Source organism: Euleptes europaea, chromosome 3, assembly GCF_029931775.1.
Source record: "Euleptes europaea isolate rEulEur1 chromosome 3, rEulEur1.hap1, whole genome shotgun sequence".
NCBI classification, from domain to species: domain Eukaryota; kingdom Metazoa; phylum Chordata; class Lepidosauria; order Squamata; family Sphaerodactylidae; genus Euleptes; species Euleptes europaea.
Genome location: NC_079314.1, coordinates 96312728 through 96455550, shown reverse-complemented (window position 1 = coordinate 96455550; position 142823 = coordinate 96312728). Strand labels below are relative to the sequence as shown.

Sequence of the window (142823 nt, the reverse complement as noted above, 5' to 3'; positions counted from 1 at the left end):
ATAGAAGCACAGAACAAATCACCCTCTGCCATTTATGCCGTACACCCAACTCCCTTTTTTTCCTAATGGGAGCCTGAAAATCCATCTCAGAAAAAGTTAACGTGCGAAGCTACAATCCCCTGATAAAACAGATCTGGGGCTGCAGTTAAAAGATGGAATTTTCGGCTTGATATACACAAAAGTCACCAAGCTTCACCTAAAAATGCTGCCCGCTCTCACTAACTTAAAACTTACTAATGTAATTTCTTTTTTTAATTCTTAGGGGAAAAGCAACAGAAAGGACGACTTATATTTACTATCCATTCAACAAGGCTCTTTTTTAAAAGAGGGTTTCCATTTTTCCCCCGCGTGGCATTACAGATTGTGCTGCAATGTGGAAAGGCTGCATCCTCTTTCCCACTGTGAGCTCGGCAATTTAATGTGCAAGAGCTGGCCACAAATTTCTACTGTACTGTGATGTACTCAGTCTCTTAGTTAGTGCTGGAGATGAGTCTAAGTGAGCTGAGTTCAAGCCTTCCTACACTAGGTATCTCCCCTCAGCCTCAGTTCCCCATCTGAAAAATTGGAGTGCAAGTAGCTCCTCTGAAAGCAATCCTGCGAGGGTGAACAAGAAATGATTGTAAAGCACTAACATTACCGTAATCCACTTTAAAACTGATCGTGCAGATCAAGTAATTCCCATCTTAATTTATTAGGCATTGATGGAAAAACCAAGTGCAAAATATTCACTTTATTGCACATGTTTCATTTTATTTAGAAGCAAAAAGGTATAATCCACAAGAACCTCTACAAATCCCATTCCATTGAACATAAGATTGTAGCTGTTCACAAACCATGTTCCTGCTGGACCGGGCTTTAGGCTATCTTTGCCTATTGTACTGGTATCATTCAACCATTTCACTTTACGATTTGGTAAACTACTTACATACAAAAGGCATCCAAAAGCCTTTATTTAGTACACTTGTGGGGTTAGGAACAGATCACCATTCCTTCTAAGGGCCGCTTCTCACACTATGTTTTCACTGCATAGGTATGAGGAAACCATCCATTATCTGTATACACCATACAGGCTGGGTGTCCATTTTGCCATACGTATACAATTTTCTTCTACCTCTGCAGGAAAAAAAAGTAAAGCGGCTGGCACATTAGTGATAAAAACGATTAGGTTAAAAAAAGTATTCACTACCACTGTTAAGAGCAGAAAACAGCAAGAGTCCAGCAACACCTTAAAGCAGGGGTCTCAAAACTGCGGCTCCAGAGCCGCATGCGGCTCTTTGGCCTGTTGAGTGCGGCTCTCCGAACTTGGTTTGGAGCCCCTGCTCTTGCGCACGCTCGTGCCGGCACGCCTGAGAGAGAGAGCGGGCGAGCGGGCACACTGTCTCCCCCCCCCTGCCGTGGAGAATGGCCGGGTCCCCCTTTCCCTTGCCCTCAATGGTTGGGAGGCTAAAGCCTCCCCTCCCCTCTAGTTGTGCGATTGCTGGGCGGGCGGCTCGGCGGTTCCTGGCCCCCCCGCCTATCAGCTGTTGGGCGGGGTGGGCTTCCTTTGGTAGACCTGGCCTTCGGCTGAGTCCCATTGGGAGGCCATGTCCACCCACTGGCTTTCTTGGCAGTAGACCTGGACTCCGAGGAGGGGAAAGTCTACCAATTGGTTTCTATGGGCCTCCGGAGGCCAGGTCTACTGCCAAGAAAGCCAATGGGTAGACCTGGCCTCCCAATGGGACTCAGCTGGAGGCCAGGTCCACCAATAGGCTTTTATGGTGGTAGACCAGGCCTCCAGACGAGGACTCCGGACAAGGAGGGGGAAATGGCAGGGACTTAGAATTTAATTTTTATCAATAAATAAGATCACTATTAAGTATGATATCAAGTTTTATTCAGTGTACCTATAGTTTAATTAAGACTTAAAACTTTAATTAAAGTTTATTAAGTAAATAAACAGTGTACCTACCTATATAGTTTAAGTTTAAGAAATTTGGCTCTCAAAAGAAATCTCAATCGTTGTACTGTTGATATTTGGCTCTTTTGACTAATGAATTTGCCGACCCCTGCCTTAAAGACAAACAAAACTTCTGGAAGGGTATGAGCTTTCGTAAGCCGCAGGCTCACTTCTTCAGCTCATATCCGGCCAGAGATTTTGTTAGCCTTTAAGGTGCTGCTGGACTCTTGCTCTTTTCTACTGTTATTGACAGACTAACACAGCTACCCATCGTGAACTATTAGGAGGTGAAACTAATACCCAAACAACCGAGAAAGCAAACGATGCATACAGACATACCTCCCTGTATGAATGACTACAGGTTTTTCTGTTGTAGGGAAAACTCTTGCTTCCTACCCGCCCCCAATCAGCTCTGCTCCTTGCCAAAAATGCTTGCCAAAAATGCTTGGCTCCGGCTTAGCCCTTCATCCCTTCCCCTTCCCTCCAATGCTTTAGGCAATTTTCCTTTAAAACCTTTCCCCCCAGGTACCCAGCGTTTTGTAGTCAGTTAAAATGCTTATTGAGCTTTTTGTAATAATTTTAAAAGCTAGTCATTTTTATTTTTTTTACTTGAGACACTGGGGATGCAGTATGTAGGGGAGGCAGATTCATGATTGTCACAAGAGCCAGCCAATGAGCACTATGTGCAGCTGGCTAATGCTGGAAGCACAAAGAACTAGTTACTTCTGGGCTCAATTCAGTTTTGGAAATCGGTGCATCTGTCACAAACAGGACGAGAGCAGAGCAGAGCCACCGTGGGCTCACTGATCAAGACATGTATGCCTGTATGCAGCTTAATGGGAAAAGGAAAACATATGCCATAAAAGCATGTTGTATGTGCAAAATTGCTTTAACTTTACTACAAATTTTTTTCTGGAAGCAACACAAAATGTTACAAAGTTAAATTCTTAATTAGTGCAAAACAGCATGAATATGCCAACAAACGCATACAGTTTTCTTTTTTTTCTTTAAATGAAGCACTCTTTATGGAGGACTTTCAACATGTAAAGATTCTTGTAAACATTCAAAATATCTACAGAATTAACATTTCTATGCCCATGAGAAGCCAATAGTAGTGCATTTACACCAAGTTTGCTTTTCATAACCGAAGTGACTAGTTTAGCAATTTGCATATCGTCAGGGGATACTCTCAAGGATTAGGACACGTGTTTACAAATGGTAGAAAAAATCTTTACAAAAATGAATATATTAAAATATTCTATACACTTTCAAGTTATTGTAAACTAAAATATTTGCCTTGCACCAAAATATCGTGAAGAATAGGGGATTATAAGAAAAAGAGAACAAAACTGTATATAGAGCGAGACAGAAGTTGATTCCCACATCTCGCCAACAGCATTTGGTGTGGCGCGCAAATCTTCGGGGTTCTGCCCAGTCGCGTGACACCGCTGTGCCTAACTAGCTGGTCAGAGTCTGCCGGAAGCCCTGCTCCTTTGGCATCGCATCACTGAAATGGGTCACAGGCAGAGCCTACCAGAAGCCCCGTCCTCCTGGTAAAGTGTGACGTTACCAAGCCATGCACAACAGACACAGACTAGAAAGGTCTTAAAGGGGATATAAAAAGGTTTATACCGACTCTCCACAGAGAAAGCTGCTCACTCCTTAATGACACCTTTAACTAAACTTCCATCTTCTGTACCCTGTCTGGATACAAGAGTTCCGCCGCATCAAGGCAGGGACCACCGCTTCAAGCCCTTCGGAGACTTTCCCCGCATGATGGCTTCCGCTTCCGTGTGGGTTCCCAACAAATCACCCCTGCCAGTAAAGGTTAAAGGGCACAGGAAGAATGAAACACCTGTGCAGGCCAACCAAGCATCCTCCAAGAACGTGGAAGACTCAGCACGTCCTGTCAAACTTAATAAATCCTTCCCATGGTTTCTGGTAGAAGTGGATGGAGCCACAGGGCCATGAAGGAAACCTGTTCGCTCTGTCACTAAAACAAACCAGCAAAGTGGGAGACAAAACTAACTTATAAAAAATGGTTACAATTGTAAAGTCATCATTCAATCATCAACATTACGTACAAAAGGCAATTATTCTGAAAAGGTGTTTGAAAACCAAAGAATTTGCTTCCAGCATCTCTGAATGCCATATCATTACTGCTGTCTTCAAACAACTTGTTCAAGCAATAGGTTCACGGGGCTAGATCTGCAGGGCTGTACGTGCAACCAGCATTTCTGGAAAGTCTCTGAGCAGGTCTCCAAACTGCTTTTTAGACTGCCCTGAATTAGCCTCAAGATTTGCATAATGGGAAAGCGGCAACATTTGAGATGTAGGCCCCCACGGATTTCCCTTTAAATGACTGCCATAACCACATTACAAATCTTTTTAAAAACACTGGGAAAGTTTAAAATAGGGTTGGGTACCCTAAGCCCATGGGCTGGGAACTACTGAAAGGAAGACTCTCCCAAAACCTCTAGAGGCATATGTAGTCCACTGGATAATAAGCCCTCCCACCGGGAACGTGCTGGATAAAGTGGTATGAAAAATTGAGCCAGCACAACTCCGAATTTTGCAAGACTGTACAACGTTGATGTTGGGAAGTTCAAGACAATGTAAAAATAAAATATTTGGAGGATATACAAAATATCATGCATGCTAACTGCTGCTTCCCAACTTTCATGCTGCTCCTATTTTGAACCTGATGTTTTCGTTTCTGCAACGAAAGAGAACATGTTGTTTAGCTGCCAGCATCCAGGCCAAAACCTACTCAAGAAGATTTAGATAAACCAGTTAGAGTTCTGGGCCTCAACTTTTGATTTGCAGTGCCAATAAGAAGCAAGTAAAACCAAATTTGTACTTGTAATACAATGGGCTGGATCCATCATAGTGTTTCTGCAGGAGCTAGGACTTCCACCTGCACAGCATGAATTCCTTTCTCTCCTCTTGCAGCAGCCCAAAATACACTCTGAAATCCTACTCTTGGGGGAGAGGGGATCCCCAGGAACAGGATTTTAGGCAGCCTGTTGGGCTGCCATGGAAGAGGGGAGCCAAAGACGTTTTGCCCCGGAAGTCCCTGCACCCATGGAAACACTGTGCTCGATCCAACCAAATGAAACCCCAAAGAACAGGCGATGATCTCTCAATCTTCTGGTCCTTTTGCAACTTCCCTACAAAATCCCAGGATCACATCCCCGGCCTCCCCAGCTTTCATCTCTATGCAATGTTAGTACACAGTCTTCTTGTGCACCTTAAAACCGCTTGACCATATTGTGTGAATTATTTGAATAATGGCTCTCAGGGAGTCCTAAAACAGCAGCATGCCAGTTTCTTCTCGAAAGGCAGAAAAGTGTCTTCATGAAAAAAATGAAATTTCCACAAATTTTATCTGCCCTCTACTTCTTACAGATAAAGATATGTATCTGAATATAAAACAATTATTTTCCCGGAACATCTAAGTGCAATGGGCCACCCCCTTTACCTTGGAGCCATCGAACTTGTGTGGCTGGTCCGTATCCCCGCTCATTCTTGGCCGAGATCCTGAACACTATGGCGGGTTTGGATGTGTGATCAACGTGAGCATTTGCAAGCTGGGCAGCAGTCACAGTACAAGAGGTCCTGAGACCACAATAGATTTTCATAAACATCAGCTGGCTGGGATTTTCGTGGAGTTGGTTGGTTTTGATAGCTAAGTAGGCAGAATACTCCAAGATGTTTCCTGAAGGTGAAACAGGAGGCTCCCACGAAAGGTGAATGCAATCTGCGCTCTAAGGAGGAGGAGAGGAAACGGAAGATAAATCATGTACCGCGTAGACAGTGTTTCATTACTGAAACAGAGAAGTGGCCAAAGGAGTATCCAGCTGGCCTCGACCAGGGCCAGGACATTTTCTGCCCTCGCCCTAGCCTGGGGTTATAAGAATGATATAATAAACAAACAAACAAACCAGTGTGTAAAAAGTACTCCTGGAAACCCAGGTTTTTGTCTAGAGATTTTGCCTCTCAGTTTCAGATATCTGAGGACTGGTTATGATCCCTCAGCATTGAGAGTCAGACAGTCGCTGGCATGTATCCTACCACAAAGTTTGAAGACCTCCTCCAACATAAATGGGAAAAACCACGTATATCAGAGGAAGGCTCCTGAGATTGAAGGAAGACTGGAAGAAGACTCTAGGTAGGAAACATGCCACTGTTAATACTTTTCATCCTTGGAGAGCTGTGCTTGGACTCTGGGGGGGAAAACATGCCACCACTATCGCCACATAAAACAACACGTTCCAAGTGCTTCATATAATCACAGTAATCCAAAGAGCCTCCTCGTAAAGGACACAAGTATCATTATTCCCATAATACAAGGCTGGAATGTAGAGACAGTGGCATGCCTCAATCCACCCAGTAAATTACCAGTTGGGCTTGAGATTTAAACTGAAAACTTCCAACTAATAGTTCATGCTGCTTTTTACTATGTTAAATCTGATACAGTCTGGGCTTCAAACACAAGCTGCCTTATGCCAGGTCACGCCATTGGTCCACCGAATTCAATACTGTCTACCCTGAATTGCAATGGCTCTCTGTGGGCTAGGTAGAGAAGGGTCTTTCCCGCTACCTGCTACTTGAGATCCTTTAAGTGGAGAACAGATGTCATGGACTGAATATGGGATCTTCTGCAAGTAAAGCATGAGCTCTACCACTGAGCCACAGCCTCTCTCTCAAAAAAACACATTAAATACATGAATGTATGAAGCTGCCTTATTACCATCAGACCACTGGCCCATCTAAGTATCACCTTCTCTAACTAGCAGCATCTCTCCAAGGTCTGAGGCAGGGAAAGAGCTTTCCCAGTGCCTGATGAATGAGGTTCGTTTGTATTTTTGCCTTCCCCAGCTATTACAGAATATCGTGTTTATCCTCAGAGAGATTAAAGAGTCATTTTCTTATGTCAATTTTTCTCCCTTTGGTTTATTCAGATTCAAAACAGCTGATTTTGCTAGCTGTGCCCAATATGCTGGCTCAAACTAAGCACAAAGAACTCCAGTGTTGCCCATTGAGGTTTGCACAGAACAACAAAAAATCCACATTCCCAACAGAGTCTTACCTTACTAATTTTGACAATAGAAGGTGCTCCAGGAAACCCAGGGATGCAGGTCTTAAATTCACTTATTTTACTGAAGGGACCTATCCCACAACCATTAATTGCTGCAACCCTGAACCTGTATAAAGTGCCAGGAGCAAGATCCTGTTTCTTAAGTAAACTGTAGTTCGGAGCATCTTCATTCTCTACCTAAAAATTTAAAATATACAAAGAAGAACACGTTGGCTATTAATTTGTTCCACATTTTAATATAAGAAAAAGAAATTAACTCTGGCATATTATTTGTTGGCAGATGATGCCCCCTTAACCCCATAAGGCTGTTTCTTTCAGCAACCCTATGAATCAATGTCCTCCAAATCATCCTATCTTTAACAGCCTTGCTCTGGTCTTGCAAATTGAGGGCCATGGCTTCCTTTATAGAGTCAATCCATCTCTAGTTGGGTCTTCCTCCTTTCCTGCTGCCCTCAACCTTTCCTAGCATGACTGTATTTTCCAGGGACTCTTGTCTTCTCATAATGTGACCAAAATACGATAGTCTCAGTTTAGCCATGTTAGCTTCTAGGGTCAGTGCAGGCTAGATTTGATCTGTAACCCCCTGATTATTTTTTTTGGCAGTCTACAGTATCCGTTTCAAAGGAATCTACTTTCTTCTTATCAGCTTTCTTCACTGTCCAGCTTTCACACCCATACATAGTAATAGGGAATAGGAAGGCATGAGTTAACTTGATCTTGCTTTCCAGTGTCACACCCTTACACTTAAGAATTGTTTCTAGCTCCTTCATGGCTGCCCTGCAGTGACACCAATTTATTTATTTATTTACAGCCCACCTTTTCCACTGAAACTCAAGAAGAAAAAAGTGCAGTCAAACAGTCAATTGGACAGTGCAAGTAGGACGACAGAGTTAGAAGGCAGTGTGAACAACAAACTGCCTCTTAGTCCAAATGGCAGATGTAACTTGGATGTTATTTATTTTATTTTTATAAGTGATTTAAGACTCGGACTGTAAACCTTTGTCGGTAAGACCATTTTAGTCCATGTATCTTGTTTTATCTGGCCAAGGGCCACAAATAAACTAACTAACTAACTATCTATCTATCTACAAACTGCCTAGACAAGATATAGTGGAATTACAAAGGTAGAAGACAATGCAGTAAAGGCAAGACTATACCACTCCCTTTATAAAGAAGCCTTCCTGGACTGTTCCTTTCTACTGCAGTTCCAGTCCCCTTAGAACTCCTGTACATTTCCATCATTCTGCAGAATGACAGAAGCGTGGGAACCTTCCTGTCCTCTTTGGGCAGACCATTCCACAATGCCTCCACAGAGAATGTGTATGAATGGGAAGTTGCTTATCTTACCCATTGGCAGGGTGGCATCTTCAGAAAGCTTTGCTTGGGTGGGCGAAGCTGATCACGCTGGATCCCACAGATCTGTCCTACCAACGAGGCTTCAGCAAGGAGCAGAAGAGCCTCTTGCACCAGCAGAAGGCTCCTTGTGCCAGAGGAAACTGCCACCATTAGCTGAACAGATCTGCAAGATCCAGCCCACAGAGCACAACCCAGATGAGCACAAGACCTGCTAATGGCAGTGTTGAACACATGCTGTGATATCTCTCCCGCTAATCACAGTGGGATTTAAATACCCTTAACTTCGACCCATAGAGCCCTGTGGCGCAGAGTGGTAAGCTGCAGTACTGCAGTCAAAAGCTCTGCTCACGACCTGAGTTCGATCCCGACGGAAGTCGGTTTCAGGTAGCCGGCTCAAGGTTGACTCAGCCTTCCATCCTTCCGAGGTCGGTAAAATGAGTACCCAGCTTGCTGGGGGTAAAGGGAAGATGACTGGGGAAGGCACTGGCAAACCACCCCGTAAAACAAAGTCTGCCTAGTAAATGTCATGATATGGCATCACCCCATGGGTCAGGAATGACCTGGTGCTTGCACAGGGGACCTTCACCACCTTTTTAACTTCAACCCATAAGTGAATACATGAAGTAGCCTTACACCAAATCCAACCACTGGTCCATCAAGGCCAGTACTGTCTACCCACACCGGCTGTGGCTCTCCAGGGTTTCCAATAAGAGGTCTTTTACATCATCTGCTCCCTGATCTCTTTCACTGGAGGTGAAGGGGATTGAACCTGGGATCTTCTGCATGCCAAGCAGACGCTCTCCCACTGAGCCACAGCCTCTCCCTACTTCACTGAGATCATGCCCATGGATGGTGTCGGAAGACTAGGATCTTAAAGTAATTTGGTGGGAGGGGGAGAGCGAGGAAGAGCATGAAGGCAGGTTAACAGCTGTGAGGGCGAGTTGGAGACAATAGGGACAGCACAGGGGAAACAGATGAAAGAAATAAACGAACTCCAAACTGGGCTGGTTGAAGATAGGCAAGATTTCAGAATATTTACATATAAGAATTCACAAGTACCTTGCTAGTAAGGACTGCCTTTTCTTCTGGCAGCAAATAGAACTGGTTCACCAAAGCACTGCTGCTTTGAAAAATGCCAACATCATACCATCTTCGTTCGCGTGCTCTCACTCTTGCATTTTGCCTCGGTGGAGAAGTCTTCTGTCGTTTGGGCAAAAAGTTGCGTTAAAGTATGGGCTGTCTTCTATTCAACCAGCATTACCCCCAAAAAAACACTTGAGATACTCAGGTTTGAAGAAAAAGGAAGGGAAAGTTGACAAATTTTTTTTCAAAAATCCAATTTGGCAATGCCTACCCTTCCAATGTTGCAGTGATAGCAGCATCATATCAGACATGTTTGGTAGCAAGACATCACCATGAAAACATTTTAGATTGTTAAGAGTTTCCAGTGTTCAAAGCCCTTTAAATATTTTCTTAGCAATTCTTAGAACTGTCCAGTAATACAGGCCACTATTACTGCTGTGGACTCCTAGCAAGTCCATAGCAAGGTCTGAACTAATGAATACATTAAATGGTCTTATCCCATGCAAGACCAGTGGGCCCCTTGAACTCAACACTGTGACTATGTACTATGACAGCAGTACTCCAGAGCCACAAAAGAAAGGTGTTTCCCAGGATCCTTTAAGTGGAGATGTCAGGGACTGAACCTGTGCCTTTCAGCATGCAAAGCATGCACCCTTACTAACAAGCCATAGAGCTTCCCCTAGAGATCTGCATCATATTTCAAAAACCAGGACATCCAAGATGGAACATACATGAATACCATATGCCATACTGACTATATAAACCAGAAAGTAGTGCATACTTACAGGCAACTGTACAGACAAATCATCTGAGCCGACAGAGGCAACTCTAGCTGAAGGCGCTGCAGTCTCATTGACTAGAGCCAAAAATGACATTTAAAAACAACTATTGGTTCAGGGGCAAAAAAAACAAAACAAAAATCTCCAAAGCTTTTAATGACTAGTGTTCAAATGTACTATAAATATCAAGCAGGGTATGAGCTTTCGTGAGCCACAGCTCACTTCTTCAGAAGCGAGCTGTAGCTCACGACAGCTCATACCCTGCTAGAAATTTTGTTAATCTTTAAGGTGCTACTGGACTCTTACTCTTTTCTACTGCTAGTGACAGACTAACACGGCTACTCATCGTGATCGAAACATATCAACATTTTCATATCCCACAAATGTAGCTAAGCTTAAAACATGCCGATATCAGGTACAATTATGCAAACTCATTATGCTGCTTCAGGGGAAGGGCTCCTTGCACAGTGCCACAGGGAAACGAACTGGACTGGCAGGATCTAAACCACTGGCTGAAGTCAATAAATATGGCTGAAATGAAGTTTGTAAGGAGTGCATGGAGAGACCTCCATGGCAAACGCAAGCATAATATACATTGAGCAAGTGGATGTTGTCAGTTTGGGTGGTGTAAAAAAATAAAATGGTCCAGGTAAATATTTTGTTCAAGAGCTCTAAAGTAGTACTCCTGAGGGCACAGCATTTCCAGAAAGCCACTAGAACTTGTTTGAACATATGAACACATGAAGCTGCCTTATACTGAGCAGACCCCTGGTCCATCAAAGTCAGTATTGTCTACTGAGACAGGCAGCAGCTCTCCAGGATCTCAGGCAGAGGTCTTTCACATCACCTACTTGCCTAGTCCCTTTAACTGGAGATGCTGGGGATTGAACCTGGGACCTTCTGCATGCCAAGAAGATGCTCTACCACTGAGCCACGTCGCTTTAACTGAAATTTAAACCCAACACGAAGGGAGAAAATTAAGTTTGCATGGCATTTGTACATGAAATATTGAATGACAGATCAAGACAACATGGAAAAGGTTTCTAAGAAAGGGAAGTCATCCTTGTAAATAACAGATTTCACCAAAACAAAGTGTCCTTCCTTAGATGCTGTCCACCCGGAGCTCATAACAAACTGCTCATTTCAGACATATCTATCAGAGATCACCAAGAAAGTCAACAGCAATCCACAAAAAGGCACTTAAGCAAAGGGCTAATGCTTCCAATTAAAAAAAAAAACTGAAAAGGGCAATTTCTAAAATATTTTTTTCCAAAAAAAAAGAGCTCAAAAAGTGGGCCCTAAGAAGCAACAGTTCCACTGAGAATAAAATACTTTCTAGCATATCTCAAAACAATTCCAAAGGACAATTGTCTTGCTATAAGATGGGCAGGCAGAGACGTGGTGATTCCAACTGCCAAATGTCTCATCCACACCTGCATCTACTAGGGTGAATGTCCAACCCGGGCTCTACACAAGAAAGAGAAAACTGCCAATCACAATGGAAGAAGCAAATCTGATGATCTTAGATATATATGGCTCAAAATACAGTACGTGAAACAACTCAAACCTTCAGGTTTTGAACTGACTGTTGTTAGTGAAGTGTCATCTTTTACAACTGCCCCATTTGTACTGGAGGACTCAGTTTTAACGGCCTGCTGGGTTACCATATTTTGTGCAGTGGAGGCAATGCTGGATACAGAAGGGTCAGATTTTGCAGCTCTTGTATCAAAGTCAAGCAATTCGTTTACATTTGCTGAGATCTCTGGACCTGAAAAAGGAAAAGGGATAGGGGGACAATGGTGTTACTGACAGCGAGCTTTCACTGCTTCTCTAAAGCAGATGTGAATTAGACTCAAACATTGCACAGTTATATGTTTTTAAACTGTGTGTGTGTGTATTAAGTGCTATCAAGTTGCTTCCGACTTATGGCGACCTTATGAATTAATGACCTCTAAAATGTCCTGTTGTTAACAGCCTTGCTCAAGTCTTGCAAACTGAAGGCCGTGGCTTTCTTTATAAAGTCAATCTATCTCATGTTGGGTCTTCCTCTTTTCCTGCTGCCTTCAACTTTTCCTAGCATTATTGTCTTTCCCGGTGATGTCTTATAATGTGACCAAAGTACAATAGCCTCAGTTTAGTCATTTTAGCTTCTAGGGAGAGTTCAGGCTTGATTTGATCGAGAACCCACTTATTTGTCTTTGGCAGACCATGGTATCTGTAATACTCTCCTCCAAAACCACCTTCCAAAGGAATAACTTTCTTCCTGTCAGCTCTCCTCATTGTCCAATTTTCACAATCACACAGAGTAACAGAGAATATTATGGCATGAATTAACTTGCATTTACTGTTTGACCAGTATTAATTCTCTGCCACCTGAACATCCTCAAACACAGCCTTCAGAAGTTCAACTGTAACTCAATACACCTCGGGTAGAAGGAAACACAATGGATGCTAGCCAAGAAAAGACAAGAACAAGCACTGGCTGACCCACCAACTGAAGCTGGCAAGGAATCCCAAGCAGAAGACTAACATCATGGCCCCACCCCTTCCCTTCTTCTCCTATGCAAAATCTCTAATAACTTCGCAGCTCCATTCCCTCAAATTGCAAGCATGCAGACTTAGTTCAAAATACTGTAGCTTGCTACGCCTCAGCCCACTCACCTCTTCAGCTAAGCTCAACAGCTGCCACACACGGACCCCACACCTTTCTTTCATTCTGCATAGCAAGACTACTCCCCATATCCCATAACCTCCACCCTTCCTGAAGAGTTCCATCCACTGTTCGTTCAGCTTATTTTTCATTGTATAACCTGTTTTCTGTGCTTTCTGTAAACTTGAAGACATAACCCAATAACCTGTTCGTGGTTTTATTTTTTTAAGAAAGAAAAATAGGGTTGGACTCCAATAGGGTTGGACTGTTGCACTCCATCAGTGCTAGTGCGTAATTCCTGTACAAAGACCCTTCTGCTAACACAAGCTGCTCTCAAGTTGTTGGAAGAACATCTCACATCTTGCACTGCCAGAACATACAAACATTCCAAAATGGGAAAGTCCAATCCATCATCTCTACTGCTCAACACATCAGTATTACTGATCCCAGCCAGATTTGCATGAAACAGAACAGTTTACATCAAGATGTCTAATGTTCTCTCCTACCGTTCAACAGAAATCTTGTTTTGAACCAGCAGCACTGGGCTGGAAATCTCTCTTACTCCCTCGTCTGACAGGCCGCTTTCCTTCTCGTAGGTATCGAAAACACACCTACCTTCCCACAAACCCATTTGTCAGTACCATTTTCAACAGATCTCTTTGAACCACAGAGCTGGTTAGCATTTCGCGTAATAAATGGCAAACGTCAACATACATTCTGCAGCAGACCTCACAGCTGCGCTTCCATGCGTGTTTGCCATGCAGGCTTCTTACCTAAAGTGCTAGCAGGCAGGCATAAAGGGGCAATGGACTCTTTGGAAATTAAATTATTCTTTTTTGCATTTTCAGGTTCCATAACCTTCGCTTTAGTTTCTGAAATGGAAATCTGCACCTAGTTGGGGGGAAGGACAAAAAATATCAGCAATTACTTAACAACAGTTTTCTACTTGGCTGTCAGCACAAGCCCAAACCTAATAACATTCCTCATTATACACCCTCAGATACTCAGTAACATAGCCAAAGGAGGCTGTAAGAGAGGCCTTGGTTGCGTTCTTCACTTACGCCCCCTCAGCTGCTAATTTCCATCTCTTTGTGTATCAAAAGGGAATCACAAGTGATCCCATGGTTATTTTTTCCATTTATTTATCTCCGGGTATATTTATTTATCTCCCCCAAAAACATTACATTTATCTGATACTAATCTGTTGGTGGTCCCTGGCCCTAATAGTGTTCGGCTGTCTTCAACAAGAGCCAGGGTTTTTTTGGCCCTGGCTCCAGCCTGGTGGAATGCTCTGCCTCGCAACATCAGGGCCCTGCGGGACTTGAAAGAGTTCCACAGGGTCTGTAAGACGGCGCTTTTCCACCAGGCCTACAATTGAGGACAGCCGTGGATGTCAACAGTGTTGGCCTCCCAACCCCCAACCCCCTCTTCTGTTGTTTGTATGAATTAGAGGGGGCTTGTCTGTCTCTGCCCTCTCGGCGATTATTGCATTTTAGCACCATCTGATATTTTAGATGATGTTTTAAATGGAGAATTAAAGCTTAAAACTGTTAGAATTGTTATAATGTTGTATGTTGATTTTAATGGTGTTATTCGCCCTGAGCCTGGCGTTGGCCAGGGAGGGCAAGTCAGAAATTGAAATAATAAATAAATAAATCACGAAAAACAATTGCAGGTACCTTAAGGGACCCATATATTTTTTAAAAAACTAGTGTGTGTGTGAATGAACAAACAGCTGGCATAGGAAGGGTTAAACGGGACTTCCTCTCCCCTGCAGGTCCCCTGCAGGTCACCTGCAGGTGCTTTCACAATAAAGATAGACTTTGGGGAAAACAATCATGGCATTACATTATCCTTATATAATGTGGAGAAATCAGCACTGAAGGACAAAAGGAAAACGCTCAACGGTAGATTTAACATTCACACAGTCCCATCAGCCCATGTGCAATTCAAATTATGGCCCCTTTTAAAAATTAGATGCTATCAGAAGAATTGGCTGATATGATTTGTTTGCTAGTATTCACAAAGACTAATCAATGTGTAATTTCTTAGCAATGAATAGAAAACTACCATTTATGTATTTACTTCCTCACATCATTTATACCCCGCCTTTCTCCCCAAAGTAGGGGACCCAAGGCAGTTTACATCATTCTTCTCTACTCCATTTCATCCCTGCGAGGTAGTTAGGCTGGGTGTGTATGATTGATCCAAGGTCACCCAGCAATCCAAACCTGGGTCTCCCAGATCCTAGCCTATATATGCTACACCATATAGGCTCTTCCCAAGTCTATACTTACATTGTTGGGGAGTTTATTGATAGTTTGGCTGCGAAGATCCATCTTGATTCCTAGAAGAAGGACAGTATTCATTAATTGTAGGTTCTGCTGCAGGGAATAGCCATCTCTCATGTAAAAGTAAAACACAATAATCAGGAGAAGTGCACATAAAGCACTAAGATACTTGGATGTCTACTAACACAGGGGTCACTTTCTTTCCCTGTTGCTAGAGGCTGGGTGCTGGATCCCACCAATATGCTGTGCCAATAGCTGCACCTTCTTCCTTCCATGAGCTGACGAGCCTCTTGCATCAGGGGAAGGCACCACCATTAGCAGAAAGGATCAGTAGGATCCAACCCTATTCTATTGTTCAAACACACACTCCATTTCTTGTAACAAGATATTCAAAAATGAAAACAGGTAAAAAGCAGTGGAATTATTCCCCCCCCCATTTGATTACTTCAAATTCAGAACTTACTGAGCAAAAAAAGGGGGGAAACCCCAATCCAAACCTGTAATTCTAGGAAGAATCTCATGTGTATTTGAAATAAGCAAGGATATGTTCAAGGTTACCAGGAAACGGAAGGAAATCCAACCACAGTGCTGGCCTGAGACCTAAAAGGACCTGCGAAGTGACCCTGAAAGGGTCTCTTGATGTCTCTTGATGTCTAGCCCAGCCTCTACATGGGAGGAAGACTTCTCAGAAGGAGAGAAAGGCTTCTGCTCCTGCCCTAGAGCATACGCTTTGCATGCGGAAGATCCCACATTCAGTGGCACCTCCAACTAAAAAGTATGCCAGGGTTCTTTGGGAACTTTACCTTCAATGAGAGAATGAGAGAATGAGAGAGAGAATGAGAGAAAGAAAGAGAGAGAGAGAACAAGCATGTGATATTACCTTGTGCACTTGGTGTCTCGGGTACCATAGTAACAGGTATTTCAGAAGCCGCAGGTGTTGGCGTATCAGAGCTTAACTGAAGAAGATACCCTTCAACGGTGGAAACTTCATCCCATTTAACTTGAAAGGAGTTGGTAGTGGCTCTGATCAACTGTACCTGTGATGGTGCAGGTGGCTTGTCTTAAAAGGAGAACAGTAAACTCCAATTACATTGGGATGTTGTGGCTTTCAGACTCCCCAGTACAATGTTTGTTTATAGAATCACAGAGCTGGCCTTCACACTACTGAGCTCTTCCCATCACGTGACTTCCCACCATGGGATTGCAACTCATGCTGCTACTTGGGGTTAAAGGTGGGTCTGGAAAGGCTGACAACCACCAATAGCAAGGTTCTTGTTTTTTTAATGAAAATGATGATAATAATCTACATGTTTATGTAGGGCTCTAAAAGTGGAGACCCAGAATAAGGATTTTGAAAATTTCAGATGTTTAATGGCACCATTCTTAAAAGGGTCTGCAAATTAAATGCATACCAATAACGGCCAATGTTGTCAAAGTTATGCCCATCACTCACCAGTGTCTAGATACCAAAGATCTTTGCAGCAAACTTGATTGTTCCAGGCCTTACGGTAACCATCTCTGCCACTCCATATATACAGGCGAGTGCCAATGATGACGGCACAGTGGCCAGCTCTTGGGCCTGGCAGCGAGTTATGTTTGTCTTCCTGACCATCGGAAATTAGGCATACCCATTCTGTGGTATCTAGCGAATAAGACAGGACCAAAATCAGAATGTTAGCATATTGATCATTTTCAAAAGTGAGAACTCTTAACATTTCACTTACCATCGCTGCCTATAAAATAAGAATAACTAAATATATGCGCACATACATGTTCCCACATTGTAATTTTTTTGCCTGATTTGTGGACTTGAAGCAAATTCTTTAAGTTTTGAATTATAACTAGCTAACCTTAAAGTCTACTTCATTCGATCTTAAGGGTCCATCAGGTTACTTTGCATTTTATATAATGTGTGAATGTTGTTGCTTTTTGCCTGCTACTGGTTTCATGCTAATTGTGTTTTTCATTGTTGTCGTAACCATGCAGCACCATTTTTTTATTTTAAGCACAAGTACAATCCTTGGAACAAAGCAGGTTATAACTTCCTATAATTTTTAAGGATCGAGGATTGGATTCAACGGTTTACTGCTGCAAAGCATAGAATCTTCGGTCGGAGGAGAGGATCTTTCTTTCTCCAGTGGAAGATTCCTCTCCTGGCAGAAGGGAATAGTTGGATCCAACCCTGTTTGTGCCACTCCAAAACGAAACCTGAAAATTCATATTAACAAAAATGTAGGTACACCAACCTAGATTTAGGTAAGAAAATGAGCCAGTGCATTTCCATTCACCGTCTTGAGAAGAGATATTATCTTCTGTGCTCTGTGGGACCCACCCACCAAAAATGTACATTCTGTAAATATGAGGGTGCCGGAAAGCAGGGGGAAGGGAGAGGAGAGGGCAGAAGAGATAACCATGTTTATTTTCCAAAATTTATTACATTAATCTCTCAGACTATTCAACCCTAGTTTGCCCTTGCCTTTACTAACTAAAATGGGAGCCTCATTCCCTCCCTCATACCATACTGAAAAGCTGTTGCTGAAGGAGCTCTGGAAAATGTAAAAAACAGCCCATAAAACTGGGGAGAGAGCTATTTGCTTGCCAGATCACTGCCATAATCTCTTGAAAGTTATTAAAAGCACATTACACTGTCACAGTAGCCTTATATGTTACACTATTTTTTAAAAAAGTACAATACTATTAATACAATATCTCCATGGCTTAATCTTGACTTTTCCTCCTAAGACGTTTCTGGAGCACGCCATAAAAATCAGAAATGACTCGTGCTATGAATTGTCCTTCAAAAACAAACTGAAACTGCTGCAACATTAGCAGAAATGGTACAAATAAATAAAACAAGATTTAAATACGGCTGGTACGTATTCAACCCCCCGGGCTGAAGGGGGCGCTGAGCTGCTTGCCCCAGCATCTTTCCTACTGGCTCACCCCAAATTCTCTTTCCACACTTCCTTCAGTTCCTGAAAAGCACAGATGGGCACAGCCAAGGCTCCAGGCCACGCACAGACTGCCTTCCAAGTGCGTCAAGAGCAAGAAGGTGCTCTAAACTCCTCCGGGCATCCAAAGCTCAGAAGCAACTCCTTGAAGAGGGAGCTGAATCTGCAGCTGCCCTTCCCTTCGCCTCTTTCCATCTTCTCTAGAAAAAGTGCCTACTGGAAGCAGCCAAGAACACCAGATTTCACTGATCGGAGGGGAATTCAGTATCCCTGAATCGAAGGCAAGTCATAATTTAAGTACGACCCCACTGACAACAGGCCCCTCCCGAATTAAAAATCGGAGCTTTCAATTAACAAAACTATTAGTGTTCGCACACAACACAGCTTCAAAATTCTCTCGGCGGTTTCTCCATCACATGGCTGCTCGTTGAGGTGAGCATTCAAGTGGTAAGGTTGCCTTTGGCAGCAATCAACCACATGATAAGACAGCTGAATAACACCTCTGCCAACAACTGTTAAAAGGGAGGTGAGGAGACATGCTAGAGTTTCCCTTCCGAGGTGCATGGATGCTCCAGATTACCACTTTCCCATGTGGTTACCTGCAAGCCTCAGTAAGCAACCACAGGGTTAAAAAAAGACCATCTATAGCAAACTTAATTTAGGTACTGTAATGCGTTACCTTAATATATTATTAACCTTTAACAAAGCAGTTGGGTATTAACTATCAATAGGTGATGGTTATAACCAAAGGGCCATATGAATGATCTGAAGGTATGAGGTGCTGCAGCATTACTGAAGTTAAGACCTGATCAGTTCCTTGAACAGAAGATCCCAGGGAGTTCAGCGTAAGAACAAGATAAAACATGCATGAAAAGAAGGTGACGTGCAATGCACAATTCTGCCATTGATCTTACCAACGTAAACATTTCAGTCACCTTGGGGAGTACCGATGCTAGGTTTCCATTATGCTAATGGGGTTTATAAAGCATCCGTTCATACTTGGCATCTTAAATAAGATCTCTAGACAGATGTCTGAGCCAGCACTCAGCGGGGCTCAGACCCACTCAGATCAAGATCCTGCCCAGACAGCTCCTAGACCTCTGTGACACCCATACGTTGGACACTACGCTTGTATAACCGGTATACTGATCATGTGGGCTAGGCCCACACACAGTGGGCTCTAGATTTATCTATTCTTATCATCCCTTCCAGCAGAATGCTCATGGTGATGTATGTTTTCTCCCTACCTCCATTTGTTTCCTCACAGCTGTCTACCTTAGGCTGGCCCAAAGTTGCCAAATAACTACACAGTAGTGGGGATTTGAGCATGGCTCTCCATGGTCCTACCCAGTTCCCCAATACCACACCATAATGGCATAGGTCTCCATGCAAGTGTGACATATAATGAATAGTTTTAGGAGGGTAGCCGTGATGGTCTACAGTAGAAGCATTAGATTTGAGTCTAGTAGAGACCAAGATTTTTGTGCTATAAGCTTTCAAGAGTCAACACTCCTTTCATCAGATGGATCCTGGAAATCTTGTTGGTTTCTAAGATGCTAATGGATTTGAATTGCTGGTGCATTCCTGAACATCTGCATACAACTACGGTTGATGCTCCGTAAGTTACCAGTAGCAATCAAATGTACTTCTCAAAGTTCTTACCTACCATAACAGACCCTTATTTCAGCAAATAAACTGTAGCTTCTAGAATATTTAATACCTGATGCTTTTTTCTAAATATTGTGTAGTACGGCAACCATAAGCTGGAGAAGACACCTTTTCTAATACCACCATATACATTATTGTTAATTCAAGTACAACAACACAGCTCTGGAAATTATTAGAAGGATTTACTCTTTTAAAAACAAGACTCTTCAGGCTTCCCATTCAGATTACATGATGACAGAAGAGAATGAAATGTTCCCCCCAACCCCCCCAAAACTAGAAGTTTTGAACTTTTCGCCCAAATACAAAGAGTGCAACTGAGCTTCCTAAAGTTTCACGGCTATGAACTTGTCTGTAGGAGAGATTTTCATAAGGCTTAAGTTGCATTTCACAGAGATGGACACAGGCAGGATCCGTAGATACAGACACTAGAGTAACAGTCTCCTACTAGGTGTACCTTTCTATAGGTGAGCTTTTAACAACAGACATACTTGTTTCCTATTACATTGGCTGTATGGAGACTACGGGGAAGTGGCTCTGTCCCTTTAGTTTCTGGTTTCGACCAAGTCAATGTTTCTGTTGAGGAAAAAACAGAAAAGAGAAAGCATGTTGAAGGATGACTGCCACAAACATTTCTGAACTACACCTTAACAAGCTGCGTTTGAAAGGCATTATTCAGGTGTCAGGAAACTGCACATGCACAGGTCCAAAGGGTGAATAAGGAAGACCACAAGAGCCTTCTGAAGATCACAAAAGCCTACATTTACAGGCACTAAGCATTTTTTATAAAAGGTGTGAATAACACAGAAGAATGGCACCGGGTCATCATACATACACACACACAATTATTTATAGCTACTGAGTAAAACAATTTGAAAAACTGAAATGCCTCCTCAGCATCCGTTGCAGTGGAACATCCACACATTTTTTCAGCACTGACACCCATGGAGTATAACAAGACTTGCATCCAGGCAATGTTTATAGAACTGTACATCAGAGTGCAAAGTTAATCTTCAGGCACCAGCTCCGTGTAAATGTTTGTGTGTAGATTCTTGCAAGATTTAAGGAAGGCACATGGACTTTAACTAGTGATAATACATCTACCTAAATTCTAGATTAGTATAACTTGTGAAATGTTGAAAAAGTAGATTTGAAGCTGAGAGGAGGCTATTAGAACAAATTTTAAGACCAAGCCACTGCAACTTCCTTTGAAACTGGAATCAAGACTAACTGAACATACATTTTAATGCACTGTAAGGGTATTTCAATTTTAGAGTATCGCTGAGCATTTCATCACATTCTTGGGAAATCAGTCCAGCTTCCCACAGGTGGACGTTGTGATGGGCATCAATATATTTTATATTAAAATATGATATATTGAATTAATAGATTTTAATTCCACTGAATAAGGACTTCTTCAAACATTAAGTGTGAATACCTCAAACAGATAGCTGAAAATGTGGCACCCACACTGGGACACATGCCAGAGCACCTAGGCCAGCTGTAGCTCTCACTCAAAAATACAAACAGTGGCAAATCTGGGTACGCCACTATGTAAGCGTGAAACAGTCCTAAGATGAAGTTGAGGCTGGCTGCATAATGAGTTTCTGGGATTCCTGTAAAAACTGCAATTAAACTGCAAACGCGCAAAAAATAGCCACTCCTCACTGTACCAGCAACCACAACACTTCACCAGCAATTTAATGGTACTCACCTATATCAAGCTCCCAAAGATCATTAAGTCGACAGCCAGACATGCCTCCAAAAATAAACATCTTTGGATTTCCAGAGTCTTTCCTACTATATATAATGGCTGTGTGAGATTCTCGGGGAGACGGTACCACCCCTTTAGTCACGGGAATGCTCCAGCCCATGACTCCTGAGCCATGCTGAAGTTCCAGTTCATAGAAGTCATTCAGGTACCTGACGCAGGATTGAAACAATAGGGAAGAGAGAATCACTGAACTGTCTCTGGAATTACTGGAGGGAAACCTTGGTTTAGTAAAAGTGGTGATTTTTTTTTTTACAGTACTGGTGGCAAACATATATGTGCAGTTGCATGGCTGACAAGATTCATGAGAGAATCAAGGAGGTGATACCACATTGCTTTATCATTCTTTTCCCCTGGAGAGTCCAAATCTGTGACTGCATTCAAACGTCTGTTGTGACAGGCACAAAGCACTGTTTTCTGCTGCATTTTACACACTCCCCTTTCTTCCCCTCTTGCATGCAGCACAATTTAAGGCTTTTATTTAAAATATTTATATATCCACCTTTCTCCCAGGCATCACAGGACCCAAGGCAGGTTTGGGAAGCCTTGAATCAAGCTCCACATTTGCTATGGTACCCAAAAGCAGACACCTTGATAAAGAAAGTTCGCTTTCCTTCCTCAAAATGAGATTCTAAGCCTCAGTGTGATCTTAGTTTTGAATTGCGGAGGGGGTGAAGGAACAAACTCAATTTCTCCTGTATTTGGACATGATGCATGATCTGGACACACTCCATGCATGAAAGGGAGCACAGGAAACCAACTGAATTTGTGCAAACCACATACGAACATCTTTGCCTCATGATGTCGGAATGTAGCCAGAGTGTCTGCCAGAAGAATAGCAAGACATTCCATTTGAGCTGGCCTTGGGTGTCATGGACAGTGCTAAAGCAGGTAGAATTATCAGCATATTATTACCCATCCTGACTTCTAAGGTTAGGTTGGGCTATATGAAATTAATGTAGCTTGCTAAAGTCATATATAGTTAAAAGTTATACAATTAATCTACGGAAAGCTACGATACTGTAGAATCCCTCATGGGGGGGAGGGGGAGGGATTCTACAATATCGTAGCTTTCCATAGATTAATGTGACTTTCTGAAGCCACATCATATCTGGATAGTGTATTTTAAAATGATCATTGTTTCAGAAACATAACATTCTTAATGGTGATGGACAAAAGAACAATTCTTTTTGGTTTTAAACAGCAGTTTTACCAACACTTCAAATTAATGGGGCTCAGGGTGATCAAATTTAAGAAGCTCATCAGCTTTAAGGGGATTAACCCAGACTATACCTTCAACATGCAGATATTCTGAACAGAAAACCCATCGCCCGAGCAATGCTTTCCTTCTTTTAACCAGTTTAAAAAAAAAAAAAAATCTTAACAAGAAACCCCCGCCATTCTGCTTCACTTCTACCTGGGAATGTTATTGTTCGAATCTTCACTCTCGTTTGCCAGTCCACCAAACAAGTAACACTTGTTGCCGTACAGAGAAAAGCTGTGGCCGAGGCGAGGGCAAGGCGGCAAGCCAGCTGATGGATTCTGGGGTTTCACTTTCTTCCACAGCCATCGACTCGCCTTGAAGACAGAACAGGGGCATCCTCAGAAACCGAAGCCAGTTTACAAGTTACACTTAGCAACAGCAAAGAACACGGACAAGTCCCTCTTTCCACTTTTGTGACAAACGAGATTGCTGGAACATTAGAATCGCGAGCTATGATTTATGCTTTTCTTCCTCCATACCAAAAAACTGGAAACTGCGGTCTGTGGCTTGAAGGACAAAGGCAAACCACAGGTTACCAGTTCTGGTGTGTGTGTGTGAAGGGGGAAGGCCACAGAGAGAAAGCAAATGAATCAAGGGTCACCTCTACATTTATATAGGGCCATTGTAAGCTGGATTCCCCTGCATATTAGGATTCCCTTCCCCAGTTGCTTCAGTAGTCTCCCAACAATCAAACTACTTTTTAAGATTCCTTCTCCCTACATACTGCAAAAGCAATCTGGCAGTTCTATACTGCCGAAGTTAGGGGGGAAAGGCATGGGTACATGCACACAGAACCCCTACACACCTGGTACTTGGCTCTGGGGACTGGTTCTTATGGGAAACCAAGCCAAACTGATTTCACTTAAATGTGCTATTGCAATCTTAATTAAGATTACCTACAGGAAGGAACCTTTATATTGGTATTCATCAGATATAAACAGACTTGGGGGCAGAATAACCCCATCATTATACAGTTTGTCAATTTCACCTTTTTTTAACAGAAAGAAAGAAAGCGGAAGCATAGTACAAAAGAAAGCAGAGCACCTTTTACCAAACGGGGCTCTTTTATCACCAGCAAAATAGTTTTGTCTGGCAATAGCTACTTCTCAACTCTCCGAGTGAGCCTTCTGCTACGTGGTAATGAGAGCTATTTGTGGTGTGTACCTGTACCGTACGGGCATTTTTAAGCACTGTGTGTGTGTTTTTAGCAGATACAATACAGGTCCATGCTCCAAACAAAACATGAAGTATTCTCTCTTAGGTTAAACAGAATCTGCATTCCCCACCACCACCAGCTGAGTAAGTGATCCCATACCTGCAATTCATACAATTCATTGCTATATCTTCCATATTCAACCATGCCACCGAACACTAGTATCCTGGTACCATCACAGACAAATCCATGGGCTGCACAGCCTGGAGGAATATCTCCTCTGACAGCAGGAAGAAACCACTGGTTGGTAGCTAGATGAGAACACACAAAAAAGCATTTTTTAAAGTGCACGGCTCTATACCAGGTTCTTCACTGAAAGACTTTAAACTGAAATGCAGGATAAAATAAATACCTTAAGGAATGTAGTCTGGTGCTATCGTTACTGAGCAAGAAATCAAAAGATGGAACTACTGTGATGAGGACTCCTCGCTTTAACAATCACAACCCTCATAACCCTCATCAGTTATGTGCTTGAGAACCTTTGTTCTCAAATGAACATTTCTCCCTGGTTCATTTCTGTGGGACATCGCAGCTAAATATTCAATCCCTTGATTTACCAGCAAAGATCATTTAGAAAGTAGAGGATTGGAGGCTAAAATTAAATTAGCAATCATCCCAATGGCATTTTTTCTGCCCAGCCAAACAAAACAAGCACATTAGTGAATGCACAGATATGGCATAGACTAGGGAGGGTTATGGGAACCCTAATATCACCTCATTTTCATTAAGTCTCTCCCCACCTCCCCTCTGCCTTGAAAGCATCTCTGAATGGCAGGAACAGTGGGATACAAGAATTGTAGGGAAAAAAACACGCCACACCGCAACCTCATCTTACTCCATCTCCATGAAGAACAGCAATCAAAAAAACTCCCCTTAGTATAGAAAACTCCTACATGATTCTAGACGCATAGCTTTTAATGCACCCTCTCCTTCAGATAAAACCCCAGTACTTACCCTTTGTTAGCAAAGTCCCTATACTACGTCCTCAGCACTACAAGCATCCACTTCATATAAGGCCAAGATAAACACACCACATTTTCTTCACCACCATATTTTCTTTGTGCTCTGGTCCTCTTCAGAAACCCCCACCCAATACATATCCTTTTCTCCATACTAATATGTTCCACTCTCCCAAGCGAAATACTAGAAAACAGTACACTGAAGTGTTATTCAGATTGCATGAAATACAAATCTTTTTCCTACTAGGTTCCCTTCCCTGACCTAAAAACTGCTGCTTACCCACCTACCTATTACTTTGCCCCCAACTCTTACTGTCCTGGACGGATACTAGGCAGAAGCAATTAGGCCCTTTCTTCAATCGCATTTGCATCATCATAACCCCGTGTTGGCAAACCTATGGCATGCCTGCCGCAAGCGGTATGCTGAGCCCTCTCTGTGGGCACGCACGGAGCCCTCGCGTCTGCCTAGGGCTGTGCCGTGTTGCTGTGGTGCGGTGCTCCTTCTCCCCAAGTCCATGCTCCCCAAGCCTGCGCTGGCGCCCTCCCTCTCCTTGCACCAGGGCAAGCCCCTTCCTCTCTCTCAGCTGAGCTGCAGCTGCAGCTCAGCTGTTTGTCGGGGCCCCGCCGGTCTTCAGTTTGGACCGGGAGCTCAGCTGCTTGTTGGGGCCCCCGCCTGTCTTCAGTTTGGGGCCCCCGCCCATCTTCAGTTTCTTCCATTCTGCTTTCCAAGGTAGGTATTACCACATTGATTGCTCTGCCTTTTTTCTTTTTATCCCTGCTTACTCTGTCAGCTTCTCATCATCCCTTACTATCCAACTGACTCTCTTCACCCCATTCCAACTGCCTTTTCAAACATCAACACTGTTTTTTCCCCCCTTAAATAATGTTAAGAGCCGTGCTGACTTACCTATATATCTAATTCTGAACTTGGTCCCAGGGTGCAGCTGTTTTAAAAAGGCCCTTTACAGAGACAACAAGGTACTAACTTTTCAGCTGAACCCTCCCCTCCACACCAGGTACAATTATCTCCTAGCAAGGAAAAAAGACAGAAAAAGATTTGTCTACCAGGAACAATAGCCACCCAGTTGGGGAGGACATTTTTAATGGGAAAAATGATGAAAGTTAATATCCTCCCAGCCCAGTGTGGTCTGTCCCTATGGCTGCATTTTAGGGTGAAAAAACCATGTGGAGATCTAGTAATGGATCTTCAACCTAATGTGTGGTTTGGCCTTTAGTCCTCTTGGTTTCAGTCTGAGAACTAAATAGAAGAAAATACTTTTCTCCCCTTGAAATCTATGGAATTCAGAAGTACTTGAGGAGCTGGGGGTGGGGGACATGGTTCAACGGTAGAACACCTGCTTTGCAGTGAGTAGACAGTACTGACCTTGATAGACAAAGGTCCATGAAGCTTCAGGTGTCCCATGTGGCTGGAACTACAGTGGCTTTGTTCTCAGACGTGGGCCATATCTTTGACCCTCCTGTCATGCTAGGATGTATCTCTGTCTGTCTACCTAGCTTCCCCCAAGCCTCATTTCTAGAAGAAATTTCCAACTCTGATTCTATGATCATAGAGGAGTCTTCCTTGCCCTTAGTCAGCCCAGCTTTAAGCCTCTTATTTATGCAAATTCCCCAAGAAGGGAATATCAATCAAAATATGTGAATGTATGAGTTGTTTTTTCTAAACTAAAACCTCAGTATTCAGGTTAAATTGCTGTATTGGCACTTGGCGATAAATAAGTGGGTTTTGGGTTGCAGTTTGGGCACTCAGTCTCTAAAAGGTTCACCATCACTGTCATAACCCGTACTTTAGAGAACCGTATGCTCTGGCTGCTTAGAGGGCTACAACAGATGGGGCACGCAAAATTGTTTGTACCCCACGCCTTCCTTGCTGACCGGTTTGAGAATTATCAAAATGGCAAATACTGCACACTGGCTATGTAACAAAAACTAATCTTATTTACACAAAATGGGTTCAATAACACCAAGTAAATAACAACAAAAATACAGCTGATCTAGCTCCAAAGTACACAAATTGTACAACTAGCAAAGCAACAACTAAGTTCAGGAATCCAGGTCTTCCTTAACACACAATTTTCTTTTTTAAACAATCCAATTCAGTTGCAGGTCAGCGTTCCAGTAGCAGCTAAATAGCAGGTAACAGTCAAAATTGGATTACCAATAAGAATCAAAACCAATCAATCACAATCACACGGAGATTCCGGATATAATTTCATCCGTTTACGCAGAAAGTTTCATCGGTCTACAGTAATAAATCAGTATAATGTATACATATCAAAATAATAAAACACATATATAGTTTTGCTCTACTGTGATCAAATAAAATATTTCTTACCAATGATTATCCAATTTGCTTATTAGTAAAGCTTTAAAGTATCACTATGGGTGTAAATGATCATCTGTTGGCAAAAGGCTGAAGAGGGCTGTTCTTTATAGGAAGAGTCAGGTGTAATCAATCACTCTAAATGTTGACTGTACCTTAACATTAAGAGTTGTCAATAATTGAGTAGCAAAGTGGTATCTGGCTATTGTAGTAATATGCATACAGAAATTAAGCATTGGTGCCCAACTAGTTGCTACTAACAATGAATAAACAAATGAAATAGTATGACAAAATTATTACAAAAATATTACAAAAAGCATTGAAATCCATCTCAGTATTCAAACCAGATGGATGTAAAGTATGAAATAAGTGTATGAAACTAGCCTCTTTCTGGAGCAATGGCTTCTTAATGTCATTTCTCTGATATGGAGGTTATCTTAATTGTCTTCCCATGCATGCTACACTACCACCTCACATACCGCATGCTCATCTCCTCACAGCCTCACATACATTTACATACCTTTTCCGGGCACCTCCAAACTTCTGCTTCCATAACCTGCCAAAAGCATGACACTTTATAGCCCGATAATGAGTTTGTATACCGGTAATATTTCTCGCCCTCCCCCGATGCTCTATTTTCATCAATATTCCAAATAAGCACTGTAAGGTGTCAAAACGGTAAGGTAATAGGAAACAGAGAGTAGGAATCAATGGTCAGTTCTCCCAATGGCGGGATGTGAGCAGTGGGGTGCCTCAGGGATCTGTGTTGGGACCGGTGCTTTTCAACCTCTTCATCAATGACCTGGAGTTGGGGTTAAACAGCGAAGTAGCCAAGTTTGCAGATGACACCAAATTATTTAGGGTGGTTAAAATAAAATCTGACTGTGAAGAGCTCCAGAAGGATCTCTGCATACTGGAAGAATGGGCATTAAAATGGCAAATGGGATTCAATGTGAATAAGTGTAAAGTGATGCATATTGGGGCAAAAAATCCCAACTTCACATATACACTGATGGGATCTGTGCTGGCAGCGACAGACCAAGAAAGGGATCTTGGGGTGGTAGTGGATAGCTCAATGAAGATGTCAACCCAGTGTGCGGCTGCTGTAAAAAAGGCAAATTCCATGCTGGCCATAATTAGGCGAGGAACTGAGAATAAAACTGCTGATATCATACTGCCCTTGTACAAATCTATGGTGAGACCACACTTGGAATACTGTGTACAGTTCTGGTCACCACACCTAAAAAAGGATATTACAGAGCTTGAGAAGGTGCAGAAAAGAGCAACCAAAATGATTAGGGGACTAGAGCAACTGTCCTATGGGGAGCGGTTAAGACGCTTAGAGCTGTTTAGCTTGGAAAGAAGGTGGCTAAGGGGAGACATGATAGAGGTCTATAAAATTATGCATGGTTTGGAGTGGACAGGGAGAGGTTTTTCTCCCTCTCCCATAATACTAGAATGCGGGGTCATCTGCTGAAGCTGGAGGGTGAGAGATTCAAAACAGATAAAAGGAAGTATTTTTTAACACAATGCATAGTTAAGCTGTGGAACTCCCTACCCCAGGATGTGGTGATGGCTGCCAGCTTGGAGGGCTTTAAGAGGGGAGTGGACATATTCTTGGAGGAAATGGGTATTCGTGGCTATTAGTTAGAATGGATACTAGCCATGCTGCATACCTATTCTCTCTAGTATCAGAGGAGCATGCCTATTATATTGGGTGAGGTGGAACACAGGCAGGATGGTGCTGCTGCAGTCATCTTGTTTGTGACTTCCTAGAAGCACCTGGTTGGCCACTGTGTGAACAGACTGCTGGACTTGATGGGCCTTGGTCTGATCCAGCAGGGCCTTTCTTATGTTCTTATGTTCTTATATAATACAAAGAGAATCAGCAGGAAAAAAAATCAAAGCCTAGGGAACTCTTTAAAAAAAACTCCCAATGGCAATTGTCTGCCACCTACCAGATCAAAAAGAAATCAACACAGACATACCAAAGTCACGTGCTAAACAGCTCCAAGATGGTAGGTCTATCATACCAAAAGTGTCTCCAGTCCACAAGACCCCTTTTGGGTATTTCAGTTTGACATCATCACTTCCTCTAATAAAGAGGTCTCCAACTGACAAATTTCCTGGCGCCAACCAAGTGTTCTTATTTATTTAAACATTTTGATGCAACCTTTCCACCCAGTCAGGGTCCACAAAGTGGCAAACATAGAAACATTAACATGGCAAACTTAGAAACACAGTTAAAAATACAAAATTCAATTAAAAACACATAAATAACACTAAAAGAAAAGCCAGGTACCATTATTGGGGGTAAGCCAGATGAAACAAAAAAGTCTTCACCTGCTAGAGAAAGACTTCAATAGAGGGTGGCAGATGACTCTCCCTGGTGAAGGAGTTCCAAAGTTTTGGTGCCACAACGGAGAAGTCCACCCATCTAGCCTAAGGTGGCAGGGGTAACTGAAGCAGAACTTCTGAGGATGACCAGAGTAAGCATGTAGGTTCGTATGGGCGAAGGCAGTCCTTAAGTGTCAGATAGGGCTTCTGACAGCTCCGTCCTCAAACAAGATGGTTCCCCCGCAAACAAAATGGAGTTCTCCGTACACTCCTCCCCCCCCCCCGTTTTGCACACGAGCTCCGGCCAGAGATTTACAATTGTATTGGGACCCGCCCGTGTAAATCTTCAATCTGATATCGGGTCCCGCGCACAAAGCCGAGAGCTCGGCCATCTCCTCCACTGATTGTTTCTGTTTCAGTTTTACTTAAGTCGTTACCGGCAGGAAACGACTACATTGTCTCTTTGTTCCTGTAACCCTATTGTATCAGCCCTATAAATGTATCTCCACTCCCCCTGTCATGTATTCCAACCTTACTGAAATCATTGACTTCTGAAATAAATCTTTGAATCGCTGCTCTGCCTGGATTGAAGGTCTATTGCCTGAAACCCTGTGAATTTGCTGAAGCCTGACATTAAGCTATGTTGGTGCCAGGTTGCACCAGCCTTTAAAGGTTAATACCAGCACCTTGAATTGAGCACGGAAGCAAACTGGAAGCCAAAGTAGGTGGAACAGGAACGAAGTGATATGATCCTTAGGACCCACTCTATTCAATTCTCTGGTGCCAGCATTCTGTACCAACTGCAGCTTCTGGACAGTCTTCAAGGGCAGCCCCATGTAGAGTGCACTGCAGTAATCTAATCTAGATGTTACCAGGGCATGCAACACAGTGGCAAGATCTTTTCTGTCCAGGAAGAGCCACAGCTGGTTCACCAGCCGAAGCTGCTGAAAGGCACCCCTGGCCACCACTGCCACATGTTTATCCAACAGGAGATAAGTGGGTGGGGCCAGATCAGTCTTTCCCCCAGCAGTGCTTCTGATTGGCTGTGTAGATTAAAAGGCATCTGCTTAAACAGAGCTTCTGCCTGAAATGTTGAAGAGTTACACATAACTTTGTTCCCTGACATTTTGTGGTTGGCTCCACCTCCTGCAGAAGCTGTTGCTCTCACCACCTTGTCAGAATTCCAGAGGTGCCCACAGGCTCAAAAATGTTGGGGACCCCTGGTCTAACAGCAAAGTAGCTGAACTTGTTGCTGTTTACTTAGGCACCAATGCAGAAAAACATGATTTCAAATTCACACACATACATACACACCAAAAGACTGAAACCGAATTGTGCCTCTGCTGTTATGAAATCCTAGAAGAGCAGGGGTGCAAATCAGTATACAGGAAAACATTTCCTCCCTTCACATTATAGCCACTGGGGAAATCTAAGGGCAGGGGAGAGACACTTGTGTGCCCACTTCCACCTCCGATCCCAGCCCTCCCAACTAAGATTGGGGAGGGCCTGTAGCTCAGTAGTAGAGCATCTGCTTAGCAGGCGGAAAGTCCCAGGTTCAATCCCCAGCATCTCCAGTTAAAGGAACTAGGTGATGTGAAAGACCTCTGCCTGGGACCCTGGAGAGCTGCTGCCGGTTTGAGTAGAAAATACTGACTTCGATGGACCAAGGGTCTGATTCAGTATAAGGCAGCTTCATGAGTTCATGTGATCCCTTAAGGTGCAAGGGGACTACACCCTTCATGGTTTAAACAGCCGGATTCATTAGGATCAATGCCTTCTGCCATTCTAACCCCAAAGGCTTAACACCTGGCAAGGATCCCCAGGAAAGGAAAAGCCTACCGCATTCTCCTTTTGACAAGCCCCCATCCTTACCGCCTTACGCCTTCTCTCCTCTGCCTGCCCTGACGCATCTCTGGCTGCAGGAAGGGTGCTAAGCAGAACAAGAAGCAGAACAACAACACCAGACGCTGTCAGCAGCTCGCCCGGGTAAAGGGGGGGAACAAACAAGCAGAGCCGACATCCAATAAAAAGAATGCCGACATAAATAAAAATAATCTAATAAATCAATAAAAAGAATCTAACTGATGCAATTAGATTGCCTCATTGCTTTGGGTGACTAATCCTAACAAGGAAACATACCTTTTAGTGAGGTATAAATCCTAACATAGGCTATCCTACTTTGGTCACATCATGAGACGACAAGAGTCACTGGAAAAGACAGTCATGCTAGGAAAAGTGGAGGGCAGCAGGAAAAGAGAAGACCCAACAAGAGATGGACTGACTCAATAAAGGAAGCCAAAGCCTTCAGTTTGCAAGATCTGAGCAAGGCTGTCAAAGACAGGACATTTTGGAGGGCTTTCATTCATAGGGTCGCCATGAGTCGGAAGCGACTTGGCGGCACTTAACACACACACACAAATCCGATAGATTTAGTCACTGATAACAGTCATTGAGCGTTTTCGCAGCCTCGACACAACCAGCCTAACCAGGCTGCCTTCAGGGACGGAGCCGGTTTAAAACACACACACACACACAAGTCTCTAGTAGAAATGGCCAAGAGTCCAGTAGCACCTTAAAGACTAACAAAAATATTTTCTGGCAGGGTGTGAGCTTTCATGAGCCACAGCTCCCTTCTTCAGATGCAGCTAGAATGTGAATCCATCCGTCTTTAAGTAGAGGAGAGTGAATTCAGACAAGCATTCGTATGTCAATGTGAACAGTATGTCAATGTGAATAGCAGGCGTGATGGGCTTAGGTGGGGTATGCAGAAGCGTCTGGGATGTCCAGGGGAGAGATGGGTGTGGAGAAATCAGCATTGGTCATGAGCCATGAATGCAAGGTCTTCATTCAGCCCAGGTAAATGCATTGACTTTAGTTTGAATATCAACGGTAATTCAGCAGTTTCTCTGAAACTATAGATGTAGTCACTGATAACAGTCATTGAGCGTCTTCGCAGCCTCGACACAACCAGCCTAACCAGGCTGCCTTCAGGGACGGAGCCGGTTTAAAACACACACACAAGTCTCTGCCACCCTTGCCAACTTGTGCCAAGCCCTGGCTTCCCCGGAAGCCCTCTACAGAGAGGGGAAGGGCAGAAGACCTCCGCCCCTTTCCACATACCCAGCCGCCCTCTCTATGGGGAACGATGGGCTCGTCCTCCGTGTGAGGAGACCAAGGTGGCGGCGGCCGAAGCGGCTCCGGGGAAGCGCGAAGCGGGCGGCGCAGCGCCCCGGGGCCCCCCCAGCCATCCTCCCCCCCGCCCTCCGTACCGGTGTTGTACACGTGCAGCTCGTCGGCGATGCCCTCGTTGCCGCCCCCGAAGATGATGATCAGCTCGCGGATGGCCACGGCGCGGTGGCCGTGCCGGGATCGGGGCACCGGCCCCGTGAAGGAGGAGACGCGCCGCCAGTGGAGGGCAGCGGCGGCCGCCGCCATCTTCTTCCCCCTCCCCCCCCCACGACCACAATGCACCGCGGCGGGAGCCCAGGCGGCCGTTGGGGACGTTGGGGAGGCGAGGAAGCGGCCCCGGCCCGCAGGGCCTGCTGGGAACAACGGCGCCCTGGGCGGGGGAGCCGCTTTGTGTCTCTCGCCGCCGCTTTTTTCACAGTTCCAGGAGAAGCCCGCCGGTTTCACCACGTCTCACATTTTGGCGGTGGTCGTCTTTAATCCCCCCCCCCGCTCCTACAATGCTCGACTCCTAGAGTTCAGTAGTAGAAAAGGGCAAGAGTCCAGGAGCACCTTAAAGACTAACAAGAATATTTTCTGGCAGGGTGTGAGCTTTCGTGAGCCACAGCTCACTTCTTTAGATAGTAGAAAAGAGCAAGAGCCCAGTAGCACCTTAAAGACTAACAAGAATATTTTCTGGCAGGGTGTGAGCTTTCGTGAGCCACAGCTCGCTTCTTCAGATAGTAGAAAAGAGCAAGAGCCCAGTAGCACCTTAAAGACTAACAAAAATATTTTCTGGCAGGGTGTGAGCTTTCATGAGCCACAGCTCGCTTCTTCAGATAGTAGAAAAGAGCAAGAGCCCAGTAGCACCTTAAAGACTAACAAGAATATTTTCTGGCAGGGGATGAGCTTTCGTGAGCCACAGCTCACTTCTTTAGATAGTAGAAAAGAGCAAGAGCCCAGTAGCACCTTAAAGACTAACAAGAATATTTTCTGGCAGGGTATGAGCTTTCGTGAGCCACAGCTCACTTCTTCAGATAGTAGAAAAGAGCAAGAGCCCAGTAGCACCTTAAAGACTAACAAAAATATTTTCTGGCAGGGTGTGAGCTTTCGTGAGCCACAGCTCACTTCTTCAGATGCAGCCAGAATGTGAATCCATCTGTCTTTAAGTAGAGGAGAGTGAATTCAGACAAGCATTCGTATGTAAATGTGAATAGCAGGCGTGATGGGATTCGGTGTGGTATTCAGAAGAGTCTGGGATGTCCAGGGGAGAGATGGGTGTGGAGAAATCAGCATTGGTCATGAGCCATGAATTCAAGGTCTTCATTCAGCCCAGGCCAATGCATTGTCTTTAGTTTGAATATCAACGGTAATTCAGCAGTTTTTCCAATCTCCCTTTGAAATTACTTTGTAAGAGAACTGCTACTCTTAAATCTGCAACAGAATGTCCTGGAAGGTTGAAATGTTCTCCCACTGGTTTTTGAATATTGCGGTTTCTGTTGTCAGACTTATGTCCATTTAATCTTTGTCTAAGAGACTGACCTGTTTGTGAATTATCCTAGAGTTCAGTTCTTCTGGGTGTGTGTGTGCTGTCAAGTCGCTTAGGACTCATGGCGACCCTCTGAATCTCAGTGTCCTCCAAAACGTCCTGTTTGCTCAGGTCTTGCAAACTGAGGGCTGTGGCTTCCTTTGTAGAGTCAGTCCATCTCTTGTTCGCTGGCAAAGACAGTCATGCTAGGAAAAGTGGAGGGCAGCAGGAAAAGAGGAAGACCCAACAAGAGATGGATAGACTCAATAAAGGAAGCCACAGCCTTCAATTTGCAAGATCTGAACAAGGCTGTCAAAGATAGGACCATTTTGAGGACTTTCATTCATAGGGTCGCCATGAGTCGGAAGCAACTTGACGGCACTTAACACACACACATCTCTTGTTGGGTCTTCCTCTTTTCCTGCTGCCCTCAACGTTTCCTAGCATGATTGTCTTTTCCAGTGACTTTTGCCTTCTCATAATGTGACCAAAATACGATAGCCTCAGTTTAGTCATTTTAGCTTCTAGGGTCAGATCAGGCTTGATTTGATCTACAACCCACTGATTTGTTTGTTTGTTTTTTGGCCATCCATGGTACCCGTAACACTCTCCTCCAACACCACATTTCAAAGGAATCTACTTTCTTCCTATAAGCTTTCTTCAATGTCCAGCTTTCACACCCATACGTAGTAACGGAATACGATGGCATGAATTAACCTAATCTTGGTGGCCAGTGACACATCCTTACACTTAAGAATCTTATCTAGCTCCTTCATGGCTACCCTTCCCAGTCCTTCTGGTGGCCTTGGAATGCCCAAAAGGGGCATTCCAAACCCCAAGCCTCCCCCTGTTGCCTCCCAGTAACTGGTATATCAACATGGTACGGTTGCCAGCCTCCAGGTGATGGCTGGAGATCTGCAATTACGTCTGATCTCCAGGCAACAGAGATCAGTTCATCGGGGGGGAAACGGCCGTTCTGGAAGGTGAACTCTATGGCATCATACTCCGTTGAAGTCCCTTCCCTCCCCAAACCCTTCCCTCCTCAGGCTCCACCTCCTCCCAAATCTCCAGGAATTTCCCAACCTGGAGCTGGCAACCCTAGAACATGGTCGGTCCATTCAGCCATCGGGGCTGATGCCATTGAAGGACCCAACCTCTGTGAATGCATCAAATCTCTTTCTAAAGCCATTTTATGCTAGTGACCATTTCTGCGCTTCTTAGCATAGATTCCTTTATTGTATATAGTGTGAAGAAGTACTTTCTTTGGAGTACAATATTATGGGAAAGAGAAAAACTATTCACTTCACCCACTTAATCATATCCCCCCCAAAAGGCAAAGCCTAAACTCTTTCTCCTCTTGAAGAAGGTACTCTAATCCCGTCATAATTTTGGTTGCCTATATCTTCCCCTTTTGCACTTTTATCCTTTTTGAGATGGAGTGATCAGAACTGTATAGAGAAGTGACAGAGAATAACCACTGGGAGGCATTTGGTTCCAGATGCCCATAGAAATACTTATTCATTCTCATTCCTTTAACATAAGAGTGCCTCCACAGTAGGGTTGCCATGTCCTTCATCGCCATCAGCGGGAGGTTTCTTGGGCGGAGCCTGAGGAGGGTGGGGTTTGGGGAGGGACTTAATGCCATAGAGTCCAATTGCCAAAGCGGCCATTTTCTCCAGGTGAACTGTTCTCTATTGGCTGGAGATCAGTTGTAATAGCAGATCTCCAGCTACTATCTTGAGGTTGGCAACCCTACTCCACAGAACAGCAATGTGATGCTGTCTATTTTTATTTATATTGTCAACATTTTCATCTGCCACAACCCTAAAATTTCTTTCCTGGGCAGTCACTGCCAGTTCAGATTCCATATGGCCTGCTGGGTGACCTTGGGTTAGTCGCAGTTCTCTCCAGCCCCACCTACCTCACAAGGTGTCTGTTGTGGGGAGGGGAAGGGAAGGCAATTGTAAGCCACTTTGAGACTCCTAAAAGGTAGAGAAAAAGCAGGGTATAAAAACCACCTCTTCTTCTTCTTGGCAGTACCATGAGTTTCTTCTGAGCAGCCAGGATATCTCCTTTTTGTGACCTAGTGTAGGTTACTTTGTTTCTGTTGGTATGTGTGAAACACACCGCTGCTCATCTCAGTTAAATGTTGATAAGAAAAAGCCATGCTGGATCAGATCAAGGCCCAGCAAGTTCAGCAGTCTGTTCACACAGTGGCCAACCAGGTGCCTCTAGGAAGCCCCCACAAAAAACAAGTTCAGCAGCAGCATCCTGCCTGTGTTCCACAGCACCTAATATATTCAGCATGATCCTGGAGATAATAGATATGCATCATGACTAGTATCCATTTCAACTAGTAGCCATGAATATCCTTCTCCTCCATAAACATGTCCACTCCCCTCTTAACGCCTTACAGGTTGGTAGCCATCACCACATCTTGGGGCAGGGGGTTCCACAATTTAACTATGCGTTGCGTGAAGAAATATTTCCTTTTATCTGTTTGGAATCTCTCACCCTCCAGCTTCAGCAGATGACCCCGCATTCTAGTATTATGAGAGAGGGAAAAAAGTTTCTCCCTGTCCACTCTCTCCAAACTATGCATAATTTTATACTTGATGTGAGAGTTATTCTGTTAAGTAGGAATCCTGTGTCTGTATTGGATAGTGATATGGGAAAATGCAAGAAGGTTGAGGTAGATGCACCAAGGCTGTCCCTTCATCCGCCTGAGTTGTTATGTCCCTGGTGAAAATAGCTTAATGTATCTAGTGTATTATTTATTCCTTATATGCAGTTATTTATACGCATTTATACTGTAATGTGGGATATGTTTTCCAAAAGGGTATTTACATATTTATTTGTTTCCCAGGCAGATAATTACTAGGGTTATTATTTAATTAACCATAAATAAATAGCTTGTAGTATTCATTGCCCTGTCCATTAAGAACATAAGAAAGGCCCTGCTGGATCAGACCAAGGCCCATCAAGTCCAGCAATCCGTTCACACAGTGGCCAACCAGGTGCCTCTAGGAAGCCACTAACAAGACGAGTGCAGCAGCACCATCCTTCCTTTGTTCCACCACACCCAAAATAATAGGCATGCTCCTCTGATACTAGAGAGAATAGGTATGCAGCATGACTAGTATCCATTCTAACTAACAGCCATGAATACCCCTCTCCTCCATGAATATGTCCACTCCCCTCTTAAAGCCCTCCAAGCTGGCAGCCATCACCACATCCTAGGGAAGAGAGTTCCACAATTTAACTATGCGTTGTGTGAAAAAATACTTCCTTTTATCTGTTTTGAATCTCTCGCCCTCCAGCTTTAGCAGATGACCCCGTCTTCTAGTGTTATGGGAGAGGGAGAAAAACTTCTCCCTGTCCACTCTCTCCAAACCATGCATAATTTTATAGACCTCTATCATGTCTCCCCTCAGCCACCTTCTTTCCAAGCTAAACAGCCCTAAGCGTCTTAACTGCTCTCCATAGGACAGTTGCTCTAGTCCCCTAATCATTTTGGTTGCTCTTTTCTGCACCTTCTCAAGCTCTGTAATATTCTTTTTTAGGTGTGGTGACCAGAACTGTACACAGTATTCCAAGTGTGGTCTCACCATAGATTTGTACAAGGGCAGTATGATATCAGCAGTTTTATTCTCTATTCCTCATCTAATTATGGCCAGCATGGAATTTGCCTTTTTTACAGCAGCCGCACACTGGGTTGACATCTTCATTGAGCTATCCACTACCACCCCAAGATCCCTTTCTTGGTCTGTCGCTGCCAGCACAGATCCCATCAGTGTATATGTGAAGTTGGGATTTTTTGCCCCAATATGCATCACTTTACACTTACTCACATTGAATCCCATTTGCCATTTTAATGCCCATTCTTCCAGTATGCAGATCCTTCTGGAGCTCTTCACAGTCCGATTTTATTTTAACCACCCTAAATAATTTGGTGTCATCTGCAAACTTGGCTACTTCACTGTTTAACCCCAACTCCAGGTCACTGATGAACAGGTTGAAAAGCACCAGTCCCAACACAGATCCCTGAGGCACCCCACTGCTCACATCCCACCATTGTGAGAACTGACCATTGATTCCTACTCTCTGCTTCCTATTTTTCAGCCAGCTCTCAATCCATAAGAGGACTTTTCCTCTTATCCCATGACTATGAAGTTTGCTTAGCAGTATTTGGTGGGGGACTTTGTCAAAAGCTTTTTGGAAATCCATTTACACAATATCCACAGGCTCATTCCTGTCCACATGCTTATTGACGCTTTCAAAAAACTCTAATAGGTTAGTGAGACAGGACCTACCCTTACAGAAGCCATGTTGGGTTTTGCCCAGCAGACCTTGCCCTTCTATATGCTTGACAATTCTATCTTTAATAATGCTTTCCACTAATTTACCCGGAACAGACGTTAAGCTAACTAGCCTGTAATTTCCTGGGTCCCCCCTGGAACCTTTTTTATAAATGGGTGTTACATTGGCCATTCTCCAGTCCTCTGGTACAGAGGCTGATCGAAGGGACATATTACATATCTTTGTTAGAAGTTCAGCAATTTCCCACTTGAGTTCTTGAAGAACTCTAGGATGAATACCGTCTGGTCCCTGTGACTTGTTAGTTTGCAGTTTGTCTAGATGTTCTAGGACTTCCTGCCTTGTTACCACTATTTGCCTCAGTTCCTCATTTTCCAATCTCCAAAATCTCTGTTCAGGAGAAGGAATCTGTCCTGTATCTTCAACAGTGAAGACAGATGAGAAGAATTCATTTAGTTTTTCAGCAATTGCTTTATCCTCCCTTAGAGTTCCTTTACTTCATGTTCTAAAAAAGTACTTGTAAACTGATAGGCGCTGCCATGTTCAGGGCAACTAAAAACGAACATTGAAGCAAAAATGTAATCTGAGCTCAGAACTGTTTCTGAGGTTTCTTCTGGAAGTGCTTTTTCCCCCTCTGGAATTTTCTGTCAGATGAGGATCAACTGGAGGGGGAGGAAAGTCAGCCAGATCTGGGGCTGTGTTGTTCGTTCGGCACATCTGGAAGCAGTTTATGTGGCTCACTCCACCAGGCAATGTCTGCATTCTGTGCAGCTCCAGAGTAGCTGAAAGGAAGGAAACCTGCTTTAAGTAAACCACAAGAGAATTTTAAAAGACATTTTCCTATCAAAGTATGTCTGTAGGGACCACGGAGGACTTTCAAGTCTCTCGCCTGCAGGATTTCAATAGTGATCTCACGAGAGATCCAGTTTTGGCATGAGTATTTTTTTTTGTACTGGACCATCCAGCAACCAAGAGCAGCTGCCTTGCAGTTATTTTTCTGGAGAAAGAAATCCTAATTGTTGTTCTGCATTTGAGAGGTAAGACATTTAATTCTGCAGGAACCCACTCAGTTTCCTTTCTCACTCCCGCTGCTGCACCCTCTCATTTTGTTATAGGATCTTCCAGTTGTGTCTGGGTAGAGTCAGTATCCAGTAACAAACTTCGAAGAGGTTTAGTAAATGCCTCTACAGAATACTGAGCAGATATGATCTCATTTTTTGAAAAATGAGACTCTAACTTTGATCTTATGGAATTTTCATTTATTAAACCAAAAGCAGCACCTTTGTGCTGGTTTGGATTCTAGAGTTTACAATCTGGTGTGGTGTGAGTTACCTGGGCGTGACTGTTATGAGGGAAAGCATATGGTACATTTCACATGGCAAATATGAGACTAAATGTGGTTTGGGGCCTTGGTGAATAGTGATAGAAAGATTTTATTTGCTTATAGAAAGATTGCTTTGGATTTTCTGTGCTTTAAAATGGAAAATACATAGGGACCTTTCAATCATGCGAAGATTCTTTGTGTGAGGAATGTCGAAGAACAATATCCTTAAAGGCCATATCTTTACAAACTCATTTAATAAATTATGCTGCAGTCCTATGGACATTTACCTAGGAGTAAGCCCCATCAAATGGTTGGACTACTACTGTGGTGTTCACAGTAGTACTGTGAGACCCAGGATCAAATCTCCACTTTGCCGTAGAAGCTTGCTTTGTGACCTTGGGCCAGTTACACACTCTTGGCCTAACCTACCTCACAGGATTGTTGTAAGGATAACATGGAGGAGAGGAGAAAGATGTAAGCCAATGAGTCCCCATCGGGGAGAAAGGCAGCATATAAATTAAGTAAATAAATAAATTCTGAGTAAACATGCATCAGATCACACTATACATTTATGAACTGGGCCGTTGTAATACTAATGAATCTGTTTGATAAGGACATAAGAACTACTGTGAAGGATCAGACAAATCGTCCATTTAGTCCAACATCCTGTTTCACAAAGTAGTGAACCAGATGCCCCAAACAGGCCCATGGCAGCATTGCAGAGGCCAAAACCTCTCACTGTTGGTTCCATCCAGTACAGGTATGCAGTGGGTTACTAACAGAACTTCCATGTTCAAAGGTAATAACCTTACATGAAGGCTCTGTTAATCATAATGGCTGATAAACATTAATATACCTATCCTCCGTGAATCTGTCTAACTCGCTTTTGATACCAATTATACAGATAGAACGTTTAACTGTATCTAATACAGGAATAAATTAAAAGTGTGATTGTAAAGGCTTTCAAGTTAGAATGATAAAACCCCTTATCGATAAACCACACTCATCTTGCTGCAGTTTAGACGTGCTCTGATTGCAGCTATAATAAATAATGCTACCTTTGTTTTGTTATTTTTTCTCTCATTGAGTGATTTTTTTGGGTGGGGCGTGGAGCCAAACAGTATCAAGCTGTTCCAAGCTGCCCTAAGTAAATGCTTTCTGACACAGAGAGGGAGATAATGCAGGGATCTTTCAAAGGCTCCTATCTTGCTGATAAGATGCAAAGCTAAGATTCATGGTAGTCCTCGGCAACCATAAATGTCATTGTCCAGTTGTGTGAGGCTTCAAAGGCCCTTTGTAAACTGCTTGAACAAAACTTGGGCAAATAATCGTTGCAGCAACACTGGGGTCTACCAGTGTGCATTGGGGGGGGGATCTTGGGCTAACAGCATGATGTATTTCTGTTTATCAGTCAGTGTTTAATGTGATAGATAACAATTCTTAACAGTTGTGTAGGTCTTTCAGTGTTTAAAGCATTACACATGTATTATCATAGACATATTTACAACAACCCTGTAAGGTAGGCCAGTATTATTATCTCCAGGTGGCAAATGGGGGGACTGAGGCTGAGAGAAAGTAGTTTGGCTAAAGCCACTTTGGGAGCAATCCTAAGTAAATATACTCAAAAGTAAATCTCATCTTATTCAATAGAGCTTACTCCCAGGAAGCGTCCTTAGAATTGCAGACTTTGTGGCTGAAATTAGATTTGAATAGGTCACCTTCTGGATCACAGCTCAGTCTTGCCACACTAGCTAGGGTTGCCAACAACCTGGAGAGAGAAAATGTCCTACCCCTTTAAACAGAGGCTTCAAGTTATGTGATTTACCTCCATGCCATGGACAGTTTCAACTGCCCATTTCCCCACCTTAAACCTCTGTTAAAAGGATAAAACATTTTTCTTCAGGTTGTTGGCAACTCTAACACCAGTTCATATCCTGGCGGAAAACAGCAGCTGTCTAGAGACATAGGTCCCATAGATGTGTACAATCCCCCATAGCCCATGCACCAGCTTTGTCACATGTTTCAACCTTTGGTGGTGTTTTAACGTTCCCCTCCCTTTCTCTCATTCTTTCAGCAACAGGTCGCAACCATACGAAAAGGACACATGGCTGTACTGCGAAAAAGTAAGAAACCTTCAGGGCTAAAATGCTAATTTAAAAATAATTAAGTCTCCCGTTTGTGACTGACACCCGCAGAAGATTCACTACCCAAAAGCAGGGAATGGGCAGGTAAGGCAGCAGAGTACCTGCAGTCCTAGCAGATGGGTGTTAGAGTTTGACAGGCAGGCCAACAGGCAATGCTGAGGTGTGCACAGTGCTAGTCCACTGTGGGAAGCGACAGTTGGAGGAACAACTGCGGAACAACAGGTAACCTGAAGTATTGCTTCGGCATTGGTTTGAAGCCTACTCAGGGCCCCACCTCCTTGGAGATCAGCCCTCGATTAAAGGGGCAGCCCTGTTTCTGAGGCATGTTCCCTGGCAAGGTTGCTCTGTGTCCTGCGTAGGATCATAGCCCTTTACTTCATCAAAGGAAATCTGTATGTATGGTTGCCTCCATGGCTGCTCCTCAGAATAGCCCAGGGCAAGAGTGTTCCCCTGCTCAAGGGTCTTGGTATCTTTGGACTCTTCCGTGAGGGTCTTTGACCATAACATTAGTTAAACAATATTTGTGTGAACAAGGGAGTGTTATTGTGTACTGTCACCAACAGGTGTCAGCATACCCTGAGGGAGGCAGCTGCCAGGGCTCAGGACTTCCACTGCCATTACCCCCACCCACGCACCTCTCCAGTCTTTACCCATGCTCCCAACTGTCATTGAGGAAGGGGGTGTAGGTGGTGCACAGCGATGGCGCTCCTAGTGGCAATGGCAGGTGGTGCAGCCAACTGACCATGGATGGTGGGAGGGCTTGCAAGCAGGAGAAGAATGCATGGGCAGGTGAGGGCATGCAGGTGTGGGGGTGGAAGAGAGGGCATGAGGGGGACCCTGGGCACTGTATGCCAAGCCCCCCCCCAAACCTGGTCCTGGTCACCATGTTTTATACAGTGGGTGGATACTATCTAGCAAAAGATGAGCAGCATGAACAGCAGTGACCGGGGGGTAGGGGCTGTGGCTAAGTGGCTGAGCATCTGCTTGGCATGTAGAAGGTTCCAGGTTCAATCCCCGGGGTCCCCAGTTAAAGGGACTAGGCAAGAAGGTGATATGAAAGACCTCAGTCTGAGTCCCTGGAGAGCCAGTTTCTGGTCTGAGTAGACAATACTGACTTTGATGGACCAGGGGTCTGATTCAGTATAAGGCAGTTTCATGTGTTCATGTGTCTTTCTGCTCCTGCTATGGAGTAGCCATCTTGTAAGCCACCTTGAGTTCCACAAGGGTGAAAGGTGGCAAACAATTATTTTAAACAAACGAACAAACAAAGGGATGGTGGACCTTCAAGAACTGATGGCAAAGGTGGGGATCTGCAGTGGGAGGAAGAAAACCCTGCTGCTTTTCTGCAGGCAAGATGTGTCTTCTGCCAGCCAAATCCTTGCTTAGGATCTACCCCAATGCTGATGATTAACAAGCTGTCTTTTCTATTTCAGTTAATCAGATTCTACTCTTCCTACTTGTTTTGACTGTTTGTGTCATCCTTTATAATAAAGTTCACAAGATGCCATCTACCTTGCTAAAGAATGAACCAGGTATGCACCTGTTGTTAGAATCTGTTTTTATTTTGCCATTGCCAAGGCTGAACCCTTCCAGTCATAACACAAGATAAGTAGGAATGTAAAGTCCAGAGCTGCTGGCATTCTGAGATTCTCCAAATGGCTTGCTGAGTTTCTCCGGCTTTTGCCCATCGCTGTTGGCTCTGTACCCTTCTCTACTACTATATAGCCAACAGTAGGCCTGTCCTAGTTGCCCTATTCCTTTGTGACTGCTTACAGTGCCTCTGCATGTAAACAAGCATGTGAGCACAGGCCCAGTATCATAGGGAAGTATGGCAGCCAACACCAGCGTGGCAGTAGTCGGCAGGTATGTGGAACAAAAGCTCATATTTAAATAAATGTTGTTAGTCTTTAAGGTGCCACTGGATTTTTTTAAAATGTGGAACAAGTGACAGACTTAGGTGGTAGATTAGGCGAGAAGTCTGATATCAATTCACAATGCCATTGACTTTCACCAAGACTTTCCTCCCAACTTCTTTTACAGACTTCTGTAAAGGCCCCTTCTAATCTAGTATAAAATAGAACTATATCATTGTGTGGAGCAAAATCAAACAGAAGTCCAGTAGTGCTTAGAGGTAAACAACATTTATTCCAGCATAAGCTTTCATGATACATGAAATACATCAGATACATGAAGTGTACATCTGTAAGGCAAATGAATTAAAGGCTACAAACAACATAAAGAGTAATCAGTCTGTTTACAGTGTGTGAGGACCATTCCCAACTGCTGATAGATCAGCCAAGTAGGATTAACATAAAGTCATATCTAGAAAAGTGCAGAATGAAACATGAAAAGCAGATCCAGTTAGAAAATTATAGAACAAAAGAAAAGTGAGGGAGGGAGAAATGAGATTTCCCCCTGCAAGTCCCCTGTGGGTTGCAGCTTGTAGCTGAACTAATTAACACATGTAAGGGGTGAAATATATTATTAGCACCTATAGAGAGTGAGAAATCCAAAGTCCTTGTTAAGACCTGGAGTGGCTTTCAGATTTCTCCCTCATAGGTGCTAACATCTTGTATGTATCACCCATTACATATGTCCATTATTTCAGCTGTATTTCTGTAACATTCTGATTTGACCTCCTTGTCATGTTTCACCCTGCGCTTTTGTAGATCAGACGTTACTCCTACTTTACCAAGCTACCAACCGTCGGGAGTGGCCTTTGTCCACTCTGAATAGATTAAATACTCTTTTACAGTTGTTTTTAACTGCCTTCTCTTTTTAACATCACACACACACAGTCTTTCCATTGTGTGCACTTTTTAATGTATATTCATAGGCCTTATAGATCTGATGCCTCTGAACAAATGAACACCGATTCATGAAAGCTTCTGCTGCAATAAACCTGGTTCGCCTCTAAAGTGCCACTGGATTCCTCCTGTATTATTTTTCTGCTACTAACTAATACGGCTACCCTTCTGGAACTGTGTGTAGTAACATATGGTTTAATTTTTTTTGAAAAAACAATAGATGACTTGGAGAGCCCCGAGGAAATGGAAGAAGACATTCCTGTGGTGATATGTGCTGCAGCAGGACGAATGGGCGCAGCCGTCGCAGCCATCAACAGCATTTACAGCAACTCTGATTCTAACATCTTGTTCTATATCGTTGGCTTAAAGAACAGCATCCCACATATCAGGTAGGAAGGTCTTCAGAAGTGATTTCAGTCCATACACGTCTGCCTATTTAGAGGAAAGGTTTAGAGCAGAACTACACGCTGTACCAACCAACACAACTTTCCTAACCGTGTGTCAGCCAGTTACCATTAATGGGGGGGGGGGACTGTAAAAAAACAACACCCGTTTCCCTGCCCATTTTCTCTTCTTGCAATGCCACATCCTTCCACAATCATCACAGACTAACTTAAACATCCATTCATGGGCCTCCACCACACATCACTGGAGATTGTTATGCTATGGCAACAATTTGCAACTGGATTATCCCATGCAGACAAGCCAGTCCAGTTATGAATGGTTGCTGGAATGCAACAATAGTGCAGTAATCATACAGTGACATGTGGGTGCTGCCACGGCAGCAGAACAATACACATTTATTAGCCTGCACAAAATTCCATTGCTTTAATAACCCCAGTGAAGTTTTACAATGTCCTATCAGGGGGTGGGGTCTTTTGTTTGTTTTTGTTTTGCTGAAGAAGCACAGTCCAAGTTGGAAGGGAGCACAGCTGTATTCTTTCCTCTCCCTGACACAGAAGCCAAAGTTGCTGTATTGCATCTTCTTCCATCTTATTCACCGAAATATCTCTGACTCATGTAAACAGCTAGCGGAGTATATTCAGTAGCAACAGCCAAAGAGGTACTTAGCTCGTTTGTGACACTGTTGAAAAGAGGACAGGTGTAGTTCTCAGAACTAGAAGAAAACAAAGCTTTTCCCCAAGATTCCCTGTGCATATAGAGATGGGGAAAGTGAATCCTTCCTCAAGCTGTCTACATAGTCAAAAGAAAAGGCAATTGTTGGTCATCCACATGTTAGTGTGTGATAACGCAATATAAAATGATGTCCAGGCTTCACCATTCTGAGGGGCAATCAAACAAATGCTTCAGCCATGGGGCCAGTTTAAATTCTACCTGGAATATCATAGTAGTAAAGTGAAGATTCATCTGAAAAATGCAATTGCAAATGGAAACTCTGGGAAGGTTTAAGATGATTCATAAAATAATAGAATTATAGAGTTGAAAGTGGTTATACAGACCATCTAGTCCAGTGATGGCGAACCTTTTAGAGACCGAGTGCCCAAACTGCAACCCAAAACCCACTTATTTATCTCCGAGTGCCAGTGCGCACCACAGCAACACGGCACAGCCCTAGGCCAGTGGTCAGCAAACTCATTAGTCAACAGAACCAAATATCAACAGTACAATGATTGAGATTTCTTTTGAGAGCCAAATTTCTTAAACTTAAACTATATAGGTAGGTACACTGAATAAAACTTGATATCATACTTAATAATCTTATTTATTGATAAAAATTAAATTGTAAGCCCCTGCCATTTCCCCCTCCCCGTCCTGAGTCCCATTAGGAGGCCAGGTCTACCCATTGGCTTTCTTGGCAGTAGACCTGGCCTCCGGAGGCCCGTAGAAGCCAATTGGTAGACCTGGCCTCTGAAGGGGGACTTTTTCCCCCTCCTCGGAGTCCAGGTCTACCGCCAAGAAAGCCAGTGGGTAGACATGGCCTCTGAGGAGGGAAAAAAGTAAGTAAGGCATCTATAAAATTAAATCATGACAATGACTGACAAACACTGTACATTTTCCCCATCTGCATTCTCAAAACTCTGCAGGGGGGCTTATTGTTGAGTTGTGCCTCTGAGTGGCAAATCCAAGGCAAAACCTCCCATTCATAAATGGCCAATAACCCCTGTCCCGAGCCCAGGCCTCCCCGGGCCACCTCGGGACTTCCCAGACACCGGAGGGGGCTAGCCACCACACGCGGAGGGAGAAAAGGAGTCAGGACGGCAGGATAAAAGCCCCTTCCACCCGTCCTTCCCTCCGCCCGTCCTTCCCTCCGCCTGCTGACAAACCTCCGCGGTTGGGCGCCTGGACGGGGGGGAGGGGGGGCGAAGCACTGACTACACCACCCCCAGGCAGGAGCTCACCCCCACAACCTACCTTTCCCCCGCAGGTTCCCCAAAGGCAAGAAGGGCAGACGCCCCTGAACCGGCCTAACTGAAGAGGGATGGGGGGGCTTCTGGCGGGCTGGGAGTCCAGCCCCCCCAAATACACGTGTGTGCACGCTCGCCCCACTCCTCCGCGTGGGCCCCTCCAGAGGGCCGCGGGGGCCGGCTGGCCCCCGCCGGCCCCTGGGAGTGAGAAGGGCGGCGGGGCGGAACACCCTCCGGAGGGGCGGGGGGCGCCAGTCGCCGAAGGAGGCAGGACAGGGTCAGCGAGCGGAAGCGGCGATGGACTCCCCTCTTCCGGGCGGCAAGAGGCGAGGAGGCCCGGCTCAACGGCCGGGGAAGGAGCAGTGGGAGGCCCCGATGCCCGCACCTCCCCGCAGGGATTTCTCCCCCCACGGCCAGGCCCAGGAGTGGCGCGGGAGGCCGCGGGGAATGGGGGTTCTCCACCCCCCCTCGGCTCCGGGCAGGGGGGGATCGGGACTGAGGCCGGGGCGGAAAAATCCGGCAGGGAGTCCAGGAAAGGGGGGGCTTTGAAACGAGCGGTTCAAAGCCCCCGCAGCCCAGCTGGGTGGCTGCCTGCCTATAGCCTCCCCCATCCGGGGCGGGGCAGAGCCGGAAAGGCCAGCAGCTGGGAGGAACTGTGCGTGCCGGCAGAGAGGGCAACGCGTGCCGGAAGTGGCACGCGTGCCATAGGTTCGCCAACACGGATCTAGTCCAACCCTCTGATCAATGCAGGCTCAACCTAGGACATCCCTGACAAATGTTTGTCCAGCTGTTGCTTGAAGACTGCCAGTGAGGGTGAGCTCACCACCTCCCTAGGCAGCCGGTTTTACTGACGAACAACTCTTACTGTAAAAAAAAAAAAAACATTTTTCTAATATCCAGCAAGGGATTTGTACATCCAGTGCAGCCAGGAGCCTCTCAACAACCTTTCTGTCCATGTCAACCAGCAGCCCGGACACTGTGGGCTCGTATATGATGATTTTGATTTATAGTGTGAGTTGTTGTCGGGTTGTCTTGAAGAACTTGTTTATGAAAGACAAGTATATATGAGTGTGTGTGTGTGTTAAACAACATGCTCATTGCTTGACAAGTTCTCTGATATGCTTCTGTTTCTTTTTCATCTCAGAAAATGGATCAAAAATTCCAAACTGAAAGATATAAAGTTTAAAATTGTGGAATTTAACCCCATGGTGCTAAAAGGGAAAATGCGACCAGATGCAGCTCGTCCTGAGTTACTTCAACCAGTGAGTATCTAGTCAACAGAAAAAAGAGAAAAGCAGCTACCTTTGAAAAAAGAGAAAAGCAGCTACATGTCCTTTTACATAGCAAGCATCTCTCAACCCTTGTGTTTCACCTAGAAGAAACATGACAACCCACACTTATTCCTACAATAAACCTTCCAAAAGCTAGATGAGATGGTGGACCTTTATTTTTGTCAAAGAGCAGAAGAAAAGAAGGAGAAACAGTGACTAAGGAATTAATTTGAGTCAGGAGAAATCAGCCACTGAACCTGCTTCCAGTATCCAGGCTGAGCTCCAGATTGTGTGTAGAATAATACTGATGTTTCCATACTTGCTTATTTAATTAGATTTACAAACCACTTTTCAAGATTTTAAAGTGGAGTACAGCCCAATGAAAACAAAACATAATCATTAAAATATTATATTGTAGATTTAATACAATGTAAATCAAAACTAAGTTTAGCAGCATAGAAAAATGGGTGGGCGTAAGACGTTAGGTGGGTTCTATGGGGCTAAGTAGGAATCAAAGTTGCAAGACAACCTAAGTTAAGAAATTTATTTTAAATCAAAACCTTGCAACAGTCAGAACAATACAACTTAATTTTGTTCAGCACATAAGTAACAGAACTTGCAGCCGATCATGTTTTAAGTTCAGCTGAGTAACTGGTTGTCTTTTGAAACCCCGTCAGATCAATCGCATAGCCTGAGGAAAGTATTAAGTGCATACTTAATTTTGCCTCTGGCTTGCCAAAATGTGTTTTGCAAATGATAGGTCACAGCTTTCACTTCCCCCCCACCTAACAGATGCCTAGAGATTTAAGTGATCATGAGCATGTGCAAAATATTTTTCTTCTATGACTGAGTGGCCTTAGATCTGGGAATAGGGGGAACTTGGTTTCCGGGATTGTTTGAATCCAAGCACCTGGTTTTCGTAACTGAAACTCAGACACAAAAGGCATCCAGGGTTTGTGTATCATTAGAAATATTTTTCCAGATAGCTATTTTATTGCTTATTATTCAACTGGCTGTTCCCACGATGCACCATGTAATGTTTCTGGATTCTTCTACTTATAGATTGAGACCCATTCCTCCCTCCTTTTTTTATCCAACAGCTGAACTTCGTTCGATTTTACCTTCCTCTCCTTATCCATGAACATGAGAAAGTGATCTATCTTGATGATGATGTAATTGTCCAAGGTAAGGGTCTCTCCCCCCACATTGTCTGAAGACCATAAAGTCTACACACTGCAAAGTTTTTAAAAATTAGATAATTTGTTACATATTCTCTAGCAAAAGAAACCAATTCTGATAATATTAGTTGTTTGAGTACATTCTCATTGTTTGTAGTATAATTTAAAAAATTGTAAACATATTCATGAGGTTCCAGTACTGTGCCAGCACCTGTACCATTAAACAAAAAAGTATAAAACAAGAATAAAATCAGGAATAAAGATGTCATTAGAAACATGGTACCAGAGGTTGCCGTTATTGAACACAGGCTGTTGGAAAGTATGAAATTGTTTTTTAAGGAATGGGTGGATATTCTCTGAGAAACATGGTATATTAGCTTTTCCTCACACAGGATACATATCATGACTATAGCTAGAGTTAAAGGTAAAGGTCCCCTGTGCAAGCACCGGGTCATTCCTGACCCATGGGGTGACATCACATCCCGACGTTTCCAAGGCAGACTTTGTTTGCGGGGTGGTTTGCCAGTGCCTTTTCCAGTCATCTTCCCTTTCCCCCCAGCAAGCTGGGTACTCATTTTACCGACCTCGGAAGGATGGAAGGCTGAGTCACCCTTGAGCCGGCTACCTGAAACCGACTTCCGTCGGTATCAAACTCAGGTCGTGAGCAGAGCTTTTGACTGCAGTACTGCAGCTTAACACTCTGTGCCACGGGGCTCCTATAACTAGAGTTAGGAAGCTATTTTTCCTATTGTTAAGATTATCTGGATTCTGACCACCTTCCAGGAGACATGTAACTTAATTTACATGTCTGCACCAAGTAGGTTATTTTAGTAAGTTTATTTCAAATCCCAGGAACTTCTTGCACAAGGCTTTTTTCTTGATATCTACATGTGGCACACTGCAGGATGGGGATCAAATGCAATTTAGAAAAAGCACACTTCTTGTTTTTAAATAAGCCCACAGCAGGCCAGCTTTCTTCTTCAAAGAGGTATTCCTTCCTGTGAGAGAGAGAAAGGTAAGTGCCTCTGTTGCAATGGTGCTAGCCTCCCATTTGTTTTGTAAGTATGTGCTTTTAAAAAAAATCTAGGGTAAAATCTTTGGGTGTTAACACTGTGAAAAGCGCAGACCTTTGAGGCTTTTGAACAACGCTGGCTTCCATTTTTTAAAGGTGACATTCAAGAACTGTATGACACAAATCTTGCCCCTGGCCATGCTGCAGCTTTTTCAGATGACTGCGATCTGCCTTCTACTCATGAAATGGTCAGAAGTGTAGGAATGCAGGTAAGAAATCTTTGCGATGTAAAAATGTATTCCTGGAGTATTTCCCCACTTAATTCTTCTGGAGTTTGAGTGGTTTTTTTAAACACAATAGCATAAGACAATATTGGAATTTGCATAGGTCTTCTGATGCTCATTATGTGACCCAAACTGAAAGAAAATAAAGGGATCTGAGTATATGCCTTGTAATGCATTCAGGATCAAAAAGGGAGGGACTTAGGGAAACAACCAGGCCAGGAAAGGTCCCTTGGTTGTAGAATTAATTGCTGTTATTAATTTACCCACACGGATTTATAAGATAGCAGAGGCCCCAGGTGACTGATCATGGAATTTCAAGTTGTGGTGTAGTGGCTAAGAGCGGTGGTTTGGAGCGGTGGACTCTAATCTGGAGAACCGGGTTTGATTCCCCACTCCTCCACATGAGCGGAGGATGCTAATCTGGTGAAACGGGTCAGTTTCCCCACTCCTCCACATGAGCGGAGGATGCTAATCTGGTGAAACGGGTCAGTTTCCCCACTCCTACATGTGAAACCAACTGGGTGACCTTGGGCTAGTCACAGCTCTCTTAGAGCTCTCTCAGCCCCAACTACCTCATAGGGTGTCTGTTGCGGGGAGAAGGGAAAGCGATTGTAAGCCGGTTTGATCCTTAAGTAGTAGAGAAAGCCGGCATATAAAAACCAACTCTTCTTCTTGAATAGCCTCTCATTCTTCACTGCTTAGAATGTTAAAAACAGCGTTGTGTCGTAGCTGAAGGGTCAGATGACAACCAGGGAGACCTGGGCACAAATCCTCACTGTGATGAGGCTTACTAGCTGACATTGGGCCCCTCACTCTCGCAGCCCAACGTACCTCAGAGTTGTTGTAAAGATAAAATGGGAGGAGAGGATTATGTATGCCATAGAGAGCTCCTTGGAGGATAGGACGACAATTTAACAAATAGAGTGATTGATTCTAGAAGCCAACCTCCTTGCTCCCCCCGCAAGACTCTCCCGCCTTGTGGAATGGCCCAACTGAGGACAGGGAAGCTCCCAGTCTCCTGGCTTTCCACGAACTATGCAAAACTGAACTATTCAAGAAGGCTTCTCAGCACAAGTAATAGGGTTGCACTGTACAAAATGGATTTACAAACTTGCTTGGATAAATGATTAGGGACTGTGGTCTATACTGCTGCGTATGGCTTATTGTACATAGGGTCCTATTTATTAAGTTTCTGTACCGCTTAATGTGTCATGTGAATACTTATGCTACGCTTCAGTTCTTTCTGGTGGTTCCAGACTTCTAAAATCCTAAAATTTAGAATTCTAAAATGCATTGGTTATTGAATGTCCCATTTTGTTGATTGTACTGACTCACTACGTGTAATTGGCCTTGGGTCCCTGTGAGAAAGGCTATAAATAACGTCAATAAAAAAAAAATAGCGGACCTTGAATGCATTTCTATGCAACCACATCTGTTTTTTCTCAGTCTAACACAGGATGGATGGATGTTACGAAGTCAAGCTGGTAAGCACACTGTGTAACTGTTGTATGTTCGTATAGTAATTTAACACTTCATTTTTTCCTTTTCTAGAACACCTATATGGGATTCCTAGACTACCGGAAGCAAACAATTCGTGATCTTGGCATTAGCCCCAGCACCTGCTCCTTCAATCCTGGTGTCTTTGTTGCTAACATGACGGCATGGAAGCACCAACGAGTTACAAAGCAGTTAGAGAAATGGATGCAAAAAAATGTTGTGTATGTACAAACTGCTCTTTTCCTTTTTCATTGAGAGGCAGATTTCTAAGGAATTTATCATGGAAGAACACCATGGTGGGTAGGCACAGACCCTTAATAATTTCTCCTGTCATTTTGTTTTAATGAAATGTGAATTAAAAGGGCTGAGGGGCTATTTAACTTCCCCCACATGCCATTTCCCCAAATTACTTATACCTCATTGGGGGGGCAGTTTGATAAAAGGAGCTTAGGGCAGCAATTTCCAGCCCAAAAAAGCACAAAGGGAAAAGAGTTAAATCTCTGCCACAGTCTTTTCCTTTGAATCACAGTTCCTGCAGTCATGTTGTTAAAAAATGTTGGGAAAATAATCACAGACCTACACTGATGTGAAATTGTGCACTCAGTGTTTTTGGCATTCTTTTCACTTTATATTGCTTTGCTGTACTTGCAGAGTCTCTATTACTTAATACCAGCCTAGCATACACAGCACAAATGCACTTTTGGGAGTCTTTCTTTTGTGTTAGCTCAATCAGCACACCCTACCGGGCATCTGAACAAAACATTGAGAGGGATCAGCGTGGTATCTCTCTTGCTTAAATACAGTGGGAGGGTGTCATCTTGTGGAGGTTTAAAATAGATGGTTATTGATAGTATTCCAACTGCATCCTGATTTCAGCCCAGGTAGTGTTACAGCATCCTAACCTGGATGGCCCAGCCTAGCCTAATCACATCAGATCTCAAAAGCTAAGCAGAGTCGGCCTTGTTTAGCACTTGGATGGGAGACTACCAAAGAAGTCCAGGGTTGCTATAGAGGCAGGCAATGGCAAACTACCTCTGTTCATCTTGCCTTGAAAATCCGATGGGGTTGCCATAAGTCGACTGCAATTTGATGGCGCTTTCCACCACCACCTGTGTTGTAGCTATTCATTTGGGGGGGGGGGCGCTGCTCAGATCCTTTCCGCCCACCCCCCTCATTTACATGAGTGGAAATGTGCTATGCTTTATTGGTTACCATACAGGAAAGTATTAGACTATCTTGCTCTCTAAAAACGAACAAACAAAAGAGATTTTTATTTCTAAAATCTTTTCAGAGAAAACCTTTACAGCAGCAGTCTTGCAGGAGGTGTGGCCACTCCCCCGATGCTCATTGTATTCCATGGAAAATATTCACCGCTTACTCCTCTATGGCATATTCGCCATCTAGGTAAGTTTTAGACCAAAAAAAGCAAAAGATCCTCAAGCAGCCTCAGAATGATCGTGTTACTAGATGAGTGTACTGAAGGTATAAGAAATACATACAAGAAATGTATGAATCAAAACTTTGCATACAAAAAATGCTAAATCAAAATTTTGCAACTTTGATGAATTAAACAAATTTTGATAGTTTTGATAGTGATGTTTTTGCTTGTACATTTGAGAAGTGAGAAAGCACATCTACAATTTTTTTTACCTAGTATTCTAGGATTTAGTTGTTTATATCGGAACATGGACCTCTACAAAATTTGTATCTGGATTTAGCAGCTAAAACCTGAGCCCCTTTGATAATGTAAAGGTTTCCCCCCCTCAGGTCACAATAACCCTACCAAACATGCGAGACCCAGCCAGACGAAGTAATGCTTAAATCCCATTGAAATCAAGGGAGTAAGTCACATTAGTTTCCATGAGATTTAAGTCTGACTAGCTTTCCTGGGATTGGAGCCTTGGAATTTCAAGTTTCTTTTAGATTTTCATTGAGTTTTCCAAAAATCTAAATCTATTTTGTGTAAAACACCTAATGTTTACATTTTATAAAGTTATAAAAAGGTTACAGAAATCAATTGCAAGTTCATTAGCATTATTTGAATAAAATATGGGGTATAGTTATTATTTGAATAAAATATGGGGTATAATCCAGCCATAGGGATTTAAAGATGTACACCTGAAGGAAGGGCTGGTTTACATGTGCAGGCGTGTCAGATGGGAATGAGGTGGTAGAATGGACAACAACACTTCAGTCTGCATGTGGAAGACTGTTTTGAAAGCTCCATCACATTAAAAGGAACACCCAGCAAATATAAAATCAGTATAATGGGGAAAGGGGCTCAAACCCAGCTTCATGTCTGCTATGCTGGCTTAAAAAACAACAACAATTTACAAGGTGTGTTAAGCATTTGATGACAATGAAAAATGTCACAACCCAAGTGAAGTGGGGGCCCCTTATTCAACCAACTGCATATGTACATCAGACCTAAGTTACACAAACACTGCAAGGAATATTTCTGAATAAACAATATCACAGCTGCATTCCCCCATCAGCACTGGTGAGAGAAATAAGCAAGTAATTCAGTTCTTATGAAAGCCTTCGACAATATTTTAAGCAAGTAATTATTCAAGCAAGATGGTATGGATCATGCCCCTGCTGGCTTTTTTAAAGGTTTTCCAGCAAGAGCTGTAATAAGACTCTTTATTTTTTTGACATACCCAGGCTGGAGTCCTGATGCCAGGTACTCGGAACAGTTTCTTCACGAAGCCAAGTTACTTCACTGGAATGGAAGATATAAGCCTTGGGACTACCCTAGTATTCATACTGACCTTTGGGAAAAGTGGTTTGTCCCCGATCCTTCAGGGACATTTAAACTGATTCGTCCTAATAGCTGATGCCATTGTTTACAATTTAAGGCATCTGAGTCATTATTTCCAGCACGCACAAGGTACATAAGTCTACACACTATTTGGTGATGTGATTTACCTACTTCATTGTGCAGCTGTACGAGACTAAAATTGACATGCAGCCACCATACATGATGTTGAAGCAGTGTCTCAAAATAAACTTAGCCAAGTGTGCATTGAAGTTATGAAGTGTGTACAGAAGCTCCGGTATTGTCATGCTATTGAGACATCAACTCTTAGGGGAAATGCTTTTGTGAAATCAGGAACTCCTAAATTATATCCTGTAAATATAATGTTTCTTGCAGAGAGATTACCTGTAATACTTTTGTATAAAAAAATGTCTGTGTTGTATAGCCTTTATGTAGTCAATAGTAAACTAGAATTAAAATTAAACATCAGTTCTTTTATTTATTTCAATTAATTTATCACTGCTTCTTTTCAACACAGAGCAATTCAGCGTTAAGACTTTTAAAAATGCCACAATTAAGCACCAGAAGATACCATCATACATTGCATTTTTTTTGCAAGGAATTGGCAGATCAGAAGTGTTTAAACTCTATTTAAAGCACCATGTTTGAGAATGTACGCACATTCATATTTAACCTGTTATTTTGTAATTATTCCCAAGCAATAGAATAGATGCTTCTTTCAAAACAAGATATTTTCCTTTCATTTTCATGATAGCTCAGTAGTAACTATCACCAATGTTTAACAGTTTCGTTAAATATAAAATTGTTCCAGATCCCTGATGCAAGGCACTTCAAGCACTTGCAAGAAAGAGTCCTTGTAAACAATGATACATATAAAATAAGTGAATAATTTTAGTAGAGTGTCTGACGGTACAATGAACAGTTATCACATAGAATAACGCACATGATCAGAACCAGAATATACATCTCAATCTTAATTTAAAACAATGGGTTGGATCCAAAGATTCCCTTTCTTCTAGGCCGAAGAGCATATTTCCATTAGTGGATGGGTGTTATCACCAAAAGCAGTGTGTGGCTCTTCCACTAGCGAAACACATGGGCAGCTGCCCAATTTGCCCAGTACTAGAGGAAAAGGCAGCAGCAACTACCCCAAACCCAACGGCACTCAACTGAGAAGCCTCCTGCCAAGATCCCATGAAAGCTCTGTCTGTCTAGCTGACCCCCTGCTTCCCATCCTCAGCAAACAAGCAGAAAGCTGACAAGCAGCCATAGAAAAGCCATAGAACCCACAAGCTTAGCATTTTCAGTTCTTTTTACTGCTGCAGCCCCTTCCTTCTAGTACAATGGCTCCCCAATTCTGCCTGGGCAGTGAGCAGATGCTCAGCTGAGGGGGAGTAGGCAAGACTTGCCAGTATGAACCCCTCTCCACCATACTGTCTGCAACAAGGCACTTTGCTAAAGACAGGGTGTCCAACTTCAGCTTATATCTGTTGGCACAAGACTGCTAAATGATTCTCTGCCTGCTAACGGTACTTTGGATCCAACTTGTGTTCTAGGATTTTAAGCTTAATGATTATATGGAGGGACCATAAACATGCTTATCTCTTAAACAGCAGATCAGAACACATTTCGAAAAGGTTTAAGTAGACTATGGATTTACTTTAAATTGATCCCATCATTGCTAATACTAATAGACACAAGTACTTAAAAGAAAAATCCAGCAGTTTATGGTGCAGTTAAATAATTCCAATCCCTATGTACACATGATGGAGAGACAATTTCTTGTGCATTAATTCAAGTATCCAAAGCACCTAATTATAAGATTATCAAAACTACCATTTGATCCTCTTATTGCTTTTACTTCAAGTCATCTCTTCCCTGCTGTGACAAAGAAAAAAAGAAAGTGGACAAAGAAGCAAAATACTGAACAACAAATACATTTAAAATTTCAGGAAAGACAGTGGGCATGATTCACGTGCCATGAGGACAGAGCAGGGGATTTTAATAGGGTTAATGGAGCCTTTTTTTCTCCCCACTTGCCATGCCCAAAAAAATTACTAGGATATTTGGAGGACTGTGTGCACATCCCTTGTCCCTGTCAAGCCTTCCTTCATCATGCATTTCAAGTCAAAGAAAGAGAGCGTTGGGTGGGAATATGAGAGACGTACATAAATCTTCACCTCTCCCAATGTCCTGTTGCAGACACTTGCACTTGCACATACAAGAACCAATGAACTCTGACCGTGAAAGCCTTCGACAATAACTTGCACATATGTTCAGGTGAAAAAGAAAAAAACCCCCAGAGAGCTTTGAGTCCTAATGTAACCCTTTACATCCAGGTTCTGGGCCTGCAGATCTAGTGGACTGTGCCCCAAGTATTTAAGGAAAGCTTCATTAGTGGGTAAGTTATGTCCATTCCTCATGTTCTGCGTTGTAGCTGCCTAAGCCTTGAGTGTCCCATCATCAATATTTTGCTCAGTGGAATACTAGAAAGGAAACAATGCCCATATTTTGGAAACCTGCACAAAAAAGAAGTTAGTTTCTCCTCAAGGTGGCTCTCTATTCAGCCCAGACATTCTCTGGAACATTGAATCCTTCCATTCCAAGAGACACACTGTAGATTGCTCTCCTAATAGCTGAACATTCAGAGAACAAGGGGAAAGGAATGAACATAATATGCTGCTCTAGGTTTCCCTCCATAAGATGAAGTGGAAATGAAAAGCTGGCATTCAAAAACACAGGTACTCTCCCCTGGCTCATGGACACTAAAGGTTTAAGAGTTCATGTATACATGCTTACCATGCAGCGATTGCAGTGTCAAGTGACCTGCATGTATGAAAGGCCCGCTGCAGATAATACTCTCCTCACAAGTTTATTAAAGGGAAAAGAGTACTTCACCAAAAACAAAAGAGCCCACCCCCCACCCACCTTCAGGGATCACTGCAAAATTACTTCAAGTCCTCATTAAAAAAAAATAATCCTAACAGATGACTCATCCATGTGATCTGAACAGAAAACACCTTCAATCTTAAATTTTCTTCATGCCTGTAGGTGATGTCAGCAAATAGCCAAGATGTGACTGGGGTTGTTGTATCACATTCAACACTTGATGCCCAATTTACTGGGACCATTGGAAAAGGAATACAACGGGGGGTGGGGGTGGGGAAGCAGCAGGACAAAAAAGTGGTAACAAACCGCTTATTTTCAACTCCCGAGTGAATCTGGCTCAACTGTAGGTTTTCAGTGGAGTCCGTTACACATTCAGCTGCCACTAATCAAAACGGGGCACGCGTGAATGAATCAGGACTGAGTTAAGCTTTGGGGCTTTTTTCTTTTCTTAGAAAGCAACAAAGCTACAGTTACTATGAAGCAGGACTGTATCACTTTTGTAGAGAACTCAGGGCAGGCCTATTTGGGTGTGACTGTAACAGCTTTGCTGGACATTAATAACTTGCTACAGTTCTTTCCAGTATCCATGTTAGACTTATAAGGGACCTGCCACCTCCTTGGGTGTAGTAAACACCTATGAAATATTCCAGCACGAGGGGACAAAGTTACAAATATATGTTCACAGACCTGTACATTACAAAATACAGATTCAAAACAAGAAATAAATTGACTTCTCATCTGTGAAGACCTGTTAAAACTATGGAACTATTTAAATACAAAAAGCCTCTTAAAAAAAGGAAGTGTCTTTCTCTTAAAAACTGTGGACATGTTCTTAAAATGACCTAATTCATTGATCTAAACCTACAACACAATCGGTTTGAACTACTGTAAGAAAACTAAGAGGTAAAATGCTATTAAATGCTTCAGTTGGAGGAACTGAGGTACCATTCTTGACAACTGTACATAAAAAATCTTGCAGTGCTTAGGTATGACTGAAAAGGCAGACTTTAAGCATTGTTTCCTTGTTCCTCTTGTGGCCTACGGTTGTTATATTCGGGAATCTGGTCTGTAAAGGATTCTGTCATCCACTGTCCATTGGGGACATCTCCAAAGGAAGATCCACTGCTATATTCTGCATTGGATGCTGCATAAAAATAAACCAAAATGTGTTCCTAATTTAGTGGGCACTGCGTCCAAAAGAAAAGGCATTTCAAATCTGCCTGCCTGGACACAGTTTCGATCTTTATCTGCTTAATAATTCCTTTATCTGCTTTACAAGAACAGCGCCATTGGGGATGCTGTGGAGACCTTAACTCCTTTCTGTAATTTTTTTCTTTAAAGGATAAGCTTTTAGTCTTTACTTGTTAAGACAGAAAAAATAAATATGAAGGCAGTATTCTGTCCAGCTGTACAACAAAGTAACAAAATCTGTTCCCAATTTTCTCCCCAATGAATACAAAGGAACTAGGATGAGGGAAATAACCTGAAACATTTAAATTCCATTAAACTCAACTTCGTTACTAAATAACTTAAACATATCCTTGAACTGAGTTTTCCTGTCTCACACTGACTTCCAATGCCCTCTGTCCACACATTGAAACATGCCTTGCTACAGCCCTGCTGGTTACAATAATTATTTCATTTCAAAGAGCAAGTTGTAACAAGGGGAAACAAAAGCTTGGATCCTGCCTGAAAGTTTCATGGACAGAAAGGATGTGTGAATGTGGCAGAGGTCTGACACCCTCCCCACCCCCAGCTAATCCTGTTGGTCCCGTCTTCAGGAGCAGCATTTCTTGAGACATTCTAAGCTGCAGTGGGAGGTGGGAAAGTCTCAGTCCAAAGACGGAAATTCTTCCATCTGTGGAAATTTTAGGCTGCATCCAAATAACTAACTACTGAAAAGTCTGAATATGATGGAGTTATTTAAATTTGCACATATTTCCCTCAGCTCTTTGAAAAATTTAAGGCTTGTATGTGAATGCCCCCCCCCCAAAAGGACCAAGCTGAATGACTAAGCTTTTCAACACCTAAACTGCGTTATAGTTTTGCACTGATCTAAACCTACTGTGGCAGTGGTCTAAAAATAATAGAATAATTATTCTTTCTACTGAATTTCTATTCCCCCCCCCCCTGGTTTCAGAGGGTAGCTGGGTTTGGTCTGCAGTTGAACAGCTAGATTCAAGTCCAGTAGCATCTTCGAGACCAACAAGATTTTGGGGTATGCGCTTTCGAGACTCAACGCTCCCTTCGTCAGATACCTGACTTATTACACCCCAAAAATCTTGTTGGTCTCTAAGGTGCTACTGGACTCAATTTTAGCTTTCCCCCTATTTACATTAAAAATGTAAGTTAATTTTAAACATTCCCAATTTACCTGTTCCATTTGAAGAAAAGTTACATGGTTCACTCTCACTGGCTGTTTTCTCACTGTAAGCTCCCCCGTAAGCTGCTTCGTAACCTGGATCATATTTTTCTTCTTTGACGGCCATTTTCTTAGCATCCTCTGGACAATGCAAACCAACAGTTAATTCACTTGCAGTAATTCAGGTCAGGGTCTGTAGAGTTTTGTGACAGCTATTCCCCAAATACGAAGCACATCGACACAGTCCTCTAACTCATGGCACCCAGAGATTGTCTACACCCTGCTTTATTTTACACATGCATTCAGTAAACATGAATTTAGTTATACCTTGTGCAAGCTGCAAGTCAAAGGTGTATTGCACTTCTTGGATCTCTGTGTTTGATGTAATGCCTTTTAGCTGATCCCTTAGGTCCTTCAGCTTTATATAATAATGAACTTTATCTTGCGCACGAGGAAACTGAGCACATCTTGCACTGGATGATGGCATAACGTAGCAGAGCTGCGCAAAACATCGCACAAAAGAGCAAGCAGTGTTAGCTCAGAAATCACCAAGTTGGTACAGCAGTTACTGAAGCACTATGAACAACCTGCATATATTTCTAACATCTCTCTCAATCTAACACAGTGGTTCTAAAAACTGGGCAAGTACTAATGATATGCAAGGTGTTCTCTCCATCTCAATATATTTAAATGAACTGCATATACAGCTTAATTAGTTACCTTTCCAAAAATGAGAAGATCTACACATCTAAATTCACTAATTATCCGACTTTTGAGGGCAGCAGGATAACAGGAAGACCCAACAAGAGATGGATTGACTCAATAAAGGAAGCCACAGCCCTCAATTTGCAAGATCTGAGCAAGGCTGTCAAAGATAGGACATTTTGGAGGACTTTGATTCACAGGGTCGCCATGAGTCAGAAGCGACTTGACGGCACTTAACACCCACACATCCGACTTTTGCACTTGGGATAAAACAATTACTGATTTAAATTTCTACTGATTATGATCCCGTGCCACTTTTATATTTCTAACCAAGGCAGGAACTTACAGTTTCTGTGTCTGGAACTTTATGAGGCTGCAGTCCAAATTCCAGCTTTTTAACCTTCACTCCAAAAACCTCTTTACTAAATATGTCATAAATACCTACAGCAAAATCAAAGATAACCCACTATTAGACACAATGCATGACCAGCAGAACCATAATACAGAAGCTGCTTAAGTTGAAACCTCACATTTTCCATTAAAAACTGCTATTTTAGGTTGATACTTCTGTAATTTCTGCACCAGAATGCGTCCTCCTTCCCGAAACTCTTTGCTAAAAGGAAAAAGAACCAAAAATAAAAATTGGACCACAGTTACCAGTGCCTACTGCATGACATTTTGACTTTTACCCTACCTGGAAAGGTCCTTGCTACCTGGTGTTGTCCTTTCCACCATATTTGTAAATCCAATACCATATTTATGCGGTAAGGTATGATCATCCATATGGTTCAACTGTTGGTCACTAAGTCCAGACAAAAACAGACACTTCCCTGTGAAGCCAGAAAATGCACATTTTCATCAAGGTATTTGTTTCTGAAAAATGTTTCTGAAAATGCACATTTTCTTATAGTTTACTTTCATCAAAGTATTTGTTTCTGAAAATATGATAAGCACAATGATAAGGGATCTATAAGCATACAAATTGATGCTAGAGGCACTTTGTGTAATGCTCTAGTCAGTTTTTTCATATCACTAACAAGATCAGAGGTCTTTAATCCATGGATCAATAAGCCCCACCTGCTGGCTTGTGAGCCAGCATGGTGCAGTGGTTAAGAGTGGCAGACTCTAATCCGGAGAACCGGGTTTGTTTCCCCACTCCTCCACAGGAAGGCTGCTGGGTGATCTTGGGCCAGTCACAGTTCTCTCAGAACTCTCAGCCCCACCTACCTCAGAAGGTGTCCGTTGTGGGGAGGGGAAGGGAAGGCGATTGTAAGCCACTTTGAGACTCCTTAAAGGCAGAGAAAAGCGGGGTATAAAAGCCAACTCTTCTTCTGAGCCCTTGCAGGGCAGCCTTTTTGTCTTCTGCTGCTTTTTAGAAGAACCTGTTCCTAGTATAGATGTGTGGAGAGCAAGGGCGCTATACATTCTGACTCCTTTTGCCTGCATGCTGAGAAGAACAGCAGAGTAGTTGGAAGAGGTAAATCAGCAATGGAGAGGATTCCTATAAGGCTCTGACTCTTGCCTTGTGCTTCCTGTTTCCAGCTCTTGGTCTGCTGCCTACAGTTCTGGCCTTGACTCTGGGTCCCCTCTTTCTGACCAGTGATTCTGATACCATGTGACTTCCTTTCATGTGCTTGAAGCTCCTTGGCCCCTGCTGCTGCAGGTCTAGAAAGGCTGAACATCACTGGACTAGATCGGCTGTATTTTTAAACCCGGTTTTGCTATATCACGTGTCCTGAGTGGCAATTTGTCACACAATGATGCTTGTGCAAGGTGGCAGTATAGTCCACACCTCACCCCAGAATCCTGTCACTGTTGTGTACAAATGCCATGAAATGGAATGCTCAACTGTCTTAAGAGCTACAAACTTGCCTGCAATTGCTCTGGACACACAATCTTTGTTCTACCTTCGCTCCTCACCTTCAGTTTTTCTAATGAGTTTTCACCAACTCATCATTTTGCACAGCCTCCATTTTAAAAGCTGCTTGTAGCAGAAGCCTGGCTATTTCACTAAACTATCTCCAAGATATAATCACCATAATAATTTATTCTGAATTAAAACTCAACCTTGAAATTTAGCAGTTGGAATTTAGAAAAAAATATTCAGCAGGCCATGAGACCAGACTACTTACAAAAGTGGTTTCCAGGTCCTGGGTAATGATGCCCTTTGTAGGCTGCCATTAAGCCTGGATTTATACCAATCTAGAAAGCAAAACAGCAATGAAATAACTGAGATTTTGAATCGATGAAGAATATCACATGCCAAACAAATAAAATTAAAAATACACACAATAGCAAAGGGCCCCCCAAAATGGAGCAAGGTGTGCCATGGCACCCACCGAAACCTTTCCTAGTTCCTGCCAAGTGTGTTTATGAAGTAGGAAGGGCCAGGTGGGGCTTTTGCCCAGCAGTGCTTGATTGATTATGCAGATTTTTAAAAATGTTGCTTTGGCAGCAGCTGCTACCACCGCACAAGGATCTTCACTGTATAACTGAAAGTAACCTGCTGTAGCCATTTTGTGGATGGCTCCACCTCCTGAGGCAGCCATTTTGTGGCTGCGCCCACCATACTGTATCAGAATTCCAAAGGTACCAACAAGGCTCAAAAAGGTTGGGGACCCTTGCAATAGCATATCACTATGAACCCACTATTAAGTTCCTGGGATAGGAGCAGGATACAGGTCTAAAACTTAAAATAAAATCTGGAAAAGGACACTTAAATTTCAGCATTTGGGAAGAATTTCTCTTATCATGGCATCGAGCAAATTGCAGAAGTAGTTACTTGAAAGATTTTAAAGACAGCAATACTCTTATCCACTAATACCAAATCAGTGAAAGTGATTGTAAAAAGTAAGCTCAGGAATCTTAACTCCTTGGACCAGAGCAAGAGCCAGAAAAGTTGTTTTGTAAATAAATGCCATATTCCTGTTGGCAAGAAAGAAAATCTCTCCTCTATAGGTTTGCCCTGTCAAAAGTTAAGCATGTTTTGTTTTAGCAATACATTTATGCAAGGACAGGAGGTCCACCCATAAGCCAGTTCATCTGAGTACATCTTTTAAACTTAAAGCAAGTCTTACTTAGATGTAAAGTCCACTTAAGTCAGTGTGATTATAGGTAGTTAAGGATTGAAATGTTAGTCCTATTGAAACTAATGAGATTGACAGGCTTTAAAAAAGCACCACAGAAGTAATAGAACCATTGGACTAGACTACTGTGCAGTTTTTGTAATTAATAATTTCGGTTCCTCTCAGTTGGAGAAGGGCTGACATTTCTCAGAATTAGCACATACATTGTGATTTAGTTAATGCACATCAGTGAGAGTTCCTGTAGGGATGCCACTAGAGGCAAATGGCCTTGATGTCCAGAAGGCTGGAAGTGTTGCTTCTAGTCAAGGGCAGAAGGTGAAAACACATTGCTCCCAGTGAATGGTAGAAGATGAGCCTAGCTGGTAAGCTGCCCTCAGTGATGCTCTGGTGGCATCACTTTCCCGGTTAGTGATTCCAGCAGCGGTGCCACAGAAGAGAGGCCCACACCAGAGTAGACACTGTTAGCTGTGTAGTCAGCAAAGACAAAAAGATCCCAGCACACAAGACGCTCTCTACATCATGATATTTTCTTTCCATATGTTCTTGGAGAAAAAGCTTCTAATGTGCCATTTTGCCTCTCCTAGATGACTGCACAGAAACTTGTACATTTGCAATTTCCTAGACTGTAGACAACGACAGAATGCAGGAGCATCAGGAAGCTGCTGAGTTCCATCTGCTGCAGCACAGTAATGGTCATCACTACCTGCCCCACTGGGGGAAGGGGGCAGAAACAGCACTGAAAGGATTGCACTTTCCTCCCTAGCTGTAGCTTCTTTTCTCTGCCACTGCTATGCATGCATGCCCGCAGGACCAGCCACAATTTTTGGCTACTTCTAGCTGCCATTACTGTTACAGTGTGGTGTAGTCCACACTTCCCTTAGCCCTTTGCTCATCTGTTTTCTCTGTCTGGAAGGCAGGAGTTGCAACAACAGGAAGTAAACAGGGACTGAGTCTCTTCCCTCTTTTGGAACATGCCACACAGCTCCTCCTTTTTCTCCCCCTCCTCTGATGGGCAGGTGCAGCAACCGAAGCTTGTTGCTTGTCTGTGGGCTGGCTCACCCAGCTGCCAGGAGAAGGCAACGCCAAGAGTTAGCAGCTGTTGCTAGCAGTAGCTATCTAAACAGTCACAAGACTTGGCAAGGTACCATCTGGTCTTGCACAGACAAGCGAAGCTTCCTAGGCATATCTTAGCCACAAGAAGTGAATGGCTGTCATCTCCACCCCGACCCACCAACCACCCAGCAGAGGGCAGATGGCAAAAGCTTCTGCCACATGCCTTCTGACTAGACTCAACACTTCCTGTGGCTAAGATACACCTTGCAGGCATGTATGTGCAGGACCAGATGGGAGCTTGCCAAGGGCCCCCCCAAACCTGGTAACCCCTGACGGTGCCTTGAATTTTACAGAAAAAAGGCTATATACTAAGAAAGCTTGGAAAAAGCAAAAGTGTAACTCTTTATACTGAATGTACAGAAATAACAGAAGGGTCACTTGTAATTTGCAGACAATCTAGCAAAGAATCACATGGAACAACAAATGACTATCTTCTGAGCTTTCCCTGTACTCAACGTAAAGAACTATTGCAGTTCTGTTTTTAAAAAAATTAAAAATTGGCTGCTTCAATAAAATCAGTTATTTGTACAATAAAATGTTTTGTTACAAAAATGATTCATTTGCTAGTATGAATTTTGGATGTTATTGTCAAAGTGAAACAGAGAATATTGTGGCATCTTAAAGATTAAACAGAATTATTGTGGAATTAAGTAGAGCTTGCTTCACTGAATGTATGAACAGCCATTCTTGGTTGGCAGTCTGTGCAAGTATCTATCTGTGCACACAGACAGGAAAAAATTGAAACAGCAGGGCCAAGAGGCCATGAAATGAAAAGTGTACGAGTCTGCGAGATTACTATGCAACAACCAATTCCCAAACCACAATAGCAGTCATTGTGCCAATGCTCAAATTAAGATACTGCAAAACTGGCAAATGTACAGAAGGCAACTAAGGTCAGAGAACCCTTGCCTATGAGGAAAGGCGGGCGAATACAAGACTAAGGATCAGGGAGGGGTGTACCAGATAAAATTATGTACCGTGGGGGGGGAATGAAGTGGACAGACAGGGTTTTTTCACCTTCTCCCACAATACTAAAACTCAGGAGCATTTCTTGGGGGGGGGTTGGTCTGTTCCGCACGTGTTTTGCTCCCTCCCCCTCCCCAAGAGTACTTCTCTCAGATCCCTCCCTTGCAGGTGAATTGCCCTTTATGCATCTGACAAAACAGGCTCTATTCCATCAAACCTTGTGCCACAACAAACCTCTCAGTCTTTTTATCAAAAGCACCTTAACCCAGATTGCCCTCTAGAATTTATCACCAAGATGCTAACTGCACTGACTGGGGGGGGGGGGGAGAAATCAAAAGCTTTATACAATTGACTTACAATTACAATGTCCAGATTGAAAGTCAGTATATCAGGCAGTGTTTTGGTCAACAATTCAGCTTCAGATACACCATTAAAACGATCCACTTTCCTTTTGACTTTGAAAGTGTCTGTGATTTTCTCTTGTTTGCCTTTTGACTTGGCAGCTTTAGCAGCAGGCTTTTTGGGTTCAGTAGATTTAGTTTTTCTCTTCCTTCCTTTTGGAGCAGCTGAAAAAGACACAGCCAAAACTCATGATGTCCTTTTTAACCATGGTACTGAAAAGGTGAAACTTTCAATGATATGTAACGTATGTTCAAACGTGTCAGGCTGTATCGGCTAAACGCTGCCATCTGACAAATTTTCTTAGCCTTCTAGGTCCCACGTTTTCCCATCCCCTTACTGACCTTGTGTGAGGGCAATGCTTTTCATTGCATCTGAGTCACATCACTAGTAGATCCCCTGCTAATACATGCCAGTTAAGTATTTTTAAGGCTTGAAAATGAGTTTCTGGCTATCAACTTTGTTCCAGTGCCTGCTCCTGATACCACAGGAAGTACATAAAAGAAAATCACTTGAAAAAATCCAAGATTTGAGTCCAGTAGTGCCTAAAAACCAACAAGATTTTGGGGTACAAGCTTTTGAGAGTCAAAGCTCCCTTCGTTAGAAAAATGCAAGTTATACAACTTCAGCTCCATGCACTGCCTTGGTTCAGTTGTAACAAACCATACTTTTCCAGTATGTGAATGAGCCTGGAGGATCCTTGTACATACCCTCTTTCCATCATACTTAGCAAGATAACTCATCATCACTGTTATTTCCATACTTACAGCTAACAATAGTGTGGTTTGAATATGAACTGTGGTTTGAATTTATCCTGTGATTTAAGATTCCAAAATGGGAACCGTCCACAGCCGCCCTGAGCCCAACTTCTGCTGGGAAAGGGCGGGGTAAAAATTAGATGGTCTATCTGTCTAACTATGCTTTACCACAAACCCAGAAATATTGAATTTTCCTGCCATGCAATAAAATGGACCATGGAATATAATGCATGCTGTGCTGAGCTCTTTGTATAAACAGCAGCGTAATTGTGTGACTGACAGATGCAGCGAAGAAGGGAGTGGAATGGGATGTTGCGGAGCCCAAACATCCTCTAGGCTCATTCATATAGCTCCAATCATAGTTTGCTTTTGCATTTGATCCTAGCCATTTTTTTGCTTTTGCATTTGATCCTAGCCATTTTTTTCTTCAACCTTCTAGCCACTGGTCTGCAATTTAATTCAATCTAGTCAATGTTGCTCATTGCCAAGCGTAATGTCTCAGTAACCATTTAGGTGTCTTAGCTGGTTCTCATTAACCCCCAAGGATGCTGTAAAGGCGAAAACGGACCTGCCTTTCCAGCCATCCTTGGGAAAGCTGAAATACACCACAACGTTTTGTTGCAGGTCCCCACTTGTACAATTTCTAACCAGAAAAACAGGAAAGAAAAGCAGTTCAACAAGAAAGACTGTCTAGATGATCTCAGATCAAAGTATTGTACAAACTGATACCACGATTATGTGGATAAGTTAGGGGCAAATCAATATACCGTATATACTCGGGTATAAGCCGACCCGAGTATAAGCTGACCCCCCGAAATTTGAGGCCAGAAAAGGGAATTTCTTATTGACCCGCATATAAGCCGAGGGTCAATAAGAAATTCCCTTTACTGGTAATGCTGCGCTCTAAAATGGCGGCCTCCATTTTAGAGCGCAGGGATGATCTCGCCCCTGCCCCAGGTCACCCTCCCGCCGGCCTCCCGGGCCCACCCGACCCACTCCGACCCCAGTGCCATCCCAGAGGGGGAGGGGGAAGAGCCCCTGAACCCCCTACTCACCAGGAGAGGCAGCGAATCGGCGGCGGCGGCATGGCCTTCCTGGGCCTGCAGGAGGCCCCTGCAGGCTGCTGCCGGCCGGAGGAAGCGGTGCAGGCCCGGCGGCGGCACGGCCTTCTTGGCCCTGCAGGCCGCTGCCAGCCGAAGGAAGCCTCGTGGGCCCGGTGGCGGCGTGGCCTCCCGGGCCTGTAGGAGGCCCCTGCAGGCTGCTGCCGGCCGGAGGAAGCCTTGCGGGCCCGGCGGTGGCGGCGCGGCTTTCCTGCGCCTGCAGGAGGGCCCTGCAGGCTGCTGCCGGCCGGAGGAGGCGGCGCGGGCCCGGCGGCGGCGCGGCCTTCTTGGCCCTGCAGGCCGCTGCCGGCCGAAGGAAGCCTCGCGGGCCTGGTGGCGGCGCGGCCTTCCCGGGCCTGCAGGAGGCCCCTGCAGGCTGCTGCCGGCCGAAGGAAGCCTTGCGGGCCCGGCGGCGCGGCCTTCCTGGGCCTGCAGGAGGCCCCTGCAGGCCGAAGGAAGCCGTGCGGGCCCGGAGGCGATGACGACGGTAAGTTCCCCCCTCCCTCCTCCCCCCTCTACCGTATTGTATTGACCCGTGTATAAGCCGAGTTCGGCTTTTTCAGCCCTTTTTTTGGGCTGAAAAACTCGGCTCATACGCGAGTATATACGGTAATAAACTTTGTATTTTATCATATACCACAGAAACATACAGCATTTGAAAATAATTTCCATATACACGGCTGCTTGATCAAATTGCATACATCATGAGAAAAACTGCATAAACACAATAAAAGAGGGAAAATGCAATGTGAAGGGACTCTTTTGTACTAAATATTACTTGCGATGTAACAACTTTCTCATTAGTTATACTACCATACTTAAGAATGAAGTCATGCTATTGTTTTCAGAAATTCTAAAGGACACTTTCCTGCATACTGCTGAAACCTTCCAAGGATAAGGCCAATATAAATAATTGCTTCCACATTTATAATCTAATTCAAATTAACATGGATTAAATGATAGTTTTAAGATACCTTGAACAGGCTCCTGAATGCAGTTTGGATTCAAAACTCCCTGAAGATCTTGCTGTTCATCCATCATCTCCATGTCTGGAGATGCAGTCATCATTTCATGGAAAGGAAAAGGGTAAAATGCTGGCTGAAGAGGAGTGTAATATCTTTTAAAAAAAAATAGCAAAGTGAAAGTTATTGCTACTTCAAATTCTCTTGAATTTACAAACTATTCCCATGGTATTTGACATGCATTTGCAAGACTGATTTTGTTGGAATTCCCATGTGGAGGATTTGGCAACTCTAATTTATAGTTCTTAGAACAGACATCTTTATTCTTATACTCATACTTCCATAAAGAAACAAGATGCATATCAAAGAGCATACAACATTTATTACTCATGAATAGTTTTTATTTTTAAAGTGCATGACTAAAGTGGTCATAGGGTTAATTCCTGAAGTTTACTTTTTAAATCAGAAGAAGGGAATGGCAAGCCTCCTCTGCTTGATCACTTGCCTTGAAAACCCTATGGGGTTGCCATAGGTTGGCTGCTATTTAACAGCACTTTACACACACACACTTTTTAAATCACAGGACTGGTTATTATTCTGTATCCATTAATCTGGAGGAAAGAGGCTGATAGTCACTCTGTACATACGTAAGCTCAAATCAACCTGTTTCAGGTACTTCAAATCCTCCAACCCCATGAATGAAGCAGTGTAGAGGAAATTAACCTGCGCAACCTGGCACAACCCTGTTCTAAAGCAGCAATTCCCAGTAACGTTTAATGCAGGGAATGGGAAAAAGATGGGACAACATGCTCTCATAAAACTGCAGCAGGGAAGCATTATTGCACAGCATCAGATATTATAGCTGTATCCCAAACAAAGCATTTTAGAATGTCTAAACAGGGCCACTACAACAGTGAAGAACGTCTAACCCACCCTCTTCCTCCCCCCTCCCTGAAGTTTCATAGATGGATAAGAATTCCTAGTTCACCAGCAAGTGAATAATAGAGGATTCCAGCTGATCTTCATCTTTGACAGGCATGCCAGTTTTTTAAATGGAGAGGAGCATGTTCAGTTTATAGGGCTCCATACCTGCTATCTGAAGTGGCCCAGAAACATCTCATGGACTGTGAGACTCAGGCTTGAGATTTTATTAACAAGATGTTATCACACAGTTAGACCAGTCTTAAAGCCAGTGTGGTGTACTGATCAGATGAGGATCTGGGAGACCCAAGTTTAAATCCCCAACTCTACCATAAAGCTTGCTATGTTCCATACAAGGTTTTGCTCCAGTTTTATGCCTAAACTGGAGTGGACTTTGGTTTTTTCTTTGTTGTTGATTTTTGGAGCATTCACACAATATCATCCATTAATTGTCCCCTTTCTGTATTTGCTCCCTCTTTGCTGTGATCCTTCCCAAACCTGGGTTGGTCAGATTTTTTGGGAAAGATTTACAAAGTGTGTTTTAATGCTGTAGTTGCCTGGACAGGAAAGCACACATTTTTGCAGATCTTGCTCACATCAGCACCATTTCCCTTGCCTCATCCCCCTGCAGCCACCATTCCATGCCCCTCGCCAGAGAGCTTTCTTAGACTTGAAACGAAGTGATTTACATCACACTATAGCTTTAAATCAGTAACTGACACATACTGAAGTGGCTTACTGATTTTTTCTTAAAGCCCTACAGTGACATGGGTGAAGGAATGATGGTTGTGCAGGAACTGGAGCAAGGAAAGTCTGAGGATGCTCTTTTGCCCCTGCATTTGCTACAGAAGGAGTGTGGGAAATCATGACCATGTGGATGCAGCCTGAAGAACCCCCAGCCAGTCACATACATACTCTCTCAGCTTAATTTACCTCACAGGGTGGTTGCAAGGATAAAATGGTAAAGAGGAGAACAGTGTACACCCCCCCCGAAGACCCTTGAAGAAAGGGTGGAATAAAAATGCCCACAATATTTACTTTAAAGCAAGCCTGTCCAAACTGTGGCCCAGGACGGCTATGAATGCGGCCCAGCACAAAATTGTAAACTTACTTAAAACATTATGAATCAGCTATTGTTAGTGTTAGTGTATTTTATGTGCGGCCCAAGACAATTCTTCCAATGCGGCCCAGGGAAGCCAAAAGATTGGACACCCCTGCTTTAAAGCATTTACAGTCCACCTTTCCTTAAAAGACTCATCAATAAATACATGCACAATGTAATAAATCACAGTGGGTAGCCGTGTTAGTCTGTCTGCAGTAGTAGAAAAGAGCAAGAGTCCAGTAGCACCTTAAAGACTAACAAAAATATTTTCTGGCAGGGTAGGAGCTTTCGTGAGCCACAGCTCCCTTCTTCAGATACAGCTAGAATGTGAATCCGTCCTTAAGTATAGGAGAGTGAATTCAGACAAGCATTCGTATGTAAATGTTAACAGTATGTAAATGTGAATAGCAGGCGTGATGGGATTAAGTGGGGTATGCAGAAGAGTCTGGGATGTCCAGGGGAGAGAAACTGCTGAATTACAGTTGATATTCAAACTAAAGACAATGCATTGGCTGGGCTGAATAGAGACCTTGCACTCATGGCTCATGACCAATGCTGATTTCTCCACACCCATCTCTCCCCTGGACATCCCAGACGCTTCTGCATACCACCCCTAATCCCATCACGCCTGCTATTCACATGTACATACTGTTAACATTTACATAGTAATGCTTGTCTGAATTCACTCTCCTCTACTTAAAGACAGATGGATTCACATTCTAGCTGTATCTGAAGAAGTGAGCTGTGGCTCACGAAAGCTCACACCCTGCCAGAAAATATTATTGTTAGTCTTTAAGGCGCTACTGGGCTCTTGCTCTTTTCTACTATCTGAAGAAGTGAGCTGTGGCTCACGAATGCTCCTACCCTGCCAGAAAATATTCTTGTTAGTCTTGAAGGCGCTACTGAACTCTTGCCCTTTCCTACTAATGTAATAAATGTATGCCAATGTCATCGCTGTTGCAATAACACAATCATAACTCTGGCGTTGCCATCCTAAGCAAATCGGCTGAGACCCCCGACTCAAGGGAACTGGCCCCCGGGGAAGCGTGCGCTGCTCCCAGAGCAAAATGGTCGTGTCGCTGACGCTCTCGGTCCGCCCAGCACCGGCCAAACGCAACGAAAGCAGCCGAACCAGCGGGCCCGGCCATCGCCCGGGGCTCGCGGCGACGCTGCCCGGGTCCTTCGCCCGCACCTCGCCTCCAACCCAGCCGTGGCTCGCGCGGGAGGCGTTTGCAGCCGCCTCGGCCTCCAGGCCAGCCGACCCAGGCCTCGGCCCTTTTGTGTGAGGCGCCGGCGCCGCCGCCCCCCCCCCCGCGGAAAGGAGGCCCCCTCCCCCCGCGGCCTCCTCGCCCCCCTCCCTGCCCGAAGAGGTACCTTCCGGCCCCGTCGGCTTCCATCCCCCAGCGCCGGTGTGTTTCTCTCGCCTGGCACCGAATCGGGGAGGGCCTCACGGACTCGACGCGACGGCCCCGCCCAACCCAGCCCCCGACGCCCCTCCACGTCCCTCGCCTCCGCCCCCCCTCTCCTCTCTCTCTCCCCCCTCCCCTCTCTCTCTCCCCCCTCCCCCATACCTTCTTCCTCGCTCTCATTCACAGCTCGCTGTGGCCCGGCCCGCCTAGCAGCGGCCGCTCACAGGGCACGTGGGCAAAGGCGGCCAATCAGAGTCGAGCGCCCGTTGGGGAACGCGGGGGGGGGGAGAGAAACCGACCGCGTAGGCGCGACCCGCGCCTCCCTCGCACACGCTAAGTGGGAGAACGCCTTGGGAAAACCCGAGTCGGGACTCGCACGCTCGCTGCGTGTTAACACGCGTGTTTGTTTGCGACAGACCGCTCTGACAGCGAGGGCGCCTTTAAGGCCGCGGAGAACGCTTTCCGCGCGCCCGGCGTCGGAATAGTACGTCACAGGCCTGCCACGTGACTGGCGCTGCGTGCGGGTTGGCTCGGCTCGTCCTGGTCCCTTGGCTGTGCGAGGTCTCCTTCGGCTGCTCCAAGAGGACCTCTTTGGCGCGTTCTTGGTGGACCTTTGTGTCTTCCCCTTAGTTCCTCAGTTTATAACCCGAATTAGTACTGCATCGTCGGGAGCTGATGCAGGCAAGTAGTCCCCACAGGCTCTGGTTGGCGACTATCCTTTAAAGAGAAGATAATTCCCAGTGGGTAGCCGTGTGAGTCTGTTTGCAGTAGTAGAAAAGAGCAAGAGTCCAGTAGCACCTGAAAGACTAACAAAAATATTTTCTGGCAGGGTGTGAGCTTTCGTGAGCCACAGCTCACTTCTTCAGGTATCTGAAGAAGTGAGCTGTGGCTCACGAAAGCTGCCAGAAAATATTTTTGTTAGTCTTTCAGGTGCTACTGGACTCTTGCACATTTAAAAAGAAAGTAACTGATGTGACGTCACCCCCTGGGTCAGGAATGACCCGGTGCTTGCACAGGGGACCTTTACCTTTTAACTACTCTGTGTTTCTGGGAGGGGGGAAAATTAGGGTCTCTTACCTAGTTGGAGAAGGATGTCCGGTGTCAGACAGTTGCATGCTGCAGTTCCATCTTAGACAAGCATGTGTATGAGCCATTGATTTGTGCGCTCGCTTACACAACTTTCTGAGCAGACGCCCTCCCCTTTTCTACAGCAAGTTGGATATCCCAAGCAGATGAACAGAACGAGTAAATAGCTTAATTCGGTTAATTTAATTCAGCAAGTTGGATATCCCAAGCAGATGAACAGAACGAGTAAATAGCTTAATTCGGTTAACTTAATTCAGCAAGTTGGATATCCCAAGCAGATGAACGGAACAAGTAAATAGCTTAATTCGGTTATTTCCAACAGCCGCCTCCCCAACATTTTGTAATCCGATCTTACCCATGTTTACTCAAAATGTAGTTGCATTAATTTCTAGTTCCGAACAAACGGGTTTAGAATATTGCCAAAGGCTTTCATGGTCAGAGTTCATTGGTTCTTGTAGGTTATCCGGGCTGTGTGACCGTGGTCTTGGAATTTTCTTTCTTGATGTTTCTCCAGCAGCTGTGGCAGGCATCTTCAGAGGAGTAACACTGAAAGACACTGTCCTTCAGTGTTACTCCTCTGAAGATGCCTGCCACAGCTGCTGGCGAAATGTCAGGAAGTAAAATACCAAGACCACAGTCACACAGCCCAGATAATCTGCAAGAACCAAACGGGTTTAGGATTATAACTCTACTTTAGTTGGTTCTGCAACTCCTAATGTGTAAAAGATCCTGAGTCTCTACCTTTTTCTTCTGTTTTTGGTGACTCTTGAGGAAGACGTCTCCCCTTTAAAATGTGACAAAATATGCAGACTGAATTTTGGTCAGTTATTATGCTGTGCAAAGAATATATGTTCTTGTCAGAGTGTTTCAGTATTTTTACCCAGGTAAAATATCTTTAACCAGGTCCTACCCCTTGTATTTGGTTGGGGCAAATTGATAGGACTCCTGGAATTTTGTTGCATTTCCCTCCAGAGTCCACACTTCTTGTGCCTTGTTTCCCCCCAGGTAGTCAGATTCCTTAGTACAGAAAGTAATTGCTTAATTACATTTTTTTTTCTTCCTCGAATTCCAACTGCAGGCTCTTTGCCATGCCTGCAGGAGTGTCGTGGCCTCGGTATCTGAAAATGCTCACAGCAAGTATGTTGGCTATGTTTGCTGGTGCAGAAGTTGTCCATAGATATTATAGGCCTGATCTTGTAAGTCACTTTTCTCTTTTTAAGATAGGTTTACTCAGAATTATTAAGCGAGTAATCACTGGGTTTTTAAGGGATCAGGTAGTAGGTGACCTGGATGGCCCAGGCTTGCCTGAACTCATCAGATCTCAGAAGCTAAGCAGGGCCGGTCTTGGCTAGTACTTGGGTGGGAGACCACCAAGGAATACCAGGGTTGCTATGCAGAGGCTGGCAGTGGCAAACCACCTCTGGTAGTCTCGTCTTGCCAACGTATGGCAACCCAGTAGGGTTTTCACTTTACACACACACACACACACACACACACAGTGTAGGTGATGTGAAAGACTTTGACCTGAGAACAGCTGCTGGGTAAACAATGCTTGATAGGTCGTCTTACTCAGTAGCCTTGTACACACAACCCCTCCAGGTGTTGTTTGAAAGTGTGGAGAGGGAGAGTTGGGTGCAAATGCATCAACCTTACCCCCATGTGATGGCCAGTTTGTGAGCACAGCGCCTAAGCATGGAAGAAATGCCTGCACACACTTCCTCTCCATGGTCAGCAGTGTTCAAAAAAGCAAAGTCCCTGCTTATGGGGAAAGAACATACATGTGGGCACTTCTTCTGTGGAGCCAGTGCATTCATGCCTGCCTTCCCTCCTCATGCATTGTCAGCGTGTGAAGCTGTGTTTAGGGGGCTAGTATGACGCAGCTTCATATGTTCAAAGAAAGAGAAACGTAGGATTGTAGTAATACTGTAGGCTTAGCTCCAGAACAGCGTTTCTGCTGGTGCAAGGATTTCTGCCCTCAGCGCAATGTTTCCATTGCCTCCTAACCAGGGTAGCCCAAAATGCCCCCCCAAAATCCAGGACTGGGAAAGGCATTTTGTGCTGCTGTAAGAGACAAAGAAAATCAGGCACCAAAGTCATTGTTGCATGTGTACTGATAACACAGATATTGGTCAAAGGTTCCAATAACAATCAGTGTGCACAGAAACATTAACATGTTTTGGCCCTTAATGAAATCATGCTTTAGAAGTGGACAGAGATAATGTGTCTCTTGACATGGCTTCTCTTTTACTGAATTGTGCATAGAATTGCATGTTTATCATTTATTTAGAGCCCTCATCCCTCGCCTTGTATGCAACTATTGATTAAAGATAACTTGAATTGCTGGGAGGACCAAGGGATTCAAAGCTGGCAGAAGTGACTAGTTTCTCTCCAGACGCTAAAGCTTCTGGATATGGATCTCAATATAACTTGTTTTGTTTTTTATAGACAATACCCGAAATTCCTCCCCAGCCTGGAGAACTCAGAACAGAACTCTTAGGTCTTAAAAGAAGAAATGACTGAGCTCAGCCTTCACAATGACCATGTCATTCCTCCACGAACTGTTTTTTGATGTTATTTATGATTGAACTTTTGGGAAAATAATGTTCACACTGGTTCTAGTAATATATTCAAGTACATTTTAGTCTATATTGTGTGCCTGTTTTCTACAAAAGGCCAAATTTTGCCACATCTGTAGCCTATTTGCCACCAAAGAATCATGCTCAACTCTGACCTACTCTATATGTACCTTCAAGAGTGTTCAATCATGATCATTTTTTGGACCCATCTGGCTGGTTTTCTTTAGTCTCCTTAAAACACCCATTGCTGGATTGTGTTGCGGGGGCTTCCCATGGAATGGCGCTGATAAATTTGTATTTTAAAAAGCTAAAGAAGCCCAGTTTCATACTGGCCAAAGTGGGAATCAGGTAGGCAGACTACTATGAAAGGATCTAGGTAGTTTTATTTTTAAAAATCAGAAGAAGCTTACAACTTCATTTCTAGATGAAGATCTAGCCTCTGGTGTCTTTGCTTAGGATATCTCAGAATGGTGTCAGCCATCTGTTCTTAGAGCTAAAAGGCCAGCTAGAAGCAGGAGCCCTGAGCTATGCTTTAATTAGCAAGCGGTATGAACCTGAACTCCTAGTCTGTTTCATAGTGGTATGCATATGAAGGTGACTTTGAACTAGCACCTGTGAAGTACTGGGTTTAGGTTTGATAGAAGACATTTCAATGTTGGGAAGGGAAGGTTTGACAGCTACTGAAAATGACAAATGTTAACATATACACAAGTGTTCAAAGCGGCCTTAAACATGGATATTTAGTTTTTTCACCAAGTTAAAATCCAGCCACAAAAACTCTGGATCTGTGACAATGCTAAGGTGTATCTTTTATGTTACATCTGATCAATTACAACTGTCATTCTCCCTGTCTCAGCCTTGCCTTAGCAAACAATTTTTTGCAGAAAATCTTAAAACTTAAGTAAGAGCAAAGAAATGGGATACCTCCTCCCTGCAAGTTTCCTGTGGGTCCCCTGCCTGTTACACTATAGCAGCAGCTGGTCTGTTAATCCCAGGCTTTCAAGGACTATACCCTTGTATTGTGTTTATCTTCTAGCAACAGTGATGGATCCAGCTGCTTAGAGAGCTGGAAGTTAATATATAGCTGTTCCTTTCCATGCAGCCAGCAAGGCCCTATGGTTTTGCTACTTTTGACAACAAAGTATCTATGGAAAGGATGTTACTAGAATGAGATATGGGCCAAGAAATGCAGCCTTTGATTCTATATACACACATACTGGTTTGCAGCTAGTTTCCTAGCACTGATGGTTCTCTGAAGACAATCCAGAGTCTTATAACATTAACTAGCTCTAGGAGGAAGGCAAGGTATGCTTTCAGCTATAAGAACAATTGCAGTTTCCTTTCCGAAAAGGTTCAAGGCTCTATCTAACCAATTAACCATTCTACCACCAGAGGCCTAGTTGTCTTTGCAAACAGCTCCTGGCCCAATAATGTTCCTTTTCTAGGGGAGGGGCTGTGGCTCAGTGGTAGAGCATCTGCTTGGCATGCAAAAGGTCCCAGGTTCAATCCCTGGCATCTCCAGTTAAAGGGACCAAGCGAGTAGGTGATTTGAAAGACCTCTGCCTGAGACCCTGGAAAGCCACTGCTGGTCTTAGTAGACAATAGTAGACAACGCTGACTTTGACGTACAAATGATCTGATTCAGTATAAGACAGCTTCATGTGTTGCTCCATGTTTCTTCTGCTAAAGCCACACAGACCAGTTTTAAGTGGACTTCTCAACATGAGAAATAAACACTTCAATATTCACCACCAATGGTGTGAACATTTTAATTTTGTACACATGACAAGATTTTACACCAAGTAGTCAGTTAAATAGTACAAATTTACATTGTGAGGAATGTTTAAAAAACACAACTTAAAAAATCCCTTCTGTCCATAACAGCATACCTCCCCCCCAACATTTTACAGTGGAAAAACAAAACAAAACTTTAGTTCACATTCCTGCTTCATCCCAGTCACAGGATGCTAGTTGCGAGTGCATGTTACAGTTCATCTTTTACATCTGTAGGTTCCTGCAAAGGAAAAAAAAGAGTTAGATGTTCCAAAGCACTATCACAGTATACAGGGAAACTGCCACATTTATACCTATTCCACCATTTCCAATGTTAAGGTTCCTCATTTACTCATTTTGTTGAGAGAAACTCAAGCACAAAACTATGCTAGAAGTTTTCCTCTGCATCACAAGAACTATCCTATTTCTTGATGCTCTGGCTTGTAGGCAGACTTAATTTCACTAAACAACCCAAGTGTCCACAGGAAACACATCCATATTCAATCTTGGCTCATGCTAGAAGTTAATGCTTTGGCTTTAATTGGATTGGCCACTGTACTTTGACCAAACACTGCAGAATCCAGCCCTTGCTGTAACAGCATTTTTATGGCTTAAAGCATTGGTTCTCAAACTGGGCTGGGACCCATAGTGAGTCACAAGTCCAGAGAGGCAGCTCTGGGAAGTAGATAGCAAATTTGATTTGCCCCAGCAATGGTGTATGAAGTACAAAATGCTGCTCAATGATACTATTAATTTATAAATACATGAAAAATAAATTATGAAATGGTTTGGTGTTAACAGATGTGGACAGTAGTATAGAGTTGCTCTTATACGTGAGTACTGAAAACTGCAGTATGTTCAGTCTAGTAACACACTGACCAAGAGTGACTTCATAATTGTACTTTTTCATGGCATAGTACTTTCTATAGTTATCAACTGTCTGACTAAGGCAAGAGAAGGCTCCAGCAACAGATTTTTGTACAACGGTGGTGAGAAGCCATGTAAGTATACTAACTTTAACTGTTTCACTATCTTCACTGTCATCATCAGGTTCTACCTCCTCCTCCTCCTCTTGTTCTTCTACCTCTTCAGTGGTCTCTTCTGGTTCTTCGGGCTCATCTTCCACCTTTCAGAAATAAGTATTGTTTAGGTAACAAGACTTTCATGCAATCTGAGCCTGAGGCTTTAAAGTGGCACAGCACAACAGTGAAGCCATTTCAGTTTAACATTTCAAGACTACAAAATAACAATTTTTCATCAGGATGAGATGCAATATTGTAATCCGACTTTGCAGTCCTGCCATCAAAACATGCTCAGCACTTGGAAAATTTAAGCTAGCAGCATTGGAATCATGTTGAATTATTGAACAATAGCCTTTATTTGGGGAAGGAAGCATTAGGTTTATGTAGAATTGGGCAGGATTTCTGAATTCCTACACATGAAGATGGATTTTTTTGGAAGAGATTCCTAGGATTTTTACAGCCCAAGTGAACATCCCTGAGATTTAATTTACACTGAACTGTTCTGACATGATTTTATGCCACTACAGCTAGACTATAAGAATGTCACAAACAAGAATGAAAAGTATAGGACAATACCTAGCAGGGTTGGAACTATTTCTGGTTCATTAAAAAAGCCTTTTGTTTCAAAATGCCTTAGACAATTAAGACGTAGCTGTTTTTTACCATTGTTTTTTATGGATTTTTTCTAGATACATAACATAATGCTGTTCGCCCAGAGCAAAAGACTGTCCTAGAATCCCTGAACAAACCAGTGTCATAGAAACATCAAGTGCTACAATGGTGGTTTTAGAATGGATAGTGACCTTGACCTAGCAAGCTATGAATGCAATCACAAGTTTGAAAGGCTGCATCATTCACAGTGGCTCAACATTTTGACTAACCTTTTCTTCTGGGTCAATGTTCAAACTCAGACGAAGCATTCTTTCTATCCTGTCTCCATATTCCTTTGTATCTGGTAGCAAATACCCTGATCTTAGGGTAGCAGTCTCCAATAAAACCACAGCAAGATCTGCAACAGTTTGATCATCTTCATTTTCCTGATATTAGAATAAAAAGTTAATATAAAAAAATGGATTTGAGCTAGAGTTCCCAGTGGGCACAGATACAAGTATTGAGTTACTCCAGCATTCGGAGTGTCATACCAAATTCCTTCTGGTATGATTTAAAGCATATGAGCTATGCTGAATACAACTGGAGTACTTCACAAGCACACACAACTATTAATGTTCTTACGTTTTCCTACCTGAACACGTTTGAGCATGTCTTTTATAATAGGATGTCTAGGGTTGATTTCAAATGTCTTCTTTTGGCTTGCATAATAACTATAAGGGGAAAAAACACAACTAAGTTGTCATGCTACAATGCCTGAGATTAGTCTTCCCAACAGTAATTAGAGTTAACCATGCCATGTTACTATCCTAAGCCAAGAATGGGCAAGGGTAGGTAGGGCAATTCATTGATTAATTCAGATGAAGACAGAATTTTCAGCTGGGTAAAGGATAACGCATTTAATTGAAACTTAGCATTTAACAGATTCCCATAACAGAATTGTCAAGACCACCTGTGCTAGATTAAAAGCTAAATTCAACACCATCTACTTTAGAATTTCCAGACCTTTGGGATGGCAGAGCTTCTTGAAACATCTCTTTATGAAATATTTGCATGTTATCTCATGGGCTAAACAAAAGCATCGCTGGAGTGACACCATGCAGCTTCTTTGTGGGTGGCTTTAAAGCCATGCACTTGGTTGCAAGAATGGTCTGGTTCCCTTCCCACCCTAAAGCTGTGTTGCTGCTGTCATAGGGAGGAAAAAGTACCTTTAAAGTTCAATTTAAAGCAAAAGGCTGGAGCAGGGTAGGCTGGATCATATGGGAGAGAGGAAGACCCCTCTTCCTACAAGAAATGAGCTCTGACAATGATTTACTGTCCCTGCCCTCTGGAAGGAATAACCCACTCAGGGGTGTACTCCACTGATAAACAGCAGGATACGTGCATAAAACTCTACCACATTTAAGAAGGGCTACTTTGGCCATTAATGTTTGTTGGCAAAATCTTACTGCATTTAATGTATGTTTATAATGAATTTTAGACAAACCAGCTAGCCCTTTGGTCTTCACCACTTTAAATTAAGCAGAAAAAATCTAACAAGTAGTCAGATTAACAAAATGTCTGGTAGGGTATGAGCTTTCATGAGTCACAGCTCTCTTCATATCTGAAGAAGTGAACTGTGGCTCACGAAAGCTCATACCCTGCTGGAAGTTTTGTTAGTCTTTAAGGTGCTCCTGGACTCTTGCTCTTTTCTGCTATTGACAGACTATAACATGACATCGTGATCTAAGTAGACAAACTTAAGCACAGTACTTGTCATGCAACAAACCAGTTCAAGGAGACTGTGGTATGACATCTGAAGATTACATTATCCAATATAAACTACTTAGAGGTTTGAGTGCCTTCTCTCAAAGAAGTTTGATTTCATATCTGCTCATCTATTAGTATATAGATTCAAGAAAAGCTAACTGAAACCATACTTTGTGGAGATGTCCTTGCCAGTTTGATAAGCTTGAGCTTTCATGATTCTTTCCATATTGCCTGACCATCCATACTGACTAGCCACAAGTGCACAGGGTGAACGGGTTAATCGCTGAGACAACACAGCTTTTTCAATCTATAAAGAAAGAAGAAAGTTCTGCTATCATTTTGAACTCATTAAAAGGCAACATAGTGCAACAAAGTACCGGTAAAAAGATAGAGGACTCAGTATGTATATACCTTATCTTTTAGAGCTTTATCTTTCATCCAGTTCAGGAGAGGTTCATATTCTTTTTCCAAAGCTTCACGTGCTTCCTTGGTCTTTTCACTTTCATCAAACTTTACTCCTTCCTTAGCAACATTCTGAAATCTTTTATTATCAAACTCTGGGAGAGCCTGAATACAATATTCGTCTACAGGTTCAGTCAAATAGATTACTTCATAGCCCTTCTTCAAAAGACGTTCCACAAATGGTGAAGATTCCGCCTACAGCAAATGTCATTTAAAATAAAGTTTGAGACAATACTGCAAAGCATTTCCAACACTAAATGATGAGGTGTTTACTTCAATTACTAGCTACACATTTAGCAATAAGACACTATAAACTTGGTACAGGCTTAACATAACTAGTCATCACAACAAAGATTTTATAATGGAACAAATCTGCTGTAATAGTTCAAATTTTATTTTTACCTCCTTTCTGCTTGATCCAGCCATGAAATAGATTTTGTCCTGTTTCTCCTTCATTCTTTCCACATATTGGTCCAGACTAGTAACTTTGCTCTCGTCATGAGAAGATTGGAAACGAAGCAGTTTAGCTAGACGAGTACGATTGGAATGATCCTCAATTACTCCAAGTTTTATATTTGTGCCAAATTCTTTCCAGAATGTATCGTTATATTTTTCTTCAGCAATCTTTTTAATCATGTCAAGGGTTTTGCGGACAAGTTTCTTTCTAATAACCTAAAATATACAGAAAGAAGCAAGGACAGTTTAGAGAACTGCATGGACATGGTGAGCACGATGGCATATTCTCGGACATAATCACATATTGAGACACTTGTTAACACTCCCCCCAGGGTACTTGAATCAAGACCCTCTCCCCAATTTTACACTGCTATAAACAGGACTATATGTGGACTTGGGAATAAGACAAAACTGATCCTCAGCCTGCATAGCGGGAACTTTACTCTTAGTCTCTCTGCTGTAAGACAGACCAGTGCAAGTTGCATTGTTGGTGACAGCACCACCTTTCAGATGAAGCCAACAAAAGCCTTGGGCCCTGTGCTTCCAAAGCGGAGGTCCTTTGTAGACCAGCCAACCTTTTAGAGATTGAACAAATGCACTTTTATGTGATAGCCCTTATAGCAAAGATAAACAAAATAGTCCCCGAATCCCCCAAAACAGTTAAACAAAGTCCAAGTAATATAAGGACACACCTTTAGCAGTTTGTGCTGTTGAAGAGTCTCTCGAGATACATTTAGAGGAAGATCATCAGAATCTACCTGCAAGTGAAAGAGAGGAATATTTAAAGAGGCTTGATCCTAAACTAAAAAAGCTGAAATTTCTTGTACATTACCCCTGAAGATACTTACAACACCCTTGACAAAGTTCAGGTATTTGGGCATCATGTCATGGAAGTCATCAGTGATGAACACTCTCCGGACATAAAGCTGCAACACAAGACAGTACTTAAGACCATTTAACACAATTGTTTGTTCTGACTTTTAATAAATTCACCCTCTTTTACCTTTATAAAATCACTCTTTTTGGATCCATATTCATCAAACAAGCCACGTGGAGCAGTAGTGGGAACAAACAAGATTGACTTGAATGTCACCTCTCCTTCAGCAGTGAAGTGAATGTAAGACATAGGATCATCTGGCTCCTATGGAAAAATTGGAAGCAATCAGTTCTCTTCACAAAAACAACCAGAAGAACTAGTCTGCTGCACTTCTTGGAATTTCCCAAACCCAGAGAGCCTGGAGAGGAAAGGTTGTATGCAAGCAAATTCCCTAGCAGCAAGGTTGCCTGCCAGCAATCTGGCACTTTTTACTCAGGCGGATGCTTTTGCATTGGAATGCTGATTTGCTGCAGAGAATAAGGAAGAGAAATTTGTTTGCTTCCAAAAACACAAACAATAATCTGATTTCACATGTACGGACCCAATCGTCTCTTAAATCTGCCTCCTCATGGCAGAAGAGGCCCTAACATGCTGAGATCCGCCTCATTAAACAGTTCAGTGTTGAAGGGGATTTCATTAAACGTAGTTAACTGACTTCTCAGTAGATACTTGTAAGTTCTCATTTGTCTATTAGTGATTATGAAAGGAAATGAATGATAGCATTTACTACTTTGGGCTTCCAGGGCTTTCACTCTGACATCAGTATCACGGCATACCTTAGAAAATGATTTGTAGAAAGCTTTGTATTCATCTTCTTCAACTTCTTTAGATGGCCTCTGCCAAATTGGTTTGATGTCATTCATAAGCTCCCAGTCCCAGACAGTTTTGTCAACCTGCAAATATTTTCATGTCATTTATAAGCTGAATTCCTGCAGATTTTTACATACTGGCTACATTTGCAAACCAGTAGAATGGTGGAAGTAACATGATTTCTACTAAAAGAATGCCTACTTTTTAGTTAATATGGTTTTTAGTGAGCCGTTATGGACTTGCTGATAGTCATACACCTGAATAATGTTTAAGTTAGTGGAAAGCTCTTTCCTGCGAAAGCAGTAATCCGTGAATTTGGAAGTGAATGATTCCTGATTTTGTAACAGAGGGTCAACATGCCAGGTTCTATGAACTGCAGTCATAAATATATATATCATTCTTGCTATTTGCATGCGTTAGCTTTAATACTATTTAACAAAACCAATTTCAACTGGAGACATACGACACCTCATATTTGGACTTATTAATTTACTGTTTAAATTCACAATTGCTTTAAAATTAAAGCTAACTTGCTGAAGCCATTCTTACTATTTTAGTTTTTGGTTTTTTCTCCTCCTCCTCCTCCTCCACTGCAGCTTCCTCATCTGCCTCCTCTTTCTCTTTTGCTTCTTCCTCATCAATAGGTTCTTCTACAGCTTCAGTCTGCAGAGGCATGTAAAACAAGAGTTTGTCTATCATTAGCACATGAAATGTTCCTACAGTTACTACATTCAAAATTAACTATATTTATATTATTAGCACTAATCCAGTGTTTTAAGGATATGTACAAATGCAGGCATTGGACAGTTCTTCACCAGAAGGGCCACAAGCCAACTTATTCTGCTTACTACTGCAGGCAAATACAATATGGTAACTGTAAAATCCCACTTTGGTTGGACAGCATCCATTCAGTTAGCAATGCTTCAGTTTTGACACTGAGAAATTACACAGATACCTTAGTATGAACAAAAGTCTAGATACTACACTATACAGTGCCTTATCGGACACTTGGCTTACCTTGCTACTCCATACATATATAGGGAAGTTTATGAACTGTGAGTATTTCCTGACCAGGTTTTTAATTGTATCCAGCTCAAGATAATCCGATGCTTCTTCCTTCAGAACAAGGCTAAGGAACATAACATGCCATTCAGTTTTTTAAAATATTTATACCCTGCCTTGTTTCTTTGGTCAAGGCATCTTACAAGTAACAATTAAAACATTACAAATTAAAACCAAAGAAAATAAGGAACCACAATGATTCAAGACAGTGTTTTAAAAAGCATTTAATTCATCTGCGTTTCAGTTTCCTTTAAAAAAGTATTATGTAGCCTTTTCAATTAACAGTGCAATCCTATGCCAAGTTATTCTGATCTAAATCATTGATACAGAATGACACTATAAACTATCTAAGCTTGGAACACCAAGCCATGATTTTGTCTCTCATGAGGTACAGAAAACACTACCACCATTCTGACTGACCTATACAGAGACCTCAACAGAAACAGCACTGCCAATCCAAGCATAGTACATGTCTCTCATCAAAAGCAATTTGGCCTGCCACAAGAAGTGGCAGTCTTTGTAGTAACTGCTATCTCCAACAAGTTATTACTACACTTTACAGGACATAACTGCAAGTGATAATCTATTTTAAATAGAGTATATGCATTTAATAGTTCTGTTGCCATGGAAGTTAAGCACTCTGTATAAAAGATTTTACCACATAGAGCATACATTAATCCAGGATTGATTACAAAGGCTGGGGAGCTACACTCCAAAGCCTAGATTTTGCCCATCCACCTTTTTAATACCAATGGCACCCTAGCCATGATAACTACTACACCCTACCTGCAATAAAAATCCCTTTGCACAAAAAGTAAAAGGTGTAAAGTTTTGCCCCTTATCACCCAGGAAACAGGAAAGTGGCCATCACCCAAATTAAGCAAGTAAGTAGCAGTTGTGGCCCTATGATGCTTAAGGCAGAATATTATTGTGCCTAGTCAGCACAACAACGGAGTCCCACTAAGGCTAACTATACATAGTATAAGAGATGCCCTGAGCTACAGGTTAGAGCCATTTGTGTGTTACTTCTCAGGCTTGAATGCTGACAGCTTGCGGACTGCCCTAAGACAATTCACTTAACAAAAGACAAGCATAATTGACTGCTTTTTGCAAGTAAATGCCTTAAAGACGTATCACAATGATACTTACGTTACAGTAGTCCCTCTTCCCAAGGTGTTTCCTCGAGGATCACTGATTACAGAGAACTCATTTGAGTCAGACTCCCAAATGTGTTGAGTATCATTGTTGTGCTTTGATGTGACAATAACTTTATCTGCTACAAGGAAGGCAGAGTAAAACCCAACACCAAATTGACCAATCAGCTCAGAGGTTGACTGGATGTCTTCCTGCACCTCAGTAATCTTGTTTAGGAATTCACTTGTACCAGATTTAGCAATGGTCCCCAGATTTTTGATGAGCTCTTCTTTGGTCATGCCAATACCAGTGTCTGTAACGTGAAGCATATTCTTCTCTTTATCACACTGCAAAATAAAATCAATTTGGTTTGCACTGTATTAGACAACATTCAACACATTACTATTTGAACAGATCAATTAAAACAATTGATCTGTTTGAGAAGGCTTTGAAAGTGATTGCCATTTAAACAGTATCCCATCTCATCCTTCTATTCATTTCAATCAGTCTCCACATTCTGTAATACTAGCGCTTAGAAAATAGTACCTTCTATCTGCGAAAGAACAGCCATCTGTGACAGAAGAAATCAAAATGGCAACTTACCTTGATTTTAACTGTGAGTTCTTCATTACCAGAAAGGGCATTTTCATCAGTTAGTGAGATCAGCCGTATTTTATCTAAAGCATCAGATGCATTTGAAATCAATTCTCTCAGGAAGATCTGCAGCATAAAGTTGAAGACAGGGATGAGTATATAAAAACTGGAAGGAATCACCCGTCTTTACAAGATGCTCTCCCCCTCAGAGAGAGAAAAAAACACTCACACCACTACTGTTCTGCAATATACTACTTACCTCTTTATTTTTGTAGAGAGAATTGATAATAAGCTTCATCATTCTGTTCACTTCAGCCTGGAACGCAAACTTTTCTGACTGCTCTCTGATTTGTTTTATCTGCGATGCATTTAAACCATCCAGCTGGATAGATTCTTCTTCCCTGTGAAAAATGCCAAATTATTAAGACAGAGGTGGGATATAAAATTTAAACCATTAAGCTTTTTGTATCATACTAGTATCTAAAGCGTATGCTAAGGCTCAACAGAACTCACACTCGCAACATTATATCCCATTTGGTGCTAGCGCTGTCCAGTACAGAAACATTAAAAGCATATATTGAAAGCTCAGTATCATACTCCAATTTTGACTATTACTGTAAAAGAATTCACTCTTACAACCTTTTCTAATGATTATACAGTGGCCTGAACATTGCATGTACCAACCTTAAGCTTTCTGGGTGACCAGGAAGGGCAGTGATTCTCAAGTGGAGACAAGAAATACAGGCGTCCCATTACCAGATTTACTGATACTCGGGGTGCCTTGCACTATGCACACTATTTCAGGGCACTAGGTCTTCTTACCATTTGGGCCCCTGCTCTCCATGTCCCTCAGTCAGTGAGCAACTCAGGCCAGAGCATTAGATTTTTCAACTACAACCTTCAGTGTTACAGGAATGCATATAATAAGCTATACCAGAAACTTCTATCAATTGTTGCTGAAGAAAGGTCTCTTTCGCTGCTGGCAATGCCAGCTCAACAACAAACAAACAAAGCCCATTACTTTGTATATATTTAAATGTAGCAGTGATATTTCAGAGCTATTATCAATTGTTTTCCCAGCAAAGACTGAAGCTGCCATGTAACAGTGAATCATATATCTTATTATCTAATTGTAGCTCTGACTTGTTCTGGAACAGATCTTGACAGTCCCCGTTCCCCCAGCACGTTATCAGCACCAATCCTAACCTATTCAATGTAGTTAATTTTATACAGCAAAAATTCCACATTATTTCTAGTTAACTTTGACTTTGTATTTCTATGATGTCTCTTGTATGAAGTCATACAAGAGAAACTGGTTTCTCATACTTCTTATACTTTCATCTATTACCTCAAATAAGCTATTTAGCACTAAATAAGCATGTAGAATGAAAGCCCAACATCAATGAAAAATGGTCACCAACATTAAAGTTGGTTCATAGACCACATCGTGGGATGAAAAGAAAGATGCATGTCAAATGTAGATTTACAGAAATATCTGCAAAACCAACCTCTGAACAACTTCATCATCAGTTCGAGATCCTTCTCTGCTTTTGCCAATATCATCTTCCACGGTGCCATCCGCATCAAGTTCATCTGCCTGGGCAGAGGCTGCAAAAGGATAATTTTGACTAGTGTGTACAGTCAGTCACTCAAAACAGTGTTGCTGATCTTTGCACCACAGAACAGGAGAGAAACACTTTATGTTCAAGGGGCTTTCAAATGTATGAAGTGCCTGCTGAGCATGCTGCTCTTCTTATACAGGTTAGCACTGCTATAGTCAGCAATTAGGAGCTCAACTCAGCACCAGCACCAGGATAAAGCAACATTTCTTCCAATTAAAAGGTTGCTAGCACAGCTAATGAAGTAAGATTCCATGCCACACCCCACCATGAGAACAGAGGGGCAATGGAGCTGACTGAAAGGGACAAAGCTAACTGAAGTGCTGTTAAACTACTTTAGATTTCAAGGGGATGTTAAGTTGCAGTACAAGAAGAATGGCCCCAAGAAATTAAGTAATCCCTTTGCTCAGCACTCCTTGCTTAATGGGACAGCAGAGTAAGACAAGTCTTGCTGAAGAACATACCACAAGATGATACCAAGATTGCCATGTACAGCCTTCTGTACTTGATACACTATGCAGGACTCAGATTATTACAGAACTACATGGGCAGCCCCACTCCTGCTGAAACCTCTTACTCCGATGACCTTTGTCTCTATCCGACTAATAGCAAGTTAAGTGCAAAAACAGACCACTAAAAGTTATAAAGTACGTCAATGAAACGGGCTGCCACGAACCCCATCACACCAAACAGCACCCCCACTTATACAAGCCGTTATTTTAAATCCCACCCTCCTTCTAAGACACTCCTTTATTCCCTAAGGGAACGCAAGAGGCCAGTTAGGGTGATCCGAAGAAAAGTTACAGGGAAGCCAATCCGAGGGAGAAGGATCTCGGGGCACTCTGGAGACGTAAAATGAGAAGCTTTTATGGGGAACCGTGTTATAGGGCGTGCGTGTTAACTTTCGTGCCCAAAAGAGCGTGGATACAGAAATCGGGGGGGGGGGGGACTTTCCCCACAATAAGGCAGGCCAGCCTTTTAAAGCCAAATAACGCCCTTTCAATCCACTTCTACCGCACTTTGCAGATGGGTTTTACTGCGCGAAGCGGCAAAATTCCACTCGCAAATGGTGGTTAAAGGGGATTATTATGAAAGTGCATTAATCAGCCTGCGTGAAAGCGCCCTTAGTTTATGTAGATAATTCACAGTGGGTAGCCGTGTTGGTCTGTCTGCAGTAGTAGAAAAGGGCAAAAATCCAGGAGCACCTTAATGACTAACAAAAATATTTTCTGGTAGGGTATGAGCTTTCATGAGCTCACTTCGTGAGCTGTGGCTCACGACAGCTCCTACCCTGCCAGAAAATATTTTTATTAGTCTTTAAGGTGCTCCTGGACTCTTACCCTTTTCTACTATCTGAAGAAGTGAGCTGTGGCTCACGAAAGCTTACACCCTACCAGAAAATATTTTTGTTAGTCTTTAAGGTGCTACTGGACTCTTGCCCTTAGTTGATGTGTTTCTGTAAGTCGCGGCGGGATTGCCTAGCGCTGCCTCCCCTTGCCACGGCGAGAAATTTAAAGGGCGGCCTGAGGGAAGGGAAAGGGGCGAAGGCCCCGGGGGTCCCGGCCGCACCCTGCCCCCCCCGCCCCCCCAACCGCCGTCCTAACCGCCGCCGGCGGATGGTTCCAGAACCCCCCCTCCCCCACTCACCGGCCAGGAGGAGGACGCAGAGGAGGCCGAGTCCCCACAGAGGCTTCATGGCAGCGGTGCCAGAGCAGATGGCGAAGAGGACTACCCTGGACAGCACCTGCGTCCCACGCGCGCGCGGAAGGGCCGGGAACTTCACCCGTCCGAAAACAGGAGGGGGGGAAGGGCTCCCACGCCTCTACTCGAAGCGGGGGGAAAAAAACCTCCACACGCTCTCAAAGGCCAACGTCGCTAACCGAAGCCAGCCAGCCCGCCCCCCTCGACTTATCACTAGCGGCCGCCGCGGGGCGGGGGCAAACCACTGCTCAGCCCCGCCAATCGGGGCGCACCACGCGGAAAGCACAGCCACTAGGACGCTCCGAGGGGAGGAGCGGGGCGCTCTCCCAGCCAATCGCGGCGTTCCAGGTGAGGTTTCCCGGTGCCAGAGCGTGGCCGCGCTCGATTGGATGTTGCTATGTGAGCGGACCAATCGCTTTTAAGGGCGGGAATAGCAGGCGCCGGCGAGGGTAGTTTCTATTTATTTTTTCGGTTTTTGTTTTTTTTGGTCTCAATTAACACGTCGTTTGGCGAATGTCAGAATGACTCTGAAGACTGGATAAAAAAAACCGAACATCTACATACTTCAATACAAAGTACTTCCGGGACATTTGGGGAGGCTTAATTTGATAGTTACTGGGACGACCACTATTTCCGCTTTTGTGCGGCGGACAGCGAAACCCCGTGCGAAGGAAGGGGAGTCGAAGATAGATCACGAATGATTCTTCTTCCGCGCGAGTTTCCTGTACGGCCAGAAATACGTTGGCTTTACCACGAAACTTGCAATTTCAAAAAAACGGCTGAAATTCTTGAAATGACATTCCCAGCACGCGACTCTTCAAAGGTTCGGTATTCGGTCCCCGTCAGTGTTCCCTTTGGCTACGTCAAACGCTGCTGGGCGTGGTCTCCTTACAATGCACGGTGGGAGTTGTAGTCCTTGGCGCTTTATGGGTCTCTTCTGGTCGACTCGCATATACACAAACTCTGCTGTCTTTCTCCTGTTCAGTCTACTGCAAAACTTCTGTTTCTTATTTGCACATATGAAGTAGAAGTCTCAGGTTTTACCCCTGCATCTGAATTGCCTGCTAAATCATCTAGAGGAATTAAAAAGCATTTAAGGGCTTCTTGTGAGGTCATTTGGGTGATCGCTAGTTTGATCGCTGTGAATCGGTAATCGAAGACAACTCCAGCTACAAACCCAACCCCTTTCTGACTATATATTACTCTTCCATTACACTTGACACTGAGAGACACTGTCCTTCAGTGTTACTCCTCTGAAGATGCCTGCCACAGCTGCTGGCGAAACATCAGGAAAGAAAATACCAAGACCACGGTCACACAGCCCGGATAACCTACAAGAACCAACTCCAGCTATAGTTTGGAATATTTGTATGTGTAGGTGTTCTTTCAACTCCACTGCACTTTGGGTGGTTGTTAATGGCAAATAAATTATCCCTATTTCTTCAGCTACATAAAATACTCATTTTCCAACAACTTCAAAAACAGTCATTTCAGCGTCGGACAAGAACATTTTATCACAGAAATTCTCATTCAGAATACAGTAAAACGTTCCAGATTCTGATTAGATAAGAGCTACCAAAGCTGTTAGATCCAGTTCCTAAGCACAGAAGACATTATACCGTCCAAGTGGAAGGGAACTTGGCTATTTGTTCAATACATACCAGCAACGTGTAAAAGGAGGCCAAGTCCAAAGAGGTTTTTTAGGCTAGTTTAAGGATTTGTGCACCCCTAGTGAGGTTTGGCCTTTTTGTTTCTTTTGAATATGGTTCCTACCACCACCATTCATGCCACATTGTTACTTGCTTTTGAAGCTCCCCTTACTTTCAAACAGAGCTGTCCAGCATGAATTGCTGCTGCTCTGGAAAACACTAACTGGCTTTGCACATACAGAACTACAGTTCTATAGATCTTCACAACAGTGAAAAAGATTAGGTTCTGAGACTATTATGCAGGTAACAGTCAGAGAGGACAAATGTGTTAATGTAGCCACTATAAGTATAAACTCTAATTTTATCACACTCTGGGTATATTTGCAAAAGCAGCTAAAATATATCATGCATGACATTAGGCCTGCAATGCTGTACACTCTTAGTTTGGAGTAAGCACCACTGAAGCCTATGGAATTTCTGAGCAAACATGCATCATATCTAGAATGCACCATTGTTCCACTTTGTGTTCACTGCAATTAAAATCTTAGGGAGGGCTAGCTATGCTAGCCTTGGATCAAAGTTCATATGCAAAAGCTCCGGTTGAAATCTCAGGTCTTTGTTATTGGATGTACAGCCACCACATTACACTCCAACATTTCCTTCATTCTTGCCATATGACGCAGCCAAACCATTTGCTCATCCAGTCCATTGGTGTGTCTATCTATTTGGATAACCTAGCTGAGTGTGATCTGCTGTCTTGCTGAACCCTCTGGAGCAATCATTTGCCCTACCACCTGAAAGTGTTCTCAGTGGAGATGCCAGAGATTTAACCTGGGATCTTGCATGTGCAAACCATGCATTTCACCACTGAACTACCAGCTTCCCAACATTTTTGTGTGTTTTTAATATTAATTGCAGAGCACTCTAATGCACTATTCATGCATCCACAGGAATTCTAGTGACCGCTACTCACACTCCTAGCTAGTTGTTCTCTCAAACCCTCTAAATTTGATCCAGCTCTTAGATGTCCTAGAACATGTTGGCACACTGTATACTAAATTTCTAGATTAGATTGTTTGCCTTTAATGCCCAAACAATGGTGTGTGCTAAGTACTGATAGGAATTTCTAAAACGTTTGATGTCTTGGTAAAAAGGAAAATTAACAGCTTTCAAACAGTTTTATTTATATGTGTGTGCTTCTAACCCATTTTGCTCTGCTCAGTGCAGATCCAATGCACCCTACAGCATCAAATACTAGAATTGTTTTTAAACACACATTATTTAGCCACTAACTGTGGCTGAAGCAAGGACGCTGTCATGTTTATTTTGTCCCTACTTCCCCTGCCATCTACAAACTAATCCACAGGGACCAGAGAAGGGCAGAGCAGGTGGTAATAGTGTCTCCCTAGGCATTTTCTTTTTTTCTGGGACAAGTGTTCTTTTGAGTTTCTTGGGACTGTAGGGGAGGGGCAAAGCAGGTTGTAATGGCTCTGCCTTGATGAAAACAGTCTTTGCCTCATCTAGTGAAATTATTTCTCAGGTTAAAGAATATCGCTGCCCTGCTTTTCTCAGAACATAAATCTGCTGAAAAGACCCTGTACATTTTCCCATGTTGTACACCTGAGAAGCACTTGGTAAAATTTAGAACGTTACAAAGGGGATACTCATAAGGACTCGGGAGAGAGCCAGGATGTCATCATTTCCCCATTCTTTCTCTTCCGCATGACTTTTGATCATGCAAGATTAATTATTCCCAGCATAATTTTTGTGGTCAAAGAGAATACTTCCTACCAAAAAATGGCTGGGTCCAACCTTTTATTTTTTCTCTTTTGTGGGAGGTACTTTGGCACTTACTAGGTAATTTTACTGCTGCAGCACTTTCTCTCTTTCTGTTTATTTTAGTAATGTTTTGTATTAATTTATTTTATATTTTATTGTTGAGTTACATTTCCCCCCAATTCTGATGTCTTTTATTATTTAGATATATGGTTTTAGAGGGTGGTGGGGAGAATAGGATAAAAGGAATGCTGATACACCTTTAAATATTGTAAAGGCACATCTCAAATTTCTCCAGATGGTGAAAATCAGAACAGAATATAGGTAGTGTTTTGGGGGGGGGGGGAGAAAGGGACATATGGAAAACAGGAAACATATATGTATATATGTGTTGGGGGGGAATACCATCTACATTCCCCCCTTTTTTTCAAGAGAGCTGGAAACTTGAATTAGTCCCACCCCCTCCAAATGCTGGGCTAAGTACCAGAATCTTTGCCAAATGCTAGATTTCATGTAATTTGGAATTGCAACTGTGTAACAGTTCTGTATATAACAAATGTGTGGCAAAGACAATCGGTCTTCCTATTAAACATACTCTGTGAGTCCTATATGGAGGTTAAGTTAGAACCAGTCTTTGCTGTTTTATAAAAGAGCACTTTTATAAAAGAACACGAGAAAACGCCATTTACTAACTCTGAAGCGTTCACTGGATCACAGCACACCCTAGTGGAATAAATGTTTGCTTTCCTCTGGAAAAGATGTGTTTTTATTGAGCACTGATAGAGGTCTTCAAATGCAAAGGGAAGAAGAAGAAGAAGGTTGGAAGGGGCCATACAGGACATTTAGCCCAATCCCCTGCTTAATGCAAGATCAGCCTAGAGCATCCCTGACAAGTGTTTATCCAGCCTCTGCTTAAAGACTGCCAGTGAGGGGGAGCTCACCACCTCCCTAGGTAGCTGATTCCACTGTTGAACAATTCTTACTGTAAAAAATTTTCTACTAATATCCAGCCTGGTACCTTTCCACCCACAATTTAAACCATTATTGCAAGTCTTATCCTCTGCTGCCAATAGGAATAGCTCACTGCCCTCCTCTAGGTGACAGCCCTTCAAATACTTAAAGAGGGCTATCCCTTCTCCAGACTAAACATTCCCAACTCCCTCAGCCTTTCCTCATAGGGCTTGGTCTCCAGGCCCCTGATCATCCTTGTCGCTCTCCTTTGCATCCTTGATCATTCTTGTTGCTCTCCTCCTCTTGATTCTGTCCACATCCTTTTTGAAGTGAGGCCTCCAGAACTGCACACAATCCTCCAGGTGCGGCCTGACCAATGCAGTGTTCAGCAGAACTATGACATCTTGCATTTTGGATGTTATGCCTCTGTTTATGCATCCCAAGATTGCATTAGCTTTATTTTTGTCACTGCATCACACTGGACTGCTCGTATTTAACTTACGGGCCACCCGTACCCCAAGATCTTGTTCACACACACTGCTGCCCAGAAGTGTATCCCCCATCCAGTATGTATGTCCCTCATTTTTGTTACCCAGATGGAGAACTCTGCACTTATCCTTGTTGAATTGCATCTTGTTCACATCCACTTGTGTTCAGATCTCGTTGAATTCTATCTCTATCTTCTGGTGTGTTCGCTGCTCCTCCCAATTTGATGTAATCTGCAAATTTAATGAGTAGTTCCTCCACACCCTCATCCAGATCATTTATACAAATGCTGAAAAGTACTGGGCCCAGAACCAAACCCTGTGGCACCCCACCAGACATTCAGATGAAATGCCATTGACAACTACTCTTTGAGTGAGGTTCTCCAACCAGTTCCCTATCCACCTAACTATCCTAAGGTCCAGTCCACAGTCCTCTAGTTTACCCATCAGAACATCATGGGGAACCCTGTCAAAAGACTTACTGAAATCCAGGTAAACAACATCAACTACATTCCCTCAGTCTAGTAAGTTCCTCACTTGGTTAAAGAAGGAAACAAGGTTGGTCTGGCAGGACCTGCTGGGGACAAATCCATGTTGACTTCCCCGGATCACCAAGTTGTCCTTCAGATGCTCTCATATTGATCTCTTTAGTATCTGCTCCAGTATCTTCCCAGGGACAGAGGTCAAATTGACTGGCCTGTAGTTTCCTGGGGCATCCCTCCTTCCTTTTTTGAAAATTGGGATAAAATTGGGTCATCTATTGAAGCTGGAGGGTGAGGGATTCAAAACAGATAAAAGGAAGTATTTCTTCACTGAAGGGAAGGCACCCCGAAAGTGCCTTGGGGAAAGCATGCACGGTGCTTTGAGGGAAGACACATACAGTGTCTTGAGTTCCAGAGATCAATCTGAATTGCCCCAGTGATCTGTCAGTTTTATTAGGGAATATTACAATGCAAAGGTCAGTCAGTGATCACACAATGGAACTTAGGCAAGGCATACCACAATTAATGATTAATGAGATCAAAAGGAAAGAAAGACAATGATACATTCTATCTTGAAGCCAGCATCCTTTGAGCAAACATTGGCTGTCTGTTACATAGAATGATTGGATTACCCGAAGCTAATCCTTTTAAGGTTACTGAGGTAAGGAGGTCACTATACAGTCAGTGAACTTTGGCCAGGAGCATCCCATAGACCCAGAATTTGTTATAATCAATATTTCAATATGGCAAGAATCAGGGTTCTGTGGAACCAATATTAACATGGCGAGGGTGTGCCCAGCCGCCAATTAATAATGTGGCTTCAAAAATCTTTACACATCACACAACATGTAGTTAAATTGTGGATGCCCGAGGATGTGGTGATGGCTGCCAACATGGAAGGCTTTAAGAGGGGAGTGGACATGTTCATGGAGGAGAGGAGTATTCATGGCTACTAATAAAAATGGATACTAGTCATGATGCATTCCTATTCTCTCCAGGATCAGAGGAGCATGCCTATTATATTAGATGCTGCTGCAGTTGTCTTGTTTGTGGGCTTCCTAGAGGCACCTGGTTGGCCACTGTGTGAACAGACTGCTGGACTTGAAGGACCTTGGTCTGATCCAGCATGGCCTTTCTTATGTTCCCCCTATTTCCCCACCACCTTCACCTCATCTACCATCTCTTGCCTTTACAAACATTATCTTGTTTGGTTCTTGTAGGTTATTATCTTGTTTCAACACACACGCATACTTTTGGACAGAAATAATTGTGTAGTAAAGATAAAACTGATAAGGAAATATATATTGTGCTTTAATTCAGAATTGTGGCTATAGCCACGAAGTCTCTCTTGGTGCTTCTGTATGCTCATAGAGGTGCTGGTTCTCATTGGTACTGAGAAGAAGGTTGAAATTCACATGTGAGTGAAAAATAGGTTGTCAAAATAAACATGCTAATTGAGATGATGCTCAGTTTAGGACATTGGCAAGTGCTCTGGGAAATTTTCTGATTACAATTTTTCCAGGAATCCACATCAGTGGCTGAGTGACTGCAGACACTTATTGCTCAGTCAATAAGTTATTACAGGGAGTTAAAAAAATACCTCTGCATTGGTAAAAACATGTTGATACGTGTTGATGAACAGCAGGTGGAAAACAAATTGCACTCAAACCTGCTTATGCAGAAGAGTGGCTTCAAAAGAACACAACTTTATGCCAAGGAGCAGGTAAGAGCAGAGGAAACAGGTCTTTATAAAGACCTGAGAAAAATCCCAGGTTTGCAGTAAAATCTGATGTCTTCAAAAATACACTGAGGGGAAGGTTAATCTTCCCAAATAATAGAAGCAGCACCAGTACCTTCAAGAAAGGTGGTTTCAGTAGCTATTGTGGGGGCTGCTAAGCAACCACAACAATACTGCCAGCCTTCAAATCTTGGCTTCTGTCAGTAAAAGTCAGGAGGGTTTTTTTCCTGGGCTGTTTTGGCCTCCCAGTCCATCGCTGATGCCTTCATTCCTGCAGGAAAGACTCACCAGGGCCAGCAGCAACCACTGAACAACTTGCTACCATGCAATTGTGTGACTCACCCAGGTGTGGTAGTGGCTACTGCATGACATGATGCCATATAGCACACCTGGGCTCAGTGGTAGCCTTCACACAACTTGCATGACTTGGCTAGGCCTTGCAATGGCCACCACACAACTCATCTGAGCAACTTGCCATGGCATGACGTTTGCAGCTTGGCCAGAGAGAGGGAAGGAGGAAAAGCTGAGAGTCAAGAGTGGTGTAGTGGTAAGACTGTCAGACTAGGAACTGGGAGACCCAGATTCAAATCCCCACTCTGCAGTAGAAACTTGTTGGGTGATTGTGGGACAGTCACACTCTCTCTAAACCTAATCTACCTGACAGGGTTGTTGTGAAGATAATATGGAAGAGAGGCGAATTATATAAGAAGCTTTGGGTTCCCATTGGGTAGAAAAATGGGTGATGTAAATGAATAATAAACTGATGACTGGGGGGACAAATAAAGGAAAAGTAGGTTGGTGAGTGAGTGAGAAGGAAGCAGGAGAAGGGGGCTGCTAGGGGAAGAGGAAAAAGGAAGTGTGAGGAAAGGGTACAGTGGCAAATAAAGTGAGTACCCCTGCAGGTCCTTGAGGGTTCCCTGCTTGTTGTATTATGTTTTTTGTGTGTAAAGTGCCTTCAAGTCGCAGCTGACTTATGGCGACCCCTTTGGGGGTTTTCATGGCAAGAGACAACAGAGGTGGTTTGCCAGTGCCTTCCTCTGCACAGCAACCCTGGTATTCCTTGGTGGTCTCCCATCCAAATACTAACCAGGGCTGACCCTGCTTCGCTTCTGAGATCTGACGAGATCAGGCTAGCCTGAATCTTGACTTAAAAGTATGCATGGCAAGGGATGATAGTTGCTAACTGTGTAGTCTTCAGCATAGTAACACTCTTCTCATGGATTTAGAATGGTGTAACTCTGCTTAGAATTGCACTGTAAGACACAGGCTTTGAGAATAGCATCTGTAACCCCATCTTGTAACTGGAGAGATTGTTTTGGATAGATTTATTGGGAAAGTATTTTTTGCACCAAAAGCAGGCATAATATATATGATATATTGCTCCCAAAAAGTTAAAAGCCAAAAATTTCCTTGTGCTATTTAAGGTGTTTTCCAGCCCTCCTCTTCCTCTTGGTGTGGAAATTTGAAAAGCAGGTAGTTAGTTCTCAATACATGATAAATGCCAAGTTTATACCAGGTAGCAATAGGACAACTTAAATACACATTATGTAGGGACCTGGAGATCTCCTGCTATTGCAATTGATCTCCAGCTAACTAAGATCAGTTCATGTGGAGAAAACGGCTGCTTTGGAAGGTAGACTCTATGGCATTATACCTTGCTGAGATCCCGTCACTCCCTAAATTCTGCCTTTCTCAGACTCCACCCCCCAAAATCTCCAGGTATTTTTCCAACCTGGAGCTGGCAACCCTAGCTTTATAGGTTTTCTGAACTGATGGTCAAATAGGAAGGCTTATTTACAATGGCATTGTGAGATTTCAGTGCTTTACAACGCATATGTGGTTTGGGCCTAAGAAACCTTCATTGAGTTCCTCATGTAGTTAACTTTAATACATAGCTAATTTTGACTGAAACCAGAATGCTCTGAATAAAATTGACTTGAGAGTTGGTAATGAACTATGGTATGCTTGGGAAATGTCTCTGCTTATGACTGGTTTGGGAATGGTTGATGCCAATGCAGAGGGGGAAGGAAAGTTGGAGGCATTAAAACGTGGAGTTCTTCAACACTTTTTATTTCCTCCGTGCTTTCTTGGAGAGGGAAATTGATTCATACTTGAAAAGGAAGGGAGATGGGTGTTGCCTTCTATTTCCCTGAACTTGGGTGTGTGTTTAATCATTTGTCCGTTCTGGAAACCAAACTAATAGCCATAATGCTAGCTTTATATTGGGTATGGGATGTAAATTTGGAAAGAATGGTAATTTAATTTCCAGTAAACTAAGCCAATTGAAAATCTTCATCAAAATGGGAAGGTGATTTGTTTATCTATTGTCTGAACTTAAACATATGTGTATAAGGCAGGATTGCCAGTTCTCAACCAGCATGGCTGGGTTTTCTTCTTAAGAGAAATCATCTCATGATGACTTTTTTGAAGCAGAGAAGAAGAGAGGCTGGTCTTTCTTTCCTGCTTTGTTTTCCTCATGGTATGAATTAGTTTAGCCCTGACCTGGATGGCCCAGGCTAGCCTGATCTCGTGAGATCTCAGAAGCAAAGCAAGGTCGGCCCTGGTTAGTATTTGGATGGGAGACCACCAAGGAATACCAGGGTTGCTGTGCAGAGGAAGGCACTGGCAAACCACCTCTGTTAGTCTCTTGCCATGAAAACACCAAAAAGGGGTCGCAATAAGTCGGCTGCGACTTGACAGCACTTTACATACACACACACACTAATTAGTTTAGGTGAGACAGGAGAGCCTCTTGCCAAGTGGATCTGAGGAAATAAAGGATGTTATTTAAAAGGAGAATCAGGGAAGCATGTTATAGGAATGGGATAGAGAGGAGGTTTTTCTCCTAACAAAGTGCAATGCCATCTGCTGTTTGGAAAAGGGTGAGGCTGGGTTTGTAAATGGCGTGCTCTGTAGATGGGATCATATACTATGGAACTGTAGTAAGCATTGAACAGAGGGTGATCTTTATAATAAAGTGACATGTAAAGTTTTTTTGGAATGGGGTTCAGGAGTGAGTGGGGAAATATAAGTCTTGAGCTGTAATTAACTCCATGACCAGTAGGTGGCAATGATAAAACCTAGTTAAGTTCTGCTATACAGGTAAACGTAAAGCAGAACAGCATTCATGGCCCATTACCAATGCTAATTTCTCCACACCCATCTCTCCCCTGGACATCACAGACTCTTCTGCATATCACACCTAATCCCATCAAGCCTGCTATTCACATTTACATACTGTTCCTCTACTTAAAGACCGATGGATTCACATTCTAGCTGTATCTGAAGAAGTGAGCTGTGGCTCACGAAAGCTCATACTCTACCAGAAAATATTTTTGTTAGTCTTTAAGGTGCTACTGGACTCTTGCCCTTTTTGAGGATTGTTTGTGTTTGCTGTCCGATTGTTGTGAATCGGTCTATCACTACGGGCTTGACCTAAACTGGCATGCCTGGGGGAGCCAGAGCCTGTGGTGGAAAGAATGCTCACGTTCCTCAGTGGGAACTAATTGTTAGGGAGAGTCCGCAGCTTCCTCTGTTAAGTAGCCATGTGAATTTGCAGGGTTCTCTCCCCTTCTAGCTGAGTGAAGAGAAGAAGCTGTGTAAAGAAACAGCAGATTTCACTTTTGGAAGGTATGTGGGAAGAGAGAAGAAGATAGGTGCTACTGCCAACAGCTTAGGGTGCAAGATTAGTATGTTTCTCTGGGGTTCTCATGAGGGTTTGTGGGTCTACTGCCCTTTAGGATACATGCTACCAGGACTCTACTTATATATTTGTAAATCAAGCAAATGTAACAAAAAGCAATTCATCTCTAGTACTGATTTCACCAAAGTAGGCCAACTTTGGTAGCTATGTCCTGGAGGTTTTACCAGTTGGAGAGGTGGGGGTAAGAAGAGTTGGTTTTTATATGCCGACTTTCTCTACCTCTTAAGGGAGAATCAAACTGGCTTACAATCACCTTCCCTTCCCCTCCCCACAACAGACACCCTGTGTGGTAGGTGGGACTGAGAGAGCTCTAAGAGCTGTGACTAGCCCAAGGTCACCTGGTTGGCTTCATGTGGAGGAGCGGGGAATCAAATCCAATTCTCCAGATTAGCCTCCACCGCTCATGTGGAGGAGTGGGGAATCAAACCTGGTTCTCCAGATCAGAGTCCACTGCTCTTAACCACTACACCACTCTGGCATGTAGGGTTGCCAACCTCCAGGTACTAGCTGGAGCTCTCCTTCTATTACAACTAATCTCCAGCTGATAGAGATCAGTTTACCTGGAGAAAATGGCCACTTTGGCAATTAGTCCCTATGGCACTGAAGTCCCTCCCCTCTCCAAACTTAATATCTTCTAAGCTGAAAAATAATTTTAGATTTGCTCAGGAATAAAAACAGTTCTATTTTAGCGTGATATTATATTAATAGAAAAGGAAAATCAGAACGTCTCTCTCCCCCCCAATGAAATCTTGCTTTTTGTAGTTTTGCTTCAGGTTATTTTGGGCTTTAAAATGTGCTTTTCAGTTTCTCTTGTGCATGTGTAGCTCATGGGCAAGTGGGGGGAGGAAGCAGGAAGAAATCGCAGAGGAAAAATGGGTTGGGGGAGAGGGTAAGCACCCTGCTTGCTGCTTTTCCTTTACAAATCCCTCCACACAGACATGCTCACCTTGTGCACATTTGCCCCCAACACTGTTCTGTGCTGCTGCTGGATGGTGAGTTATGCCGTATGTCTGTTCCAGTGAACTTGGTCCCAGTGTCTTTTCGACTGGGGGGAAAACTAGCAAGGGTGATCTATGGGACAGAAAACTGCTGCTCTGGGAGAGATTAAGAACCCCAAGCCCTTGGTCCTTTCCCCCCTGGCTTCTCTAGCCAGAATTCTTTGAAGAAGAAATCAGGGGAGAGGAGAGCTACATGGAACCCTCTGTAACAAGTGGTTTGGCTGTCAGGGCTTTAATACAGAGAACATGTCGAGCAGTGATTCTGTAGGTGCAGGGGGTAAAAAAAGGCCTGCTGATCGTAAGATGATGAGCAAGTCTTGTAGGAATGGGGGCTATTATGATATGGGAGTGGCTATATTTAATCCTCAGATACAAGCAAATATGCTTAGCAGCCTGCAAACTGTTGGCATGTTGCATGTTTCTAGAATAGCACATGGCACCACAGGAGGCCTTTTTGGCACTGAAAGTGAAAGATTGTCTGCATTGTGGGCCATTACTTCCCACGCTCTGTTAGACAAAACTTCTATAATAGGACAAATGCGTGTTGAAGGCGAGAATGCCTTGCACAGTCAGGTCAGCGATTTTAATCTTGCCACTAAATCAAGTTTGAAAAGAAGGCGAGCCTGAGTAATAGGTAGGTAATATTATCAAGTACTGTAAGGGACAGATTTTGAGTGCAATCCTGAAGAGGGGGGTAGATCTGTGGTGGCCGGGAATGGTGGAGCCGTGCCGCCTCCTGAGAGGCTTCCCGGCCACCATGGAGACTAAAAAAGTTTTTTTGTAAAATAAAAACGGGGAAAAGGGGATAATGCCCTATTGAAAACAGCGAGCCCACCAAAAAAGGTGGTGCAGCCCCGCCACCGCTTAAGGGGGAGTTCCTAGGGCGAAAAGGCAGAGTACTAATTAGTACCTGTGTGTACTAATTCTAGTTTTCTATTTCTTGTGGTAATATGCTGATTTTTGATCTGGGGTGAGAGAGAGAGAGAACTGGCTAGATTTTATAGTAGCTCAAGGGTAATGTGGGCAGGCAATGTGTTTGGGGTCAGCCAGGGTACTAGGGAAGGGATCGTGGGTCAATGCACGGTAGAGCAGAAGGTCCCACATTCAGTCCCTGGCATCTCTGGTTAAAAGGATCCAGAGGCAGGTGATCAAAAAGGATCAAGTAGTAGGCGATGGGAAAGCCCTATGCCTGAGACCTTGGAGAACAGCTGCCTGTCAGAGTAGACAATGCTGACCTTGATAGACCAGTGGTTGGTTCAGTATAAGGCAGCTTCCTGTGTCCAATGTAGCAAGCAGTCTTAAACCCCCCCCCCCCGCCCTTGTTCTGAAATAATGCACAAGGTCTTTAGTGCCCTCGGTGCCAGGGGCAGCAAAGTATTTGGAACTCTCTTGGCGTGTGCATATACAAGCAGGAGAAGAACGTCTGATGGATGGGCACTCTATCATGGGTGTGGTTTGGATAGGCAAAATGGTACCAAGGTGGAAAGACCTCACCTCCCCAAACTGACCTTCAGATTGGGGCCCCACACACTTGAAAGGTAGCTTTAAGATGCAGGACGATCCGCAATCTTGTGAAACGTGAACCTGAGAGGCAGACTCTAGCCACCAGTTACCTGAAGGTGAAGTACCATAGATGCGGAGTATCTGATGTGACACTCTGAAGGAGTGCCCTACCTACTGACACAGATGTCAGAGAGAGCCTGGTCCAAACCACTGGTTCCTTCCAAATCTTTGTGAGAATTGAGTTTCCGAACTAAAAACGCTACAGGGAAGGTGATTGGTTGCTTAAACAGCATGCAAAGAGCAGACGAAAACGCAGGCATAATGCTCCCCCCACCCCGTATATCATCTCCTCTGTGGTTCTAGTGATGTACTTCTGGCTCAAGCAAACAGTACAAAGGCACCATAACTCCCCACTGCTCTCTTCTTCAGTGTAGACCACTGGTTCCCAACCGGGGGTCCATGGACCCCCAGGGGTCCAGGAGAACTAAATTAAGGTCCGCGAAACAAAGTTATAAACCCATAATAAATTAATATTTTCAATTAAAAGTTCTCTATTATAAAAATATATATTCAAATATTATTCTAAGTTTAATGTTTAACTAACAGTTATGATTAAAGTTTGTTTTCAAATTCTCTGAATTTTTATTTTGAACCTTGGGGTCCCTGCACCGAACAAAAAAGTCCTAGTAGTCCCTGGTCAAAAAAAGGTTGGGAACCTAGACTGACCTCGTCAGATCTCAGAAGCGAAGCAAGGTCAGCCCTGGTTAGTATTTGGATGGGGGACCACCAAGGAATACTAGGGTTGCTGTGCAGAGGAAGGCCCTGGTAAACCACCTCTGTTAGTCTCTTGCCATGAAAACCCCCAAAGGGGTCTCCATAAGTCGGCTGCGACTTGAAGGCACTTTACACACACACACACACACACACAGAGCAGCAAATCCAAGGCAAAACCTCCCATGCATCCGAGCAGCGGGGCGCAGGATTGCATCAGCCTGACTCTCAGGCGTGATACCGCTTTCCCGCCTGTGCGTTCGAGGCGGCGCGCGCGAGGGATCTAACCGCTTGCAACCGAACCAATGCCACAGAGGAGGGAAGGAGGGGGCGGCCCCACCACCCCCTTGCAAAGCCCGGGGCGGGGGAGGTGGGCGGGGTCTCCGCGCAGACACGCGCGCGGCCCCGCCCCCTCGAGCCCCCGTCCAGTGAGCGCGGGGGGAGGCGTGGCTTGAGGAAGTGACTTCAGCCGGCGGCGGAGCGGGCGCTGCGCCTAAGGAGTTCCTGGCAGGCAGGCGGGCGGGCAGGCATGGCAGGCTCCGCCGCTGCCGCGCGGGTCCTGCTGGAGGCGGCGGGGAAGGCGTGCGCGCGGCGGACGGCTCCCGCCTCCGGGCTCTGCTCCGGCCGCGGCTGGAGGGCAGGCGCCTTTTGCACGCTGGCCCCGCAGCAGCCCTCGGCTCCGCCTCCGGATATGAAGAGCTACCTGTGGACGCGCTACAACGAGGCCAAAAGAGTGACGAAAGGTGGTTTTTATTATTATTATTATTATTATTATTATTATTATTATTATTATTATTGTTTCTTTTTATACAAGTTTCAATATATATTTCTTATTCTGCATACATTGTTTGTATAACGTCCTTTTCTCATTCCCTCCCACCCCCCTCCCTAGCCCCACTCCTTCTCCTTATAATTTTTAGTCTCTTGACCCCAGCCACGGGCACAAAGTCTGGATCTTCCACCGAATGTCTTTTCTTCCTTCCATTGATATCCACTCTAAATAGGTCTTCCATCTACTCGTGATTTCCCTGCTCTTGTCTTCCCTTGAAGTCTCCTGGCGCATCATCTCGACGATATCCGACTGTATAAATTCAAACAGATAGTTGTGCCAGATTTCTATAGTCCATTTACTTTTATCCTTCCAACCCAGAGCTATTACTGCTTTGCTTGCTAATAACATAGCCTTGAATATGGCCTGGTCCCTCTTGTTTACCCCCAAGTTCCCTGTTGTGCTCATTAACATTAGCTTAAAATCTATGGTTAAGGATACTTTACTAGTAAGAGTGACTAAAGGTGAGCCGCTGGAGACCCGGGAGGGCCTTTGGCCACGTCGAGGAAGGGGCGGCTCCCCCCAAATAGTCGTGTCATAACTTTTTGTTAGCACCTTTTAGATATCAGAAGGTCTTATATAGGGCAAAAACACAGGGGAGGTTTCGCCTTGGATTTGCCGCTCTCTAGATGCGCATCTGCACGGGGGCTGATTGTTGAGTTTTGAGAATTTGGCTGGGGGAAATGTGCATTTAGAGAGCGGCAAATCCAAGGCGAAACCTCCCCTGCGTTTTCGCCCATTATTTCCTTTTGAAATACGAACCCGATTCATTAGTACCGCTCTACAGCTATGAGACAGTGTGTTCCTTAACACCCATTCCCGTGAAGTCAAGAAGCTTGTGATGGCGATTATGTGATGTTTGGGCTAGTGTTAGTAAAAGGCAGTTACTACAAAGGCATGCTCCTAGCACTCAAAAATGCCTTGTAGCTGTCTGGGATGCTTGTCTCTTGGGCTTCAAAATGGAACACGGAAGCCCTCCAAGAACCTCCTGGTGGTGTGATGGGATTGTATGCTGGCATTTGAAGGCTCTGGGTGTGCATCCCTGTGAGGTTGTAATGTTAACTTGCGACCTTGACCAAGCCTCTGGAGCCTAATATGCTTGCTACGAGGACATAATGCAGTAATTCCATGCGTACTGCTTAGAGTTCCGTGGTGCACGTGAAAAATACACCATAAGAGTCCTGTACTCTCTATGTATGTGGCAGCCACTCTGTGAATCCCCTTGACTCCTGTTCTGTAGTGTACCCGTGGGGTGCTTGAAAAGTTACATGCGTGATGGTGTGTTAAAAGCTGAATCTAGTGTTGGAAGCCAATATTCTCTCAGGACTTCTTCTGCATATACAGTGAGCGCACTATGGTTATGTGAATGGGTCCTGAAGACCGTTGTGGGAAAAATTAAGTTGGGATGCTGGACAGGTTATAGTTTCTAGTAGCCAATTGTACGGAGGGCAGGGAGCTGTTCCTGTTGGCAGCAGAGGATAGGATTCGCAATAAAGGGTTTACATTACGGGTGGAAAGGTACCTGCTGGATGTTAGGAAACATTTTTTACAGTAAGAGTTGTTCAGCAGTGGAATCAGCTGCCTAGGGAAGTGGCGAGCTCCCCCTCACTGGCAGTCTTTAACCACAGGCTGGATGAGCACTTGTCAGGGATGCTCTAGGCTGATCCTGCATTGAGGTTGGACTAGATGGCCTGTATGACCCCTTCCAGCTCTATGATTCTGCGGTTGCAAGTAAAATCAGAATAGAGGAGGGACTAGTTAAACAAATTCAAGTTCTGTTTAGAAGTGCGATGTGATGTGACCGATGAGTGGGTGTTAAAGTACAAAGTAGTGCCATCAAGGATGGCATATGGGGAATTTTCACTTCTTGCAGAAATAGAAAAGGTTGTAAGGCTTTCGTAACAATTCTTATGTAAAGAGAGGCTGTAGAGAGGACCATATTGTCAATAGCCTGAAAACTGATGGCCACTTTTATGTATATAAAGAGTTTACACCTGGAAAGTACAGTTATAGCAAAAATACTGAAATATTGGCATGCTGGCGAGGTGGTATTGGTTGTGGCTATTGCTGAGTACATTCTTGCTGTTGCTGGCAAACGTGCCTTTTAAGAGCATGCACTGGCCCTGAAAAGCAATGTGTTAGAATGTGAACCTGATCAGTAATTGTCACCGAGATTTAATTTGAGGCGATTGACCTGTTTGAATGCACAGAAACTATTCTGCACTTTTCGATCAGGGTTGAGGATCCAGCAAAATGTTAGTGTACTGGTAAACAATGTCACTGTGCATGGCTTTCCTATACTTTCTGGTTCAGTCTGTGAGTGCAAGTCCAGAAACGAGTAACATTCCCCCCACCCCCTCACAGTATTACGCTGTGTGGAACTCTATATCTCTTCAACTTGACGTGTGTTAAGGCATTTTGTGTGGCTTGTTTACGTTTTGATGGGTTAGATCGGGGGGGGGGAGGGAGAAGCCCACGCCAATGTTCATCTTTCAAGAAGGTGGCTAGGCGGGGGGGGGGGATAAAATTCTCCTTGCCTTTAACAAAAGTATTGTTGATATACACAAGAGAACTGTGCTGCTGAAAGCCCGTAAGCTGCCACACTGTTATATTAGTTGATTGCTGAACATTTATGTGTCCCGGGTGCGTAGTGTTTGGAATAGTGGCAAATACTGCTCTCTTTTCAGGCAAATCCTCTGACTTAGCAAAGGACTGGGGGAAGGAGGATAGTTTCAAGTGAATGATTCAGTCAGACTTTAAAATGTTCAACCAGCTGGCCAAGAGCAACATCCCTCTTTGGTATAATTTTGAGTGTGTCATCTTGTTGAAGGAGGAGATGTCTAGATGAGCTTGTGAACCACTGGCTAGGAAGATGTATATCCAGCTTTGAGGTCTCTCAATGGCACTTTGAAGGACATTCTGTGTGTGTGGTTTTTTTTTTTAAAAACAATGTGTATGCTCTGTATTTTGCTGTCTGAAGCCAATCATTCCCCCACCTGGGAGCCCGAGTAGTGCACCCTCCTTTTGTGAGAGTTCAGCCATTCGTTTTGGTTGCCCCGGCAACCCTTCTGATTGAGTTCTTGCAACAAGAAGGAACCTTGTGAGAATTTGGGCATCACTATGAGACGCATGTTGCTTGTCGCAGCCTCCTTAAAGGAAAGAGAGGATTGATTGGCTGCTTTGGGTTCTGGGCTGTGGCACTGGACAAAAGGCTAGTGATGGCCAAGAGGTTGCTACCCTCCCCTGCTGCCTTGAGGCTATAGTCTGTGACTGAAAATGAAGCAAAAGCTGAAACAACTGACATTTTTTCTCACAGTAAGCACTACAGCCAATTACAAGGCATCATTTTCAAGGGGCGGGGACTCAGCTGGTTCTGGATTTCTGCGGGTGATTCTGCAGTACTCCGGAAACCCCAGGACTTTCTCCAGGGCAAACAACAGCATGCATAGCATTTTTAGGATTCGGAACAGGAGAGCCTCAAATCCCAGGTAAAACTCCCATGCATAAAAGACCTAAGTTGATGTTAAATGGGACCCCCACCAAGTTATCTCCTGTAGATCTGCATGAGCATAAGGGAGAAGGCACTCTCTTGAATAGCAGCTGTTGCAAGAGAACCACTTGTTCTGTTTTGTAACTTGTTGAGGAAGTGTGTGATGTGCTTGTGCATGCATGCACATGCAGGGGGAACCTATAAGAACTGGCAGAAACATAATGATGATACTCATTAAACAATGAAGAAAACCGGCATGTGTTTGAACCATCTTTTACCTTGTTTATGTACTGCATGTTGCAGATAATTGTAGAATTCACTGTATGTGAGGTACCTCTATATAAAACAAGTGAAATGTTTGATCTAAAGCCACTAGAAATATTCTGGATCGATTCTCCTTGGGTGGGAAATGTGGAAGAGAAGAAGAGTTTTTTCTATACCCCACTTTTCTCTTCCTTTAAGGAGTCTCAAAGCAGCTTTCAATCACCTTCCCCTCCCCACAAAAGACACTTTGTGAAGTAGGTTGGGTCAGAGAGTTCGGAGAGAACAGTAACTAGCCCAAGGTCACCCAGTAGGCTTCATATGGATGAGTGGGGAAACAAACTCAGTTCAACAGACTAGAGTCCACCGCTCATGTGGAGGAGTGGGGAATCAAAACCAGTTCTCCAAATTAGAGTCCGCTGCTCTTAACTAGAACACCACTCTGGCATCAGCTTAGTGGGCCAAAGGGGCAGAATGGTTTGTGACCATGAGACTGAAAGTAAGACACAGTTTTTTGGGATGTGAGTTAGTCCCTCCCCAAATAACATTAGTGTTAGAAATGTGGTGAGATGGAGTAATGGCCTTGAAAAGAACGAGTTTATGGAGAAGATCTGTGCATGTTTTGCTGCAAGACATTTTTGTAGGTCAAATGTTCATACAGCTCATGGAGAAAACTGATTTAAGGTAGCTTAAAATGCAGAAGTCAAAAGGACAATACAGTTTGGGTTGGGGCTGGTTTATAGCCGGCAGTTGACATGAATTTATTACGAACATAAGATCAGTCCTGCCAGATCAGATCCAAAGTCCTTTTAGTAGTGTTCTGTTTCCCAAATTCCTAGATGCAAATCATTCAGGTTTTCATTGGCCCAATTCTAGTGCATATAATGTTGTGCCAGCAAGACATGGCAACTTTAATTGTAGCAAGTTAAGTGTGGCTCGTATAATGTTATATACGTGAATGAAGTGTATATCTATACACTTCATTCACGTATGGGGGGGGAGAGAGCTCTTCTACACATTCAGTAAAGCTGTGACTGTCCGATTCCCAAGGTGAAAATTACCAGGAGGCATCCTGCAGAGAATGCTTGGATTATTTCTGAAACGAGAATTGGCAAGAGCAGTACATCGATGCTGGGCTTCAGTGAGACGTTACTGTAGTTGGGGAAATAGCTATATGATCTGCTTGGAGCTTGTGTTGCTTTCTGATAGTGGATATGCATGAGTTTATGGGGAGGGGCTGTGACTCAGTGGTACAGCCTTCTGCTTGGCATGCAGAAGGTCCCAGGTTCAATCCCTGGCATCTTCAGTTAAAGGGACGAGGCAGGTAGGAGATGTGAAAAACCTCTACCTGAGTCCCTGGAGAGCCGCTGTTGGTCTGAGTAGACAATACTGTCTTTGGTGGACCAAGGGTCTGTTTAGGTATAAGGCAGCTTTCATGTGTTTCATGTGAGTTGTACCATACACACACAAAAAGAAGGAAAAAGTTACTGCTTTCCAATTTGGAAACAGAAATTACTAGGTTTGTATGCAAGGCTTCTTTCATATTTGTAGCTTGCTTCTTAGCTGCTGATCTACCACCTGCCCACAACACCTTCAGATTAACCGAAATAAGAATTGCTAGGGATTAAAAAGATTAAATTGGTAAGGTGCAAATTAATTATCTCATTGATTCCAAGGCAACTTCAGAGCATCTGCTTCCATCTAATTTTCCTTGAATACAGGATATGCATGTTGGTTGCTGTGATGTCAGGTTTTCAGGGTTTTTTCTTCTTTTTTGGCGGCGAGGGTGTGTGTGAAGTTATTCTTCTACAGATCTGGATGAGACTGACATGGGGAGGGAAAGAGACCTTGGGGTCATAGTGGATAGCTCAGTGGAAGTATGCCACTGCAGTAAAAAAGTCAAATTGTGCTGGGCATTATTAGGAAATGGATTGAAAATCAAACAGCTAATAATATAATGCCCCTCTATAAATCCATGGTGCAGCAGCATTTGGAATACTTTGTGCAGTTCTGGTCACCGTTTCCCAAAAAGGACATTGCAGAGTTTGATGAAGTAAGGAAGAGGGCAACCAAAATGATTTAATGGGTTTGACCACCTTCCCTATAAGGGATAGTTGAAGAGTCTAGGACTTGTCAGTTTTGAAATGGGATGACTAAGGAGGGGCATAATATAAGCTTATAAAATTATGGGCGGGGGAGAGAGGATGGACTAGAACTTTTTCTCCCGCTTCCAAAATATTAGAACCCAAGGGCATCCAGTGAAGTTGATGGGCAGTAGATTCAGGATGGACAAAAGGAACTACTACTTTATACAATGAATGATTTAAATAGGGAATTCACTGCCAAAGGTTTATGATGGCCACAGCCATAGATGGCTTTAAAAGGCGATTAGAAAGATTCATGTAGGTCTATTAGTGGCTACTAGTCATGTTGACTAAACAGAACCTGCAGATTTCGGAGGAAGTAAACCTTTGAGTACCAGCGCCAGGAGGCCACAGCAGGTGAACGCCTCAGCCTCTGTACCCTGTTTGCCCTCCATGGTAACTGGCTGGCCACTGTATGAGACAGGATGCTGGCCTAGGTTGAGCACTGGCCTGATCCAGCAGGCCATTTTTTATGTTCTTATGATCCATAGGACATGGCATTACATACCAGTATTTAGTATGGTGAGCTTTGTACTTTCCAAAATAGGCAGCTCCTATGGAAATGGCAAGGTCAAATGGAACACAGAAGTTTGGATCTCTGTCACCTGAGGAATGTAGGTCAACTGCTTTGCTTGCTGATAGTCCCAGGTTCAATCCCTAGCATCTCCAGATCAAAAGATCAGATAGTAGACTGCCAAATTCACTTGTTATCTGAAGCAGGAAGGTAGAATAGACACCACTGAGTTTAAAATAAATAAATAAAACCCAACTACTACATTTCAAAGGTCTCTACGATAAAGGATTCTTTTAAAGTAAGAATGGCCCAGGCTAGCTCAATCTTGTCAGATACCGGCAACTAATCAGGGTTGGCCCTGGTTAGTACTGGTTAGTACCCATGAAGCTCCCTTATACTGAATTAGACCCTTGGTCCATCGAAGTCTGTATTGTCTACTCAGACCGGGAGCGGCTCTCCAGGGTCTCAGGAAGAGTCTTTCACATCACCTACTCGCCTAGTCCCTTTAACTAGAGATGCCGGGGATTGAACCTGGGACCTTCTGCATGTCAAGCAGATGCTCTACCACTGAGCCACGGCCCCTCCCCATCTACTTGGATGGGAGATTATCAGGGAAGTCCAGGATCTCTACGCAGAGGCAGGCAATGGCAAACCATCCCATAAACATAGGCAGTTTACTCATCGCTGTTATCGTATTTGTTTGACCCTGTCCTGTCTTACACCTTCTGATCCCGCATTCAAAAAATTGAACGCATGGGGACATGACAGGGGCAAACAGGGCAGCAGCAGAGGTGGCTCCTTCCCCCCCCCACTCCGGACCCACGCCTCTCTCTTCTCCTCACCCCCTGCCCTCCTCCCAGCATCAGCCGGTGTTTAACCCCACCTCACAGGAGCCTGCAGGCCGGAGCCCCACCATCAGAGGCAAAGCGGTGGCGGCTCCTTCTGGTGCCAACGCAGCACACTTTCAGCCGGCGCATACGTCCACCTGCCAAAGTTCGCTGTGAGGTGGGGTGAAACACTGACTGGTTGGGGGGGGGGAGAGAGAGAGACACGGGTCGGGGGTGTGGTAAGGAGCTGCTGATGGGGCTGGGAGGTGGCTTCTCCCGGCGGGGAGTTTACCGGTGTTCAGAAACGCACCAGCAAACTCTCGCACCTGCTTCGCTTCTTCCATTTAAATCGGGACAACGCAGGACTTGGAAAACCTGTGAAAGTCCTGGAAATGGGAGGGGTGGACCGGGAGCCGTGCGGCAGCCGTGCGTGCTTACTCCTGGGATTCACTACATTCCTGGGAGAAACGGGATAAAACAGCCATGCATTAATGGCCATAGTCTGCCTAGTAAATGGCAGGATGTGATGTCGCCCTATGGGTCAGTAATGACCCGGTGTTTGCACAGGGGACTACCTTTACCTATCAGGAAATACTGTTCTCTGCATCTGTACAGTTGCTAAATACTTACCAATGTGTGCAGATACAGTTTATTAACTAATATTCTTGTTAAAGTATGAGTCAGTTAAGTGCTGAATTCATATTGAAACTCATTATCCTAGGCTGCAGCTCTTTAATTTGTTTTAAGCAGTTGTGAACCATTCTAATAATTGCCTTTCCAAGAAGTGCAATAAAGTTTTAATTAAACTGTCATTGAAAGGAAAACACTTTAATGCAGTGCAGCTCTGTGAAGAAAAACTACTCTTACCTAGTTTTGGAATTGTGTTTCATGTGGCACTCCCACAAGAAGACAAAAATGTATAATTAAGTCATTGTTTTCTTACGCAAAGAGTTTTGCTTGCTGTTGCTTCTGCTTATTTTTTCAGGTGCCATGGAGCAGAACACTTAATTCAAAAGTAAATTCCAGCTAACTTCTGTTCTGTAACATTAAGAATATGTCAGTGGAGTTTCCTTCTTGCTGGTAAAATAGCCGGGGGTACTGCAGTAAGAAGGTTAAATGTGCATTCCTCTAAACTCAATCATTACACAACATCTGAAACAGTAAAGCAATTGTGGAGCTAAACATCCTTGCTATTTTGCATGCTTTGAAATGTATTAATTGTATACAAAAGTGACAACTCTCATCAGCCATTATCAATCTACCAGCAGTAAGATCTGTTCAAAGCTATTCTATAGCTGATGCAGAGGTTGGAGTTGGAAAGGCTATGTGAATTACCCTGTCTCTGTTCCTTTGCCCGTTTTCCTCTTGTATAAACCCATTTAGGAAGGCACTCCACTAAGGTTGCATCATACATAGTAAGATGCAAAGTAGTCCAAAGATATACCTGCAAAGCTGGAATCCAGTCAGACCTTCTGGCCTCTCAGCTCAGTACAAGCTTTCCAGGGCCCAATGCAGACAGAGGTCTTTCTCAGCACCTGCAGCCTGAAATCACTAGAGCAAAGCATAGTCTGTACCACCATTCCCATTCCAGTACAGCCTCTGTTGTGCTTTGTTTTTTTTTTAATGGTTCTTCCCAATTTGTTCTCTGCACCAAGCTTAAAAACTTCTTCCAACACAGGTTCAGTATCTTAGTTATCGTAGAGGAATAGAAGATTATATAATTTGTAGATAACTTGGGAAGAAGAAGAAGAGTTGGTTTTTATATGCTGACTTTCTCTACCACTTAAGGCAGAATCAAACCGAATTACAATCACCTTCCCTTCCCCTCCCCACAACAGACACCCTGCGAGGTAGGTGGGGCTGAGAGAGTGTGAGTAGCCCAAGGTCATCCAGTTTAATGTGTAGGAGTGAGGAAACAAATCCAGTTCCCTACATTAGCCTCCACCGTTCATGTGGAGGAGTGGGGAATCACTCCAGATCTCCAGATCAGAGTCCACCACTCCAGACTACCGCTCTTTAACACTACACCACGCTGGCACAAGAATCACAGCTGCCTGTGTACTGCATAAAGTTTATGTGGCAGGGCAGGATGGAGTTCAGAAACCAAGGTGGTGGTGGAGTCTGCACTTGTGAACAGGAGGGATGCAGAGCTGAATTTATGCCAGGATTCACCGGGAATCATGTTAGGAACCTGGCTTCCATGAAAATGGCATGACGTGAAATAAATGGAATAAGAATGTCTGTGAAAAATATGTGTGTTCCTATAATACCTTTTATGAGGACCAACTCGAACAGCATGCTATCTCGTGTCATTTTTGTAGGTCCTAATCATAAGGTATCATGTAGTTCAGGGTTTTGCATTGAACCAACAAGGCTACCTGCAAACTCTTTCTGCTCTGTATGTATGATGGGTACATTTCCTCACAAAATCCTATAGGGCCACATTACTCTGGAAGGGCACTTTGAGGTTGAGATAGCGCATCAGCATTTCATCTCCATTTAGTATTGGATTACCAGAAAGTCTTGCGATAAGAATCCTCCCCCCTAAATTCTGCTAGGTTGGCAACTGGGGAGAGGACATGCTGATATTGCTGTGTGGCTAGGACAGGGGGTCATATGTGGTCATGGACCCACTAGTTACCAATTGGTATCATCAGAAACTAACATTTTGAATTAAAGATTTCTTTATTTTTGCTGTCAAGTCGCAGCTGACTTACAGTGACCCTGTAGGGTTTTCAAGGCAAGAGACATTCAGGGGTGGTTTGCCGTTGCCTGCCTCTATGTCGAGACCCTGGTATTCCTTGGTCATCTCTCTACCAAATGCAGACCAGGGCCAACCCTGATTAGCTTCCAAGATCTGACCAGATTGGGCTAGCCTGGGCTATCCAGGTCAGGGCCGTAAAGATTACAGGCTAGAAAGCATACCTTCCAAGCAAGTTTGAGCCCCATAGTGGTAGCTGTGTTTATTTAAACAGTGGACTTAAAAGGCTGTCACACATAGCTCTGATGGTGCTGATAAAGCGTGTTTCTGGGTTGTGTCCTAAAAAAGAGAAAAATCTGCTATTATCCACTTGCTGGAGGTCGAGGCTCCGAAGAAAAGGAATGCTTTTACAGCTTAACCTGCTGTAGATTTCCCCCTTATTTGCTGCCTGGCTGCTTGCCACCTGCGTCACTTCGACAAAAAGAATTTAAATAAATAAGGATGCTGGGGAAAGAGTGAGCAAACTTTTGCTGCTTGAGCTGTCTAAGCAGGATTTTATACATTTTTTTCAGGTTAGCTGCACTGCTTATAGCTTTAAGATTCCTTAGGTAGGTTAAGCTCTCCGTCAAACTTGGTGTTCTGTTTGCAGCCAGAAGGACGTGTCTTGTTCTTTGTCAAAGTGAAGCAAATGCATAATGATCCTAGGCTTTTTGGTAGCTCTTTCAAGACACTGCTCTCTGGTATGCACTGTTTTTCAGATGGTAAAGTGCTGCACTACTTTGTGCAGTCCTGCTTTGTGCACTACTGTTCTACTTTGTGTGTCCTGCTTTTAAAAAATGTTTATACTGGTTCTTGTAGGTTATCCGGGCTGTGTAACCGTGGTCTTGGAATTTTCTTTCCTGACGTTTCGCCAGCAGCTGTGGCAGGCATCTTCAGAGTAGTAACAGTGTTACTACTCTGAAGATGCCTGCCACAGCTGCTGGCGAAACGTCAGGAAAGAAAATTCCAAGACCACGGTTACACAGCCCGGATAACCTACAAGAACCAATGAACTCTGACAGTGAAAGCCTTCGACAATGTTTATACTGTTTATGTGAATGGAAGACTAGTCTCCCCCCACCCCCACTGTGCTATCAAGAAAAAGAGGGCATCTTAAATTCTAGTAAAAGTTAAACTTACGTGGTGGTGGAAAGTGCCATCAAGTTGCAGCTAACTAAGAGTGACTCTGTAGGGTTTTAAAGGCAAGAGACTAACTAGAGGTGGTTTGCCATTGCCTGCCTCTGGGTAGCAATCCTTGACTTCCTTGGTGGTCTCCCATGAAAGTACTAACCAGGGCCTATCCTGCTGAGCCTCCTGATGAGATCTGGGTAGCCTGGGGGCATCCAGGACAATAATAATTGTGTGCTGTCAAGTTGCAACAGACTCATGGGGATGTCAAGGCAAGAGATAAGCAGAGGTGGTTTGCTGCCTTCTGCATAACAACCTTCTTTGGTGGTCTCCTGTCCAGGTCTCCTGTCCAGGTACTAATTATGGTTGACCCTGCTTAGTTTCCAAGCTCTTACTAGATAAGGCCGGGCAGTCTCTCAAGCAGGTGTCGCTCAAGATGTGACCAGCTTAGCTTTAACACTTTGAAAACATCATGCGACCACAATTTCTTGCTGTGGCATCCCATTTTAGAATGTAGTCTATAGATACTCACATTCTTCCTGTAATTCTTGGATTTTTTAAATTTCCTCTACAGAGCTAGTTCCTTCAATAATGAGTAACTTGCTAACTCCAGATGCAATCTTTTCCAACAACGAAATGAGTCTCTCAGACATTGAAATCTACGGTTTTGATTATGACTATACGTTGGTCTTCTATTCCAAGCATTTGCACACATTGATCTTCAATGCTGCCCGGGATCTGCTGATCAATGAACATCGGGTAAGATCTGTGTCTCACTTATTTTATGTATATGGAAGATACTTACTACTGGTTTTGTCTTTATTTTATCCCACTTTTTAGCCACAGAATGGGCTCCCAAAGCCCCTACAGGAATTGAAAAACTATATTAAATCCCAAGTAAAATTTAATAAAACTGTTCCTTTGGGAAGGGTTTCTTAATTGGTGGCTTCCTGCCTGTCTTTTGGTGGAGGCTTGGACACAAGGGTGTAAGTGGCTGGAAGACTTCTCGACAGGATCCAGGTGTAATTAGGAGATGCCAAACTGCATCCTACTTTCTTTCTGATAACGATTGGATGTTGAAGGGAAAGCCAGATTGTGACCCTTTTCCCTCCATGGAAGAATTTTATTGACTGACTTAAAATATTTGTTAGTATGCTGTTCTCCCAGAATATTTCTGGAGTAAGGGCATGTATGAAAGTTATGTCTGACTGCACTACCCACAAAGGTTTGTCAAGGAAAACCAATTAAAAGAAGAAGACAAGAATCCAGTATCCCGTTCATCATGGTTTTTTACATGTCATGTGACTGAGAAAACTTAAGTGCTTTCCCTGTGTGTAGCTCTGAGGATAGCATTTTGCATCGGTGTCTTCTTAATCTTAGGTCCAGTGGGAATGCCACAATAATACATGGTTTTCATGTTTGTGAGTGTGTTTGTATATTGTGTTTACAACGTATTTGAATACAATATTGCATTGGTTGTATATTTGAGCTTTGTGCTGTTCCTTTGGATTTCAACAATAATACATCCAGCATACACTGAACCACTTATCAACGCTTATACTCTGAAATCTGTTTTTTTTAAAGTAGAAGCAATATTTTACACAGTTGCCTTTAATAGCTGCTCATAATTTTGTGAGATTAAGGTCAGAACTGTGTTCCCTATAGCTCCATGATTAATTTAAAACTGGTTTATTCTGTATTATATTTCTGTACCACTTTTCCAAGTTGCTCAAAGTGGTTCACAATAAAATCAGACAATCTAAAACCAACTAGAACATCTCCAAGTAGGACAGTTAAAACCCAAATAAGGCCAAAGCCCTATTGGAGCTGCTGTTGGTAAAAGAGAAGGGCCTTTCAGCCCTCTTCTTATGCTGTTTTCCTACATCAAAATTCCATAGGGGGAAAACAAGGGATGAAGAGATTAAAACCTTCTGCTCTGGCTCCCTTCCCCCTAGTTTTTTTTTCATGATAATGGTGGCCTTGGAGTCTAAAATCGGTAGAAAAGGGGGAAAAACATTTAAAATATTGATGGAACTACATGTGACACATAGCTTCTTCCTAAGTATGGGTTTTCATGTTAGTGTTCAGGTTTCCTTTTGAACCAGGTTCTGTTTGAAGCAATGCACTATAGTTTGACATTCTAAAAAAGATCTCTCCCCCCCCACTTTGCTGCTTGTTCACTAATGTAGTTGCTACAGTGGTAAGCAAAATGCAGCTAACTCGTAGTAGAAAAGTCTGACTTTAACACGTTTGTCAGAGACAGTCTGTTCCAAAGCTGTAAGATCTGCTAGCTGGAATGGACTGTCATCCAAGTTGCTTTTATGTATTACATCTGCTCCAACTCTGTGGTCTCAGAGAGTGTTTGTGTAGCCCTTAAAGGCAAGTTCTTGCTCTTCTGTGCTGCTTCATCTGGACTTTTTCTTTCTGCAACCTGGATTGAGTTGAGTGTAGAATTCAATGCTGTGTTAGAAACAGCTAGCAGTCCAAAGGTCAATGGCTATATATATGCATACATGCACCTATAAATATCTCTGGAGTAAATAGAGAATTAGATCATTGCACATAATCGGGGCTACTAGAGTACTCCAAAATATTGGTGCTAATGTTTAGTGCCAGGAGTGGATGAAAGACACCTAGTATTATGTCGATATCCTTTGCTCTACATTTAGGGTGCATATTGTGACAGTACAGATGAAGTATCAAAAACAAGAATGTTTTGGGTTCGTTCCTATGAACTGTGCGTGAAAGGCACCCATAGTGATGGTGAGAGCCAGTGTGGTGTAGTGGTTAAGAGCGGTGGTTTGGGGCGGTGGACTCTGTTCTGGAGAACCAGGTTTGATTCCCCACTCCTACACATGAAGCCAGCTGGGAGACCTTGGGCTAGTCACAGTTCTCACAGAACTCTCTCAACCCCACCTACCTCACAGGGTGTTTGTTGTGGGGAAGGGAAGGTGATTGTAAGCCGGTTTGAGTCTTCAGTGGAAGAGAAAGTATGCATATAAAAATCCAACTCTTCTCTTCTTTCCTCCTGCTGTAACAGACTAAAAGTCAAGGCTGATGAGTTATGGATTGTTGTGGACAAAATGGCATGAGGTCTTGCGGGGCACGCGGCTGTTGTCAGGATGGTGTGTGGGTGTGAAATTGCTCTTCTTCCCTCTTCTACCAAAGAAAAGATTTCACAGTTGCCTTTTCCCCACCTATACAAGAAATGAAGTTGAGGGTGATTTGGCCCATTCTGAAAAAGAGGGTGTGCTTTGCAATATTATTTAAGCTGGGGTTGTGATTTTTTTGTAATTTCATTTGTTTTGCTTGCAGGGTATGTAAGCTCTTGTTATGAACAAATCCTTGTGCTTTATGGCAAAACAGGCCTGTCCTGTTTTGAGATTGCGGTTAAGCCTCAAACTCAATTTCAGTGAGAGAAATGCAGCATCATGGGGTGGGGGGAGGATACAGCATACAGATGTTGCATCTTGGCTATTTGTCATAGTTTCTTGCCAACCCACCACCTGGCAAAAGAAACTACCAAGAGGGTAACTCTGGGGTCCAAGAGAGCTGAGCATTACAGAAAACACAGGGATCCATAGTAGTGATTTAGGACAGCTCCTTCAATTTTTTGAAAAACTGGCTTTACAAAACCCCTAAGCTTGTTGGTGTTTTCAACTGGAGACTATATCCCAGGAACCATTTCTTCTGTGGAAGGAAGTGCCAGGAAAATTGACACACCTTCCATTAACAGTTAACTGGGTACAAGATCTCATCTGTTTGGGGGTGGTATAAAAATGGGAAGAAAAACTGGAGTAACTTCGGAGAAAAGTCATACCTCCGGCCTTGTCTAGGCAGAGGAGCTCAGAGAATACTGCCCAGACTCCTTTTTCCTCAGAGAACAACTTCAGTATTAAGAATAAATTGTGGAAATCAATTAAGTATATCAAAATATGTTTCCCCCACTCCCAGATAAGCATGCATTATTTGTAATTGTTTGAGTACTTGTACAATTGAAGCTTTCTGCTGTCTATGGTATGTATTGATGAAGTAGAAATGAGCATGGAACAGCAAGGGGACACCACTAGAAGCCCAAGAAAGAGTTGGTAGCTAGGCAGCAGACCAAAGCTCTGCCCCATTAAGGGAATCTTGAAGACACTTATCATGATCTTGCTTCCTGTTGCCCAGGTTTTTAGTTCTAATGCATACTAGGGCTTCATCGGAGTCTTCAGAGGAAAGACAGCTCTGTGACTGTACACCTTTTCCCTTCAATGGGAAAAGGGAAGTCAGGAACTGTAGGCCATCGATACGTTTTTACCAATGAGACACTCAGGATTTTGCACCATGTACTTCACTGTGCAAAACCATAGGCAACAGCAGGACATTTATCTCCCTTCCCTTTTGTGTTCTGTTTGCTCAACCACCACAATAACATGCTTAGCAATCAGGATGCAGCTTCCTAGTTAAGAGAATAAAACAAGAGCATCAGATGTCTGTTGCCATCCTTAATGTCCAGTTTCAGGGAAGTATGACAGATTGATCTGCAGGTAGATGTGAGCTCTATCATACCACAAATTGTCTCAGTCTTTGTAAAAGTGACATTAATTTGGGCCTTAAATTTTTTAGAGAAAATGTTTGCAATCTGTATAGTGGCAAAGAGTACAAAATATCACATTCTAAGGACTAGAGTCCGGTTGTAGTTATCTGGGATAAGATCTCTTGATACTTTGCAATTTTTAAGCTGTTTTTTTTTTAAAAAAATTCTCATCTTCACAGTATCCTGCAGAAATACAGAAATATGATTACGATCCCAACTTTGCAATAAGAGGGCTTCATTATGATGTGCATCGAGTAAGTATAAACAATTCCTTTAGGAACCTCTGTGTATAATGGTGCCCCATGTCAGAAACTTTGTGGAAAGCTTGTCTGAGAGAAGGGCTTATTCCTGAATGTGCATGTTTTGTTTGAACATGGTGTGTTTTGTATGAGGGAGTGTTTGTCTGTAGTTCTTGCAGTGTGAAGCTCCACAGTATTTACATTGCATACAAGTGCTGATCATAAAGCCTAGCTCTTTGCATTGGTGTTTAAATACCGGATTGACCTTGATCAATCAAGGAGGCTTCCTTCATTTTGTGGAAAAGTAGTAAAAGTAAGCTGTTCATCCTGAGAACTACTTTATAATTCTTTTCTCTTTTGTTTAACAGTTAAAGGTTGAAATACTTCATGTGAAAATGGTTGTGTGTGTGAAGTTCCGTCAAGTCGCTTCCGATTTATGTTGACCCTATGAATTAATAACCCAGAAAAACTTTCTGTCAACTGCTTTTCTCAGGTCTTGCAAACTGAGGGCCGTGGCTTTCTGTAATAGCTGTCATCAATTGATTCCTAAGATCAAATGGAATTTAGTAGTCCTGTCACCTTTGAAACCCCCAATGAATTAAGGTTGCTGTTGGCTATGTAGTGGATACTGGGCTGAAGTCTGTAGTTTCCCCATCTTGGAAGACGTGTTCCATTATGCTGTAGTTCGAATGAGAGTCGAGTTTATTGGAGATAACCTGCTCTAAATCTTATAACTGATGCAGTTGTTCCAAAATAACTTCTGAAAAGTGTTTTTTTTTTTTAGGCATTATTGATGAAGATTGATGCTTTTCATTACATTCAGCTGGGAACAGTGTACAGGTGAGTGGGACTATTCCAACATTTATGGCCAATCTTCATGGCGGGTGGGGACACAGAACACTCAAGATTCACCGTGGGAGCTGTGTAATCCCATGGATTGGAGGAGAGCCTGCTGGCCAGGCGGTACCGACTAATTTCCTTTCTTCCAGCTGGAAGACTGCTAAAAATACTTCTCTGTTTAGTTGTTTGATCTTATAAAAAGCTGTGTCAGCGCTAGGTTTACGTCCACAGGAGTCTCTTTTTTGTGTGTTAAAGTTTGAACTGTAGTAGTAGACTCAGTAACCTTTTTACTGTATTCAAATTTAAGCAAGGATTTAGCTACATCCAAAAGAAATCATCTGTTAAATTGTGTTTAACTTCCAGAAAAGAAGACTCGCTGAGGCTTTTGCCTATCTATTTTTAAACTGTAATACTCCTCGTTATGCAGCTGTTCATTAAATAAGTTGCAATCCTTTGAATCTTCTCTTATCACTTAAAATGTTCAATACCCAGGACCTTCAAAGTCAAACTACACATTCTGTCTTTTCTGTGAGCGTGATGTGAGCTCCAAAATGGAGCAAATAACTCCCCTTACCCCTGAGACCATTTCAGTTTAGGAAAACAGCAAGGGTGGAAAGACAAGAGCCCCCCCCACCCCCCATTGTGGTCTGGAGTCAAATTGTGCCCTGGCAGTCCTTTAGGAGGCTGTTCCTTGCAGCAGCTGTGTAAGCAAAACAAAAAAAGCAAAAATAAAACTGTAACGTGTAGTCTGGCCCTCCGTCTGTTAAGTCTTCCTATCACTGATGTTGTACATTAAGTAGCTTCTTGTGGGGACTCATCCATTCTGGCCAAAAAAAGGGACGATATAAGCCAATCTCCCTTATCGTCTGCTTTACCATTGAGGAGGGCCTGGTTGGACAGATGTGTTACAATAGTAAAATACTGCAAAATATGAAAGATGGCAGTTATGTGGAATAACAGAGACGCAAATCCTAGCTGTCAATAAAAACATTTCCAAAAGCCTTTGAAATATTTGTGGGGAGTGATTCTCCTCCTTTCGCAACATCTTCATACTACCACTAATCCTCGGAAGAGCCAAATTGACAGCTTCCTTGCAACTGGACGGAAGCAGAAGGAATGACAGAGTAAATCTTGCTAAGCAAACGATTGGTAACCGCTTCACCCCCTCCCCCCCTTGCTGCTAATTGCAGAGTGGCAGCTTCTAATCATGTCTTTCACTGTACATTACAGTTTTTCCCCCTGTACTTAAAAGTAATTTAGGCTGAATTCTATTAAGGTAGAAAAGGGATCTAGTTTTGAATACTATCTATGATGATAAAAAGAAAGGGGGTTGTTTTGAGTCGGGAAGCCTGATATTTTTGCAGTTGAGGGCCTCAAATAATAAAGGATAATTAATTTTAAAGGGAGAAATATAAGTTTAAGGGGTGCCATCTGTTCTTGGTTGGCAGTTCATAGTGTTTCTTGCACAAACCCTGATGTCCAATAATGACAGAGGTATTCTGAGTAGCTAAAGCTGGCCCATTGCTTCATACAAAAACAGCAAACTGGAAGGGCTCTTGTGTAGAATCTCCATATTGCCATGGGAGAGCTACCTAAAATGTTCTGCTTGGCTTTGGCACTGAAGCTATTATTGGTGTTGCCAGAGGACTGAGTGTCGTCCCAGATGAAGAAGTCATTGCCATGTACGACGGATCCCATGTCCCCTTGGAACAAATGAGTGACTTCTATGGAAAGGTAAAAGTACAAGCTTTTATGCTTGGATGAAGTGAAGTTTCCGTAGGACAACATAATCAGATTTTGTGTGATTATCTGTGTTGCTGTGTATCGGGGACCCCATCTATGTTGAACTTGTGGGAACTCATGGAAGTCTGAGAAACCTCAAAATGCCTGTAATGGGGGGGAGGATCCAATGTTTGGTGGTTCTAAGCCCAACATCCTCCTGTGATGGGGGCAGCTGTTCCCAAATGGGCACTCCATGCAGACCCTGCTCCAGTGAGGTCGAGGAAAACCAAGGTTAGCTCTCTGCTTTTGGGGATATGCAAGTGGGTGCCAGAAAATACATTAGGGGCACCACGATGACCATAGGCACTGGGTTGCCAACTCTCTGCATGGGAGCTATTCATGCTGGTTAGATACAAGAATCATTCAGATGTGAGTCACTCCTCAACATAAAAGAAATTCTTGGCATCACTTATGAGGCCTGAAGTCCTTTTTTTTTGTCTGCCTCTTCTTAATGCAAGTAGTAAAAACTTGAGTTTTATTAAACCTTCTTTCCTATTACAACATGTGTCTGAGTCCCGTGTGGTTGTTCACAGAGTTCACAAGGTAACACCATGAAACAGTTCATGGATATCTTCTCCTTACCTGAGATGACTCTCCTGTCTTGTGTAAATGAGTATTTCCTGAAAAACAACATAGACTATGAGCCCGTTCATCTCTACAAAGATGTGAAGGTATTGAGCCCTTTATATAGCTTTTGACCTTCTCTCATAGAATAGGAAGCTATTTTCTCTCATTGTTGGTTTCATCTTTCAATGTGCTGACTTATTCGCTAACCATTCTATTTCTGCAGTTCTAAATCTATTGCAAAAAGAATAGGTATGTGTGTGCCTATATGTAGGTATAAATGTAATATGTAAAAAAAACCTCTTTGTTAAACGTTAATAGCTATTTATAGCTGCTGTATAAATTCTAATATAGGAGTAATTATTGAAAGGCAAAATAAGTAATGCATTTTCCCTGTTAGAAAAATCTCGGTTACTGAAAATATGTGAAACATTTCTGCAGTAATAAGAACTATAGACTCGTTTTGCTAAAATGAGCTTGAAAAGTGTGTGGTAAATGGCGAAATTAAACTTGTGCTTTTGCACAAGTAGCAGACCAGTCTGAACAAGATGCTGTGCAATTGCAGTGTCCCACAAGAAAGTGTTTTGACTTGCCAGCATTGTGTTTAAATCCAGACTGAGAATATTTGCTTTCAGATGTACAACCATTGAATTTGATCAGGTGTCATCTTACTCTGAAGACAGATATGTTAGATCAGGGCAAAAACCCTACCTAGCTCCACTCATTTCCTAAAAACACTTGGCGGGTACCAGAAAAGGTGTTGGTTCTCACAAGCACCACGTTGATGACCTCTGTGTTAGATGGACCTATTAAAGCATAGAGAATGCTTTAATCCAATAGAGAATGCTTTAATCCAAAAGAGAATAGAGAATGCTTTAATCCAAAGATTTGAGCCCAGCAGCAAAATGATTTAAAAGCTGTGTGGTTTATAAACACTTGCTAAGAAAACCACAGGACAGAACTTTATCTTCTTGCTTTTCTGTCTTTCCTGCTGCCCCTTTCTCTAAAGTCTGGATGCATCCTTTCCCACCAGTGTTGTCTTCTGTGGTGTTCTCTGCTATCCATTCCGGGCCGTTTAGTGGCCAGCCAGAGTATTGGTATAAAACAAGGCAAGAACTGGAGATAGAAAATGTCCCGTTCATTAATGCTATGTTGGCAGTCCAATAGGTTTTCAGTATGGCATCCTCACTGTTTATTCTGCATTGATCTCTCTGCCAGGACTCAATCAGAGATGTCCACATCAAAGGAATAATGTACCGAGCTATTGAAGCAGATATTGGTAAGCACGAGTGAGGCTTTTACGGAGAGGGGCTTAACTTCCCTCTCATTTTTTCTGTTTTACAGCCATTCTTCTTGTAGGTAGGGTCTTGTTTTGTGGTTGCCAAATGCCCTCTCCCAATACGCATCAATTTTAAGGGGCTCCTCCAGTTTCTTTCCTTGCCAACGGGAGGTAATGCAGGGCACCACTTTCTGGACCGGGACCACCACAGCGTTTTGTGGGGAACCACGTTCGGTGTGGCAAACCTTTGCATATAGCAGGAAATGATCATCTTTGACTAGCATGTGGCTTTTAAAAGCCAAGTGGCCCTGAGAGGGCATGCAGGCCTTCTGAAGAAATTACAGAGAAAGTTGTTCATCTTCCTGTTAGGCATATCTATAACTTGTGCCTAAAAGAGGAAGATGCATGTCTATAACTTCTGCATCTTTCTCTAGAGGAGGATGTATAAGTTACCACTTTTGGATGTTGTATTTGGAAGCATTGAATGAGGATGCAAAAGTTGCTTGTGCACCATATTTTTGGTGCTGCTATAACATTTGATGCCATCCTCTATTTGCCTTGGCTGTTATAGACAGTATGCTGTTGTAAGTGACTTGTGGACCATTGCTTGATGATCTTGCCAAAATTAAGACTTATCCAATCTTGATTTAAATTAGATTATTTGTCAGATGTTATGGTTTTTACTGGCAATTAGGGATTTTGGAAAGCTCTTGACCAGTGTTAGGCTGAGGGGGAGAGTTGACTGGCTTAAGATCACCCAGTGAACTTCATTACTTGAGTGGGGATTTAAGTTTGGGTCTCCAAGGTCCTAGTAATCACTACATCCTGTTGGCACCTGGGGGACCTTTAATTCCCTCATGCTTGTATAGGCGGGAGCCAGGAGATATTACCCATCCTTTAATACTCATGTGGGACAAACCACTGGTGCAGTTAATTGTTCTGCAGGTCATTTTGCACACCAAATATTACTAAAGTAACTGTTCTTGGTGCTTTAGAGTTCTACTGTTTTAACACATAAGATATTCTTTCAAATGTTTAGACAAAAAAGAAATAGTATGCAGTTTTAAATGCTTCAGAATGTCATGCTGTCTCTGGAATCCAGGTTTCCAGTCTATTGAAGTTATAAATGTTTGGTTTCCTTATACCACTCCTTCTGATGTTCTGCAGGCTGTGTTTAGAGTACTTGCCTTGCCTGGAAACTGGTTTCTTACACCATTTCAAAGCTTCAGAAATATTCTTAGGCGCTGAATGCATGCCTCTTTCCTCAGAAGTGAGTAATTGCAGCCCACATTCTGATCCATGGAGGATGGAGAACCAATGGGCTGTAATGGTTGGAGTGTTGGACTGTGAAGACCCGGGTTCAAATCCCCACTCAGCCATAAGAACTTGCTGGGTGACCTTAGGCTGAGAGAAAGTGACTGGACCAGCCTAAGTCACAGGATTGTTGTGATGATGGGCATTGTATATATGGCATCCTGACTTTTTGGAAGGAATGGCAGGATAAAAATATGCTAGATGTATTGTGGTATATGCTTCTGTTAGAATTGACTTCCATTAGACCCCAAGGCCCAGTTTCTAAGAATTGACAAACATATCAGAGAATCCTTAAATATGATCCCTTTTGCTCACAGTGACCCAGTTAATATAAATGGCTTCCTTGTCAACGTGCTGGTCGAAATGCACACAACATTTCTGTGCCAGCACAACTGAGATTAGGGTCATGTACCCTTGATGTACAAAGTGCTGTATTTAAGAAATTCCTCAGTATTACAGCAGTTTTTTAGAGTGCAACCATTGGAAAGAGCTTTTCTACAACACTGCATACAGGAGACATCTTATCTGATGTGGTCTTCAATAATATTTGTAGAAGTGTGGTGTAGTGGTTAAGAGCAGTGGTTTGGAGCGGTGGAGTCTGATCTGGAGAACCAGGTTTGATTCCCCACTCCTCCACATGAGCGGCGGAGGCTAATCTGATGAACTGGATTTGTTTCACCACTCCTACACATGAAGCCAGCTGGGTGACCTTGGGCAAGTTACAGCTCTGTTAGAGCTCTCTCAGCCCCATCTACCTCACAGGGTGTCTTGGGGGGGGGGGGAGGAAGGGCAGGTGATTGTAAGCTGGTTTGAGTCTCCCTTAAGTGATAGAGAAAGTCGGCCTATAAAAATCAACTCTTCTTCTATGGATGCTCATTGTTCTTTTCCATATGAATCTTTCCTATGGCAAATCACCAAGACTGCTTAAATCTTACTGATGCTGTTGTAATTCAGATGCTACAGTTGGACTGAGAATGACAGTCCTTAATGTGTTAACGAATATAGCAAAAGAAGGCCTTCGACTTTAGTTTGTTTAACTTGTCTTTCCCTCCCCCTTTCTTCCCTCTAGAAAAATATATTTGTTATGCTGAGCAGACGCGAGCTGTGCTGGCAAAGCTGGCGGATCACGGCAAGAAGATGTTCCTCATCACGAACAGTCCTAGCAGCTTTGTGTAGGTGTTTGGCTTTGTACATGGGTTTAACAAAAAAAAAAGAAAGCTTAATCTAAATAAATAATAATTATCAAATGTCACTTAAAAAAAGCAGTCTAGTCACTTCGGTACTTCTAATATTTGGGCGTATCTTTGCAGGGACAGAGGTATGAAGTACATTGTCGGAAAAGACTGGAGGGATCTCTTTGATGTAGTGATTGTCCAAGCTGACAAGCCCAACTTCTTCAATGATAAGAGGAGGTGAGTGCCTTCTCCTAGAACATCGGTAGGTTATGGCACATCTCCCCACCACCACCAGAAGGGTACTGGGGGTCTATCTGTTGTGCAGGGTCAGGCCTGTCTCTCCAGCATGCCCGCTAAAGCATATTGCAGTATCTCATCTAATTAAAATATTGAAGAATGTTAAAAGAATAGGGTGGGGGCAGCAAATGACTTTAAAAGGAAAAGTGCCTCTGTTGTCTCTACTGCAGTTCCGTGGATTCTTCAAGCTTCACCTGATCAGTCTGAGAGTATCTGAATTGAGGATTGATAATTTGTTGTCAAATTAAGCTTCTGCTGTACTGTCTACTGTTTTGGCTTCTTTAACCAGCTGTCTGTGTGTGACTTCAAAGAGAATCGAAAGTGACGATGACTCATTGAACTGGATCATCCTTGTGGAAGTTTTTAAAAAATATTGCAGCAAGATTAGTTAAAACTGGTCTCTTTTATCTGGGTTCTCTATAACTACCTTAAAAAACAACAACAAAACCCCCCAGATGACATATTTCACTAATTTTAAAAGCTCTATTTGATGTTCATGCCACATCTATTCTTCTGAAGCTTAAACCAGTTGTTAATGCATTGTTGAAAATTAATAGCTTTGCAAACACTAACTTTTTGATTTTGGGGGAACTTTGCAGAACTGCTTTAATGCACACATCCTTTAATTGCTTCAATTGCTTTTATTGCTGTTGAAGGATTGCTGTTCACCCATTTTTTTCCTTTGTAGACCTTTCCGTAAAGTGAATGAAAGAGGAGTATTGCTTTGGGATAAAATTAATGAACTGCAAAAAGGACAGATTTACAAACAGGTAGGGGTGTGTTAGCCATAATGCTCGGTTATGAATATTTATATGGGGGAATTAGCAAATCAATAACCGGCAATGGGCATAACTGCAGGATCTAAGCCTGTGTCTACCAGAGTCCATTCCATGGTTCAAAGAATAAGGCAGAAGCAATGGAATTAAAATTAAAAGGTGTTTACTTGATTATATGTTCACACACAAACAAAACAGATTTTTACAAAACACACACATAGAGCCTATAGAATAAAAGGTGGTAGAGTAGAGATAAGAACATAAGAAAATCCCTGCTGGAGCAGACCAAGATCCATCAAGTCCAGCAGTCTGTTCACACAGTGGCCAACCAGATGTTCGCCACTGTGGCCAGTTTCCCTTCGCCACTGTGGCCAGTTTCCCTTTGAAGAGGGGTAATACTACACCTGATCCTGAAGACAGCATCCTAGATTCCGTGCAGCAGGGAGGAATAAAAAGGGGGCAGGGGGAGTCCCCTGCGTGTTCGAGCATCGCTGCCCACTCCAACAGAGTGACAGCGAGTATGAGGGGGAAAAGGGAGGTGAATTATGACTGAGAGCGACCCAAGTTATACTCTTTTTGGGGTGGGGGATGATGGGATTATCCCCTCGTGGTTCCCATTCATTCACAAAAGGTGAATGAAACCTTAATGGTCGGCTGCTAAGGTGTGTCAGGGGGGCAATTGAGACAGGTAAGCTAAAACCTATGGCTTGGGCAATTCCGGGAGGGTCAGGAGATGATCGCTGATGGGTTTAAACAAAGGTGCAAACAGCTGCGCCCGGGCGAGGCACTTTCGCAATGCCGGATGAGCGATTCTTAGTTGCTGATATCACGGAGGCTTCCGATGGGTCGTTGATTATGCAGATGGCTTGGGGGGGGTGCTGGCTACGTGTCTGGTTGTTCCTTGCGAAATGGCTTCTGCTGGACACTCGAACGGGGACACAGGAAATGGATTCCCTCTGGTTCACTCGGAGGGGCTGTCCTGCCCGTGGCTCCTTCATGCCTGTTTTGCGGGATGGTGCGGGAGCCCTTTCCATAGCGTCTGGGGCTTGCTGCACGTCTGGGACGGTGGCGACCCGTAGCTTTTGGGGTTGCCATGTATCCAGTCCAGGAAATGCAAGCTTGGGGTAACAGGTGTGTGTGTGTGTACATGGAATCTATAAAATAAACCTTTTTGCAATGAGAGTCTGAAGCTAGAAGGGTGTGGTGTTAACTTGCAAAACTTTTCACTTAAAGATACTTGAGTTGGTGCAGTCAGGTGCTCGTGTTTTGGATGTGGAGTTAGAAGACTTGGGTTCAAGTTTTATCACCTATGAACTTACTGGGTAACCTTGGGTAAGACCCTTCCAGCCTCATTTCCCCATGTGTAGCATTAGATGTTTGCTTCTGGTGCTAAATTAGATAGGAGATGCATTTTATTGTGTGTTTCTCCCCAAAAGGAACCCTTTTCTTAACATGATCAATGGAATGGTTGGATGGTTCATAACTCAGTGGCAGAGCATGTGTTTTGTGGATAGAAATCCCAGGTTCAGCCCCCAGCACAGCCAGTTAAGGGGCTGGAGTAAGACCAGAGATCTTGGTGAGTTGTCATTCAGAGTACTGGGCTTCGTGGGCTGGTGTCGTGATGCTCACTCAATGGCTTGGGAGCCACCTGTGGCTCTTCTGAGCATTCTTCCCTAATTTGGCACCTGCCCCATGTTTCAGGACAGTGGCCAATGAGGTTTGTTGGCAAGTGGTTCCCACCTTAAAATGATTGCCACTGGAGGAACAGGTAAGCTGCAGGCCTCCCTGAGATTGCAGGTCTCATGCCAGGGATGGGGAGTTGCTGTGGCTCAGTGGTAGAGCATCTGCTTGGCATGCAGAAGGTCCCAGGTTCAATCCCCTGGCATCTCTAGTTAAAGGGACTAAGCAAGTAAGTGATGTGAAAGACCTCTACCTGAGACCCTGGAGAGCTGCTGCCGGTCTGAGTAGATGATACTGACTTTGATGGACCAAGGGTCTGATTCAGTATAAGGCAGCTTCATGTGTTCGCGGAAGTGAATGTGGAACTTTTGGTTAATTGTGAATGTGGCTCCCCGTGAACCACAGAGTGAGTACCACCAGGCTAGTGGCTGACTATGTACAGCACTTCTTCATGCTAATATGATATTAATATGTTCAATAATATGCAATTTATCCTAGAACTCCTCTCATGAGTGGATTGGAGTGGTTGATAATGTCACAGCATCCCAAGCTGTTGCTGTAGTTTTTGGGTTAATTTCCTCTCTCCCCTACCCCATTGTTGTACCCAAATGACACTGTGGTTGTGCAGTGGTTTTGTGCTTACCTGAGCCCATGTGCTATCCTGTTACTGTCAGGATTTCCATTCCAGAGCTCTTTATCTTGTTAATCAGTCTTGTGTCAAGAGCTTCTCTGAAAACCAAAATCAAACCAATGCTGCTGAACCCTTTTAGGCATTTCAGCAGCATTGATGCAGTCTCTCTCAAACTCAAAGCATAATGAGGTCTAGACTTGAAGAATTATTTCTTGACAAAGAGAGAAGCAAAACAATTTGAAGAGCAGGCAAACAAATATTCTATCTGGTCATAGAACTGTCATGGGAGAGCAGGGAGTGTGTTGCCTTGAATTATAAAATCCTAATTGGGTTTTCATGAAAGAGGAAAGCATTTCTTCCCCTCAAGGGGAGAAGCAGCTAGCTGATAATGGCACACACGCCGATCACAGGCTTTGTCAGTTTCTGTTCATGACTCATAACTTTGCTTTTTTCCTGGTTTTTGTAGGGTAACTTATATGAATTTTTGAAGCTGACTGGATGGAGAGGTTCCAAAGTCTTGTATTTTGGTGATCACATTTACAGTGATCTAGCAGTAAGTAGCTTGTTTGTGCCTGCTGTGTCATGAGAAGTTTTTGGGGAGGGCCTGTGGCTCAGTGGTAGAGCATGGAGAAGGTCCCAGGTTCAAACCCCGGCATCTCCAGTTAAAGGGACCAGGCAAGTAGGTGATGTGAAAAACCTCTCTGCCTGAGACCCTGGAGAGCCGCTGCTGGTCTGAAAAGACAATACTGACTTTGGTGGACCAAGGATCTGATTTAGTATAAGGCAACTTCGTGTGTTCATGTGTGTTCAAGTGTAGCGTCCACAGGAATAAACGATAGATTATGAAATTATTTTTTTATACAGTGAAGACACAAAAAATACCATGTTTCTACGATAAGTATGTGTGCATGGGAATCACTAAAGGGATTACTTCTACGTTTGAAGAAAAAGAAGCCACTTTGTCTACCTACAATGTCGTTTCAAATTTGTTTAGACGTGCCCTCTTGGAAAAGCTCTTGACAAAGTATTGTTTAAAGGCGAGATGTGGGTGGCCTAAAATTAGGAAGGATTGCAGTTCAGGTGGCATTTACAGCCTACTGTTATAAATATTTAAATGGAAAAAGAGTAATCCTTGTTCTAGCGCTTCATATATCATGCACTGTGTAATGGAATTCTGCTGTGAGTTGTGGCTTGTTACCAGTTAGCTCTTTACAGAACATTTTTGTCTGGATTCTTTTGAGCAAAGCTATAAATCAGTCCTCTAGCAAGTGTGTGCACCTCTACAGTCCACCCCAGTTTAAAGATAACTGATCTCTGCAGTGGCTATGCTACCTGCCTTCTCAGCACTCTGTACTGATGCTGTTGGGGTTTCAGTCTTTAAGATGGATGATTCACTTTTTTTCACTTGCTCAACCATTCAGTGTTAATGAACAATAGCACTTTTATGTAGGCTTCACAACTGAATTTGGTGTGAGATCCTTGTTGAAAATGCACATGGAAACCTGGAGGGAGATGCTGTGCACTGCTGGTGCAAAGAATCAGGCTGGCACTGGGATTCATTAAGGCAGCAAATGATGACTGAGCCAATGTAGTATAATGGTTTGAGTGTTGGAAACCCAGGTTTTAATCCTCACTCTGCCATGGAAGTTAGCTGGGTGACCTTGGCTTAGTCACTGTCAGCATAACCTACCTCACAGGGTTGTTCTGAAAATAAAATGGAGGAGAGGATAACAATGTTAGTTACCTTACATTGGGGAGAAAAGTAGGGTACAAATTAAGTAAGTAAATCTAAAAATTAGTTGTCTCTCCAGCCACACACACACACTTAAGAACACAAGAAAAGCTCATCAAGTCCAGCAGTGGCCAACCAGGTGCCTCTAGGAAGCCCACAAACAAGATGACTGCAGCAGCATCCTGCCTGTGTTCCACAGCACCTAATATAATGGGCATGCTCCTCTGAGACTGTAGAGAATAGGTATGCATCATGACTCGTATTCATTTTGACTAGTAGCGATGAATACCCCTCTCCTCCATGAACACATCCACTCCTCTCTTAAAGCCTTCCAAGTTGGCAGTCATCACCGCATCCTAGGGCAGGGAGTTCCACAATTTAACTGTGCATGGTATGAAGAAATACTTCCTTTTATCAGTTTTGAATCTCTCACTCTCCAGCTTCAGCAGATGACCCTGCCATGAAGGTTCACCTCCACGTGCATGTTCTAATATTTGAAATCTGTTCCACTATCTGGATGGCTGTGAGTGAGTGAAGTGAACATTCATGGCAGCACCACCAGCTATCAGGATGGTGTCTGCTGGCTGGTGGGGATACAGTGGATTAGCTCTGTTTGGTCTGAGATACCATCTCCATAACAAAAATCGAATTTGGAGAAGTGCAATGTATGTCTCACTTGGAGATGAGCGCTCATCTTTTCAGTGGAACTATGAAGCACCTGAATTCTGAAAATCTGTCCAACGTGGATGTCATTGCTGCCTTACACAGAAGCTGTAAGAACTTTACCAGCAAGCTCAAGTTTACCCCTGTTTTCTTGTTGGATTCTTATTACTGTAGATTAACAGAATTGTTCAGCATATTGAGGCTAATCCAAACTTGGATGCCTACAAAGTACTTGGGTAATTAACTAGATTTCAGATTAATTTAAAATGGGTTACTCCGATTTTCATTCTGATTTTTTAAAAAAAAAAACACATTTTAATTAATTTCCTTTTTATATTAAGCCTTCTATTGGGATGCTCTGTTGACAGCCTATTTCCGCTGTTTTCCTATGCCTATCATAAAGTGACTGTAAAAGATACAGATATGTGGGAAGCAGAACTTCTTGGTATCTAAAACCACCCAGGACCTCAGAGGTTATTTGGATAAATCTTTCATTTAAACATAAACATCTCTGATTTCTAATATGCAGTAAAATAAGTTTATTACAGGAGGCAAGGGGGTTGGATTCGAAGTTGCCCCTTTGCTTCTGGAGGGACTGTCTTACACTGTGCACAGTGGAAGAACACCTGTTTGGGTGAAGGCATTCATTCTAGAGCATGATGAGAGTGATTTTTTTTATTCCAAGGCACTTATTACCAGGGCAAAAAATATGTGGTCAAAAAACCACTCGCACCATACTTAGAATGTGTGTCTGACTTTGCTCTGTATTTTGTTTCTACTTGTAGAAGCGGGAACTGCTGTTGAATCTGTCTATCTGTTCATTGGATGAACTCTTCTGTTAGCACCTAACACAAACATCTGTGAAATAAATTATGATGACTCTTTTTTTCTGTTCATGTATTTTGCATCTGACTAAGGGTATAAAAGTTGGGTGTGAAAGCTGGACATGGAAGAAAGCTGATAGGAAGAAAGTAGATTCCTTTGAAATGTGGTGTTGGAGGAGAGTGTTACGGATATTGTGGACTGCCAAAAAAACAAATCAGTGGGTTATAGATCAAATCAAGCCTGAACTGACCCTAGAAGCTAAAATGACTAAACTGAAGCTATCGTATTTTGGTCACATTATGAGAAGATAAGAGTCACTGGAAAAGACAGTCATGCTAGGAAATGTGGAGGGCAGCAGGAAAAGAGGAAGACCCAACAAGAGATGGACTGACTCAATTTGCAAGATCTGAGTAAGGCTGTCAAAGATAGGACATTTTGGAGGACTTTCATTCATAGGGTCGCCATGAGTCAGAAGTGACTTGACGGCACTTAACACGCACACAAGGCTTATAAAATATGGTGTCCACTTTGCAGTGCTCATTATTAGAGCTGTGTGTGTGTTAAGTGCCATCAAGTCGCTTCCGACTCATGGCGACCCTATGAATGAAAGTCCTCCAAAATGTTCTACACACTGTCTTTTCCGCTGACTCTTGTCTTCTCATAATGTGACCAAAATACGATAGCCTCAGATTAGTCATTTTAGCTTCTAGGGTCAGTTCAGGCTTGATTTGATCTATAACCCACTGATTTGTTTTTTTGGCAGTCCACGGTATCCGTAACACTCTCCTGCCATTTGAAATTGCTATTCAACATACTTCATACTTCAACGAACTCCTAGAGAGATTGTATTTGTGTGGCACCCTCTTCTTGTTGGGTGTCCAGAAAGAGCCTTAGTGGATGAAGGTTGTGAATATTTTACCATTTCTGATCTCCACAGTCCTTCACTAAGTTCTCATGTCTTTCTGTTCTTAAAACAGTTATCAAGTATAATCCTGATAATTAGTAGGTGTTCTGTTTACCCTCTGGTTTTGGACCTGGCTTTGGAATCTTTTTCTAAAAAGTGTATTCCTTTCATTATTTGCATGATGGTGTTAGGGAGTCACTTACTCATGGCGACTAAAGATAAGTAAATTGCACAAATGGCCTTTAGTGTGAAAGAACAGGAATGAACACTTTAAGTTGCTGTAAACACTTGTATGTTGCAATCCTTGTTGGTGAAATAGGATTTGACCTTAAAGCACGGCTGGCGGACAGGTGCCATCATTCCAGAGTTACGAACGGAGATCAAGATCATGAACAAGCAGCAGTATATTCAGACCATGACCTGGCTGCAAACTCTTACTGGATTACTGGAACACATGCAGGTCAGTGTTCATTCTTTCAGTCTTTGGAGAGACTATAAGGATTGGCAAATTCCACTAGGGCTTGAATGGGCTGGTCTTGCGTACGGATTCCATGTAATTAAAAACAGATAATATACAAGGCATCAGAACTAACAACTGTAAGCCTGTTAACACGGACCTCTTCATAAAATAATCTTGTTCTGAAAAAACAACAACGTGTTTGTAATTAACTTGGAAGATTGTAGCAGTGGAATTAAAAGCAGAAAATATTTTTAAACTTATGATGACCACCTGTGCTGATGAGTAAGATTTATGCTAATGACCCATATTTATATAGCTAGTGATACATATGCAGGGTGTACCAAACATGGGCCCTACTTTAATCCCATGGCACTCTAGGTTCTCTGCTCATGGGCTGCTTCTCCTTGTACGTGCAACTTCCTGGAGTGCTTCCTGGTTTAGGAAGTCTTTGATCCTACTAACTTACCATGGCACCCAACACCAGGTGCCTTAGGAACACTGGAGTCTGTTTCATCCCGGCAAACTTTAAGAAATACTTCAAAAAAAAAAAAAAAAAAAAAAAAAGAACAACCAGTTAAGAATTTTTTTTTTATTCAAGATCTGACACAGATGTCTGTCTTTATCTTATAATTTCAGGTTTACAGGGATCCTGAGTCTCAACTGATCTTGCAAGAGTGGAAAAAGGAAAGGAAGGAAATGAGGTAGGGATCAAAACTGGGCAGTTTTTTGGAGTTAAGATTTTTTCCTCATAAAGCAAACCATGATTTTCAGCTTTTTGTAAGTCTGGGCTGGAGTTCTGGTTTGCCCTACCTTCCCCATGGCCTCTAGTAGTAACTGCGGTGCTTTTCTGTGGAAGCCCTGTTGTTGCTGCAGCTGCCGGCATAGAACAGTGTCAGTGGGACTCCCAGGCGCAGGTTCCCCCACCCAGTCTTTTTCTTTTTCAAATATATATTTTTGAAATCAGTAACTGACAGAAATATCATTATATTACAATGTCAGTGTATTTTTTTTTTTTTTTAAAAAAAAGCTGCTCCTGGTAAAAGCTGGGGGGTTGTGGTCATTGCATGGAACTGGGGCAGGGAAAATGGCACTGATGGCGGATGAACCCAGAGAAGTCTGGAATTTCTTGCCCGCACATTTCTGTCATCTTTTCCAAAACATTGTAGTAAAGCAGTTTGGGAAATATTAGATAAACCGGGGGGAAACCTGGGAGGGGTTCATGGATGCGTCGCCGTGTTGTGGGAGGAGTTGGGGGCTGCTTCCTAACAACTTCAGCCTTGAGGTAGATAAGCTGCATGGAAAACTTTAAATCTGGCTGCTGCAGAACGGGGCACACTAGCTCTCTGGGGGTGGGGGTGGGCGGTCCACCTATTTTTTCTGCAGAAATTAAATCTGAAACTTCATTTTGGTCAGGCTCTGAAATAATGGTTTCAGTGGGAAATAGGGTTGCCAACCTCCAGGTGCCAGCTGGAGATCTCCTGCTACTACAGCCGATCTCCAGCCGATAGAGATCAGTTCACTTGGAGAAAATGGCCGCTTTGGCCATTGGACTCTGGCATGGAAGTCCCTCCCCTCCCCAAACCCCGCCCTCCTCAGGCTTCACCCCAAAAACCTCCCGCCGGTGGCGAAGAGGGACCTGGCAACCCTAGTGGGAAATGGTGCTCATAGTGAGGGGTGATACTTTAATTAATGTATGTACCACAAGCATCCACTAATTGCCTTAAGAGGGTTTTTTTTGCTCAGGTAGGCCAGAGTGTGGTGTCTCCCCACTCCCTGAGTAATTATTCTGAAAACAGCAGTTTTGGGAAACTTAAGTTTTTAAGGTCACTGCCAGTTTGGCTTGTGGGCAGCCTCCACTGCTTCCAAGTATACCTTCTGCTTTATCTGTTTAAGCCCACAGGCTTTCCTGATATCAGCCCTTCATTAGAACAGAGGAAGTACCATTCTCTTCCTCTTAGGCAACCCCTCGAGCCAGATTGTATCTAAAGCCTGTGATTATATCAGATGTGTGCTTTTTGAGAGTTGGTTTCCTTCCAGAAAGTGACCAACCAGTAGCCGTAAAAAGCAGTCTAAACCTTTCAGTGGCTGTGCTGGGGAAGGACGAGTCCTTTTTTTTAAATCTCATATCTTCACAACTTTAAGCACAGGGGAACTGATTAGTGCAGGAAGTACCCCTTCTGAAGTCCTTAATTCTTTGTACCTCTCATTCTGACTTAGTCCTGGATTTAAGCGTGATGCCGGCAAGGCAAGAGACTTTCATGTGTGACTTTGCACGGGCTCAGTGTCGCTTTAACTGGGATGGTTACCCAAGCCAAAGATCTGTGACCTGAGTGGTAGATATTTCACCAGAATACTAAGCCTGCATACATCTGCTTTGCAAGGGAAAGCAGTCCAGTTTAAATGAGATGTTTGGACCATGCAGTATTGCATCCCTAAATTCTTTAGCCTTGCCAGCATCGCATGTAAATTGGGCCTTCAATTCCACCATTAGCTGAAGCTGTCTAATTGCCAAAGCCAAAGTGGGCTGAAAGGAAGGAATGGCCAAATTAATAGAGGCTGTAAGAGGGTTATGAATTGAGTCCTGTGGTATAGAGCGGTAATCTGCAGTACTGCAGTTCAAGCTCTGCTCATGACTTAGATCCTGATGGAAGTGGGTTTCAGGTAGCCGGCTCAAGGTTGACTCAGCCTTCCATCCTTCCGAGGATGGTAAAATGAGTACCCAGCTTGCTGGGGGTAAAATGTAGATGACTGGGGAAGGCAATGGCAACCCACCCCGTAAACTAAGTCAGCATCATGATGTGACGTCCCCCCATAGGTCGGTAATGACCTGATGCTTGCAAGGGGGACTACCTTCACCTTTAAGAGGGTTATGGGGGTCAGATGTTCACAAACCTAAGATTTTGAAAAGGGTATGTGTTCAAGATACCCAGATGACTTGACACTGTGATCTCTTCCATCCTTTTGGGGCTGAGCTGCACATGATTCCCAATTGTGTGTAGCTAGTCCACAATGGTTTGTCACGGTGTCTTTTCTCCTTGGGAAAACCTGGCATGTGTTATTTATCTGTAATTCGTATTATTCTTGCAGCATACTAAAGGGGGATGACTTGTCTGTCCATAAGTACTCAAGATGAAACAAATGCAACTGAAAGCCCCTAAGTTATTTTGTGGCCCTCTTTTAGTTGGCTTTGGCTGCTGATCAGCCCTTCAGTATATAAACAAACTGATTTGAAACAAGCAAAGTGGATATTTTAAGATTAATTGGAGGAGACATAAACAAGCTTTCAAGACAATTCTCTTCAGGATCAGAGGACCATGACTATTATATCAGGTGCTTTGGAACACAGGCAGGATGGTGCTGCTGCAGTTGTCTTGTTTGTGAACTTCCTAGAGTCACCTGGCTGGCCACTGTGTGAACAGACTGCTGGACTTGATGGGCCTTGGTCTGATCCAGCAGGGCTTTTTCTTATGTTCTTAAGACTATTTAATCTATTGACAAGTCTATTTAAAAAGCCTTTTCTTCTCTGTTATTTTTCTCTCTCTCCCTGAACTCTCTTCAGAGAATTGACCAGGAACTTCTTCAACTCTCAGTTTGGAAGCTTGTTTAGGACTGACCAGAACCCGACCTACTTCTTAAGACGCTTGTCTCGCTTTGCTGATATTTACATGGCATCTTTGAGCTGTCTTTTGAACTACGACCCCGATTACACATTTTATCCAAGGAGGACTCCTTTGCAGCATGAACTCCCGGCATGGTCAGACCAGCTATGCACTGGTACATTCAGAATACCATTTCTGCAAGACATGGTTCAGCTCAAATAGGGCCCAAGTTTCTTCTCTCCTGTGATTTTTGTAAGGTCAGGTCTTTTAAACCAGCCTCCTCCCTAGTGGCTCAGTAAGTTATATTTATTAGAACACAAATATCTTTAAAAAGCATTTGACTCTCCTATAATAGCTGCAACAGCTCTGTTGTATATGCTTTATGGAGCACATTGTTTCTGTTTAGCTGGGGCTTGCTCTTTTGGGGGGTTATTGGGATAGGACTTTTGGTTGCACTGAGAGGAAATGGATCACCTTGCTGCTTCTTTGAGTATTTGCTGGATTTGAACATAAATCTGTGTTTAAAATTGCCCCCAATTTTTGGGTTACAATGGAGGCACTGCTTTGGGTTTGGGGCGCGTCTTGAAACTTATTTTAATTTACTGCAAATGCAACGGTTTCCTGCTAGCTGTGGGAAGTGGTATTAAAATCCCACACAGCTCTAATGTTCTGTTTTTCTGGGAGAAATCTAAACATATCCTATACATACCGAATCTAAATTCTCTCTTGTTTTGTACTTTAAGTGCATGGAATGTGTTTCCTCTCACAGCGAAGGACAATTGCGTGCAGAAGCAGGCTTCTGCATGTACATTTGATGCTCATTCATATTTAATACCCATGTGTGATCCAGTGAACTGGCCAGGTACATTTCTTTTCATGTAGACAGAGATGTGTTTTTCCTAATGGGGCTACTAGTTACACAGAAGCGATTCTGAGTCCAGAATGTATAATTTGGCACATAATAGTGATTACTGGTACGTGTATGAAATATGACACATTTTTAGTTTTTATCCTGGTATACCCAGTGTTGGAAAGTGAGTTTCAATCTTCCATACACAAAATTTGATAAGCATATTTTTATGCCACTTGGCAGGTATGAGAAAGTAATTGTTTAAAATTGAAATCAACAGCATTGAAGCATAAATACCCCCCTTTTTAGTTTGGGCTTAGAAATAATGCATGTGTCTCATACTTATGTAGGAACAGAAGTGCATGTTTCTAACAGTACAACTCAGTGTACCTCAGCAACAGACGGTACCATTAAGAAGGAGCTATATTTGTTCCCATGAGCCAGTGTTGTGTAGTGGTTAGCATCTGCCGCTCTTCATCTGGAGAACCGGGTTCGATTCCTCATTCCTCCACATGAAGCCTACTGGTTGACCTTGGGCCAGTTCTCTCAGAACTTCCTCAGCCCATGCAGAGGCAGGCAATGGCAAACCACCTCCAAACGTCTCTTGCCTTGAAAACCCTATGGGGTCATCATAAGTCAACAAACCTGGGGAATAGTGTGCGTAGCTCTTTCCTCCTCCATCTTATCCCACTGAACATATTTACATGGTTCTACCTCTTCTGTGTTATCCTCCCAACAAGCCTGCCTAGTAGGTTAGGTTTAGAGAGGGTCTGTGACAAGCCTAAACGCAGTTGGGCAGCTTCATGGCAAAGTGAGGATTTAAACATGAGTCTCTTCAGTCATAATGCTGTTACAACCACTGTACCCAACTTGCTCTCAAATAGGTAAGCTAAAGGAAATCAGTACTATCACAGATTAAAAGCAACGAGTTATCCTAGGGGAGGGATAACTCAAATCCTAAAGATTGTAACACAGATATGTTTCCTTGAATAGGGGGGAGTTTTGGCAGAGATGCATTTAAAACCACTAATTCAATTTTTTTTTGTAAAAGAATGTACTTTTCCAAGAAGGGCATCCCAATCTATATATTTTTGGTGAACTAGCAACATAACATTCCTCATTCTTTAAACTGTTTTGTAACAATTTGATATGCATTTTCCCCCCTAAAACCAACCAAAAATAGAGCAAGAATTCTCACTCTCTTTTTAGGCAACAGTTTGATTTCCCAAATGGTGGTCAGATAAACGTGTTTCTCAGAGTTTGTAAGTATTTTCTGTATATGAAAAAATTGAGGTTGCTTTTCTTATATTGCTGAATTAGCTCTTTGTTGCATAATTTAAGAAAAAGCTGCTGGCATGACGCCATTGTGTTCAAGATTGTAATTCCTTGAAGCAGGCTTCTAAGCAGGGCTGATCTGACTTTCCACACCTTAAGAAGCAGTATTTTAAAAAGGAGGGGAGCACTCATCCCCTAGCATAAAACCTCTGTTTTGGGCTGTTCATAGCCATCGTGTCCTCTGGTTGGACACCATTTCGTGTGTTTGTTTCACTTCTCCATTAGTGATCTCACATTTTCGATTGGATGCTGTGATGTCACAGCATCCAATGTAACCTGAGCCCGGCGAGTGAGGATGGGGTATAAATCGAAATATAAATGAATAAATCAAATTGGCCTCTGTGCCTACATAACTAGGGGCTAATGAAGCCCATTTAGATTGAGAGCAACTACTATTTACACTGGTAGTAGCGGTGATCTTAGTATTTGACTGGGGATCATTTTAGCAACTGAGCACTTTTGCAGTGGTCCCCCAAGGGATGCCTTTGACATTAAACCCTCTTTCCCCTCTCTGCAGTTCAGCCGTACTTCTAAGGATTCTGACTTGCTGGCCATGTGGCCTAGTGGTGATCGTGTATGCAAGTTGCTTGAGCTTGTCTGTCAGTACTGCTGGATGTATCGAGTAACTGCTGTACTTAG

The 142823-nt window shown here is 43.3% G+C and overlaps 6 protein-coding genes across 8 annotated transcripts; 3 read left to right on the top strand and 3 right to left on the bottom strand.

Annotated features, from left to right (window-relative positions):
• Positions 1 to 4461: 4461 nt before the first annotated feature.
• Positions 4462 to 33132, bottom strand: HCFC2 (host cell factor C2). The gene is made up of 16 exons (XM_056846998.1): positions 32967 to 33132; positions 24163 to 24311; positions 23001 to 23161; positions 21527 to 21735; positions 20304 to 20388; positions 17443 to 17546; positions 16650 to 16838; positions 16077 to 16256; positions 15203 to 15252; positions 13679 to 13796; positions 11823 to 12023; positions 10262 to 10332; positions 9453 to 9593; positions 7029 to 7214; positions 5418 to 5703; positions 4462 to 4652 (listed from the first exon to the last, which is right to left on the bottom strand). Exons 1-16 carry the CDS (start codon positions 33130 to 33132, stop codon positions 4627 to 4629), a joined length of 2322 nt encoding a protein of 773 aa, XP_056702976.1. The 3' UTR covers positions 4462 to 4626.
• A 6317-nt stretch (positions 33133 to 39449) lies between these two features.
• On the top strand, positions 39450 to 55464 carry GLT8D2 (glycosyltransferase 8 domain containing 2). The gene is made up of 10 exons (XM_056847071.1): positions 39450 to 39744; positions 42106 to 42154; positions 43609 to 43707; positions 45203 to 45371; positions 48493 to 48610; positions 49720 to 49804; positions 50966 to 51078; positions 52645 to 52811; positions 53882 to 53994; positions 55255 to 55464. Exons 2-10 carry the CDS (start codon positions 42136 to 42138, stop codon positions 55425 to 55427), a joined length of 1056 nt encoding a protein of 351 aa, XP_056703049.1. The 5' UTR covers positions 39450 to 39744; positions 42106 to 42135; the 3' UTR covers positions 55428 to 55464.
• A 3784-nt stretch (positions 55465 to 59248) lies between these two features.
• Positions 59249 to 69864, bottom strand: TDG (thymine DNA glycosylase). Its single transcript, XM_056846820.1, has 9 exons — positions 69722 to 69864; positions 66848 to 67056; positions 63458 to 63527; positions 62020 to 62155; positions 61856 to 61938; positions 61672 to 61766; positions 60948 to 61119; positions 60633 to 60761; positions 59249 to 59402 (listed from the first exon to the last, which is right to left on the bottom strand). The coding sequence occupies exons 1-9, from the start codon at positions 69813 to 69815 to the stop codon at positions 59266 to 59268; spliced, it is 1125 nt and encodes a 374-aa protein (XP_056702798.1). The 5' UTR covers positions 69816 to 69864; the 3' UTR covers positions 59249 to 59265.
• Positions 69865 to 75312: 5448 nt separating this feature from the next.
• LOC130475094 (ubiquinol-cytochrome-c reductase complex assembly factor 6) lies at positions 75313 to 76762 on the top strand. The gene is made up of 2 exons (XM_056846821.1): positions 75313 to 75423; positions 76673 to 76762. The coding sequence occupies exons 1-2, from the start codon at positions 75316 to 75318 to the stop codon at positions 76745 to 76747; spliced, it is 183 nt and encodes a 60-aa protein (XP_056702799.1). The 5' UTR covers positions 75313 to 75315; the 3' UTR covers positions 76748 to 76762.
• Positions 76763 to 78547: 1785 nt separating this feature from the next.
• Positions 78548 to 90726, bottom strand: HSP90B1 (heat shock protein 90 beta family member 1). The gene is made up of 18 exons (XM_056847699.1): positions 90618 to 90726; positions 88860 to 88959; positions 87611 to 87752; positions 87361 to 87477; positions 86773 to 87104; positions 85579 to 85690; positions 85111 to 85224; positions 84528 to 84644; positions 83878 to 84015; positions 83723 to 83800; positions 83567 to 83632; positions 82821 to 83090; positions 82368 to 82613; positions 82127 to 82263; positions 80842 to 80920; positions 80480 to 80635; positions 79592 to 79702; positions 78548 to 78817 (listed from the first exon to the last, which is right to left on the bottom strand). Exons 1-18 carry the CDS (start codon positions 90664 to 90666, stop codon positions 78788 to 78790), a joined length of 2394 nt encoding a protein of 797 aa, XP_056703677.1. The 5' UTR covers positions 90667 to 90726; the 3' UTR covers positions 78548 to 78787.
• Positions 90727 to 105308: 14582 nt separating this feature from the next.
• Positions 105309 to 142223, top strand: NT5DC3 (5'-nucleotidase domain containing 3). Of its 3 annotated transcripts, XM_056847701.1 has the most exons (15): positions 105309 to 105470; positions 117235 to 117419; positions 121419 to 121493; positions 122263 to 122318; positions 123962 to 124052; positions 124634 to 124771; positions 125883 to 125943; positions 128327 to 128429; positions 128568 to 128669; positions 129418 to 129499; positions 132283 to 132369; positions 136260 to 136400; positions 137037 to 137101; positions 139960 to 140174; positions 142059 to 142223. In XM_056847701.1, the coding sequence occupies exons 1-15, from the start codon at positions 105419 to 105421 to the stop codon at positions 142091 to 142093; spliced, it is 1488 nt and encodes a 495-aa protein (XP_056703679.1). In that variant the 5' UTR covers positions 105309 to 105418; the 3' UTR covers positions 142094 to 142223. The 3 variants fall into 3 exon arrangements, with proteins under 3 accessions (XP_056703679.1, XP_056703680.1, XP_056703678.1); XM_056847702.1 differs by lacking the exon at positions 142059 to 142223 and having other exon boundaries at positions 105309 to 105460; positions 139960 to 140234; XM_056847700.1 differs by lacking the exon at positions 142059 to 142223 and having other exon boundaries at positions 139960 to 140234.
• The last annotated feature ends 600 nt before the right edge of the window (positions 142224 to 142823 follow it).

Bases quoted from the DNA above. Each gene is read 5' to 3' on its own strand.
- LOC130475094 (XM_056846821.1), top strand. From the start codon at position 75,316: ATGCCTGCAGGAGTGTCGTGGCCTCGGTATCTGAAAATGCTCACAGCA. The intron at 75,424-76,672 runs GTAAGTCACTTT...TGTTTTTTATAG, and splicing joins GATATTATAGGCCTGATCTT to ACAATACCCGAAATTCCTCC.
- GLT8D2 (XM_056847071.1), top strand. The intron at 49,805-50,965 runs GTAAGGGTCTCT...CATTTTTTAAAG, and splicing joins TGATGATGTAATTGTCCAAG to GTGACATTCAAGAACTGTAT. The intron at 52,812-53,881 runs GTATGTACAAAC...AAATCTTTTCAG, and splicing joins TGGATGCAAAAAAATGTTGT to AGAAAACCTTTACAGCAGCA.
- TDG (XM_056846820.1), bottom strand. From the start codon at position 69,815: ATGATGACTGCATCTCCAGACATGGAGATGATGGATGAACAGCAAGAT. The intron at 62,156-63,457 runs GTAAGTAGTCTG...CTGGCTTCACAG, and splicing joins AGGACCTGGAAACCACTTTT to GGAAGTGTCTGTTTTTGTCT. The intron at 61,120-61,671 runs GTAAGTTCCTGC...TGTTTTGCGCAG, and splicing joins AAGTTCCAGACACAGAAACT to CTCTGCTACGTTATGCCATC.
- HSP90B1 (XM_056847699.1), bottom strand. From the start codon at position 90,666: ATGAAGCCTCTGTGGGGACTCGGCCTCCTCTGCGTCCTCCTCCTGGCC. The intron at 84,645-85,110 runs GTAAGAATGGCT...AAATATTTGCAG, and splicing joins AAAAACCAAAAACTAAAATA to GTTGACAAAACTGTCTGGGA. The intron at 83,091-83,566 runs GTGTGTCCTTAT...TGTATATTTTAG, and splicing joins AACAGCACAAACTGCTAAAG to GTTATTAGAAAGAAACTTGT.
- HCFC2 (XM_056846998.1), bottom strand. From the start codon at position 33,132: ATGGCGGCGGCCGCCGCTGCCCTCCACTGGCGGCGCGTCTCCTCCTTC. The intron at 16,839-17,442 runs GTTGGTGTACCT...CTTATTCGCTAG, and splicing joins ATTTTCTTACCTAAATCTAG to ATACCACAGAATGGGTATGC. The intron at 12,024-13,678 runs GTAAGAAGCCTG...TTCCTTTTTCAG, and splicing joins CCTGCCTGCTAGCACTTTAG to GTCCAGAGATCTCAGCAAAT.
- NT5DC3 (XM_056847700.1), top strand. From the start codon at position 105,419: ATGAAGAGCTACCTGTGGACGCGCTACAACGAGGCCAAAAGAGTGACG. The intron at 105,471-117,234 runs GTGGTTTTTATT...TTTCCTCTACAG, and splicing joins GGCCAAAAGAGTGACGAAAG to AGCTAGTTCCTTCAATAATG. The intron at 122,319-123,961 runs GTGAGTGGGACT...TGGTGTTGCCAG, and splicing joins CAGCTGGGAACAGTGTACAG to AGGACTGAGTGTCGTCCCAG.